The sequence below is a fragment of the Ceratotherium simum genome, chromosome 13, assembly GCF_057802395.1.
Source record: "Ceratotherium simum simum isolate JZ-2026a chromosome 13, ASM5780239v1, whole genome shotgun sequence".
NCBI lineage: Eukaryota > Metazoa > Chordata > Mammalia > Perissodactyla > Rhinocerotidae > Ceratotherium > Ceratotherium simum.
The window spans coordinates 936,117-1,080,295 of NC_141912.1; the positions used below are offsets into that span (position 1 = coordinate 936,117).

At 41.5% G+C, this 144,179-nt stretch overlaps 1 long non-coding RNA gene across 5 annotated transcripts; it reads right to left on the minus strand.

Moving 5' to 3' along the window:
- Positions 1-50,343: 50,343 nt before the first annotated feature.
- Positions 50,344-118,853, minus strand: LOC147915348 (uncharacterized). 5 transcript variants are annotated; one of them, XR_015553922.1, is made up of 6 exons: positions 118,709-118,853; positions 113,583-113,683; positions 83,191-84,681; positions 56,606-56,718; positions 52,435-53,279; positions 50,344-52,069 (listed from the first exon to the last, which is right to left on the minus strand). It is a non-coding gene; the product is annotated as an uncharacterized LOC147915348 (long non-coding RNA). The 5 variants fall into 5 exon arrangements; XR_015553920.1 differs by lacking the exons at positions 50,344-52,069; positions 52,435-53,279; positions 56,606-56,718 and adding exons at positions 73,164-73,768; positions 76,395-76,444 and having other exon boundaries at positions 83,191-83,271; XR_015553919.1 differs by lacking the exons at positions 50,344-52,069; positions 52,435-53,279; positions 56,606-56,718 and adding exons at positions 73,164-73,768; positions 76,395-76,444 and having other exon boundaries at positions 83,191-83,289.
- Positions 118,854-144,179: the final 25,326 nt, after the last annotated feature.

Consider the following 144,179-nt stretch of genomic DNA (forward strand, 5'->3'; position numbering starts at 1 on the left):
AGACCAGACGAAGATGTTCAGTGGAATGTTGAAACTGGTGAGCTGGGGAAAGAAGGGATTGAGGTACAGGTTAGGGGAAATCTGCACAGGGATGGGAGCTGAATTTCTAGTGGCAAATAGAAGTGTTCAGGGATGGAACAAAGGAGAAATGAATTCTAGACTCTGACAGAAGTCTCAGCAGAGTTTGTCTGAGGTATGGCTTTTCTTTCACCGTGAGGTTTATTTCAGTGCAGTAACTTTGTTTCAGGATTACTTACAATTAAGAGAAAAAGATCATCGCTGTCCTTACATTAGCATTCGGGTCACACTTAATATTCACGTGGATCCTCATTACAGCTCATTCCATTTCAGCGAAAGAATAGGAACCCTGCATCACGGTCTCTTTCCTACTTCTTTTTCATTAAGAAGAGTTTGGCCTTTAACAATAAGAGAGAGCAAATAGCTCTCCTGTGCTTTCCACATGTCTAAATGATGGTCTTTACATCTGCATATTGGTGATCATCAACCTCACAGAAAGACTTCTCCAAAGAAGCAGAAAACACCCAGCTGCTTACTCCTAAATCAAAGCCAAATTCATTTTAAAATGAGAGAGAAAAACTCTTAGAGGCAGAGTTGACCGCCCCTCGCTTCTCAAGATCAAACAAGGTTATGTGACTTTCAGTATTTTTGAACTCCAGGCTGTAATCGCCCTGAGAAGAGAGGCAGCTGATGTTAGTGATGTAATTAACATTGTTCTGTGCCATTTCGTTTCTAACGACCACCATCGCGCCAGTTCCCACACGTGGTTGGTCAATTTGCATCCATCTATCATCAAGCTTTCTCAATTAGCAGTAGTAATTATAACTCCACAGTCAATAGCAGTATCAAAGCAAGGTTAAGTAAACACCATCAAGTTATTAGGGATGAAAATAACTACAAACCTAGCAATGTCACTCATAGACGTAGAGTAGACTCTGGACGTTACATAAGCCTTTGGAAGGGATAAGTTTGGGGTCACGAGGGCGGGCGTGACTGGGGGCTCTGGGTGAGGTGATAAAGTGGGGCTGCCACCAGGCTCCAGGCTTTTGCTTCAAGGTCACAGGTGTGAAGCCAGCCCACGGGGTGGAGAAGGAATATTTTTAGAAGGTTCTAAGTGATGTACGAAGGAATGACTCTCAGCACCATTCTCACTGAGCTCCCCTGAAAGCCAGCCAGGAGAATAGAAACAAAAGGAAACATAAGTTTAGATTGTGAGCAAAACTCTAATCAGTGTTTCTGCTAATGAGTTTACGTGAGGAGAGGAAGTGAGGCTGTGTGACCTAGCTGACCCCTGCCATGTACTTGTGGGTATTTCTCACCTGAATCAAACTTCAGCCCACACCCTAGAAGGCAAAGAAAAGGTATGATTGCGGGGCCACTCCCAGTTCTATTCTTTCCTAAATCGACAGAGAATTTCCTGCTCTGGAGTTATAAATCTCTTACACCATGAGAATGTTTAAAACTACTTCAAATTTAATATCAATGAAAGGGCCTTGGACTTGAGCTCCCTCACGCTCTCCGTCCCTGCCGATCGACACAGATGGATTCAGTACCATGGGAGGACATGTGTGCACGTGTTTGTGCTTGTGTGCACACACACACACGAAGATTATATCTATGTGAGATAAACACACACACACGCACGTGACTGACAGCAAACTTACCCGAACCTGGTAGACTTGCGTAACATAGTTATCTGAACTTTATTCAGTTTTCTATTACATTAGTTCCTTGGGAAATATTTTTAGGCAGTGAGAACAAACAATTAACTTTATGAGTTCAAACAGGTTTAGCATGGACTGTCCTTGAGAAAGGGGGAATAATAGCTCCCTTTTCCCCGCAAAATAACATCTCTCTTTCCTTTTTTTTCTTCTCTGAACTTCTTGAAAATTCTGATGACTTCAGGAATGCATTTCCTGTGTCCCTAGTGAAGCAGGAACACATTGCACAGCTCTCTCACCAACCTCACACATCACAGACCATAGCACTGGTCCTGGGGAAACACCAGGACTATTTGCTGAGTGAAAAATTTGATACATTGCCACATGCATTATCTTTCAGGAGTATAGAGGAGGGTCAGCCCACTGCCAGTTTATATGTATGGTAAAATACACATAACAAAATTTACCTTTTTATCCATTTTTAAGCGTACAGTTCAGTGGCCTTAAGTACATTCACGTTGTTGCGCAACCCTCACCACCATCCATCTCCAGAACTTTTTCATCTTCCCAAACCGAAACTCTTCACCTATTAAATGTTAACTCCCCATTCCCTTCCCCCAGCCCCCGGCAACTCCCATCCTGCTTTCTGTCTCTATGCATCTGACTCCTCTAGGGACCTCATATAAGTGGAATCATACAGTATTTTTTCTTTTGTGACTGGCTTAGTTCACTTAGCATAATGTCTTCAAGGTTCATCAATGTTGTAACATGTGTCAGAATCTCCTTCCGTTTTAAGGCTGAATAATTTTCCATCGTATGGATATACACATTTTGTTCATGCATTCATCTGTCCACTGCCCGTTTTAGTAAATAAAGTTCTTTTGGGAAAACAGCCATGCTTGTTGGTTTATATATTGTCTGTGGTGAGGCAGAGTTGAGTACCTGTGACAGAACTTTATGGACTGAAAAGTCAAAAATACTTACTGTCTAGCTTTTTATAGGGAAAAAATAATGCAGATCCCTGTTATAGAGAATACTCTAGAACAAGAAATTGGGCTGACATAGAGGCAAAACATTTCAAGTCCTCACAGACAGTCACAGTCCACCCCCCCCAGCACTGCTGTCTGCACTGACCAGGTCAGCCAAGTGGCCATTCTTTACATTTGACCTGGTGTCTGCTCCCCTCACGATGGGACCCACGGCAACTTCCAACTTGGGGTACAGGCAGCAGCTGCTTGTTTGTAGTGGCCTGAGGAGTTCTCTGCAAGCTCCCTCTGACCCCAATTTGTCCCTATTGGCATTTTTTTTAGCCACATTAGAGCGTCCATGTGGCCTGCTTTACAATCGTGCGAGAAGCTTAGCCATTAACTTGAGCAGAAGGAACCGAAGTGGGCGGTATGTCCTTTGCTCCCCAGCACGTTTATTCACAGCTGCCTCTGCCCCACGCCTGCAACACCTGTGCCCCTGTCAGCAGTGCTCCGAGGACCCAGATCCAGAACCAAGGGCAGCTTTAAGGTATGTGGAAGATGAAGGCCATTTGTCCTCGCTGTGACAGAGCTTCTGGTGTGACAAGGGTGACCCTCCCTGGTTGCGAGTGTACGGGGATTCTGCAGGCTCTGGGGGCAGTGGCTCAGGAACCAGCTTGTCCCTGTGCTCACGTCCCCTCAAGGGTGCCTGCCTGAGAAATGGGCTTTGCAGCCACAGTCCCAGACAGTTTGTGACAGACGATCCTAAGCCCAGGCAGGCCCCTCTTATGCTGCTGTAAGAATCCTGGAAAAGAAATTTCAATAAGACTGCCTTAAGCAAAGTTCGCTAGAAAAGTGTACTTCTGAGATCATGGATCAGGAGCTTTGGTGACATTTCCCGCCAATTCAGCCCAAGGAACATTTCCTAAATTAGAAAGAACTTGAACTAGAATTTGAAGGCCAGTTGAACATAGTTGTGTGAATGCTCTTAAGGAAATAGTAATCTTTGTTTGAGGAGAAAATGCCGTTATGCTGGGAATGATTGTTGGGAAGAAGCTAAATGTCCTATGAATGACCTTCCTTTTATCATTAATCACTTCTGTAAATAGCTGTTTGCTTGATGACAAAGGGGTAATCTATAAAATGTCATCGTTTTTATATTCCTGAGCAAGCTGGCCACTTATACACACTGACCCCTCCAACCTGTCTTTATGCCGTTCAGTCATCAAACCTCTGAGGACCTGAAACAGGGGATCCTTCATTTAGAGTCTGCACTAGTTTTTAAAAAGTTGGTTCTCATTGTAGCTTTGCTACGTATGAACTCTATACAAAGCATACGAAGCAAAAACACCAGGATCCCTGATTCCCTCAGCCAACAGGCCTCATGCTGCCATGGGGCTCCTGATGGGCCATGTGCGGTGGCCCAGGGCACACTCAGCAGGCCACCCAGGGCTGGGGACTGCAGAGTTGACTTCAAAAGATGGTGATTCTGCTGCCGTAACTACTGAGGTCCAGTAACTGACCAAAAGGGACAGTTAATTCCAGTAAGAAGAACCCTATTTCTCCTCTTAACCAACTTTGAAAGCAAAAACTTCCCACTTCTAGCCAGCCAGCTTCCATAACTGGACTTGCCTACTTGAGAGGTACATGCATTTTACATTATTTTCCCTGGGGACTGAGGCGTTGTGTAAGTCACTCATGGTCTCTGAGCCCCAGGTGATTAGAAAGAGAAGGCAGGACTTTATTATACGTCCTTATATCTATGACATAGCAAGAGCCTCAGAAGGTCCAGGGTTTTATCAAGTTCATTAATTAGACTAGCGGTTGGTAAACCAGAGGTTTCAGGCCAAACCCACCTGGCTGCCTGTTTTGTAAATAAAGTTTTATTGGAACACAGCCCAGCTCATTTGTTTCCATATTGCCTATGGCTGCTCTGATGGCTGCTTTCCCACTGCCCAGCAGACTTGGGTAGTTGCGACAGACGCCTTATGAATGGCAAAGCCAAAAATATTTACAGCCAAAAATATTTACTATCTGGCCCTTTACAGAACAAGCTTCTCAACCCCTGAGCTAGCCTAATGCTGAAGGGTAACTCAAGTTCATTGGGTGCTATTCGTGGAGGTCAGAGGTCCCTTCACGGACCTCTCCAGTTCATACACAGCGGTTACTCCTACCAGAGCATGCTGGAAAGGAAAACATCTGATGAAGTGAGCATAAAAGGAAATGTATCATGCACAGCACTTTCTAATCCTTTGCTGTTTTACTTCTGCAAATGCAATGATCAGCACCTCTTCCATCTCGGTATGACGTCAATTAAAATGGCCCTCAGATTATTTTAGGACTCAGGGACTCTTCCAGCTCCAGCAAACCTTTCCTCTCCTCTCTTTGGGTCCTTTGCCTTTGTTGAAGCTTGTCTCTTTGCTTGTCTTTGATTTTTTTCCTCACTGCTCTTCTCCTTGCTTCCTGAGCCCCGCGAGTTTGCGCCGGTACTGACAAGATGGACTAGAGCAGCCACGAAAGAGGAAGTCAGGACTGGGACCTGACTTTGCAAGTATTTTGCTTACAGAGCATTCAACTCTGAGTAAGGAGACCTGGATGCGTGTTCCACCTCTGTCCCTAAATAGCAATGTGACCCTGGGCCAGTCCCATTAGGAAGAGTTGTAATGATTTTCCAACCAATTGTTCTAGGTTCTAAAGCACCAGATCTAGTACATTTGGATCATTCATGTTTGAAGAAAAAGAGCCAATTCTTGAATTTTGATTCTATTTCTCTGAATATTTATGAGTAAAAGCGTACCTGCCTTTCACAATTAAAATTTTGTACATCATTTAGTGAATGTCGGTTGGATGTACACTGCATTAACTAGCTTGGCTTAGGCTGCCTATAAATAAATCCCAACCTTTCCACGCCTGCCTATACTGTTGGTGGGGGAGGGGAAGATGCCGGCTCCTCATTTGACCCCTCCCATCTTGTGACATCACCACCAACACCTATGAAAGAAGGGAACTGCACATGGGAAAGTTTATGGCCAGGTCTGGAACACCACATCCTTCCACCCACATTCCTCTGGTTTCACGTCACATGGCCCCGAGCAAAGTGCAGGCGGCCGGGCCTGAGAGCGCAGCTGTGAGCCCTGAAGGTGAGGGGTGAGGGGAAAGCTGAGTGGGATCTCCAAACCCGCTATGTGCCCGACCCACACCGGACGTCAGGGGGGTTGCAGAGATGAACCAGATGGGGGTCCTGGGAAGATTATTCTAGAAGCAGGAGCCTCCATCTGAAAACAGGAATTAGGTTCTGTCTCTTGCCATATTTTGTTTCTTACTCTCCAGCACATTTCTTGTAAATAATTTTGAAGTTCATTGTTGGGGAGGTGCCGTGTAATGGTAATGTAACTGGTGATGATTCTCTTGTTTCTCTGTGGACCTTAATTGGTATTTTGTTTTAAGACATTGCTGTCCTACTGAGCTCTTGTCTTTCGGCTTCAGATCTGCCCTTGCCCCTGCTCTGCAGTGCAGCGCTGGGGCTGCGTTTCCCATTTGCCTGGTGGCGCTTGTTAGGAATCTGACCATGAGGGTCGCTAAGCGGAAACCCAAGACTGGAGGAGGGCAAAGGGACTTTCTCCTTCCTGTGGTCAATTGTTCCCTTTGGTACCACCCCCAAAAGCTGGTGTGGTGGCCGGTTGCATCCTCTAGCCTTTCTTCCACGTTCCCAGACCAGCTTCATTCTGTCTCCCTGATGTCCCAGCCCCATTCAGGCAGGGTCCCCTCCTTGGTCTGAGTCCCAGCTCTGCAGGGCCCCTCCTTTGAGCTCTGAGGTTCTGATAACTCCAGCCTCTTTTCTCCATGTCCAGCCCAGGGGGTAGGAGCTGCCCCCTGTCGTTGTTACGTGTGGATTACCAAGGTGTTCCATGTTATCATTGATCTTGACTGTAGAACTAAGTTCCTCTATTAAATTCTCTCTGTCAAACTCACTAGTGTGATTTCAGTTTTCCCCACTGGACCCTGATAGATACAGCCATATTACCAGTAAAAGTACACATTGAATGATGAATCTTGCATTTTATTAACTTTTTTAAGAGTATTCGAGTAAACCAAGTTGCTAGCCACTCTGCAAAGTGCTGGTCATTTCTGAAAACTGTTTCTAAGGAAAAATTCTTTTCTTTCATTTTAGCATATGAAGTTGGTTTATTAGAATAAAAAATATCAACAAATGGCTAAGAAGAATTAGTTGAAATGTTTACCTTCATAAAATTAAGGTCAATTACTTGTTGAAATAAGTATCTTCTGCATAGTTTAGAAACGTCATATATAAATTTGCCTATTCCCTCCCCCTTTTTTGGTTTGAAAACTAAAATCAATTTTAATTCAAGTGATTTCATATTAATGGTGTTTACAAACTAATGAGATCTTAATGTAAGCACAGAATCTTTATTCTAACATTTAAACAGACAACGGTGCATGCATTTTGTATGTTTATTTTATACTCTGCAGGTGCCAACAGTGCCAACATTTGATGTGGAGACCCCCCCATCTACATGTGTGTGTGCAGCTTGTCCCATTCCATACCGCTTTCCCTCAGTTTCTGTCTGCAGCTGCTGTGCCTTTTGTTTGCACACTCCCTTCCCTTTCTGGGCTAGATGCCCCTATATATTCCCATGATTATGCCACCCACACACCTGTTAAGGCCCTTATAGGGCTGGACTGGGATAATCTGTTAAGGAATGTCTATCCCATTAGACCATGAGCATCTTTAGGTTCAGGATCTATGCAGTCAGCCTTGTAAATCCTGGCACGTTGCCTGGCCCCTCAGATGCTCAGTGAAGCTGTGTTTGAATGAAGCACTGGAGGATGGTCTCCAGCCAGGTCCCTCACTCCTATGAGAAGAGCAAGGCCTTTAGCTTAGTGCTGATGAGCCAAGTGGTGATGTGCGTGTATCCTGCAATGCCGACCTGATGGATTCTAAGTCATGGCCGCCGAGTGCACAGCTGGAGCCTCTGCGCCCCAAACCCCACGTGCCACGGCAGCCGGGCAGGAGGCTCACCTAATGCATGAGAACAAACACGCCGGGGCCTTTGCATGGCCTCGTGTTGGGACTTGAACATGGGTGAATGCCGATGAGTGGAGTTTGTGCAGCAAGAATGTGCTGGATCAGCCCTCTCTTTTCATCAAACTGAAAAGATCCAGAGAGTTGCTTTATGTGCCTCTGCCAGCTGTAGGACTCCCCTATCTGCGATCAGAGAGCCCACTGGGAATCTGTGATGGACAGAAACCAGGGAAAAGGATGCTTTTCTCTTTGTTTCAACCTAAATGACCTATTACGGAAAGTCCAGCCCTGCCCAGGCTCTGCTTTTGAGCCTAAGACATTCGCTCTTTTGCTGAGTCCCTCAAGCAACTCCTTTTATTGCCTGAAGTTTCATATGAGTAATAGAAACTGTTTTTGCAGACAGCTGCTTTGAGGGTTACACATACTGTTTTAAGGTTGGTTGAGATTTAGACTGGTATGACTGATATTTTTACTAATGTTAGAATTTAATTGAAATACTTAGTTTATTGGCACTAGTTAATCCAAGTTATTTTTTCCTAGTTAAGGAACATGCCAAAAGCTGTAATTTGATCATTTTTATACGAACCAAAATAGATTTTGGCTTTAGGATGGGAGGAGGGACAAAGATTTTATTCCCTTTCAAAATTGGCCTGACAGTTTAACTAGCAAAGTTAACAGAAATGAGAAGAAAGAAATTTCATAGGGAAAAAAAAGCTATGAAAATCCTGAGATGTTTTCAGAGAAACCCGCCTGGGGCTGCAGTTTGAAGTGATCTGTAGCTCCCCGCACGGAACGCTCTCGAGCACATCTCTCCGTGCCTCTACAACCGCCCAGAACTTGAAGTGGGTCACAATGGAGGTGTGGAGGCCCAGTGGTGACCGGGCCAGCTTAAAGAGGGGGTGGCAGAGGCCCTCGTCCCTGTGTCCCACAGTGAGTCTGCTGAGGCTGGTAGGACCCGACGGCTTCCCTTTGCCCCCAGTATGTGCCCGATGGGGCAAGTGCTGGATGCTGGGGCCCCAGCCTGCCAGCCCAGTGCTGCCTCCTCCCATGTGCCCCCTGGGAGGCACATGATGGCCAGAGCCTGCCTGTCAGCTGCAGGAGAGGTCTGGGCTCCTTGAACCAGTAAGCTTCCATTCAGCCGGTATTAACTGATCACACGCTAGGCTGGACGCTGCCAGGGGCAGGAAGCAGCCAGTGATGGGAAAAGAAGACACAATCCCTGCCCTCAAAACCGTGCACACGTTACAACCTAGATTACATAGGAGTCAAACAACAATCAAAGATTGTCAGACAACAGATACCACTAGGTATTGCACGATTAGCTGCCAGACAAGTGTCACAGATACAAATAATATGACTTGAAAGGAGGGAGATGCACGTTTCTGTAGGGGTCCTAGAAGGATTCATCACGTGTTGCCACCTTACACAATTCTCTCTTGTCCCGCAAGCCAGGGAAAGTGCCTCAATACCAAACAACTCTTCGGTGCTGACTTGAGATCGTTTCAGGCTAGATGGCATCATTCCATCATCACCATCATCACAGTCTCCATCAGCATCACCACTGTGCACATCACCGTGGTCACTGCCTTCACCCCTTCCATCGATCAGCATTCCCCTCGGTGCCCCTCTGCAGGCCTGGGCCAGGAGTGAGCAGATTCAGTTGATGTTGGGGCGTCCCACAAGGCGAGGAGCCCCGCAGCTCTCCAGCTTCTGCTCTCCTGTGCTGGCACAGGCATGGGAGACATCCTTCCAAGAACAGACTGGAACATATGAAGCGTTGTTGCCTGGGTTCAAATCCTGGCTCATTCTCCAATTCGTCACATGTGGGTCCTGCACTTTAGCTGTGGTAAAATATAAAGATCACAGTATTTTCTCCTTCCCTCCCCACAAGGATATAGCAGATATTAATTAATAAAACAAAGTTTGTGAAAGGTTTGGAAAGCACTTTATAAACACATAGCATCATTATCCTTGTGGATTTTGGAACTTTGTTATTTTTTTACAGGAGATACAGCAAATGCTTTAATCAAATGCCTTCTGAGTCTAATGAAAACCACGCAAAAGTGCTCAATTTACCCAACCTAAAAGGGCTACGTTTTCCAATGAACACCCCTGCATGAGTGGTCGAGGGAGGGGTGGTGGGGGTGGACGGGACAGTGCTACGTGGGTGGTCCACACAGCTGGTGCCCCTCGCTGTGTGTTCAAAGGGCGGAGTCGGCTCTGGCTTTCTCTCTCTGGCTAGCTTTTATACGAGAGGTTTGGGAGGACGCAGGTAAACCTCGTGAGAGGGCCAGGTCTGTCTTCCGCTCTGTGAACCATCTGGAAGGGTCGGCCTCCTGCCTGCTGTTTAGGTACCTGGCAGGTAGCTAGGTGCCCACAGACCCAGGCTGATGACAGCCTCTGGAGGGCCACAAGGATCTTGATTGTTCTCATTTCCCTCTTCACACAGACACTTTAGGGGTAAGAAACCTAGCAGCAAACGTTCCTAGAAGGCCAGGGTTTTGAATTTTCTGCAAAGATGTTTAGAGATGTTTATGCCGAATTGTCTGAAGAAACTGCTTGGAAGCCCAGCATTACCTAGATCTGGTGTTATTTTGCGCTAATGTAGGTCCTGGCAAAGAATGTGCGCATGTGATCTGGCCTCAGTCTACCACACTTCCTCACAATTTTCCGCGTGCACCTCACCCCCCTTCTTATCCATCTCCAATTCCAGCTGTTCTGGGGGCTTGTGGCTCGGGACAGATGCCACTTCTCCCGCCTCTGAGTTTGCTCCAGACTCTCCTGTCCCTCCCACTTGCTGGTGCAGGGAACCGCCTCTCTCTGTCCTGTCCCTGTCCTCGGTCTGTCTTCCTCCCGGGCAGGAAACGCTGACTGGAGACCGTGGGCGGAGGGGAGAAGCCAGGGCATTTCTACCTGCCCGTTCCCCACCTGGGGTCTCTGACTGTGTCCTCTTCATGGCCCCAGCGCCCCTCCCTTCCCCTTCCCCAGTCACTCCAGACAGCCTCACTCTGTTGTAGCTCTAGTTGGCCCCAGATTCTAGTTTCTGGCAATGTCACCTCCTGCCACCTCCTCCATTGTTCCTCTAGCCTGAGGGCTGCTGGCCGCTTCCTGTTCTTGCTAATGTCTTGATGGCTTCCCTCTTCCAGGGTGGCTTTCCAGAATTCCCATGGCCCATGACCAATTCCCTAGTGTACTTTAATGTGGGCTCAGGCAGGCCGGCGTCTTCACCTGCTCTCTTTGCTGCAGTAGCTCTTGCACGTGGGAATCCAGTACGCAGCAGAGCTGTCAGATCAGCCTCCTCTCGGGGTTTAGGTGGCTCTGCCTAGGTTTTCAGGTGGCTCCAGGCCCACACGCCTAAGGCCAGTCGCAGTTCCTGGGAGGGCACCAAGCATGTTGGTTGTCCACTCAATGAGTGTGGCGTGCCTTCAGGAATCAGTGGAGGTGGAAGGCAGCCGTGCTTGCTGTTGTTCTGTGCCTCGGTCCTCTGGCTGTCTCACACCCTCCTCCAAGAACTGGGTCAGTGTTGAATCACGAATCCCTCCTTGCCCCAGGGGGAGAAAAGTGCAGAGAAGAGAATGTGGCAGATTAGGCTGAGCAATGGAATGTGCCAGGAGTGAGAACTTCACATCCCCGTTACCCATCAGTCTCCTTCCACATTGTAGATGCACAGGCGGGGGCTCCATTAGCTGCTGTTCAGAGCTGGGCAGGGGGTAGTGTGGGAGGGGGCGCTGTGGGAGGGGGCGGTGCGGGAGGAGCTAGTGGGCATCTGGATAATGAAGAGACCCCAAGGAGAACTGGTGAGGTATTTCTTCTATTGAAGATACAATTTCTCCTCTCTCTCCTTCTCTCTCCATTTTAACCTCTCCGTAATTGAATTCATTCATTAATTAATGTATACAATGTAGGTGTATTTCTTTTCTTTTTTTCTAAAAAGCTATCATTAAATCAATGATGCACTTTACATGGGATGTCATTTGGAATCAAGGAACTGTTCTCTCATGTCATCTTCAAGGCAGACAACCTGCGCCTCGGGAACACAGCAGCCGTCTCAGTTGGCCTCCTCTCACAGGGTCTTCTCCCGTCAAGATGAACACTGAGTGTTGGGAGTGAACACATCTCATTTTGTAAGGCTGTGGACAATCTGGAAGGGTGGTCTTGCTGTGTTACAGGGAGCAAGTCACATACCTCTCGAAGGTGCCAAAAGCCACCAGGGCAGGATCCTCTAGGTCTGCCCCAGGACAGAGTGTTTTAAGGGTCAGGCTTAGCTGGGGTTCCTACCATTGTTTGGATCTTGAGAATCTGATCACAACTCTGCATGTAAACACAAGCATATGGCCTGTGTGAGTGCAATTTCAAGGATGTCACCAATATTAACCTTTCTTCTCTCCTAAGGACTCTGGAGAGATGTTTACTCGCTGTAAAGTTATTGGATATAGCTACAGAAATGGAGGGAAGCCTCCAAACAATGACAGGGGACTGACCCTCCTTTGTGTTTATGCAGGAAGCATGATGGACGGATGGACTCAGTGTCAGAGGTGGGATGGGGAGTGAAACGTGGACCTGTCTGGGCATCTACAAAGCTGGGACCACTGGGTTCTTTCCAGGCTCTGTCATTAAATGTTGTCATGACCGTAGACGTGACAGTCAACATATCAGAATTCCAGTATCATTGATGATCCTCAAGGCTCTTTCCATAATTGGAATTCAGTGAGTATTTACTGCCCAACTACGATCACTGGGCACTCTCCCAGGTGCTTGGGATACATCTGGGAAAAAACAGATAAGAGCCCTGCCCTCATGGGTTTACCTTTTAGCAGAGAGAGAGGCAAACGGTGGGAAGGAAGAAGGGAGAGAGAGAGAAATAAACAATATACGTCATAAATAAGTAAATGTTATAGTAATATTAGATCAGAGCTCTAATATTATCTGAACTCTTCCTATAAAAGGCCAAATAGTAAATATTTTGTGGGCCTTACGGTTTCTGTGTGTGCAGTTCCACCTTGTAGCAAAAGCAGCCATAGACGACACGTAAACAGGTAGGGGTGGCTGTGTCAGCCCCCAGCTGCGCTTCGCCAACCTCATGTTTGAAGGTGGAGGTGTGATGAGAGCAGTGCTTTCCTAACTGCTGTGGTGATGGAGTAGTGCTGGTTTTTCTTTCCCCCAAACCTTTATAGACTAAAAATTTTGTAAATGAAATAAGTGAGTTACCAGAAAATAAGAAGAAAAGGAGACATACAAAATACAAGCCCCACTGTTCTATCATTAGATTCAATGGACGTGGAACTGTACCATCAAATGCTGTCCGAAGCTGGGTCCTGGATCTCTCCTCATTCTCTTTTCTCCCACCTTCATCCCTCCCTTTCTCGTTTCCTCTTTCTCTTCCTTTTTTGTCTCCCTTTCTCTTCACCTTTCCCTTCTTCGGGTCAGAGTTCTTAGCTCTACACCTGGACCGGAAGAGAGTGCTGGCTCGTGGATCTAGCTTTTAGCCAGCTTAGCTGAGAGACTGGTTATACAGGTGAAACTGGGCCAGTAAACAAGTCCATTGTGGACGACAAGAGTCTACACTGTTGGAGAAGCAAATTACATGTATGCAAAGGGGAACAGTTAAAAATAAACCCTGTTTATTGGATGGGAATTGGAGGTATTGTTGTGAACTCGTGGTCTTTAATAGATATATGTATATGTTGAATATATATTATACTTAATATGTATATTAATAATAGTATGGATATATATAGATCTATAAAGTGTGTACTTACGTACGAATACATGTATTTCTCAGCTCTGTCTATGCTGGCAGGGCCTGGAAACAATGATCTCCTGGTGACCATAAGCTTATGCAGTGTCCGGAGCATGGACTCTAAACACTGCACTCCACTTAAAGGGACCAGGGCTCTTTGGAGAAGTGGTTGACTCTAGGTTTGGGCAGAGAAAATCCAAGATGAGCTTGGAGCAGTTATTTTGTGCCAGAAAGTACAGAAGTGATCAACAGATGATGTGGACATTTTAAACCAACACAGGAACCAGTTTGGAGGCGCTCACACTGGCCAAATGGGACATTAGAGCATCAAGATAAATAACGATAGTTTGCAACCCTTTGGGCAAAGTAGGAAGTCATGAGTTTATATCAATATAAATGAATAAATGGTAGAGAAAGGACATGTCTACCTCCTAATAGAAATGGGTTTTCTTAAAGTTCTCACCACAAAATAACCACTAATTACTTATCAATTAATGAGTTTAAGGTACTTTTTAACTAACTTTACAGTGGAGAAATCTGGCATATGCCATCTTAACTAGTGATAAAGTGAACATCCCTAGTAACAGGACAAATCAAGGTTGGGTGCCCCAGACATGGTGCATGGAGAGGAACACAGCGTCACTTCTAAGGGATTCTTTCCCCAAACGCACAAACGACAAGAAAACATCAGACACACCCAAATCAAGGAACGTTTTTTTTTTTAATGATTCAATTTTTTATTTTTATTTTTATTTATTTATTTATTTTTGTGAGGAAGATCAGCCCTGAGCTAACATCCGTGCTAATCCTTCTCTTTTTGCTGAGGAAGACCGGCTCTGAGCTAACATCTATTGCCAATCCTCCTCCTTTTTTCCCCCAAAGCCTCGGTAGATAGTTGTATGTCATAGCTGCACATCCTTCTAGTTGCTGTATGTGGGACGCGGCCTCAGGATGGCTGGAGAAGCGTTGCGTCGGTGCGCGCCCAGGATCCACACACGGGCCGCCAGCAGCAGAGCACGGGCACTTAACTGCTAAGCCACAGGGCCGGCCCTCAAGGAACATTTTTATTAAGTACAGATCTGTACTTTTCAAAATATCAAGATTATGAAAGACAAAGAAAGGCTGAGAAGCTGTTTCAGATTGAAGGGGACTAGAGACGTGAAACTACGTGCAGTGTGGTCCTGGAGTGGGTGCTGACTGGTGAGGACATTACTGGTACCATCAGGGAACTGTGAAGGGATTGGAGATTTGATGGCACCAGTAGATCAATGTGAATTTCTCGATCTTGATGGTTGGCCTACGGTTATGTAGAAGAATGTCCTTGTTTGTGGGAAATAATAAACAATAAAGTAATAAGAAGTAATGGAGCCTTATGTCTGAGACTTATTATCAGGTGGTCCAGGAACATACACCCTCACACACGCGTACAGCACACACACACAGAATGTTAAGGCAGTGTGATAAAATGTAACAGCTAGGGAAACGGGGTGAAGGGTATATGGAGAAAGTTAAAAATTTGCTAGAAAAAGTTTCTAAACGTTTACTCTGAGTTTCCGTCCTGGTGTTGCTCGAGTGGGCAGCCTTGGTTTGTGGAGAGGAGTTTTGAACAACACTGATCCAGCAACACAATCAGTGAATTGAATCCGCCTGTTCCTAACCCTTTGGCTCATACCTAGCAAAGAGTACCATATGCTAGTGCTAGCTTTGTCCTAATATATCGGTGTTTGGTACTGAAGGGAAAGAAAGAACAGTTGTTCTCTATAACTTAAATCCTGCAGCTGGGGAAATTCCTGTTAAATACTGTTATCAAGACAAATGAGCATTAAGGTCATGTCCCCGTGAGGAGTCGCTTTATTGAGCTCTTGACGCATTGGGAATCACCCATAAACGCCAACAGGAGAGGTCCTCCTGCAGGAAGGAAGAGCCAGGTGTCAGGTACTCCTGGTGTAGAAGCCTGACCAACAAGAGCCACTGGTGGTGGACCGGAGCGAATCAGGTACCTTCCCACCAAAGGCAAAGGCAAAGGCAATTTGGCAAAGAAGTAACCTATTGTTTGAGTTGCCTGGACGTCCCTTTTGTTTCATTACCCGAAATCAATTTAAAATATTTTGTGGTGTTAAATGCGTGATCCTTCTTATTACATGCTTTAGAAGGCGGCTTTGCTTTATTCGGGGACACCTGTCCATATGAAAGCCCGTAAAAGCTTTTGAACAGGTCTTCAGGCAACTCTGGGCACACAGCTGGCCAGACGGCCCTGGTGGAAGGGGCAGCTGTTTGGCTGACAGAACTGGGACCGGCGCAGGACACGTGCGGCGGCTGTAAACAGGAATGAATTTTCCTTAACCTTTATGAGTCAAATACTTATTTTTGGAATATTAACAAAATCAAAAGAATTACAGCGTTCTTTTAATTTTAAGTCAAAACACACTGACGTGCAGCTTTTAAGACATTTTATTTAATGGGTAATCTTAAATTGAAGCAGAAATAAATTCAGAAACACTGGGATTTCTTGCCGAGTATATACAACATTGAAGTAACATTTTTTTCATCTTTAATGCTCTGTAAAAGAAGTAATGAAATCCCTCTTTCCCTAAACTGTCCATCAGATATTGATGATCACATTAAAACCTCCCAAGTATGCTGTGGATAAAATGCTCTTGGTGTGTGGAGTGTGCGTGCATGTGTATGTGTGTGTGTGTGGGGGGTGATGTGTGTGAGCTCCGTGGTTCACCCGTCCCCCCTCCTTCCCCCTTTCTCTCTTGTAAGCACACCCATTTGGGTAGGGGATGCAGGAGTTGCTGTTTTAAAGAGGCTAGGAGCAGACACATGGAAAAAGAACTCTTTCTCTGGGGTGGAGATGAGGCAAAGGGCAAAACTTCTTTTCCCAACCTTTGTAAAGAAGAATTTCTGCCTGTGGATTGCAATTAAAGAAAAAAATGAAAGAAAGAAGAACAAAAATATTGCTCATGTTGTCTTTGAAACCATCTATCTCTTTCTCTAGTTTTCGTTGTGATTGCGTATTGTAGAGAAATTTGTATAAAGGTGACTTTACTTATAAAATACCCAGGAGCAGCTACACAATTTGTGGGCCCAGTGCAAAACGAAAATTCAGGGTCCCTACTCAAAAGGGTTAAGAATTTCAAGATGGGGACATCAGCATTAAAACAAGCCTGGGACCTTTGCAGCTGCCCAGGTCTCACACCCATGAAGTGGTCCTGATAACACCTAAGTGTTCTGAATTGTGAGCCTCAAAAGCAGAGAGTAAGTTAGAAAGCTGAATGTTTCCAGAGTAAATAATGGTCAATGACCAAATCACTGCTGAGTGTAAGTTTTAACTTGAGTCTGTAGCCAAGTTCAAGTAAAAGCTATTATATTATTTTTAAACCAGTGGTTGGAAGTAAGACTTCATAGTTTGAATCAAAGGGTTATGTGGTAAGAACTTTTCAGAACCCTAGTAAGTTTCATATATATTATCGTCAAATATAAATGATATTTAAAAATTTCAGAGCTGGTAGGGTCCTCAAAAGCCATCCAAATCTGATATTGTTACTGTGCAGCTAAGGAAATCAGACCCATGAAAATGAAGTGAATTTGAATCTGCAACTGTGACCCAGTACTTGGCTCTTTCTACTCTATTAAATTCATATTCTCTTTTTTCTCTCATGATACAGATACATGAACCCATAGGGTAGAATAAACCAGTGAATGGCTTGACACACTTGGTGGACAGGCCCCTGACTGGGTGTGTGAGCCCAGTCAGTCTGGAAGCACCGTGAGGTGGGCCCCAGGCCCCGGCCGGCTCTCCCTGGCCGCTGGCTGCATGCCACAAGGGAAGTAAGTGCTGGAGAGTGTGCGCAACAACAGAACACCTTACGTGCTGCTTGCGGGGATGTAAGTAACTTCCCAGAGTCTAGTTATAGATCTGCACCTTAGCAATTCCGCTTCTGAATCTTCCCTCTCGATAAAATCCTGTGCATGTGCTCCGGGAGACATTTGAAAATAGACACAACAGTATTCTTCATAAAAATCCCAAACTGGAAGCAACAATCCACATATGTATAGAGAATGGAAAAATATATTTAGTATAGTCATACCCTTGAATGCCACACAACAGTGAAAAATGAATGAATTAGAGCTACATCATTCATGTGGATGAGTTTCAGAAACATAACGTTGGTTGAAAAAGTTACAGAAAAATGCAAACAGCATGATATCATCTTATAAAGTATATGCAAAACTAAATAACGTTGCTTAAGGATATATACATATAAAAAATATCAAGGAAATAATAAACATAAAATCCATGACAGTGGTTACTTCAGGAAGAGCTGGAGCATGATATGGTGGTGGAGGGGTCCTGCGGACCAGCTGGGGGAGGGGTAAGGTTGTGTTTCTTCAGCTGCCGGTGGTGGGATTATTCATTACTAAGCTCTGATTTGATTATTCTTCACGTCTTATGATCTGTCTGTTTGTCTATCCTATCTATCTGTCTGTCATCTATCTATCTATCTATCTATCTATCTATCTATCTATCTATCTATATCTATCTATCATCTATCACCTATCTATCTCTACTATCTACCTATCATCTAACTATCATATATTCCTTTTTCAGTAGTATATATTTCATAAAAAGTATGAAAAAAAGTAAACGTGAAGGACATTGCCTCAAGATGGCATGTAAAATTTTATTTTGAGTCACCTCCCCTAGCAGTTTAAGCTTTTCAGGACATATTTAACAATCATGAACAAGAAATGTAGAATAAGAACACAATATTAATGTTCTATTATCATAACAGTTTATTCCTTATCTTACATAATTACATCATTTAGAAATTTTGCTTGATTGTGTTTAACCAAAAATTCCACAAGTAGTTTATATAAGAAGTTTATGTTTCTCTCACCTAACAGGAATTTAAGCAATCAATGTCACTGGGGATTCAAGCTCGTTCTAAGCCTCTATTCTGCCATCCATAGGGTGTGAGCCTTTTCATCATGCTCACAGCATGGTTGCTGGTGCTCAAGCCATCACATCCATGTTCCTGGCTTAAAGGAGGGATAGGGCAAAGAGGAAAATGGGACAATCTAGCCAAATCTGTTCACTTTTAAAGAGCTTTCCCAGAAGTTTCATTTAATGACCTTTGCTTACACCTCATTGGCCAGAACTATTGTTTCTGAGTAAGAAAGCTGAAATAAAGTTGTAATTCTGAAATTCTAAAAAATTATTTAGGCTAGTACTGATAAATACAGGGCTATTATAGTAGTCATTGATTTTGCTCAGCAAATAAGGTAGATAATAATTCTTTTTGTTTTAAGTCTCTGCGATTTATTTTTATTTTTAATTCCTTTGTTTTTTATCAGAGCATTAATTTGACGATATTTAATTTGACTTATATTTGAATATATTTAAATATTTTTGAATTATATTAATTTCACTATATTTGATAATTTATGTATTACTGATGTATTAAACTCCTATTTATCTGGAATCAAAATGATCAGAAAGCTTGAATACTTATTCAAGAAATATTATATTATTATAATTTCTAGTGTTTCCCACTTGCTATATATATATTTTATTGCATTCTATTTTTTAATTCTCATTGGTTTATATACGGTTAGTACATAGTTTTGGTAAATCAGAATAATTCTCCAACTGGAATAAATTATAGTACCAGTTTTAGCACTGTGCTCACCTTTTATGTAATACTTTTAATATGAGAAATGCCACTTATTTCTTTCAATTGTTGAAGCTACTAAAGCTCTCTCTTTCAGCTATATTTAAAAATATTCAATAAAATATTAAACAAGCAAGTTATTTTTCTCTTCTGTGAATATAAAAAGATGACTTTACACATGAGGAAGGAAAAAAGAGACTTCTTTAATCCTCCAGATTATTTTACAAAGGTTAGCAATGCAAAATTCTTAACATGGTTGAGAATTCAACTGCAAGATAAACAAAGATCTAACACATACCCCCCACTGCTGAAAATGAATTCTTTCAGACAGAAGCAGACCCATGCCCGTCATAATGACATCAGCTTATTGTAACCTTTCCACAGTGTAGACAAAATAACTGATCGGCCTCTCAGATCTGCCCAAGCCAAAGCCATGAGTCACCCCCTCTGTGCCCCCGTGACTTCCTTTGAGACACCACACAAGGGGACCTCTTTGAATAGCATCTTTCAAACAGATTGCTCCCCAAATTTAGGTTAATAGTGGCTGCTAGCCCTGATATACAATAAGCAGGTGGATACAGAAACACCTGCAGAGAGATCCCCATCGTGTCCCCTCAGGGCCCTCACCCTGCTTCGCATGGCCCCCTGTGCCAGCCTGAGGGAGGAGGCGAAGGCCCGGGCGTCACTCAGGCTCCCCAGCAGCTGATGGCAGTGGTGACGGTAGCGTGAACGTAGCCATTTTTATGGCATCCTCATCTTTGTTTTTAAATCTGTTTGTACATTTCTCCAGCTTTTGCTACTCATTATATACTCTTGCAGAATTCTGAAAACCGAGGATCAAGTTATGTTCTCCTTACATCTTAAGTATCTCTTCAAGAAGCCAAAAATAAATTTTAAAAAAAGATTAAAAAAGCACACATCTACCGGTATTTGGGGCAACCAAAAATGTTTCTCTGTGTGCCCCAATTTATTTGAAATACTTAATCAACAATAAAACTCTTACTATTTACATAATGTTCTCTGCCATAACCCTCTGTTTTACATAGCTCTGATGCCTCTGCGAGGCAAGCAGGCAGTGGTTCTGACCCCCTCCCCCCTTGCACTCGGAACCTCCATGCACTTGGACAGATCACTCAGTCCCTCCAGACCTCGGCTAAAGGGAAAATAATATCTGCTCTTCCTTACTTTACCGTATTGGGTGGATCAATGTTAAAATAAGAAAAAAGGAAAAGTCTCTAATAAACTTCTGTATCAGCATAATAGGTAATCACAACACCATGGCAGGTAAGCTGCCTCCCTTTGGTGGATGTGGGGGCAGATGTGGAGGTGATGTGACTTCCAAATCATCACTTAGATTCGGGGGCTGGAGCCCAGACACTCGCATAAGTGATCTGACCTCTAGGCTCCACAGTGGCCAGTGAAAGCAGCATCTTTGATTACCTCTATTCAAGATTCTCATGCTACAGCTTCATAAGTGCATCTGCTGAGTTAGGCACAGGTTAAATCAGGCTGTGACTCCACAAGCCCAAATCCTGGGAAGGTCCTGTTCCTTTCCGAGGGACAGAGGCCACCTTGGATTGGGAAGTGGCAAATTATAATGTAAGGCCTCCCTTTGGCTGTTCAACCACTGTCCGTTTCACAAATCCTGGCTATTCTTCAACAGTAGGGCACCCTAAGTCAAGAATGATTAAAGCTGCTCTTGTCTGACTATCAGCAGTTACCGTGGGTCAGTTGTGCTTCCAGACGGTAGCCGTCTCCACGTCTATTTTCTAACTCTGAATTAATGATATTGCAGTGCCTGAGAGACCAGGGAAATGGACGATGAACATCCTTGTACCTTGAGAAAGTCTTGGGTGGGGGTAGAACCATGCCTCCCCCCACCCCACCCTGCAAATAATCTGTGTTGTCAGTAGTAAATTATAAAAAGAAGAGACAAAAGTGGGTACTTTCCAAATGACTTTTTGTAAATGTTTGTTAGTTGCAAGCAGTCTGACTGAGAGCTAAGTGTAGCTGGAGCAAACACCTTTCACATCGTGGGTGCTCCTCTCAGGCCATGCGTCCACATGTCATCACGCCATCGCCCACCTCTTTGGGAGACCCCAGTACTCACCTGGAGAGGCAGTGAGTTGTACTGTCTCCACTATGCCACAAGAGAAGGTTGTGTGAATTCTTTTTCTTCCCTCTTGCAAGACAACTTTTGATGTGTTCACAAATTCACCTATTTTCTTCTTTTATCCAATCAGGTGCATAAAGTATATGTGGAAGAAGTTGGGCCTATTAGACCTCACTGATCATTATTGAACTTTATTGAACTCTACTTTGCACATTTTATTGTACCCTCAGATGCCACTTTTCTTTGGAAAATAAGGATGTTGTTCTCCTCTCCCCTTTGTTGGCCCTCAAGACCCTAAAGTCCTCCTATTTCTTTTCTGGCAAAAGTGAAATGTACACAACGGTTACTAGTTATTAAGTAATTACTATGTGTCCGACTCTGTTCTGGAAGATACTTTAAGTAAATTGACTTTAAGTCTCATGAGCATCCTATGAGGCTTATATTATGATACTCATTTTACAGATGAGGAACGTATAGGATCACACAGCTAAATGGTAGAGCTGGGTTTGGGCCCAGGGCCAGCCTGTCTTTTCCTTTAGGATAAACTGCTTCTTCTGATTGAGGACAGGCACTCATGGAAGAGGAGTCATATGTTCTGTCCAACAATTTCTCCTGTTCTCCCCATTTTGCATACACTTCTTCTCCCTGGGACCCCCTGCCAAACACTCCCCTGGACCATTGCCATCCACATTGAAATGTTATTAAATGAATCCCTGAAGGAGGAAATAAGCACCCCAACATGAAGAGCCCTGGAAAAGCCACAGGCTCTCTGGTCTCTGCGCTGTGCACGACGAGGGAGGACGGGAGCACATCTGACAGTTCTGTCCTCATCATGTCAGCAGCCGTCGGGGGAGTGACCTTCCTCCTGGGCCTCAGGGTCTTCTGTGCCACAGCCACTGGCCCCAGCAGAGCCACCATGGGTGAGCTGGGGCTAGATGCTTTAGAAAACTCGCAGCACATCCCAGGGGTTCTAAACCTAGCATTTATTATTTTGCTAATCAGAAAAGAAAAGAAAACATTTTGAAAGAAAGGAAGCTCCCAGAGAGGAGCTTCTGCTTCCTTCAGCAGGTTTGAACCACATAAAACAGCCAGAAGCATGGATCACCACCCCCGCAAGACGCGAGCCAGCACCCAGAGGGTCCTTCTGCGCCACAGCCACTCTCCTCACTCTGCACGGTGCCTAGGAGCTCCTGAGCGCTTCTTCCCTGGCCCAAGAGGATCTCTTTTGCCCGAAGTGGAGAATCTTTGAGACCTAAGAAGGGTTCCATATAAAAGGCACGTGTCCCTGGCATGTGCTGGGATTTTAGTCTGCCCCAACAGAAACGTGCTCTTGGCATCTCTGAGGAGAACTTCCAGCGGCAGTCTCAAGTGGTAGCTAAAATGAGTTACACTGTGATTTTCACACAAGGGCACAGACATGCAAGCCTGCACCGTGACTGGATTGTTGGGTAGGTAGAATATGAGAGAGAGGGAGAGGGAGAGAGATCCAATGGTTAACAATGTAAGCCCCAAGAGGACAGGGATGGATCTGTCTGTTTAGCCCTTCAGCCTCTTGGAAAGTGACTGGCACGTGGCAGGTGATGGTGCTCAACACACATTTGTTAACTGAAGAATGAATGACAAAAATGACAAAAGTGGGTTTGATGCATTTCAAAATGAGGGACTCATAGAACAAAAATTACGATTCGTGGTGAAACAGCATAACATATTTACTGCTCTGAATTCTGGAATTTTAGAAGGAGGAGAAATCAGGATCTAAGATGTTCAGCTACTTGCTCCTACCCAGGGGTGCTCTAGGACAAGACACACTGTGTCACCACCAGGCTGCGTGTCCATTCGTCATATTGGCTCTATTTACTCCACACTTCAGTCAAAGAACACTGTTTCACACGGACCCTGGGTTTGGGTGGGTTCTACTCTAGAATACAGTCTTCTTACATTACAGACACAGCTATTTTCATCTTTTCATAACCCAGTCTCAGCAGATAACACTCAACCCTGGGCAATGCATTAAGCAAAGATTTCCTCTTTATTATCAGTTCTTTGGAAAAATAAGCTCAATTTGTGTTGCAGCTTTTTGAGAATTAGCAGAATGGACCTGAAAGCTTTAGTTTCTAGGTTGATTTGAAAACCAAAAGCATATCGTCTGCCAGGCCACAAGAGGACAGCAGTGGTTTGAGATCCAGGTTGCTGCTACCTACTCTGGATCAGAATTACTGTGTTACCTGCATGATTTAAAGACTTGTTTTATCATCCTGTTCTGGGATTCTAATCTGAAGTGATGCTTATTTATTAGGGTGTGCTGGAAAAATCTCAGAACGGTTTCAGCAATGCCAGGCTGAAACTGTGCTGTGTTCTCCATTCCTCTAGAAGATTCTGACAGCAATGTTATCTCTATTATCGCAGAGTCTCACTAATAAAATATGTGAAATGATTTGCTTAAAAGGCAAAACAGAAGCCAGCTCTGTAGTGTCCTGTGGCCTCTGTCGTCCGAACTGGGGCACTATTTAAGATCTTTAGTGGAGGGCGCTCAGCATCCCAGAATCTTTATTGCCATATCTTCTATTACAGCGCTCCTAGTATTCAGTGAGCCAACAAGACTGTATGGCTCATACATTTCCTTCACTAAATAAGTATTTTACTCAAAAAACATTTATTGAACACTTACTATATGTTGGGGATACATGATATGTGCTAGGAATACAAACATGAGCAGGCTGCAGCTCTGGGTTGGATCTGTTCTTGGTGTGGAGCAGGCAGGAGGCCACAAGTGACCTAATAAATCATAAGTCGCTATGACGAGTGCCAGGTATAGGTCATGCAAAAGGCCGCGTGCCAGGTATAGGTTATGCAAAAGGCCGGAGGAGGGCTGCAGGAGGACAGGGCCCAAGGGCCCCTGTGGAGAAGGCTCTGCGAGGACTAAAGGTTAACAGATGGGAGGTTCCTCTGGGAAAAAAGTAACTTATCTTCACCTCAAAAACCTGCTCTCCCCTAACAGCTAATACTTAGTGCGAGTGTATCACGGGCCAGGGACTGCGCTGACTGCTCTCCGGGCGCGGTCTCATTGGTTCACATAGCGAATTTGGGAGGAAGGTGTAGGCACAAACGGCTGTAGAGCTGGAGCAACTGAGGTTTGGAACAGCAGACTGAGTGGCCCAAAGTCTCACAGCTGGTAGCCGCAGGTGCTGCGCTGACTCCACGCCCAGGGACGTGAGAGCCGAGCACTGACCGCACTGGGCACCACCTTCTGATTCTGCCCTCTGGGCTCTGTTCCGGACCCCCGCCCTGTACCTCCTCTGGCCCTCGTCTAGGCCCACAGGTCCATCCACCTTCTGCCTTTTCCAGTTCAAACAGCAGGAGCTTCCTGCCCATTCACTGAGCTGGGCAGGAGCCCCCTCTGTGGACATGGGGTCGGGGTGGCTCTGAGACGGGTGCCCATTCTACGGGCCTCATCCACGGCTCCTGGCTCCTTTGGCCAGGCCCGCCACAAAGGCTCTTGTCGCACTGATGCTAAGCTAAGGCAGGGGCAGCATGTCATTCATTGTCACATTTCTTGGGCCAAGTACAGGGCCTGACATGTTCACTAAGACTTCATTATGAGTAAATAAACAAGTGACTAGAACAGAAATTCTGCTCATTTAAGAGCAAAGCTTTTGGTCCTACGTCTGACATCCCAAGTATCTCTCTGTAGGTAATATCACTCTGTAGGTGAGCAGTCTATAATCTCTTCGTTTCTACTCCACCAGATCGAGCATCTTAGACGTTACACGTTACTTAAAGCTTCTTGGTTACCCAGCTTTTATACGGCTATGACAGTGTGGCATGTTTCTTGGGCAGCAGTTTTACATCAATTGTTCTTTATTTTTTATGCTCTGTTACCTCCCCGAACAGGATTTTGATTGAATTGAATAAAAGCAAATTATAGGACATGTTAACTGTTTTATGGTAGGCTCTTTGAATTGAGAACATTCTTCTTCATGTTTACTCTTGAAATGAAAAAACAGTTCTACGTTTAATTTAAAAAATATCCAGTAGTCTCTAAGAATACAAATGAGGAGAAAGAGACCCACGTTTGGACACCTTCCAGCCAGTGCCACTTCATGTGTGCACAGCGCATCTGAGGCATATTTAATTCCCTTTTTCTTTCTGTTCACGCAGTACGCTGAGATATACTGCAGTAACGCCCACCTCCCTGGCCCCAAGATGTTTGGAAGAGGTTTGATGCTGCCGTAGCATGTACTGTTGCCTTATGCCAATACCTTGACAGAAAGATAATTCTAAGAAGCAAGGAGGTTGGGGAGTGGCCCAGATAGTTCAGGCTCTAGTCCCCATGGCGACGCTCTGGTACAAGCTGATAAGGGGGCCTCGCGGGGTTTTTCTCTGTGGACTCCCCTCCAAGGAGACAACACTGCAGCCAGGTGAGTGAGTGATGATTCGGTGACAGGAAACCTCTCTGGTTTAATGTGCAGGCCCTCCACCCCGTCTTCCAGCCATGTCTTACTGCCCTGTGTCCTGCCAACTTGCCACCTGTGCCCTTGACTTTGGCCGGGTCTGAGTACTTCAGACCAAGCCACCACCTTTCTGGGTGAGCTTGAAGTCATGGTTGGGATAATCTCACAGGGCTCTAGTGTCTTGAGTGATTTGTAAAGCAAAGACATTCTTAAAAGCTGTAATCACATTTCTGTCTTGCCCGGCTTTTCCTGGGGTGTAGATAAAGATGGACACTTCTACTAGGAAACACGTAATAGGTTACTATGTATCCATGAGTAAAAATTTACCACTCTCTTCAAATTACTCAGAAAAAAATTGCCACTAAGTTATTATGGAAAAAGAACCAGATCATAATTAAAAACCTGTGTTCTTCATGTACCTCTAAGCTGTGTAAATCTCGTAACCCCCATCAGTCACTTAAACTCCCAGATCCACAGTGTCTGTGCCTGTTCCGTGGGGATAATGTGAGCCCTGTCTACCTCATGAGGACGAGATAGGAAAAGGCGTTTTAACTACAAAGCCCTGTGCAGATATTCTTATTGAAAATTACATCCGTTTCCCTCCCCGGTGCTCCTCATTCCCAGGTCTTATGTACTTCATACATCTTTGTTAAGATGTACAACGTGCTCATCATGGCCAAGAATCAATTCCTATTTCCCCAGTTCTTTTCTTCAGCAAATACTTATGGGTCCACCTTGTGTCCAGGGCGCTGGTAGCCATAGGAGAGCCAAGCATGACTGGACACAGTCCCTGTCAAGCAGAGGAGACAGACGTCACCATCATCGTGATCGTCAGGACTCAGTGATAAAATGGGTCATGGCTGCAGGGACACATAGGGGCCACTCTCCACAGACTGGTGAAACCAATGAGGGGACTGGAGAGGTTGGTCAGGGACAATCTGTGAAGCACCTGATGCTTAAATTGATTCTTAAAGATGGGTGAAAGATCCAAGTAAAGAGGAGGGAGAAACGCATTCAGGTAGAGGAAGAGATGGTTAAAGACGGCCTGAAAATTAGGAAGCACGGTGGGAAGTCCAAGAGAGACTAGGACTAAGCCTTGGGGAACCCCAACATTTAATGGCCACATAAAAAGGTATGAGGTTTGCAAAAGAAACAGAGAAAAAGCATCTCTGGGTGGGGGTGAGGAAGGAAGAAAAATATATAAACATAACCAGAATTATGGTGTGGCAGAAGCCAAGGGAAGAGAGAGTTTAATGAAGGAGGTTTTTAACAGCATGGAGAAGTCCAGAAAATGAGAACTCAATTTAGTGGGTCTAAGTTATTCATACCTGAGTAGGCTTGCTTAATCAGAATGTTTTCCTTTTAATTTTCAACAGAGATTGGAAGTTAAAGGTATGGATTTGTTGAAGTTTAAGGCATAATAATTTTGGAATATGGTAGATTATGAAAAATGATATGCTTTTTTAAGAGTCTTAGATGGGCTTGTCAGGGAAGCTAGGGGACGGACTCTGAAAAGTAAGGGGTAGAAAGACACAAAATCAAATATGCCAACCTAAAATACAGTCTCCCTATACAGGACAAAATATAGTCCCTCCCAGGGCCCTATAGGTCTGTGGGTATATAAAAAGATTAACCACGGGCTTGATGCTACAAGTTAAAAACAAGGAAATCATGTAGCTTGAAAAGTTTCTTAGTCATGAGATTTTATACTGTCTTTTAGACCTGAAGGCTAAAAGAAATTAACTGGCTGCCCAGTTTCTCATTAAATACTTCATTTGTTATTCACTTTGCTCAGGCTGTATTTTACATTGTTTCCAGACAGTGTGCTGCTGTGAGATTCCTTATTGTGGTTAGGGCAGGTGTGAGAGGAGCTATCCTCTGTGGCTACACGTGTACCAGTTTTTATTGTATGCATGTTCTTTTTATTATATGGCTAAAGTATTATTAAGCTGTGCACCTGGAATAGGTAGAGGCTGCAAATCTCTCGTGTGTGTGTGTGTGTGTGTGTGTGTGTGTGTGTGTTGTGATGCTCAACTTAATAAGTTATCGAAGACACAGCTGATCACCTGAGCCAGGAAGAGCTACATGGCTCCTTGGGGGTCATCACAAAGGGACAATAGGTACATTGAAAGTTTTATTTTCTATAAGAGAAATTGGAAATGAATGTGAAGTTGAGTTCCCATCTCAGACACAGGAAAAGGTTCTATTTTGGGAAATCAGAATGTGTCCTTGAATGGAGCAAGAAATTCAGGGAGACCAGTTCCTTGGTGCCTGGTAAACAGGACAGCAGTCAAAAAGCTGGGAGAGAGGAAATCGGGCAGGCGGGGGGGTGGGGTTCAAGTTAATATTTTAAGCATAACAGTAACGAAAGTGGAGAGTGTTGTGGAGCTCCAATACCCTTTTCCTAAAAGAATTACTGATTTGTTTAGAATCAGAAAACACGGACACTGCTCTTTGCTTTTTTTCTTTCATCTTTTACTTTTTGGTACATTTCATTTATAAATGCCAGGCTAATTCAGACTAAAGGAAAATGTTTGGGGCCGTGAGTGGACCCAGGCTCAGGTGGAGGTAGGGGTCTTGAGGTGAGCTGGGAAAGCAGCAGAGAGCTGACTTTGCTGATCCATCACCCCTTCTACCCGTGGGTTTCTTTCAAGAGCTTTCTTTTCTCTCTGAAGAGCATTTTCTTACACAGAATACGTTGTTTTGCTCTATAATGGGTTTGCAAAACAAAATAAAACTAAACTTTCCCTATGTTGCAGGGCTTCTTGCAGGGTATTTGGGTGCATTTATTATCCCGATAGGTCATTTACATAATGAGACCCATAAGACCAAAACCTTCCAGGAAAAGCAGCTTTCCTCCTTCTCAGGGGCGCTCCCAGGGCTCGGTAGGGAAAGGAATTCACAGAGCCAGAGCTCTTCTCGGATCACATGTGCTCTTCTGCCACTTTTTATGCCTCGAGAAATAGTGGAAACTGTTGACAAGGCAGTAAATGGTCTGTATTCTACCAGAGTCTTCACCAACTTGCCACATGTCTTAGCACAAATCTCTTCCGTTTTTGAGCGGATGAGCACATTGGGTTATTTTGAAGGACAAGGACAGAAATAATCAGTGAGTAGAAACAATCCTTTTGCTTTTTCTAAAAATAGAATGCTAGAAATAGTTTGCAATGATATGAAAAGAATAGAAAAGGATTAAAATACTGAACGTATAAACTTATTTGTGGCTAAGAGTAGTTTTGTAAACATGGAGCACCTTCTTCGAACATTTTCTGTAACACCTTTTTGTAACTTAATGGGCAGAGGACCTTTATGTGGTTATAGAATTACTTTCAGGGCCTCTGGCTAGACTTTTTAAGATGCATGATCATGAAGCAAAATTTCACTATGATGAATCTATTTAAATGTGATCAGTGGTTTTAAGGGCACAGATCCCAGTGGAAATTTTCCAGATATTTAATAATTGTTTCCAGTTCTAATTTCCCTTACAAGAAGGTCAAGGAGAAACAGATATTTTTAAGCTGTTTAGAGAGTCCATTAAAGAGGATGATTAGTTGGAAAAAATAGCATATAGAGGTATTTTCAAGATAGAATTACAGAAATTTCAAATATTTGCAAGTGATACTCTAGCCACATTCTATGGCCCAGTATGATGTGGCAGACTTATATGAGCCCCTATTAATTTTACCTGTCCCTCCTTTCCAACAGCGACTGCCTGGCATTGCTATCAGGTTAGATTCAGAACTAGAGATCGTCACTGGCAGACTCATCTAGGGCCCCAATGGGCAGAAAGCGCAGCTTGGTGAACTCTCACCTGTGGGCGTCAGACACACAGGGCCCTGGCTTTGCCAGCAGTTGACTCTGAGACAGACATCAATGACAGCCCGTCGTCTTCTCTTCTGTAGAGCGGAGCTGCCCCACTGCATTCCTATTAATTAGTGTAAAAGATATTTACTGAATGTGCACAGCACTACACTGGTCATGAGGAAGTTGTAAAGAATTAGCACATTCTCAACTTTCAAGAAATTTCCCCCTTCATTGGTTGAGGGAAGGTCAGGGCAAAGTCCATTAAAAAAGTTAAATAAAACCAGAGAAATTCTACTTCAGCCAGGTGATCGAGGTCAATATTAACAGTGATAAATCATGTTGATATCATGTACCCTTGATATGACGTGAGGAGAATGGCACTTTACGTCTGGGGTCTTCCTCTCAAAACCACATTACCTCAGTCAGATCTTGAGAAAAACATCAGAGAAACCCAACTGAGGGACATTCCACAAAACACCTGACCAGTATTCCTTAAAGTTGTCAAGGTGATCAGGAACAAGGAAAGTCTGAGAAATTGTCACGGTCAAGAGGAGGCTAAGACGACATGAGGACTAAATATAATGTGGCATCCTGGATAGGATTCTGGAACAGAAAAAGGACATTAGGTAAAAACTAGGAAAATCTAAAGTATGGACATAGTATGGACTACAGTACGGACTTAATAATCATGTATCAGTATGGGTTCATTAATTGTAACAAATGAACCACACTAATGTAAGATCTCTATAGAGAACTCCCTGTACTATTTTCATTTTTCTGTAAATCTAAAACCATTCTAAAATCAAAATACTATTGAAATTGAAATAAAAACAGATAAATTTGGAAAGAGAGTACAAGGCAGCATAAATTATAACAGTTAACACTTATTGAGAAAGTGCTCTGTGTTAAAGAACAGAAATTCCACTGAGTAAATGTAAAGATCTAATTGGCTTTATTCAGCTATTCATGAATCAGGCAGCATGCTATGCAGCAAGTAGATAGGAGCTCCAAGGAGTTGTACAAAATGGAAGGTTTTTATAGGCAGAGAGAAGGTAGAACAAAGAAATTAAAAGAGTGGATGGTTTCAGGCAAAGTCAGCTTCTATTAGAGGAAGGTGCAGGGTCTTATCAGGCAGATTACCTTACTGTTGTTAATCAGGAAATTCTAGACTAATTGGTTTAAAATTCCATTCCTGGGAGAGGCTGCAACTGCAGTTAGGTTGGGTATTAAGTCCTGGTGGGTCTTAGCATAAACTACTCCATTTTGAGTCTCTTGTTTCTTTTTAACAATTCTCCCTGCTTTTGATCAAACTCTCAACTTAACTGAGAGAAGTGACCAAATTTAAGGCTTTAGCATCACTCTCAGCTATCACTCTGTAGTTCTCACAGCTTTCATTGATACTGGGTTTTTTTTTTTTTTCTGAATCTGTAGTATTTACAGATCATGACTTCAGGCTCACAATTTTTTAGTTGATTATTCTCTTCATTCCTTCTCTGACATTCTAGTCTTAGGGAGTTCATTTGCTTCGTGGTTAGTGGCTGTGAACATGCATTTAAAGCCTTTGAGAGAATATAATCCACCAGGGAGATTATTATGGTAACTATAAGCAGATAAGTCCCAAGGTTTGGAGTGCGTTTTGGAGCCATGGTCCCCAAGACTGAAACCAATCAAAGAAAGACCTGTTGAAGGAGTCACCCTTTTAAGCCAGACGGCTTGCTCAGTGATCTTATGTAACTGAGCTTCAGCTGCCCCAGAAGTGTTAATCCAGGTACAGCAAGTGCTGTTGGTCACAGCACAGATACCTCCTTGTTCGGCTAAAGATAATCTTGTTGTCAAGAACAACTTTGACCAGAGAGTCTAAGGATATTCACTGGGAAGCTAGTGTCTTAGCAATGGAATCTGCAGTGTCTCCAAGAGTTAAGGAGAAGTTTCTAATCATTTTCTCATTTGCATTTACTCTTAAGCCAGGGAAGAGAATCTCCTAGCCTGAAATAACAAGTCATCCTTACAAAGATGGGTGCTACTGGTGAGATCTCTTAGTGAGTGGGAGCAAATCTGATCTAGATCATCACGGGAACGTGGGAGTGCAAATGCACTGAGATTTATGTAGGTAAATGTGTCTAATTGAGTACAAACAGTTACAAACAGCACAGGTTGTTCTGGCCATAAAAGTTGAACTCAGTAAGAGACTTTCAAGGGGGCTCAATTATAGTTTGCAGTGACATTGGGAATAGAAGAGAAATTGGTCACAGGGAAGACCAGGGAATTGCTCATATCATAAGAAATGCAGCAATCTGAAATTATTCCCCTCAATGGGCTGGGAGATACAGAAGAGGACATTACCTTTCCAGGCCAATGCCAGCATAAAGGAAAGAAAAGAGAGGGTTTCATGTTTAGTTAAAGTACGAAGTCTTGATATGGCATTTTGGAAGGAAGCAGTCTACCTCAATGTCAGCTACTTCTCTTCCTTGTCAATTTGACTCGTAGGTCTCCAGCATCTGTATGGGACCAGATGTAAGGTGGAGCCTTCTTTAGCTGTGAGATATGTAGCTAAGGTTCAAGCCCCTGAGGTTTGGCTGCCGTGTGGATAGTGAGGAGGACATGGTATAGTCCCTTTCAGAGAGATTCAAGAGTAGTCTTTGTTCTTAGTGACTTGTCAAAAGTCCTTTTCATGAATCTCCTTGAAGGTGAATTACTTTTGCAGGAATGCTTTGTGAAAGCATCAGAGTAAACCAACAACTATCTGTGAGAAGATTTAAAGATGCTCATTGCTAAAGACCTGATGAGAGTTCATTATAATGGAATTCACAAGGACATCTGGTTATTTCTGGAACACAGAACACTTTAGGATAATAGCTAGAATTATGACTGATAACGTTATACAAGAACACATGAGAATTTCAGAAATTTCATACAATTTCTAGACCACCTATATTAATAATATTCACCCATACAATATAACCTAAGAAGGCTTATCATCACTTATTTGACAATGCTTTCCATATAATTTAACATACCAAATAAGCCTAATTAGTGTATCATCTCCTTTGTATAAAGAGAGAGAACAAGTCTTTTGAGATATTCCAGGGGCCCTCTGGAAAATCCCCAAATTAGTTCAAGGTCAGAAAGATTTCATCTAGAATTTGATTTTGGAGAGTTTGCCAATAATATCAAAATGCTTTAAAACACTTAGTCAAATAGGATCACAGGTCACAGTGAAACAATACTTAGTTACCTATTTAACCAAAGTGACAATTAGAGACTTCACAGGCAAAATAGAAGGTTACATAGTTGTATATAAAACCTTAGCTCTTTTACTAGAGAAGACTCAGTTTTCTTAAGTTAAGACCTGATGATAAAGATAACATGAAGCGCAGTAAATTATTTTGGTAAAACACAAAATCCTTGCTTTCTAGGCATACTACCCAAAAGATAAAGAAAACCTCACTAGTGGAGAAGTCAAGATGGCGGCGTAGGCAGACTCTGAACTCACCTCCTCCTGCAGACACAGCCAATTTACAACTACTCGTGGAAAAATTACCACTAAGACAGAACTGAAAACTGGATACGAGGAACTCCTGCAACAAAGGACAATCCTAATTGAGGTGGAAGAGGCAGAAACTCCCTTCTGGAGAGAAAAAACACCGCCTTCACAAGCTGCCAGCTTCACGGCCGCCCAGGAGCAGCCCAAAGGTACGCAGCCCTCCCTGGAGACCTGGGGCCCTGAGCCGGGGAGCGCCCCCACTGTAGGCATTTTGTGGACCCAGCACAATTGAGACCAGCGGCATAATATCTGACTTTGCCTGCTACTAAAACATTGGGGAGTACCCCCAGAAAAGCTGGTTCACAAAGAAATTAAAACTGGCTCTTAAAGGGCCCACACGCAAACTCATCCGTTTCAGAAAGCAACCTAAAATCACCAGAAAGAAAGGTGCATAGTGCTTTGGTGAAAAGAGACTCACCTGATAGGCCCTAAGTGCATCTCGGTGAGAGGCAAGACCTCTCCAGGGACTGGGACATTGGCGTCGGTCATTGTTGTGGCCTGGTGTGGGTGTGCTGACACAGACGCCATTGGAGTTCTCCCTGGGACCTGCTAGCCCAAGTCTGCCCCACCCACTAGAGCACCGATTTAATCCAGCTCAGCCAGGGGGGCAGCCCACCCTAGAGACTGGCCCTACCCAACAACAAGCCCTCAAGCAACTTGTGGGCCTGCATAGATTGGTGACTGGATTCTCTGCAGCCTGGCAACTAAGCCAACTTCAGTGGGGCAGGGCAGGCACAAGGAGTGGGTGGAGAGTGTGAGGCAGTGGTGGAGCGTGTGGGGCTCCCGCCGTGGAGAGACTAGGTCCATGTCGGGAGGTCGGGGTGCACACAAGGGGCAGGACTGTGTTGACTGCATGTGTGGACCTGTGGGAGGCAGGGCTTGTCAGCTGCAGAAGACTTGTGCTTCTCAAAGACCCACATGGGGCGGCCCGGCCCCGTGGCTTAGCAGTTAAGTGCGCACGCTCCGCTGCTGGCGGCCCAGCTTCGGATCCCGGTTGTGCACCGATGTACTGCTTCTCCGGCCGTGCTGAGGCCACGTCCCACATGCAGCAACTGGAAGGATGTGCAGCTACGACATACAACTATCTACTGGGGCTTTGGGGGAAAAAATAAATAAATAAAATTATAAAAAAAAAAAGACCCACATAGGGGGTTTGCCCCATCTTCCAAAGCTTGAAACAATTGGGTGCTCCTGTGCCTGAGGCCAGCCCCACCCAGCTGCAATCCTCAGAGAGCTGACAAGAGACCTAAAGGCTGGAGGCTTATAGCAATTGTAAGGCCCTGAGCCTAACAACCTGCCACACTGGGGGCCTACTCACTTAAAAGAAATACTGCAACACAAATGTGGTATTAGAACTTGCAGCCAACTGTGCTGGGGCTCCCCACACCTGATAAAGAGACTGAGGAGCCCACAACAACTACAAACAGCTGAGCATTACAACAGCTGACCATGAGCATAGCTCGGCCCCCCTGGACACCTACAGGGAGAGCAAACAGGCCACAACAGAAGGACACACGTAGCCCACAGAGGGGTCACCCCTGGAACATTGAGAACTGAGGGAAGCACACTGCAGGACTCCTAAGGCATCACTTGTATAAGGTCACCTATCCAAGAGCAGGAGATGTAGCTGACCTACCTAATACGTAGACACAAGCACAGGGAAAGAGACAAAATGAGGAGGCAAAGGAATACATTGCAAGTAAGGGAACAGGACAAAACCCCAGAAAAGGAACTAAGTGAAACAGAAATGAGCAACCTACCTGACAGAGAGTTCAAACTAAGAGTGTCAAGGATGCTCACTGATCTGGGGAGCAGAATAGATGAACTCAGTGAGAATGTCAACAAAGAGATGGAAGATATAAAAAAGAACCAATCAGAAATGAAGAATACGACATTGGAAATGAAAAATTCGCTAGAGGGACTCAAAAGCAGAGTAGAGGATACAGAAGAACGGATCTGTGAGCTGGACAAAAGACTAGAAGAAATTACCCAAGCTGAACAGGTAAAAGAGGAAAGAATTAAAAAGAGTGAGGACAGTCTAAGGGACCTCTGGGACAACATCAAGCACACTAACATCTATGGTATAGGTGTCCCGGAAGGAGAAGAGTGAGACAAAGGGGCAGAGCATCTATTTCAAGAAATAATAGATGAAAACTTCCCTAACCTAAGGAAGGAAACAGACATCCAGGTACAGGAATCACAGAGAGCCCCAAACAAGATAAACTAAAAGAGGCCCACACCAAGACACATCATAATCAAAATGTCCAGAATTAAAGATAAAGAGAGAATCCTAAAAGCTGCCAGAGAAAGACAAGTTACATACAAAGGAAACCCCATAAGGCTATCAGCTAACTTCTCAGCAGAAACCTTACAGGCTAGAAGAGAGTGGCACGATATACTTAAAGTGCTAAAAGGAAAAAACTTACAGCGAGGAATACTCTACCCAGCAAGATTATCATTCAAAATGGAAGGAGAGATCAAAAATTTCCCAGACAAGCAAAAATTAAAGGAGTTTGTCACCAAGAAACCAGTGCTACAAGAAATGTTAAAGGGACTGATTTAAGCGGAAAAGAGAAGACCACAAATAGGAAAACTTATCTATTTCCATGATAAGAGGGTAATGGATACAAATGCACAAAAAAGAGGTTAGATATGATATCAAAAACACAAAAGGAGGGAGGAGGGGAGTTAAAGAGTAGAGCTTTCAGACAGAGGTCAAACTAAAGAGACCATCAATTCTGTATAGAAGGAGAAAGGAACAGAGAAGGACTACTAAAACATTGAGAAAAAAAAAGTTAAAAAGGGCAGTAAGTACATACTTATCAATAGCTACTTTAAATGTCAATGGACTAAATGCTACAATTAAAAGGCATAGGGTGGCTGATTAGATAAAAAAACAAGACCCATATATATGCTGCATGCAAGAGACACACTTCAGACCTAAAGACACTCACAAACTGAAAGTGAAGGGATGGAGAAAAATACTCCATGCAAATGGCAATGAAAAGAAAGCTGGGGTAGCAGTAGTCATATCAGACAAAATAGACTGTAAAACAAAACTGTAAAAAGAGACAAAGAAGGGCATTACATAGTGATCAAGGGAACAATCCAACAAGAGGATATAACACTTGTAAATATCTATGCACCCAATGTAGGGGCACCTAAATATATAAAGCAATTATTAACAGACATAAAAAGAGAAATAGACTGTAACAAAATAATAGTAGGGGACTTTAACACTCCACTTACACCAATGGATAGATCTTCGAAACAGAAGATCAATAAGGAAACATTGGCCTTAAATGATACACTAGAACAGATGGACCTAGTAGATATATACAGAACATTCCATCCAAAAACTGAAGAATACATGTTCTTTTCAAATGCACATGCAACATTCTCCAGGATTGATCACATAATAGGCAACAAAAAAAGTCTCCATAAATTTAAGAAGATTGAAATAATACCAAGCATTTTTTCTGACCACAGCGGAATGAAACTGGAAATCAATTATAGGAAGAAAATCAGAAAAGCCACAAATACATGGAGATTAAACAAAATGCTACTGAACAATGACTGGGTCAACGAAGAAATCAAAGAAGAAATCAAAAAATACCTGGAGACAAATGAAAATGAAAATATGACATTCCAGAATTTATGGGATACAGCAAAAGTGGTTCTAAGAGGGAAGTTTATAGCGATACAGGCCTATCTCAACAAACAAGAAAAATCTCAAATAAACAGTCTAACAAAGCCCTGGAAAAAGAAGAACAAACAAAGCCCAAAATGAGTAGAAGAAGGGAAATAATAAAAATCAGAGCAGAAATAAATGAAATAGAGACCAAAAAAAAAAAAAATAGAAAAAATTAATAAAACCAAGAGCTTGTTCTTTGAAAAGATCAACAAAATTGACAAATCTTTAGCTAGACTCACCAAGAAAAAAAGAGAGAAGGCACAAATAAGTGAAATCAGAAATGAAAGAAGAAAAATTACAACAGACACCTCAGAAATACAAAAGATTATAAGAGAATACTATGAAAAGCTATATGCCAACCAATTCGACAATCTGGAAGAAATGGATAAATTCTTAGAATCATACAATGTTCCAAAACTGGATCCAGAAAAGTAGAGAATTTGAATAGACCAATCACCAGTAAGGAGATTGAAACAGTAATCAAAAACCTCCCCAAAAATAAAAGTCCAAGACCAGACGGCTTCCCTGGTGAATTCTAGCAAACATTCAAAGAAGATTTAATACCTACCCTTCTCAAACTCTTCCAAAAAGTTGAGGAGGGGGGGAAGCTCCCTAACTCATTCTACAAAGCTGACATTACCCTGATACCAAAATCAGCCAAGGACAACACATAAAAGGAAAATTACAGGCCAATATCACTGATGAAAATTGATGCAAAAACCCTCAAGAAAATACTAGCAAATCGCATACAACAATACATTAAAAAGATTATACACCATGATCAAGTGGGATTTATTCCAGGTATGCAGGGATGGTTCAACATTTGCAAATCAATCAACATAATACACCACATTAATAAAATGAAGAATAAAAATCACATGATCATCTCAATAGATGCAGAGAAAGCATTTGACAAGATCCAGCATCCATTTATGATAAAAACTCTGAATAAAATGAGTATAGAAGGAAAGTACCTCAACATAATAAAGGCCATATATGACAAACCCACAGCTAATATCATCCTCAATGGTGAAAAACGGAAAGCTATCCCTCTAAGAACAGGAACCAGACAAGGATGCCCACTGTCACCACTCCTATTTAACATGGTACTGGAAGTCCTAGCCAGAGCAATCAGGCAAGAAAAAGAACAAAAAGGGATCCAAATTGGAAAGGAAGAAGTGAAACTGTCACTATTTGCAGATGATATGATTTTATATATAGAAAACCCTAAAGAATCCACCAGAAAACTTTTAGAAGTAATAAATGAATACGGTAAAGTTGCAGGATACAAAATCAACATACAAAAATCAGTTGCATTTCTATACACTAACAATGAAGTAGCAGAAAGAGAAATTAAGAATACAATCCCATTTACAATTGCAACAAAAAGAATAAAATACCTAGGAATAAACTTAACCAAAGAGGTGAAAGATCTGTACACCAAAAACTATAAAACATTGCTGAAAGAAATTGAAGAAGACACAAAGAAATGGAAAGCTATTCCGTGCTCTTGGATTGGAAGAATTAACATAGTTAAGATGTCCATACTTCCTAAAGCCATCTATAGATTCAATGCAACCCCTATCAAAGTTCCAACAAAATTTTTCACAGAAATTGAACAAAGAATCCTAAAATTTATATGGAACAACAAAAGACCCCGAATAGCTAAAGGAATCCTGAGAAAAAAGAACAAAGCTGGAGGTATCACACTACCTGATTTCAAAATATACTACAAAGCTATAGTAACCAAAACAGCATGGTACTGGCACAAAAACAGACACACAGATCAATGGAATAGAATCGAAAGCCCAGAAATAAACCCACACATCTATGGACAGCTAATCTTTGACAAAGGAGCCAAGAACATACAATGGAGAAAAGAAAGCCTCTTCAGCAAATGGTGTCGGGAAAACTGGATAGCCACATGCAAAAAAATGAAAGTAGATCCTGTACTACTCCACTTCTTAGCATGTGACCAAGTGCTGGAGGAGCTGCCTGGACAAGCAGTGGGTGGTGGTCAGAGGATGGAGCTATGCTGTGGCCTTGGGTAATGAGTGAAATCTTCATGGAGAAGGCAGGACTTGAGTCGAGCTTTGAAGTGTGGTTGGAGGGAAGCAGAAGTGATGTGCCCACAAGGGAACAGAGAGAGTCAATTTGTCTGAGTATAGGAGAGACTGCAGGGAGGCAGTGTTGCCTGATGGTTAAAAACCAGGTCTGGCACTTCCAGCCTGACCCAGTTGCTCTTCCCAGCTGGCATACACTAAGAAACTGTAAAACTGGACAAAATACATGAACTGCTGGACAGCATGCAATGCAGAACTGTGACTCTTAAAAGAAGGGAAACATGCAGTGAGCCACACTTTTACCCTGACTGTCTGCCTGGGGGTACTTTCAGGGTTGTAGTACAGGAAGATGAGCACAGACAGAACCCAGCATCCTGCTGCGCTGAGGAGGCAGCAAGAGAGCTGATGAACGGCCTGGGTGCATGGGATTAAAAGTAGCCAGAGAAAAACACACATGTCTCAGGCTGCTGCTGAGAAGGGGCTGGAGGTCTGCGTGGAGGGTGACCGCGTGTCCTTGGTCCTGGCTGGGTTGTACTTCACACAGGATGAGATTCCATAAGGCCTCCAAGAGTGAGCAGCTGCTGTGGGGCTGAGGGGCTGATGGGGTCACAGGGCTGGGATATGCAGGAGTTGGTGCCCAGCTGGAGCGGAGGGGTGGCTCTGAGCACGCTGGGCATTCAGACCAGGCCACAGGAGCAAGGACCACACTCCAGAGAAAGGTCCACAAGGAAGATTAAGGACAAAACTGAATCAAGCAACTCTAGAAAGAAAACAAAGCCTGGTAAAATCATGAGAGACAGCCAGAAATTTAACTACCTGCCAGAATGAAGTGTTAATATTTGTTAAAGGAAGACAACATAACCCAGAATTCCTGCAATGTATCATCTACAATGTCGACATGAAATAAAAATACACACACACACACACACACACACACACACACGATCCTAGGCAAAACAGCTACTGTTACAGCTACTGAAACAGCTACTGCAAATATGTTTAAGGACTTAAAGCAGACAAAGAGAAATTATTTTTAAAAAAAGTCTAGAACTAAAAAGTACAATATCTGAAATTAAAGAAGTCTTAACAACACATTGGAAAGAAGAGAAGAAAGAGTTGGTGAACTTAAACACAGTCACAACCAATTATCCTGTCTAAGGAACAAAGTGATGACAAGATTTAAAAGTGAACAAGCCTCAGTGACATTGGAGACCTACCCTGGAGGGTAGCATCTAGGGAATAGATTCCCAAAGGACAGGGGAACAGTGATTCACATGACGTGTGATTCTCCTCAGCATCGGTGGAGTTCAGCAACAACGGAGTGGTATCTTTAAAGTGATAAAAAGAAAAATAAAACTGTTAACTCAGAATCAAATCCAGCAATATATTTTTTAAAAAGAGAATATGTGATTGAGTTGAGTTATTCTACAAATCTAAGTCTAGTTTAATATTCAAACTGGTGAGAAAGCATTTGAAGAAATAATGACAGAAATTACCCCAAATTTATTAAAAAAGCATTAAGTTTTCTAAGTCTAAGGAGCTCTTCTAACACCAAGCAGGATAAATACAAGAAAATCACACCCATGCACATAAATAGTCAAATTCTGAAAAGGTAATGTAAAGAGAAAGTATTAAAAGTAGCCAGAGAAAAACACACATTTTGTACAGGGGAACAGTGATCCACATGACGTGTGATTCTCCTCAGCATCGGTGGAGTTCAGCAACAACGGAGTGGTATCTTTAAAGTGCTAAAAAGAAAAATAAAACTGTTAACTCAGAATCAAATCCAGCAATATATTTTTTAAAAAGAGAATATGTGATTGAGTTGAGTTATTCTACAAATCTAAGTCTAGTTTAATATTCAAAAATCTAGTGACACAATTCAAGACATTAACAGAAAAAGGAGAAAACCATATGATCATCTCAATAGACGTAGAGAAAAAGCATTTGATAGAATTAAAAACTTGCTCATATTATAAACTTTCAGCAAACCCGGATGTAAGCGTACTTTTACTGCCATCATCAGTTAATATATATACCGAATGCTTTCTTTCCAAATTCAGGAAAAGGCAAATACGTCTACCATCAACATTTCTAAGGAATAAAAAGGATATAAAAGAAATAAAGTTTGGAAAGGAAGAACAAAAACTGCCTTTTTACAGAAAATAAAATTGTGTATATAAAACATCATAAGGAATTTACAAAAAGCTCCTTGTCTAATGCATTTATTCAGCAAACTCACAGGACACCAAGCCAATACATAAAACTCATTTGTATTTCTATATTCTGGCAACGAACAATAGGAAAATCAAATTTAAAAAGTAAAATTTGCTGGGTCTGGTCCGGTGGTGCAGTGATTAAGTGTGCGCGCTCTGCTGCAGCCGCCCGGGGTTTGCCGGTTTGGATCCGGGGCGCGCACCCACGTACTGCTTGTAGAGCCATGCTGTGGCGGTGTCCCATATAAAGTAGAGGAAGATGGGCACGGATGTTAGCCCAGGGCCAATTTTCCTCAGCAAAAAGAGGAGGATTGGCATCAGATGTTAGCTCAGTGCTGATCTTTCTCACACACACACACACACACAAAAGTAAAATTTGCAATAGCATCAAATATCTAGGAGTAATCTAAGAAAAAATGTCCACAACCACTACACTGAAAACTACAAAGCATTGCTGAGAGAAATTAAACAAGACCTACGTAAGCGAAGCTGTATACCATGTTTGCTTTGTAAGAGCCAATATTGTTAAGATGTCAAATCTCCCCAAATTGACCTGCAGACTCAGTCCAATCCTTAATCAAATTTCCAGCTATTTTTTAGATATTGACAAGTAGATTCCCAAATTTACATGCAAATGCAAAAGAATAGACAACACCAATACTTTTTTTTTTTATTGATGTTTTAATGGTTTCTAACATTGTGAAATTTTTGGGTTGTACATTTTTGTTTGTCCATCACCATATATATGACTCCCTTCAGCCCTTGTGCCCACCCCCCACCCCCACTGCCCCTGGTAACCACAGTCCAGTTTTCTCTGTCCATGTGTTGGTTTATATTCCACATATGAGTGAGATCATACAGTGTTTGTCTTTCTCTTTCTGGCTTATTTCACTTAACATAATACGCTCCAGGCCCATCCATGTTGTTGCAAATGGGACGATTTTGTCTTTTTTTATGGCTGAGTAGTATTCCATTGTATATATATACCACATTTTCCTAATCCAATTGTCAGTCGAGGGACACTTAGGTTGCTTCCACTTCTTGGCTATGGTGAATAATGCTGCAATGAACATAGGGGTGCATAAGCCTCTTTGGATTGTTGATTTCAGGTTCGTTGGATAGATTCCCAGTAGTGGGATGGCTGGATCATAGGGCATCTCTATTTTTAATTCTTTGAGGAATCTCCATACCGTTTTCCATAGAGGCTGCACCAATTTGCATTCCCACCAGCTATGTATGAGGGTTCCTGTTTCTCCACATCCTCTCCAACATTTGTTGTTTTTTGTCTTAACACCAATACTTTTTAATAAGAGTTGGAATAGCAGTTTCCTCAGGGGGCAGGGAAGTGGGCGTGGACTAGGAAGACGTATGAGAAAATCGTCTGAAGCCCTGGAAACTTTTGCTTCTGAGCTGGGTGGTTGTTACATAGGCATACATGTAAATAAAAATCCATCAAACTGTACAATTAAAATTAATGCACCTTAAACAATTTATAAGTAGTAACTCCAGACAAAAAGACACAATGGAAAAATAAACAAAAAATGTCATAATGTAATGTAAAAATATTTAGTATTGATCCACAATGAATACACTATATCACAAATCTGTGATATAAAGCTAAAGCAATACTTAAAGGAATATTTATAATCTTAAATGATTATATTTGAAAAAAATAATTAATGAGCTCATATTCCTATTCCAGAAATTAGGACAAGAACAACCCAATACATCCAAAGAAACCAAAAGGAAAGGAATAATAATAATACAGAAATCACTGAAATGGAAATGGAAAGAATAATATAAAAGATTAGCAACTGAAGATCTGTTGTTTTGAACAGGCTCGTGATATAAACAAACCATTGGCACGTATGATCCAGGCAGAAGACGGAAAGTCCATATAAGAAATATTAGCATTGATAAGGGCAAGAGAAGTGCAAACACAGTTGAAAGTGAAACCGTAAGCAAATACAAACACATCGTAAGCAAGTTAATGTGATAACAAAAAACAAATGAGAAATTTCCTCGGGAAAGTAGAGGAATCCTCCTTATTCGTGGTGTCGCTTTCTGCACTTTCAGTTCCCATTGGTCAACCGTGCTCCAGAAGCAGATGATTCTCCTCCTGACATGTTGTTAGAAGGTCAATAGTAGCCCAACGCTACGTCACAGTGCCTGTGTCATTCCCCTCGCTTCGCCTCATCACGTAGGCACTGTATCCTCTCACATAATCACAAAAAGAAGGGCGAGTACAGTCGAGTAAGATATTTTGAGAGAGAGACCACATTCACATAACTTGTATTACAGTATATTATTATAATTGTCCCACTTTATTATTAATTATTGTTGTTAGTCTCTTATTGTGCCTAATTTATAAATTAAACTTGATCATAGGTATGTATGTATAGGAAAAAACATAGCATATATAGGGTTTGGTACTATCCGTGGTTTCAGGCATCCACTGGGGGTCTTAGAACGTATCCCCCATGGATAAGGGGGACTACTGTAATCAACATATTTTGTTAAAGGTAAACTAGAAAGTCAAAAGTACAGCGAACTCAGCACTTAGCAGTGAAACTTTAGAAACATCTGTGTTAACATCAAGATGAGACAAGGATGCCCACAGTTACAACTCACGTGTCGCATTGAACTGAAGTCCTTGCCAAAGTGTGTAAGACAGGAAGAAGAAACAAGAGTTATAAGAACTGAAAAGGAAGAAATATGAATGACGTTATTCTCTGAGTTCACTAAATTTACTGAAGAACATATCAAAATTCAAAAAACAACAAAATCCCCATATATTACCAATTCCAATCAGAAAATTTGAAGAGCTAACAGGAGAAAAATCCCATTCTCAATTATATAACAAATTAGAATGTCCCCACCTCTGTGCGTGTCCCTTTGTGTACATAATATATAACAGCTCTGTAGGGGAATCATCAGATAAGCACAAAAAGGAAGGCCCCAAGTTAGTGTGAACAGATGAGAAGAGTCATTATCACAACATAAGTAATTCCCCTCAAGTCAATTAACAAATTAAATGCAATTCCAGTAGAATAGGGATTTTTGCAGAACTTAGTAAGCTCATCCTAATATAAATACAGAAAAGCAAAAGACCAAGCAGAGCCAAGAGACAATTTTAAAGAAGAACAAGTGGGAGTCATCTTAGGAGATGTCCAGACTTGTGAGGAAGATAGGTAGTTTAGGCCCATGTGGTACTGGAACAGGGATGGGCAGAAAGACAAGGGACTAGAACCAGAAGCAGATCCAGAGACATGCGGAACCGGGTTGTGACCGGAGTGGGATTATAGACTGATGGGTAAAAAAATGGGTTACTAAGTACGTGGTGCTGGGGAGACTGGCTTTACATATAGAAAATAACAAAATCAGATTCTCATCTCACACCATCCATAAAAACACATTTCACGTATATTCATGACCTAAATTTGGAAAGCTCTTAGACAGAAACTTCAGCAACTCTTGATAATATTGTGTTAGGAAAAGATTTCTTAAACGGCATATGAATGGCACAAACCATAGAGGAGAGATTGGTAAATTGATTATATTAAAACCAAAAACCTCTACACAAGAGACTCTGTAAGCAAAATGAGAACACAGGCCACAAGTGGTCCAAGTGATTTGTAATAAATTAAACTGATAAACACTCAGAATATAAAAAATAGTTCCTCCAAAAGATAAGAAAAGGAAAAACAGAAACAATAGAAAAATGAACATGGGGCCGGCCCGGTGGTGCAAGTGGTTAGGTGCCCCCGCTCAGCTTTGGCGGCTCGGGGTTCGCCGGTTCGGATCCCGGGTGCACACTGAATCACTGCTTGGCAAGCCATGCTTTGATGGCGTCCCATATAAAGTGGAGGAAGATGGGCACGGACGTTAGCCCAGGGCCAGTCTTCCTCAGCAAAAAAAAGAGGAGGATTGGCAGATGTTAGCACAGGGCTGATATTCCTCACAAAATAAAAGAAAGAAAGAAAAATGAACAAAAGATATAAAAAGAGAATTCAAAGAGAACACAGTCCAAACAGCCAATGAACACAAGAGAAGATGTTGAAACAAATGCAGTGTAAAAGGAGGCAGCATTCCACCTGCAGGTACAGCCTTCAGCTCTGATGGGGAAGGGACCAGGGGCAGGTACCTGGGGAAGGAGGTGGGAAACAGGGGTTCTTAGATGTGTCTAGTTATAGTGCAAAATGTGACAACTTTGACATCACTCAGACAATATCTAGTAAGGCTGAAGTTGAGTGTCATACGCAACTTAGAAATTCCCCTTTCAGGCGTGTGCCTTAGAGAAACCCTTGCACCCGTGTACCAGGAGATTAGTACAAGAATGTGCAGACCCACGATGTTTAAATGGAGTGGACACGTCAACTGCGGTTTTGAAATAATGCAGCAATTAAAATGAGTGAACTAGATCTCCATGTATCAGCATGGATTGATTTAAAGTGTTAAATTTGGGGCTGGCCCTGTTAGCCTAGTGATTATGTTTGCGTGATCTGCTTCAGTGGCCCAGGTTCAGGGGTTCAGATCCCAGGCGCAGACCTACACCGTTCATCAGCCACACTGCAGAGGCAACCCACATACAAAACAGAGGAAGACTGGCACAGATGTTAGCTCAGGGACAACTTTCCTCAAGAAAAAAAAAAAGAGGAAGATTGTCAACAGATGTTAGCACAGGGTGAATCTTCCTCAGCAAAATAAATAAATAAATAAATGAAGTAAAATAAAAAAAAATAATAGAGTGTTAAATTTTTAAAAGCTAGTTATAAAATGTCATATGCCACGTAATCCAATTTATGTGCTATTTAAATACACAGAAGAGTACATATTGGTTTTAAACACATACGTATGGAGCAAAAGTCCAAAACAAGTGTGGAATAATTCATACAACTTGAGAAAGTGTCTCAGGGAGGAGAGGAGGTGGAGTCAGAGGGTGTGTCTGTATTTACCTGTATTGGTGATGATTTACTTAAAAAAAAATTGGTCCATATACAACGGTATAGTAAAATGTTTTCTTCTGTTCAATCTCATGGGAAGCTGGTAGTTGTCTACTATATTATTCTGCTTTTCTGTATATTTGAAATGTTTCACAATTCAAAATAAGGAAAAATGTAAAGCAATAACCAAGTGCTTTTATTATTAATAATAAGGAAGTGAAAGATGCTTAAAAGCAAGAGCTTAGGGACTCTGATTTAGTCACTGAAAACATCTCTCTGTAGACTAAGCAGTGCCCGGGGCATTGGGGCTACAAAATTAGGACAGCACCATCCCGTCCTTGGGGCCTGGCCAAGATACAAATGGGACCACATGGTGGCAGCTGTCAGGGGGGGTGGGAGTCAGACCCCAGACAACTTTGTCCAGGAGACGCAGGGAAGGTTTCATCAAGAAGCTTGGGGAGGAGCCAGGTCCTGCAGGATAAGTAAGTGCTGGCCAGACAGACCAGTTAGGAATGGGGGAAATGCGGGCGCGTGGGGCCCCGTTCAGACAGCTGGACGTCTGAGCCACTCCGGCAGCACCGATGGTGTCTGGGGTTCTGCTAGGCAGGTTGGGAACAGGGCAGTTCTGACCTCAAGCTCCTAGAACTCACCATCCACACTAGAGAGTCAGTGTGTGCACTGTTGTCTGTGAGTTGTAACGCTGTAGGAGGAAAAGTGTAAGAGATACAGGGCTCAACTCTGTCCCCTGAGCTTCTGCATTAGGGGATCGATAGTGAAGGGTTTGGGAGAGAGTGTTAAATACAGAACATCTGTGCACCTTGTCACCAAGGCCCCTAGAGGGGATAGGAAGAGAAACACAGGAGAGAAGGTGTGAGGCAGGGAGCCGGAAAGAGCAGGCTCTCTACCTTACAAGGTAGCTTTGTGCAAATTAGAAAAATGAGAATTAGAAAAGGGCCCTCTGGCCGGCCCCATGGCTTAGCGGTTAAGTGCGCGCGCTCCGCTACTGACTGCCCGGGTTCGGATCCCAGAGCGCACCAACGCACCGCTTTTCCGGCCCTGCTGAGGCCGCATCCCACGTACAGCAACTAGAAGGATGTGCAACTATGACATACAACTATCTACTGGGGCTTTGGGGAAAAAAAAACGAGGAGGATTGGCAATAGATGTTAGCTCAGAGCTAGTCTTCCTCAGCAAAAAGAGGAGGATTAGCATGGATGTTAGCTCAGGGCTGATCTTCCTCACAAAAAAAAAAAAAAAAAAAGAGAAGGGCCCTCTTTTGCCAGAGCACACAGCTTGGCGAGCAGAGTGCAGGATGGACCTCAGACTGGTGCCTTTGTTTAGTGCAAAACCTGTGCAACTGTGTGACAGGCTGAGCAATGGCTCCTTAGACCATGCTCTGGCAAGATAGTGAAGTGGCCTGCCTCTTTGTTGTCTGGGTGTGTGCCCAGCATCTGCTTGGGAGCCGGAAAGGACTGCTCACCCGACTCTTGATCTGGAGACAGCCTGGATGCCCTTGAGTCTTGTCCTCATGGGGGCTCTAGCCCATCCCCCTCAGGAGACCTGACAGGGGCTTCCGTTCCACCCTCCTGGGCTGGGCTCCTAGTTTCCTTCTGTCTTAGTCAGCTTGGGCTGCTATGACAAAAATACCACAGACTGGGCGGCTTAAACAACAGACATTTATTTCTCACAGCTCTGGAGGCTGGAAGTCCAAGATCAAGGTGCTGGCTGTTGGGTTCCCGGTGAGAGCCCTGTTCCTGGCTTGCAGACGGCCGCCTTCTCACTGTGTGCTCACATGGCAGGGCGAGGAAGCTACACATTCTCAAATTACTAATCATCTCCTCACCACCAAGAAAAGCTCTCCATTTCAGCCAGCCATGGGCAGTTCATATTAAGATAGAAATTACCCAGCATTAGAAGAGGATCTTTATCAGGCAATTAAATTTTTAAAATATTATTCCCAGTTAATTTTTTTATTAATAGACTTTTTAAAAGAATAGTTTTAGGTTCACAGCAAAATTGAGAGGAAAGTACAGAGATTTCCCATATACCCCCTGCCCCATACATACACAGCCTCCCCCATTATCAACATGCCCCACCAGAGTGGTATGTTTGTTACAATCGATGAACCTGCATTGACACATCATCATCACCGGAGTCCAGAGTTTACATGAGGGTTCACTCTGGGTGTTGTGCAGTCTTTGGGTTTGGACAAATGTATAATGACATGTGTCCACCCTCACAGTATCTTCAGAGGACATACAGAGTAGTGTCACTGCCCTAAAATCCTCCGTGCCCTGCCTATTCATCCCTCCCTCCTCCCAACCCCTGGCAACCACTGATTTTTTACTGTCTTCATAGTTTTGCCTTTTCTGGAGGCAATGAAATTTTAATAGTAAAATTTCAAGGAGTAACAAAATAATTAAAAAAACAGGATATAAGATATTTTTAGGTATGAGGAAGAGAGAAAGGAATTGCCACGTGGGCTAGTGGGCCCACCATTCTCTCCTGCGTTTCCTACTCTGTGCTGCTGCTGGAGCCAGCTGTTCCCTGCAAGGCTTCAAGACAGCTCATTCTGCCTGCTGGCACTAGACGCGCGGGAGGCTGGAGGGCGTGGTCTGTGTGCGGCCCAGGTGGGCAGGCGATGTTCGAAAGCCCAGGGTCGCTCATGCCGGAAACTCAGGGTGGAAGGGCTCTTACCGCAAACAGATTCCAGACCAGAGGTCCCGGATCTAGAGCTCTGCTGGGCACAGCTCAGTCTGCTCCTGGTCTAGCACACGTAGATTCAACATTCTCTTTCCTAGTTGAAAAAGACAGGTGGCTTCCTTGAAACCACTTTGGATAAAGTGCCAGGTAGAGACCAGTGGGCAGGAGTCCACACACTCAGGCCTCTATCCCAAGCCCCCCGCTGCCTGGGCAGGACACGTAGATCCACTGTCAGCTTCCTCATGTGTCTGATGAGCTACTGTCTCTCCAGAGTATTTATTGACTATAAATTAGAAGGAAAGAGCCACAACCCTTTTTTTATGCACCAAAATCAGGAGTCCTTCACTGGACTAGATTAGTGATAAAAATCTGAAAACAAACAAACAAACAATCAAACAAGCAGTCCTGGTCCTGAAGTCAGGAGAGACCAGATGGCTGCTGGGTGAGCGGGAAGTTTCCGGAGGCCTTTTTCTGGCGGAGAAAAGGCCCCTTCAGGGCACATCACCTTTGGATGCTTTAAAAACCTTCTCTTTAACCCGATCCTGTGCTCAGATCTATCACATTAATAAGCACCCATGAAATCTTTGCCCATATGGATTCATGTATAAAACATAATGCGTTCACACTAGGAAGAATCACATTAAAGGAACAGTACTTGAACTTGGGAGACTCTGAAGAAATGAAATTTTACAAAAGCAGCAGGCAATAAACCTCTAGTTGCAGTTGGCTCTGCAGGAATTAAATGCTGATGTGTTGCAGAATTAGGATGTTCAAGACTATTTTGTTTCCCAAGTAGGAGAAGGATATTTGAAACCATTTTTTGTCTTTCTAAACACCTTTTGCACAAACTTTACTCTGCAGTTCTACAAACGGAAGACTCGAAAGTGTAATCCGAGACTGCCCTGTGCAAACCCTCGTTTTACAGGTAAGGAAACAGTCAGGAGAGGCTGACACCTTCCTGAGGTTGTAGGGCCAGTGTTACTGCAGCCCCGAGGCTGGCATCAGGTCTCCTCAGCACCAGGCAGGTACTCTTTCCACTACACCACGTTTCCCTGTTCTCAAGGAGAAGACATTTACGATCTGACTATTCTCAATGCAGCCATGACCATTGTGGCTGGTCCAGCACAGGATGTCCAGCCCGCTGGCTTCCTTCTTTTCTCTTTAGCACAAGAAATGCAAAGTAGGTAGAAGAGCAATCGTTACATGGACCGCACTGCAGCCCCTCCCTTCCTGAGAAGACGTAAGCAACGTATTAAACACATTCTGGCTATTGTCCATGCTCAGAGCTGTGCATCTGTGTCACGTGGGACGGACAAACAGACCCTTCCAGAGAGGACATTCTGAGATCTGTGACATCCTTCTCCACATACAAGACGCTGGTGCCCAGGGGGAACCCGCCTCACCCAGGCTTTGCTTTTCCTGAGGAGGCTGCCCACTTTCAGTAGACCACAACCTGATGGTCTCCCCGCAGGCAGTATTTACCATGGCCATGGATGCCCATTCTAGTGCCAGAGTGTATGAACCATGTCTTTGATTATCTGTATCTGCTGCTTTGACATCTGGGGACTTGCTGACCCTGGGGGACTGCCCCTCCCAGGGCTGGTCAATTCCCAGAGACAGTAAACAACTCAACCTTTCCAGGGAAAACCAAACAATCCAGAGCCCACCCCCACCCACCTCCTTCATCAGTTTCACACTCAGGCCACTATCGCCTCCGCCAATCACCCCAGGGCCAGGTACCAGACAACTAGGGATGCCCCTCTTTCTCAGAGTCCACTGAAATTATTCAAATAGTCAGTCCTAAGCCTGCTTACCCTGCCTTACCTGTTCCTTCCCAAGGAAACCACAACAAAGTCTCCTGCCCATGTTTCCCCCTGCTCCGTTTGCCTCCTGACCCATCCTGGTGCTTCCCCGTGTGGCCCTGCCTTGGGTGGTGTGCTCCTCCTCTTGGCAACTGTGAATAATAAACTGTCTTTTCAATGGCCATCATCTCCTGGTTTTTTGGCCTTACTATACCCCAAATTTTCTATTAATATGCTATATTTTAAAACACAGAGATGCCAGCATCCATATTGGCAAATCATTTGCCCATACGCTTAGGTAGTTCATGGTTAAACCAGGCTCCTTTCTCTGGGCATCGCACAGCTTCCAGGCAGGTTTCTTCTTTGGCACACTTGACTGGGACTGGAACAGCCACACTTCTGATCCCACCCAGAGCCGCCGTCTCTGAAGGAGGGCATTTACACATGGGCAAGTCCTGGTGTGGGGAAAAAAATCACTTCAAAAGCTACTCTCATTGGCCTTTTCCACCTTTCATCTCCTGGACTCATAATTTAAATTCCTTTCTGTTAGTGGAGCTAAGTGGTGGCTGAAGTCCTGACCCTGACTCCTCCTGTCTCCACTCTGGACTCAGGTGCCTGACGTGAGCAATATCCTTGCTCTCCATTACCTTGCAAAGGTGGCTGCCAGGCTCCGAGCATGCAGGCTGTAGGACAGACTGACCTGGGTTCAAATGACAGGGAAGCTGCTGCTGGTTCTTCTTCGCAAGAGGACAAGGGAGAGGACAAAGAGAAGGTCATGTGGAGTGAGCAGAGAAAAGAAAGTTAATGGAGACCATGGACAATGGGCTAGACAAGCCTCACTTCAAATCCTTACTCTTTCTCTTAATAGCTGTGTGATCTCAGGCAAATTACTTAACCTCTCTGAGCCTCAACTTCTTCACAGGTAAGATGAGAAGGAAAAAATAGGAAGTAACATTTACTGAGCAATTTCAATGTACCATTGCTTTGAGTGCTTTATGTTATTAACGAATGTGATCCTCCAGACACTCTTATGATGCAGGTCCTGCTCTAGAGATGAAGGAACCGGGGAGAAGAGGTCAGGATGTATATCCAGGCAGCCTGTGTCAGGGCCTAGCCCCTGACCACGGCAGCACGAACTTAACAGAATGTCGGCCTGCAGTCAGGACCCAGAGCGGTCATTGACTGTGGCAGGGAGCTGGGGCTGTTCCTATTCATGAGCAGCAGCTGCTAGTGCTGGGAGGGAGTAAAGCCGCTCCCACGGGTGTGGTCACACCCAGTGTGCGATGCCTCCTCCCTGCACCAGGAGGGACGGAGGCCGGCTCAGGTAGCTGCTCCTGCTAGGGGCTCACTGAGGGCCAAGGGCTCAGGCCTGGCTGGGAGCAGGGTGTTGGCCCCTCACCTTGACCTCAGGAGGGGTTGGAAACCCACAGGCATCACCCTTGGCCGTCACCTGGTCCCGAGCCCATGCTGCCCCATACTCACGGTGCCATGGCAGAAATCGTCTCTCAAGAAATGGTTCTCAAGTTCTTCCCTGCCTTCATTCAACCTTGAGTGTGACACGGCCCTTCAGTCATGTTTTGTTAGATGAGTGATTCTCCTGAGGAGGGATGGGGCAGGGGCGGCTGGATGCCTGGAGGAGGAAGGAGGAGGAGGGTGATGTGTAATGCAGCCCCACCCTGGCCAGGGTCAGCCTTGCGGTCCCTCGGCCTCAGCAGACCTCAGTGGTGTTTTCACGGCAGCAGCCAGGCTGGCACTGGCCGGGAAGATGAGGTTACCTGGCAAGGGGGTGGGGCCACGCCAAATGGGTGCAGGAGAAATGAGATGAACACAAAGGTCCTGCTAACTGGAGCATAAACTCACTCCTCTTAAGTGATGGGTAGCTGTGGGGATGCAGCGACAAGTCAATAAAACTAAGATTCTAATCAGGCTGGACTGCGTTGGGGGGTTCAAAGCATAGGAGGATGAGCTTGGATCTGACTGTGAGCCCCACCTCACCTGCAACAGGTGGAATATACTCCCATGGTCCTCTTGGGGCTCCTGGCTGTGCCCAGGCTGAAATGCTGACAGAATGTGCAACTGAAGGCTCACGGGTGCTGGCCCTCACCCCTTGCTTCAGAAGGGGGCTAAATTGGCAGTGCCTGGGCAGAAAGACGAACGCTGGTGTCCTAGCTTCGCACCAGCCCCCACTCCCCCCTCAGGGCCTGTTTCTCACCTTGGACACCAAGACGCCCATGTCTGCTGGTTGGTATGGCTTCCTCATCAGTTTGTAAGGAGCTAGGAGGTTCTCCTGGAGAGTTGTTTGAGGAAATCAGATTTTTGGAAATTGAATCGTATTTCAAATGCATTGGGTCAGCCTCTGTTTAAAGGTTGCCTTCTAGAAAATTCTCCTATAATGCAAGGAATCATTTCACAGCACAAGTAGGAGCTCACTCCTAAGACATAACTCGCTGCCATCAGCTAGATTTTACCAAATCTTTAAGACTTCCCAGATGTGACAGTATATGAGTGACTCAGAAACCACTCAGAGTAAAAAGATGGAAAAACGTGGAAAAAGTTCTTGTCGCTTCTTTTCTTATTAACAGGGTAGATCATAAAGTGACATTGAGTGAGTGAGAGAAGGCGGGTGTCCTGATGCCTCTGACATTGTCCTGGCTGGAATGCAAAGCACGTTAAGGGGAAAACACAGCCTCACTTGTAGAGGACGACGCTGTGGGTCAGTGGAAGACGAGGCGTCTGGAGTCAGCAAAGACGACTTGGATGGAATTGATTCCCATCTCCATCCTAAACAGCAGGCTTGTATTGGGCAAGTTTTGTAACTCTGTGATCCTCAGTTTCTTCATCTGTAAAATGGGAATAGTAGTTCTCTCACAAGGTTGTTTTGAAGATTTTAATCAATAATCAAGAATTGCTTGATTAATATTCATTTTCCCCTCTTCCCTTACTAACCACATTTTAGAGGAAATACCGGAAAGGGGCAGCTCAGCTGTCAGAACACCTCCCACTCTCTGTGGTGTGGGGTGTCTCTGGGGAGGAAGGCTGCTCTCTCTTCTGGGACTCTGGCATATTTTTATTTTATTTTTTTCTCTCCTGCTTCTTGCAGGCCAGATTAAATGAATATTTTACTCATTAAATGCTTCCAAGGTACACAAAAGAGAGTGAAGGAAAAACCCCAGGTAGGAAAGGATCAGAAGTTCCTGCTGTTCCTCATTGTTCTTTGTGAGGTGAACCTTGGCTGGCCCCGCCCCTCCCTGGGTCTCTGTATCCTTATATGTGAAATGACCCCTAAGATGCCTTTCACCCTGAACCTTCTATGATCCATTCTCACTCTCTCCCACCCGTGGGGTTTTCTAAGCACTTTGGTTCTTTAACTCACTTGATCCTTTCAGCAACAACCCTGTAAGGTAGGCACTGTTCTCCCTTTCACAGATCAGGAAACTGAGGCACAGAGGGTTGAGCACAGTGCTCAAGGTCACGAGCGAGGGAGTGGCAGAGCTGGACCCAGGCCAGCGGTCTGGCTCCAGAGTCTGGGCTCGTTCTGCTGCGTGCTTTTCCACATTAATCACCTAACCAAACTTAGTGTGAGAAAACTAAAGTCAGAAAAGCCTGGCTCCACAGCTCTCCAGCCCCTTCCCTAAGCAGGGTATTTTAACCACAGTTCCTCTGGAAGAGAGACATGTGACCCATGGGGTCCTTCAGACAATCACTCCTTCCCTCTCTTGTCCTCATCCAGAGGAGGATTTAGAACAAAAATTCCATCGTCTGTCCCCTCGTCTTGGGACTATGACTGCGGCTGAGACCCTGCAACACAAATTCAGTGCGAGGAGGACAAAGTCAGCAAGGTTCTGGACCCACACTCTGGGGCTTTGGATGGCAGAGCCCAGGGACAGGACAGCCAGGATCTCTGAGCCACAGTGCACAAAGGGATTAGTCAGGCAAGGCCATGACCCAAAGTGGCCAGATGGATGGACGTGGCTGCTCAGATCCCAGGGAGCTGCCTTGGGTGGTAGTCAGCCCCAGGAGCTCCGTATCCTACTGTGAGTGAGACACTGCAGGAGGCTCTTTTCCTCCACCCTATCACCAGTGAAGGGCGCTACCTGGGAGGTACTGAGCACCAAGGAACGGTCTGCTGGGTGTGTGACCAGCAGGATCTAATGGGGCTCCCAAGATCCCAGCTACTCTGTGGGGTCCAGGGCACGGCCTCGGGGCTAACGAACAGAGGATCCAGGGAGGTACTGAAGAAAGACCCCGTGGATATTTGCAACTCATGGGCTACTTAGGCACTGAGGACATGTGAGGCGTGAGGCTGGGCCTCCAAATCCTGAGTCTCAGGGGATTGACTCAACTCCAAACTCCACTGAATGGTGGGGCTAAGATTTCTGTCCACTTTCTTCTTCAGAATTGGCCCAAGGACTGAGAGCATAGGGATCTGCACCACGCAAGTACAAGGGGCGAAATATAGGTAACCGCAGAGGACAGAGTAGAAGAAAGACTGCAGGGGCTGACACTGCTGAGCTTTTGCAGGTGGGCAATAGGTGGTGGGAAGTCGATGGGACATCCACGGTAATGATTCTTACCTACTAGCAATAAGCATAGTGGATCCCAAGGAAACCCGTATTCACCTTTGGTGAAAGACTGTTTTTCCATTGTACCAATTCCAAATAAGCCAATTAACTGATCATTAGCAGGTGGGTAACTTCTATAATTTAAAAGTAGAGTTCATTCATAAGTTTGAAATCAATTTGGTGGTCTTGACTAGTATTTATAAAAAATGAAATGGAGTACATTAAAAAATATCCATGCAGTGCAGGTGATAAGATTAAATACTTTTTCATGAAATGTTTGTTCTAGCTTATATAGAGAGGCATCTGTGTGTGTTTACTGAGTTGCACTCAAAATGCACTGTGTGTTTCCATCAAAAAAGGTGGAGAGCCACTCCTCCAAGCATTTGCTGAGCAAGTAGGACAAGCCAGTTTCTGTGACAAAAGCTAGGGCTTTAAAAGGTCAGCTCTGCTCTAGGACAAGCTTGGTGGGCAGAAGGACCGGATATGTGTCCAGCATGCTATCAGGGGAAAAAGGAAAGCATCACGGAGGCACGAGGAGCAGAACGATGGGCCCTTCAGGATGGATAGGAGTGCTGGGGCAGCCCTAGCAAAATGTTAACATTGTACACTGAACATATAGTTTACATGTTTACTACCTTCCAAACATTCGGGTTACATTTGAAATTTCTTTAGGGTGCCAGATCTTATGCCATTCCCTTTGTGTTGACTTCCAGTGTAATCTCATGGGGGCCCAAGAGCTGGAGCTACCTGGAAGTTAAATCGATGCCCAAAGACATATTCTTTCAGCTACAATAATTTTTCTTATAAAAGAACATCAGGGGCTGGCCCCGTGGCTTAGTGGTTAAGTGTGCACGCTCCGCTACTGGCGGCCCAGGTTTGGATCCTGGGCACGCACCGACACACCGCTTCTCCGGCCATGCTGAGGCTGCGTCCCACATACAGCAACTAGAAGGATGTGCAACTATGACATACAACTATCTACTGGGGCTTTGGGGGAAAAAAAAAAGGAGAAGGATTGGCAATAGATGTTAGCTCAGAGCCGGTCTTCCTCAGCAAAAAGAGGAGGATTAGCAGGGATGTTAGCTCAGGGCTGATCTTCCTCACACACACAAAAAAAAGAACATCAAATATCTGCTTGCACTTGAAGAAATTTAAACAAGTGTCTTTTAGGAATGTAGTGTTCTCTTTTGGCATTTTATGTTTTGCAGTGGTGGTGAGACTTTCTCTGACTGAAGTAATGTGGTAATGTCATAATATCTTTGCTTCCAAATAAATATGTTACCAAAAAACAACTTCTGTTTCACAACTACTGTTGTTCAATGACAGTCCTTGAACCTGTCAAGCACAGCCAGTTGCCGTCTTCTGCACTCTACAAGTCTTGACTTTTGTGTCATCCTAATAACCTCTCAAAGAAGCCCTCAGGACATTTAAGACTAGCTCATCAATTAAGCTTTCTGGGAGTGGTGTGAATGTGAAAATTGGAGATGTCAGTCAATCTAAGAAAGACTAGCACAAATAGGGCCTATGGGTGTGATTCAAGAGATGTATCTATGATACCAAAGGCATAGACCACGGATTACCAACCACAGAAAGCGAAAACTCACCCATCCACTCTGCCAGGGCCAGATGGCAATTTCTGACTGGTAGAATGTTGTCTTCGGTTTAGAGTATTCCTTCACAGGGTTGCTTCTTCAAAGCGAAGAAAGTGGCTTAAGGCCTTTAAAGGAGTTTTGGTATATTTAGAGAGAAACTAGTTCATAAGCTGGCATACAATTTATACATTCTTTAAAAATAGTCATTTATAGTTTGACTCTCTGAATTGTGACTGTTTTGTACAGGCTTTCTTCCAAGTGGTTGTCACTGTGGTACAATTTTGTTATTTGGTTTTAGTCAAAAGTCTTCTTGGAGTGGCCATAAACTTTTCCCCAACTTTTTTATTACGAAAAAATATAGAATGGCTGTTGAAAGAATAGTGCAATGAAAACCAATTTACCTTCTGTCTGGATTCAACAATTGCTACTTTTTCGCTATCTATGTATACACACAGATATGTATATACTTAACACATATAAATATATAAATGTATGTAAACATGTAAATATAGAATATACAAATATTGGAACAGAATCAAGAGCCCAGAAATAAACCCACACATCTATGGACAGCTAATATTCAACAAGGGAGCCAAGAACATAAAATGGAGAAAGGAAAGTCTCTTCAATAAATGGTGTTGGGAAAACTGGACAGCTACATGTAGAAGAATGAAAGTGGACCATTATCTTACACCACACACAAAAATTAACTCGAAATGGATTAAAGACTTGAATGTAAGTCCTGAAACCATGAAACTTCTAGAAGAAAACATAGGCAGCACGCTCTTTGACATCAGTCTTAGCAGCATATTTTCAAGTACCATGTCTGACCAGGCAAGAGAAACAATAGAAAAAATAAACAAATGGGATTACATCAAGCTAAAAAGCTTCTGCACAGCAAAGGAAACCATAAACAAAATGAAAAGACAAGATATTTGCAAACTATATATCTGATAAGGTGTTAATATCCAAACTATATAAAGAACTCTTGCATATCAACAACAAAAAAACTAACAACCTAATTAAAAATTGGGCAAAAGATCTGAACAGACATTTCTCCAAAGAAGATATACAGATGGCCAACAGGCACATGAAAAGATGTTCAATGTCACTAACTATCAGGGAAATGCAAATCAAAACTACAATGAGATATCACCTCATGCCCGTCAGTATGGCTGTAATTAACAAGACAGGAAATAATAAGTGTTGGAGAGGATGTGGAGAGAAGGGAACTCTCATACACTGCTGGTGGGAGTGCAAACTGGTGCAGCCACTATGGAAAACAGTATGGGGAGTCCTCAAAAAATTAAGAATAGAACTACCATACAATCCAGCTATTCCACTGCTGGGTATTTATCCAAAGAACATGAAAACACAAATGCCTAAAGGTATATGCACCCCTATGTTCATTGCAGCATTATTCACAATAGCCAAGACTTGGAAGCAACCTAGGTTGAATGGACAAAGGGATGAATGGATAAAGAAGATGTAGTATATATACACAATGGAATACTACTCAGCCATTAAAAAGGATGAAATATGGCTATTTGTGACAACATGGATGGAGCTTGAGGGTATTATGCTAAGTGAAATAAGTAAGAAGGAGAAAGTCAAATACTGTATGATCTCACTCATAAATAGAGGATAAAAGCAACAACAAACAAACACATAGAGAAAGAGACTGGATTGGTGGTTACCAGAAGGGAGGGGAGAGGGAGGGGGGCGAAAGGGATGATTAGGCATATGTGTGTAGTGATGGATTGTAATTAGTCTTTGGGTGGTGAACATGATGTGATCTACACAGAAATTGAAATAGAATGATGTATACTAGAAATTTATATAATGTTCTAAACCAATGTTACTGCAATAAAAAAGAATATACAGATATAATACTTATAGTTTAGATAAATGTATTATTTACTATAAATAAAACATAAATGTTATTATATAATATTAAATTGTAAACACGTATGTTGCTAAATGTTTGAAAATAAGTTTAGGCATTGTGATGTTTCACCCCTACATACTTTAGAATGTTTGCCATAAAAGTAAAAACAGTTTCCTGTATAACTACAATACCATTATCACTACTAAAAAAATTAACAATCCATATCTAGTATCCAGTCCGTATTCAAATTTCTCTAATTGTTTCAAGAATGTTTTTATAGTTGTTTGTTATTTTTTAAACCAGGATCCAATCTAGGGTCATGCATTGCAACTTATTGTTATGTCTCTTTAGTCTTTTTTAAATTTAAACCAGCACTGTCCATGTATGTAATTTTAAATATTCTAGTAGCCACATTAACAAGTAAAAAGCAACAGTTGAAATTAATTTTAATCATATATTTATTTAATCTACCCTATAAAAAGCATGATGATGTCAACATGTAATAAATATTAACATATTAATATAAAATTATATGTTCTTTTTTCTCATGCTAAGTCTTCACATTTGGTGTGTATGTTACGTTTGCTGTGGATCTCAACTAGTACCAGCCAAGCTGATGTGCACCACAGCCACGTGTGCTGAGTAGGGACCGATATGGACAGTGCACCTCTTCCTACCATGACAGAATCCTGAAGTTTCAAATGGTGTTGATTTTCTGCATTTTATTTTTGAAAACAAATTCGAGGTTCCTTTAGTCAGATAACTGAAAACATCATACTTTAATTTCAAAGATTTGAGAAAGCTTTGTGATGGCTCTAGGCTATTAATTATAGAACACTCCATGTGTGCGGTGCTTTTTATTTCAGTATCCCCAGACTCCTCACCACGCTGACTGTTTTAAATTGCTGTGTGACATCGCGGCTGACAACTGAAAACGGTCTTGCTGTTCTCCAAAATCTGAGCCCTAAATAGGCACAGTAAACAAATAGCAGCTTTATTAAGTAGCTGATAGTTTCTAAAGAAACACAAATTAGGAAATTTAAGGTTGCTTTTAAAACTTGCTAAATAAACAGTTTTTTAAAAAATGGGGGCACTCTGGCCTGGTAACATGATAATGAGACTGGCACATTTATACACTGCTCTTAGCATCCATTCATTCATTCACTCAACATATAATTATTGAGAACGTAGTATAAGTAAGAAACTATTCACTGCACCGGAGATAAATCAGTGAACACACAGAAATCCCTACTCTCATTCAGTTTACATTATAGTGGAGTCAGGTGAGGGACAGAATATACACTAAAAAACGTGAATCTATGCGATGAGGGATAAGGAGAAAATTATAGCAGGAAGGAGGACTAGGGGGTGTCAAGATGGGATGGGGTTGCAATTCTAAATAGGGCATTCAGGAAGAACTCATTGAGAAGGTGACATTTCAGCAAAAGTTTGAACAAAAGCAGGGAAAGGGCCATATTAGTATCTGGGGAAGAGTGTCCCAGGTGAGGGGCCAAGGTGTGCAAAGGCCCTGAACTGGAAATGTGCCTGGTGTGAGGCAGGAGCAGAAAGGAAGCCAGCGTGGGTGGAGGTGGTGAGCAGGGTCCTCTCCAGATGGACGATCAGATAGGCCTTTGGAAGACACAAGCTCCAGCTTGTTCTTAAAGCCCCAAGATTAGATGAGAGTACCAAGGGGTGAGTGTAGATGGAGAAGTGAAGACATCCAAAGACTGAGCCCTTGGGATCTCCAGTTTTGGGGTAATGGGAAGATGAAGACCAAGTAGAAGAGACCGAGAGAGAATGATAAGGGGTAGGAAGACCCCAGGAGAGTGTGGTGTTCCCGAAGCCACGTGAAGAAAGCATTTCAGAAAGAGGAGAATGGTCAACTGTGTTTTAATGTTACTAATAGGTGAGTAACATGAAGACATGAATTGATCATCGGACTGCCATGGTGGAGACCTTGGCAAAGGTGGTTTCGTGAAGGCAAAAGCTTGATGGATGTGAATTAAAAGATAATGGGAGGAGAGGAATTTGAGACTGAGTACAGAAAATGGTTAAGAAGGCGGCCCTGGCAACCCACTTCCGAAAAAAATTGGCCATGAAAACCCTGTGAAAAGCAGTGGAGCATCGTCTGATATGGAGCCAGAAGGTGAGACGATGGAGCAAAAAGACTGGGTGGGGTTCTGCTCTGCTGGACACAGGGGCGCTAGGAATTGGAATCGACCTCACGGCACTAACAACAAAAACAGAAAACTGTGGAAAAGTTTTGCTCCAAAGGGGAAGAGTAAGGGCTTGGTAGCAAGAGATGGAATTTAGATTAAAAAAAATTTTTTAATGAAAGAAATATTTGCATGTTTATATATTGAAGAGAATGATCCAGTAGAGGTAGGGAAACGACGCAGGGACAAAAGCGGAGATTTACCGAAACAATATCCTGGAGTAGGAGAGAAAGGCTGGGATCAGTCATAAGTGGAGCAGTTGGCCCTGGATAGGAGAGCAGACAACTTATCCGACCTCTAGCACTGTGAGGGAAGGCAGAGCATACTGCAGGCACAGATACTGGGCGGTGTGTAGATGAGGTGGTGGGTGCTTTAGAACTTCTCTTCTGAGCTCTTCTATTTTCTCAGTGAAATAAGAAACAAGATCATCATCTCAGCCCCAGGAAGGGAGAGGAGCTGTTGGAGGGTGGATGAGAGTTGAAAGTAGGAAACAGTAATTTAGGAGAAAGAAGAGTGAATAGAGGACAGAAATGTAAAGTGCTGGCTTCCAGCAGTACTAAAGACCGCTGGAGGTCTGTGTCAGGAATTCAGAGTGAGACCTGTCAGCACCGGTTTATGATTTTCTCCAGCCATGTCACCTGCATGGGTGCAGGTACAAAGCAGATGGTGAGATGTATTTAAACAGAATTGTGGTTTTTCCAGGAGAGGAGGATGAAGAGAGACAAACGAGCTAAGGGTTAAGGCAATGGTTCATGATTCCTATAACACTGGAACCATAGAATTTACACTGGGAAAGAAGGTGATGGAAGGCATGAAGGTGATGAGGAACAGAGAAAGGAGGGAGGCACTTTTTTGTTCCTGTACGTTGGAAAATAGTTGGAATAATGGAGGGAGTTAGGAAAGTAGTCCTGATTGGAGAGTGGGATGCTTGAACTTGAGATTATGGAGAGGCAACACTTATTGATATGACAAGGTCTAGGGCATAATTAGGAGATAATGTCAAGGACAAGATCATTAGCTGAGAGAAGACCAAGGAACTGAGAGACCAAGGCATTAGAAGGATCTTCTATGTGGATGTTTACATCACAAAGAACCAGGACAGAGCAGTGTTGAAGAAAGTGGCAATGACCCAGGGGCTGCAATCTTCAGGGAATGAGGGGGACGTGACCTGGATGTGTGACCTATGACGCGAGGCTCAAAGTTAGTTTCCCTCATTTGCTTTGTTTTGTTTTCAGAAAAGAGGGAGAAAGAAATAGAAATGGAAATGAGAAGCAAGGAAGACATACATGTCCAGTCCCAGTGAGATGAGGGGTATGGGGGAAAAGGCACCCTGAGAGGCATGAAGGCAGCATCGTGGTAGGGATGGACTTCCATGAGAGCAAGGTGAAGGGAGTGTCAGCGTAGCTTTGGAATCATTTTTGGAAAGCAATATAGTTTTTGGTTTTGTTTTGTTTTACAATTCAATGATTTTTAGTATATTCACAGAGTTGTGCAATTACCTCCCTGAAAAGAAACTCCATACTCATTACTAGTCACTCCCCGCACTAGCCTGCCAGCCCTAGGAAACCATTAATCTACTTTCTATTGCTATGAGTTTGCCTCTTCTTGACATTTCATGGAAATGGAATCATACAATATGTGGTCTTTTTTGACTGGCTTCTTTCTCATAAGCAATATGTTTTTGAACACAATTTAATAACATCTATTAAATTCAAATTTTTTCATATCCTTTAATGCAGCATCTGTGAATTATGGCTTAACTGTACAAAGACACCCCCATGCCTCTACTAAGGAGAATAAAGGATTAATATGTGAGTAGACCATGATCAAAATTTCATATAAATTAATAATAATATATATTAGTATATTCATAGAGAAGAAAAAGTAATTTGGAAGACAAGTACAAATTTTTGACAACAATTACTTTTAGGAGCTGACATCATAGGGAATTTTCTTTTTTTCCAGTGTGTAGCTCTATGAAGCTTGATATTTGTACAAAGTACATGTAACTATTTCATGAACAGAAAACAATAAAAATAAAAGCAACATGGCAATCAAGAATTACAGGTTGTTCATATAATTTGATTTTATATCCAGGGAACTTATCCTAAATGAGATAATCCAACAGAAAAAAAAATGGTATATGTGTGAAGATGTTTAATGTAGCATTATCTATGGTGGAGAAAGATTGTATATAGCCCAAATAAATGGAGTATTATTTATGGTGCTACATCAACTTGATGGAATATTATGCAGCTATTAAAATTGGTGGGTTTTTGAAGACTGTAGAATTATGGGGAACTGCTTGTGAGAGTATAACAGAAAAAATCCAGAATACAAAATTCCATATATAATTATCACGACCATACAACACACACATAGATATAGTCAAAGAGTAAAACGGAATATGAAAAAAACAAAAAAAATTATTTTACTTTTTGCATAATAAAGTTATCTTCTCTCAAAATAAAGTGTGTATTATCCTTCTTACATTCTCAGCCCTGACCTGGATGAACCCCAGAACCATATTACCAATGGCCTGCTGGATCTATTTGGATATCCATGTTCTCATTCCAGGTTCACTATGTCTCAAACCCAGTTCACTTGTGCCATACTGGCTCCTCTTGGGGTCTATAGCAACCCTTAAAACCAAAAAGAAGTAGGTGACTCCTTCCTCCCAATCTACCATGTGCAATTCAAAACAATTTAAAATACTAAACCATATAGTAAGCATAAGAAAGTCTAAATTCTAATATTTCCCAATATAGCAACTTGGGTGTTTTTTCTAAAATGTCAAATTATTTTGTAAAATGTTGGGGTCTTCACTTTGCTAGTACCCTAAACTCATGATTAGGCAGCAAAAGCCTTTATCCAACTTCGTCACTTAGTTTAGTGAATCACAGTTGTCCCAGGAAACCAGGCTTGAATAATGGAAATATTTTCCCTATTATCTTTTCTTTAATCCCTATATCAAAATAAGTCACTAAATTAGCTCATTCTTCCTTTAAAATATCTCCTGGTGTTATCCCTTGTCTTTATTCTCATGTGCACCCCCTAGGCCATGCTCTCCTCATCTCAGCCTAGGTAGAGAGAGAAGGCTTTTCACCCTGCCTTCTATCTTCCATCTCTTTTGCCTCCAGTGCAATCTATCCTCTCCAAAATGCTACCTTTAGCATCTTATTCCCTTGCTCAAGAACTTCCAGTAGCTTTCTAAGCGCCTACTTCTCAAGTTCAAAGTCCTAGCTTCCCAGTCTAGCTCACCTTTAAAGAAGACCTGGTTTGCTCATTCTAGTTCACCTGCCCTGCTCTCCGCCCTAACTCCCTGCCCCAGGAGTCCCCTCACTGCCTGCCTCTGAGCTTTGCTTGACACTGCTTCCTTACCCAGCACGACTTCTTGCCTTTGCAAATCCTACCCATACACTTGCCTTCCATTACTCTTTTAGCCCTAGTTCTACTTCTCTCCTGTAATTTATTACACAAAATATCTATTTTCTGTGTCATAGGTTTTGGTATTGCATTCATTCTTTTCTTCAACAAATGTTTATAGAGCATGACTTTTGTAAAAGAAAAAAGATTTTTCTAAGCCCTTGGTTAGTTTTATTTTACATAGTTCTCTGGTCCTTTAGTATTCACATCTTGCTCCTTCAGCTGGTCTGTACATTCTTATAACACGTGTAAATTAAATAGTATTTGTTAGATTAAAAGGAGAGAATAAAATCCAAGAGGGAAGAAATTGCACATGAGATATCAAAGAAGAGATACAGTATCAGAAGTATCCTTGGACATGGGACTATGAAACATAAGAAAGCTGTCAGCAAAAATAAATCACTTCCTTTATTGTGTTGGCTCAGTTCCTTCTAATGTAGCCTGGCGCCACTGATAATAAAAGTAATCAGATTTTTTTAAGGTGGGGAGGGAGAAACTTTATCCAAATCTTAATGTGATATTTCCACAGACCATTTCATTTTATGATATTTAGGCACTGGGATATTCTCAATTGACTTAGCAAATAGAGAATGAGCATTTGCCAGTATACAGTGAGCAAATATTCACCAGTCTTGCAATCAATGCTGGTTAACTACCATGAGAAGATATCAGATTTAGCCAGGAATCTGAGGGTGGTGGCATTAATTGTTTTGCTTTATCCACCACTCCCCCATCACTTTTTTTAAATTCCAAAATGGCAACTTGTAATTATATAATGAAAAACAACTGCCTCAGATGTGTATATAGGGTCAACATATTCACTTCCCATGTCAAGGTGCGTTGGAATGTGTGTCTTTCTTCTATAACAAAGTGTGCATTTTTTTGAATTTGAGAAACATTAGGGAAAAAATTCAAACCCTACCTGGTTGCTGACCCAATGTCATTCTGTTGCCTTTTTGCCTAAGTTTGTTGTGCTGTCCTTCAGAGTCTTCACATTTTTTCCAAATGCATTTATTTCATTTTTCCTCCTCCTCCTCTTCCTCCTTCTCGTATTGTGTAACTACATATATGCTTATATCTCTCCCTATTTATTTAAAAATTGTTTTTCTGTTCATGAGAGTCATTGTGTTTTTGGTAGAAGATGTAGACAATATATAAACTATAAAAAAGGAAATGAAAATTACCCATAACTCCACTACCTTCTAACAATTTTTCTAGACTTGAATAATACTACATAATACGTCAGCTATATCATGTCACACATTTATTATCTTTAGGATTTTTCCGTGGTATTAAATATTCCTTAAAAAACATGATTTTCAGCTATGGTATAATGTTCTACCATATGTATAGTCTAACAATTCCTTTTGTTGACCATCTACATCATTTCTGATATTTAGCTATTGAAATTTTTGTGATGGCCTTTTTTGAAAGTAAAGTCCTGATCATATTTTTGGTCGTTCTTTAGAATAAATTCTCAGAAGTGAAATTCCTAGAAGAGTCTTGATACATCTTGAAAATTTGCTTTCCAGAAACTTGTACTAAAGTATTCCCTGTAGACGTTTCCAGGATGATGTATGTCACTACACTATGTTCCTTCCTAGTATTAGGCAAATAAATATGAAATCCAACAGAGCTATATCTTTAATATGTTTCCATCTGCTCCCGTGGCTATGGCTGCTTCTTCTGGATGATATGTCCAGGGCCACACCTCCTGCTACCAACTGTACCTCCTCTCCAGATGCCCTCACAAACTATAGCTGCAATTTTCTCCCAAATGAATCGTCTTTTCCTTAAAACTTGTTTTCTCCTTATGCTTTCCCTACCCTGGCCATCAGTGCTTGCATCCACCTAGTTTTCCTAACTAGGAACTTGAGGGTCACCCTTGACAACTGCCCCTCTGCCATCCACCTTCAGTTACTCCACCACCAAAGTGTCTTTTGCGTCTTGCTCTTCCCTCTGCCGTTTCCATAGTCTAGCTCAGGAGTCTGAACTCCTGCACTCCTAACTTGTTTTTCCATTACCAATAGTTCTACTTTCCAACTTTTCCTCTTAGAATCCCCAAAATATCTTTGAAAAGTAGATATGGTTATGAAATTCTCCTGTTTCATATTCATTGTCTAGAGAGTTGCGACCAGGTTCTTGAATATGGCACAGAAGTCTCGTCACACTTACCATGAAGTCATGCCCCAGCTTACCATTGTACAGTTATTTCCAGCCATCCTCTCATGTCTATTCACAACCAAAGCCACACAAACCACAGAATGTGTCCTTTCCATGCCCTCTCATTTTGTTCATTACTTTTCCTTTGATGAGATTCCCTGTTCCTTTACTCATCGGGGAACTCATCTTTCAAACTCAGTCCAAATGTCACTTCTTTCTACAGCTGACCTGAACTCCTTAGACCACGAGAATTCTTAACTCAATTTCCCTTTTGCTGTAGTAGCTACCATGTTGTATTATATCTCTTTGTTGAGATGATTATCTTCTCCTTTGAGGTCAATAATTGTGAATAGATCATCTTTATGTCCACTATACCAACCAAGAGATAGTTACACCCCATCTTCTGGCATGCAATATGTGCTTCGACCTGTTTTGTTGTGTTGTTCTACATACTCTTGTGTTGCTTTCACTCTGTACAGTGTTTTCTTTGCCTGTCCCAGTGTGTGGTAGTATGTGTTGGGCATTGTGTGCATTTATTGGCCATATCTTTAAACTATCCATAAGATTTAATTTAATCTGTAACAGATTATTTAGATTGTCTTAAAAATCATATCAACTCCATTTCTGATCCGTTGCTTAGAAGTAAAACATTTTAATAACCAGGAAAATCAGAAGCTCGAAAATGTTCTGTCCAGAAGATCCCAAAATAGGAATAACTAAGGTTCCTTATTACTCATGGTCAGTTGATTGGATATTTTCCCTCATCCTTAAAAATTTTCAACACTTAAAAACAAGCAATTAAGTCATGAGTCCTTTGGAGAAACTGGAAAGATCTAGAGGTAGCAAAAGACATGACTTCTAAGGTAATACTGAAGATTACAAACTGATGCCTTGAATAGTTTCCATTATCTTGGTAAGCTACCCGGGGGTCTTTGGAGAAGGTTCATTCCTCGGTGACTCTCACACTGTTCTCCACGCATTGGTTGCTGGTGGCTTTGCCATTGTACTTGAGCTTGTTTTGCAGATGCTGCCTATAGCAGTTTTTCTTCCCTTCTCTTTTTAATCATAACCACAAGTGTTCTAGAATGGATATGCTAATATGAAAGGTTTAATGGTTCTACAACAGGAAAACCAATTTACAATATTTTCCTTTGGCTAGAATTTCTTTTCTTTTTATCACCAGTTGCCGCGAGGTTTCAGATTTCAGCATGTGGTTTAGCGTGCAGAACGGGAAGGATTTTCATTGGCTTTAATTCTGGTGAACAAATCAATGACTTCCTGGATACTAATATCCTTTTTTAGATTAACACTCTAAATGAATGAACCTGTCTTATCAGATAACTTAAACAAGCAATCGCTCTGTGCACTAATTGCTATTGAGGGTTAATGTTATTTATAAAATGAAATCAATATAAACTCTATTGCTCATTAACTGATATGTTCTGGGCTCAATTCTGTTTTATTTTCCAATTAAGTTCTATTACTTTTCCTTATTGGCTCTTGAAAAATAGCTGTGGAAACAAACTTAATGGTTCTGAAAACGTCAGTCAACAAAATGCCTTAATGAAAAATCCTATATATTTGAATATAAAAAGGAATCCAATGTTCACTCACTGGAAATTACAAGATAGTTTATTATTATATATCTATCCCTTATTCTACTTTCTTTTTTAAAGTGAGTGACTTAGAATCCATAGGTCAAATAGAGGCTTTCTCTCAGTTGGTCATTTCATCCTCTGAATAAAATCAAAAGCCTTGTGGAGCTTTTTTTATTGCTGGTAAATGTGGGACCCACAGACAGGCAAACCATCCAAGGCGGGGCAGGCACACTCCCGGAAGGACCCCACTACCAGAAGCTGGCTGTCCAGAGGGTCTGCTCTAGGCCCAGCCTTGGTCGCTCTCCTTCAGGCTCTGTGGTTGGCTGAGCAATGGTCCCCAAAGATGTCCATATCCTAATCCCTAGAACATGTGACTTGTCGCTTTACCTGGCAAGTCACCTTACATCACAGGCAGATGTGATTAAGTTAAGGGTTTTGAGATGGGAAAATCATCCTGGATTATCTGGGTGGGCTCTCAATGTAATCATGAAGGTCCCTTAAGAGGGAAGCAGGAGGGTCAGAAAGAGAAGGAGACATGGCAACAGAAACAGACCGAAGCCGAGGTCAAGAATGTCCAAGGAATATGGGCAGCTTATAGCAACCAGAAAAGGCAAGGAAATGGATTCTCCCCTGGAGCCTCCAAAAGGACCCAGCCCTGCCCACACCTTGATTTTACCCCAGTGAAACCCATTTTGCATTTTTTTTTTTATGAGGAAGACCAGCCCTGAGCTAACATCTGCCAATCCTCCTCTTTTTTTGCTGAGGAAGACTGGCCCTGGGCTAACATCCATGCCCATCTTCCTCCACTTTATATGGGACGCCGCCACAGCATGGCTTGACAAGCGGTGATTCAGTGTACTTCCGGGATCCAAACTGGCGAACCCCGGGCCGCCGCAGCTGAGCGCGCACACTTTACCGCTTGTGCTGCTGGGCTGGCCCCCATTTTGCATTTTTGACCTCTAGAACTGTTAGAAAATAAATATGAGTTGTTTTAAGCCATCAAGTTGTGGAAATTTGTTACAGCAGCAACAGGAAACTAATATAGGCCAGAGGGCTCTGGAGGTGGTGTGATTCTGAACCCATCACCAGAGCTGGTCAAGGAAAAAACCTCTTCTGGGCATCAAGGTGCTGCCCATTCAGTGCCTTGGAAGAGATAATTTACCTGAGAAGGGTGAACAATTTACTTCTAAGGGCACTTTCAATAACCTGAGTCACAGCTTCTGAAACAGTTGAAAGCACTGTTCCAGGTCTGCACCAGCTGAACGTTCTAGAACTTGCCTTTTTTTAGGGTCCTCCTCAAAAGCTGTCCACTAATAGGCAAGTGTGATGAAGTTTTAGAATTAGGTTCACCTGGTTTGCTTGGTGTCTTCTAGGAAAATGTTTTGGCCTTTAGGAGGATTTTAGGGAAGTGGAAATGATAAGGTGTGATTTTCTGGTGATTTTTCTACTCATCATTTTCATTTTTCTTAGGCTAATAAGTTTCGTTTTTTCTATAAACTAATAAAATTTGCCTTTTTGAAGGGGAGGAACACCTATTACCCCATATAGCAATTGCAGTGTGAAGTAGAAAAACGGTAGTTTTTTTGTCTTTAATGTCTAAACAGAAACAGACATTAGACATTAAAGCTTCTTGACCAAAGATCCCTCAGGGAGAGAACTTTCTGGACCATTTTATCAAAAGGATAACCAAAATCAAGCAAGATCCAACCCTCACAACCTGGATAAAATGGCGGCCAAGGCCAGTCTTCAGCTCCTGTCCCTCTGAGCCACAGCTTTTGGTCTTTAGTAGAGAGATCAACGTCATAAAGAAGGACTGGGTCAAACACAGTGGGTTTTGAAGCCAACCTCCACCTCAGCGGAACTGTCTACTTCCCGCACTGCCCTAGCCTCAGCCTCGCTTTCCTCAGCCTCAGGGACGTGATGTTCTCACCAATGGTCTGTTAACATACTCCGTAGAGGTAATGTGCTTGCTGCCTGAGTTCCAAACTTGCTGTGCTGTGGATGAGGTATGTGACTTTGGACTAGTTGCCTCACCTTTCTAAGGAACTCAAGAAACAGGAACTTAAAAGTGGCAGGTATTATTATCACTTTGGTAAGCTATAGATTCATTCAGAGATTTAGAAAAACATTTTTAAGTTGAATCCTTCAATCGCCAGAAAACAGCTCACAGAAAATGCTTGTTTGTTGTACGTCAGGCATTGTAAAAAACCTTTTCTAATTTTCCACAGCAATGATGGTTTGGTTCTTTTATTATACCCATTTCATAGCTCTAAGAACTGAGGCTCAGGAAGGCTAGGTGAGCTGTCTGAGGTCGCTCACCAGCTGGTGGAACAGCCGAGACTTGAGCGCAGTGGGGAGACTCTTGCAGGCAAGCTCTTAACTTCTCGCTCTGCCGTATGCAGCAGTGACTGGTGTTAGTTAACAAATATGAAATTAACCGGCACAAGCAGAGCCCCACTTAACCACATCCTTCTCTCTGACCAAACCCTCCCTGCAGCCTGGTTTCACTCATTCCTCTGAGGGCGTACATGGTCACAATCACCGATAAATGGTACACCTTTCCTAACGCAAATCCCTTGCTATTTTTTCAAGTCAATCTAAGAAAGAAAATGGAACAAGGAGGTGCCACAACTGTTCCATTGCTGCTGCATTTAACCTCCTTCCAATGCCCCTCACAACACCTCTTTTATAAAATAAGACCACCTGATGACTTTTGCTTCTGCGTTGATTTGAGGTGGAAGAATTGTACAAAAGGTGTGTGGTGCTGGAAAGGACGAGGCCGTGGTAACGAAACCCCTTCTCGTGCCACCTTCTATCTGAATGTGCGGGATTAATAGAATGGAAATCTAATGCCCCTTGTGCATCTGTCCTCAGCAGACCTCAACTTGCCTTTCCTGTAACAGCCCCGAGAAACAGGCACCTGCTTTCCAAAGATCTAACGTGCCAGGAGACATCTGCATACATCCTCCCAGGCATCAACATCAGGTGATCTGAAATTCCCACAGGCTAAATGGTGTGACGGCACCATGCTGCACAGAAGGGAGGCACTTGGTAAACTTAGGAACACTAACAATAAATTGGGTACAGACACTGACAAAATCAGCTGTTCTGACTGGCCTTTTCAGGTTAGTTTGATTTTGTCTTTTGGTATATAGTCTTACTGTGTACATTTTTTTGTATGAAAATGAAGAAGACTTTTTAAGGCTCATTGGGTTCATTACTTCAGTATTAATAGTTACCGCCATGGGTTGGTTGCTTACTATGGGCCAAGTGGTATATGGGGTGCTTTACATATGTCACTTCATTTAATCCTCCTAATGATTTCATGACATAGATGCTATTTCTCCTTTACGGCTTGGAAAACTGAGGATCAGGTCACACTGAAGCTGAAAGTTACACAATTAGAGGTAGGATTTGAAACTGAGTCTGTTTGAATTACAAAGCTGTGTTTGTCCCACTATTACAGTGCCTGCTACAAACGAGACATTTTGTTCTTTAAAATACTGAGGGTTGGGGTTTTTGTGGAGCCCAAAGCAATAATTTTCTTTGCATACTTGCTGTTTGAAACATCAACGTGGTCACATAATTGATTGGATTTTTCTTTTAGATCCAGTGATCTCCAGAAAGATAAGAATTTGAAATGTATTCAAGCGTCCAGAAAGACCCAAGCCCTCTTTGCTCATACTATAAGCAGTATAAGACCTTTAATAACATGTGCAACGGGCTCATGACCAGTTTTGAGAGTTTCATCTAAAAGACTTTCTATAGGAAACAGATGAGAGGGATGAGTAAGAACTGAGTCAACCTTATAAGGCTGAATCTTTGGTGCTAAACAGTCTATGACCCACTAAGCCAACCCCTCAATTGATGAGATTATAAACCAGATAGAATACAACTTGCCTTTCTCTAATCCAGTGGCCCATGTGTTCTCCATTAGACAACTGCTCTACTTAGTAGAAGCCTGAAAATGAAATCCTCCAGTTTACCGTTTAATATGGTCAGATACAAAGGAGGGCCATCTTGCACAGATGCTGTTCCTAAGATTATGTTTTTATTCATGTATTATTTAGTTTTTGCCATAGACTTTAACTTTTTCCATGTAGATAGGATGGTGTCTAGCTCTTCTCAAGTCTGTGTCTTAAGGCATGTATCAGAAGCAACTTGCTGATATTTACAGTTTTAGAAATTATTTCCCACTAAATAGTAGCTATCTTAAAAATTAATCAAATTGAAGCCTTAAAAGAATATTGCATACAAATCATTCCAATCAAATGCTTCCCTGTATAGTTCATCTATTTTTGTATGAAAGGAAAGTGACTACAAATGTAATCTCTAATGAATTACTTCTATTATTAGAACTTTAATACTATGTTGTATTTCCAAATACGGCCATGTTCTAAAGTGGTAATTAAATAACAGATTCAAACTATAATTAATCATATCAATCCCCCTCAATCTACTTTTTTTGTTTTCCCACAATAAATTTTTAATAAATGAATCAATCGTTGTACCAGTCTATGTCATTTGTATTTTGTGTCTATTTTCGAGAGCAGGTTGCTTGGTCTAGAGCTAACTTGTCCACTACTGTGGCCTCTTAGCATCATGTGGTTATTGAGCACCGTACATGTGGCTAGTCCAAACTGAGATGTGCTGTAAGCACAAAATACACACCAGATTTTAAATGTTAAGCATGTCAATAATTTTTAAATTGATTGTATGCTGAAATGACAGTAATTTGGATATGTTGGGTTAAATAAAACATTTTATTAAAATTCATTTTTTTCCCTTTACTTTTTAAAAACTCAGCAACTAGAAAATTTAAAATTATACACGTCTTGTATTTTTGCTCTTGTTCTATTTCTATTAAACAGTGCTGATCTAGAGTATTCTCATAAATGGAAACCTCTTTCTGGTTTTTCAGCCATCTAAAAAAATCAAAGTGATTCTTTTAACCCAGTCTGACTCTCAAGAATTCAGTGTAACCATCACTTACTAAATTGGACCACTTACTTGTAAATTGTACCCCAGTGGCAAAAAGTACTCAATTCACTTTCCAAATGGGCTCTCTTTACAAGCGGGGAGTGACTTTGTTTGGAAAAGTTTGGCTTAATAAATTTTAATTGATAGTAATACTAATAAATTAAGGGGAGAATTATTTTATAATTATGGTTTATAAGGAACAAGTGGTACAAAACTCTGAGAATGTCCCATAATATATACTGCATGTAACTTAATACTATACTATTATGATATAAAACTACATGATTATATATCTGTCTTCATGCTTGCCTTCTTAGCTACTGGTAAATTGGCAGAGGTTTAAAGTATAAAATTAGCTTCTTAACAACTAGCCATAATTAGTTGTAAAGTTCTTCTATCAAATCATTAAAACATGCACACACGCAATGACTTGTAAAAATAATTTACTCTTATTTGTTTATGTGCTGGTAGGTCTCTCTTTTCTTCATCAGTTTCCCAGTTTAGCCCAGAATAGCGAGTGTTCTCTGAACTGACGTGAGGCCAGGCCTTTCATTCCCATCGCTACTCACGATAGAGCGATCTAAATACTTGAGAACCGTGTTCCTGTGCCCAACAAGATGCCTGGAGGCTCAAGTTTGTCTGTGTTTGTGACTCGTCATGTATATATGATGCTATCTTTGTTGTAACACTAATGGTTTGTTTTCATGCTTGCACAGTCCAACAGGTCATCTTGCCCGTGATTTTCTTTATGTTCTTTGTGAGTTTTGTTTCCATCACTCATTTCTGCCCTCTGTAGAAAGCTCCTCCTTAACTTCTCTTCCTCCATTGAAGACACACTTTCAAGGGTGTTCTCTGTCCTCCCAGACAACATTAAGTTGAAACAGAAGAGGAGGGAAAAGCCGATCTGTTTAGTAAACATGATTAGTTAAAAAAAATGAGTATCAAGTGTAAAACATCCAGTAGTGGTTTGTTAAAAAGCAGTTTCATGAAATGACATGCTTTAATGATTAAAACAACCATAAATACTCCATTAAACAGTAGCTATTCTCATGATAGACTAGAAATATTATGGCAACAGATTAGGTTTATTTATTAGATTTTCTTTTTGTTCATTAAAAAATTAACATTTGAAGTAGATGGAATACGGTCCATGTGGTTGCCCAAGAGGACGCATGGTGTAGGGCTGCATGATTTAGCTGGCCAAGTGATATTTCACTCTGTTTCCATTGGAAAGAGACACCCATAGTCACACAGATTTTCCAGATATGGAAGCAAAGCCACAGCATTCTAAGAAGGCCATGGATGGGTTCAGGTGTCTTTGAAGGATTCCACAGGACTGCAGCTTCACAAGCGTCATGGAAGTACTACAGCCCAAGAAGAGCATCAGACTTATTTCAGTGAGGAAGAAGCAGCCACTATGAACATGGCGGAGATTTGTTCCCGCCCCCCATGAGGTGTGACGTAAGAGGCTTGGAGCTCTTGGCTTCAACACTTCAACCTGTTGGGTGATCTCCCCTTTCTCTCCCTGCCCTTTTACTCTGCTTGCAGAGCCCTCAGCACGTTTGTGGGGAGGAGCTTCCCAAGAGCTAGACCTGGAAGTGCAGACACCTGAACGTCAGCATGTCCCACAGGACGCCTGATGGCGGGACCCGGCACAGTCTCTACCACAGCCCAACCTAGAATCAGAACCTGCCGCCGTGGGCCACATGGGCTTTGCCCACACCCAACTGGACTTTCCAGGGAGCCTCTTTCTCAGGCTGCTTGGATACTCCCGCCACAAATGGACTTTCTAGCAGAAAATCTCCGGATGGGTCATTTGGGAAGGGAGAAGCTGGGAAGACATGCTGTGATCTTTGGCCCTGACATATTTCCTGGTTTTTGTCCTGACTTTTCTTTCTCACTTTTCAAACTCTTTGCTGTACATATTTGGTATACAAGCCAATGACTCATTCATCAACTTTCTTCACCAACTCGATCCCTCCCCCACACCTGTATTTCTAATCATGATACTGTTGCTTTTCATTTTCACCCCAGGATGATCTTGGACACATTCCTTACTTTTTACCTCCTCAACTTCACAACTAATCAATTGCCAAATCTTGCAGATTTTCCTTTTATTTTTTCTGTTTCCCTGCCATCACTCCCTGGGATCCAGACCCTCATCATCTCGTGCTTGGAGCATTACAATTGCCTCTGCCTCACACCCTGCCTTCTGAAAGGTCCCAGCTCAGATGCATTCCGCTCCCCTCTGTCAGACTAAGCTTCCTAAGGCCCTACGGTCTTCTGACATTCCACTGCGCGAGTTCTATGAGCTTCCTCTGGGATGAGCTCCAGCCTGACTTCAGGATTCTCTAATGCAGTCTTTAGTCCTGGCTCGCATGCCTCCCCAGGTGAAGCCTGCACCTAATTTGCTCTGCTCACATTTTCCTGGCCCCAGGCTTTCCCTGTGTCTGTGATTTCTCTCACATCACACTTTCTAACAGAAATGCCTTCTCCCTGATGTTCACCCACTGCTTACTCATGAACTTTAGGCCTGCCTCTTCCATGAAGCCTCCCAGATGATCCTAGCCCATAATGATCTCTTCATACTCCTCACTCGTGGCTGTTAGTGATTTAACCCTCTTTGGCAAATAATTGGGTACTGCTTTGTGATACCTCTTACATTTCTGTCTTGAGAAATCTCATTATTTCACACATGTATTGTTCATTTGTGTACATCCTTTTTCCCCACAAAAATACACATTCATAGAAGAAATTCTTTGAGATTCTTAGATTCAGGGATCTTTGTTTCAAATAGTCAAGGCTCGCCCTGTGAGTGCCTACTGGGTCTTCCTTCCAATGTCCTTGTTTGTGTTACTTGATTCATTGTATTCCTCCTTTGGACATCAATAATAGTTTGTTTAATGAACAGATTATTTGCATAATGTTCCAGTAAAGTAGTAAAATTTCTTCTAGTGTTTTGTTTTCTATATAAAATTTTTTTTTTTAATTTATTTTTTATCGACTCAGCTTTTGCTCCATTATCCCAATGGCTTTCTAAAGAGTACCTGGCATTAATGGGAAGGGTGTGGTGCTCAGACCATCTTGAAGGGATTCAGTTTATAATCCTGGGGGCAGGAACTGAAAAAGCTGAATTTTTCTACGTGTCTAGGGAGAGGAGGAGGAGGGGAAGGGAGTCAGAGGAAGACCCAGTGAGGATGGCAATGAGGGAAGCAGAGGGAAGGACCAGCCGTGAGCAGTGAGACAGAAATGCTGCATGGGGATTTGGTGGATGGTTTAACGGGGGATGGGTGGCTCACCTCCATCTCCACATCAAGGACCTTTAATAAAGCCGACACGGTTTACTGACACTCTTATAATAATGGGTTATTTTGGGGAATTTGAAGGGATGTTGAATTTCACATCTGGGTCAACAAAGTGCAAAGGCTGAGAAGGCTAATTCTGTCTTCTGGGTCACATCTAAAGTCTCTTAGAGTTGATAACTCTCAAAGACCCCCTGGTCTTCAGGTGATGACAGGAAAACAACTTACATTGCTATGGCACTTCACAGCTTACAAAACATTTCATCCGAACAGAAACCCTGCGTGGCAAGAGGGGTAGATTTTATTAATTCTACATTACGAACTTAAAAATGGAGATTCAGAAAAGTTAAGTCATATGCTAAAAAGCAAAGGATTCAAGGCCATGATCTTACTCTTTTTATTTAAAATCCAGTGCTATCTCAATAGCAGCCATTCTCTCTCCTTTTTCTCCATCTGCTATTATTTAGTGGGAGCGCATAGCCAGACTTGCTCTTCTGTAATTCACAACATCACTCTCTGTGTTTGTCAGTTTTCTCTCAGAAAAATAGTTGTCCTGCTGTAAGTGAGCATAAGTGAGGCCATCTTGTTACACTAAACGGCCCCAGCCCCTTGTCTGTGTGACTACTTGCTGTTCTGCACGTACTCAAAAAAATTCACATGTTCCCCTGATTTATGGCCTCCGCTTACGTATGTACTCCCCAATAGCTTGATAAATTAAAACTTTGTTCTATGAGTTTCTCTCCAGGAACAGGCTGACCACAGGCGGGAAACACACCTACAAAGTATCCATCACAGCTGACAGAAGAATGAAACAATGTGATGCCCAGAGCCCGTCATGCCTGGAGACCAACATCCCTGGACCCCCTCCTCACTGCCCATTTTCCCTATATAGCTGCCTCAAGATTCTGTAATCTTTTGTTTTTTTTTGTGAGGAAGATCAGCCCTGAGCTAACATCCATGCCAATCTTCCTCTTTTTGCTGAGGAAGACTGGCCCTGAGCCAACATCCGTGCTAATCTTCCTCCACTTTGTGTGGGACACAGCCACAGCATAGTCTGACAAGTGGTGCGACGGTGCGCGATCCCAGGCGCCAGCAGTGGAGCTCGCGCACTTAACTGCTACGCCACAGGCCGGCCCAGAGATTCTGTAATCTTTAGAGATGGGTCTTTGAGACGTTAGTCACCCGTCTTCCGATTTGCCGGCTAATCTAATTAAACTTCATTCCTCGATCTCTAACTCTGTGATTAATTGGCTCAGATCGCGGTGAGCAGAGTGAGCCATTGCTTGGTATCACTGCTTTTCTCTTGTGTATGAACCTTTGTCCTGATTCTTCAGTCATTAAAATGTTTGGCTATCTGGTCACCCTCTAGGTTTCAGAATATATGTCATCAAAATCTGAAATGTATACCCCAAATTATCCACACATGATAGTTTACATTCTGCCTTTTGTCAAGGCCCATTCTATGGTCTCTCATAACTTTGTCATTTTCCATCATTAATTTTCTTTATCTTTTTTGTCAAATATACATTTTATAAATAATTATGACATCATTATTTTTATTATTGTTGTTATTATTACCATTTAAAAAAATTCCATTCCACTATATTGGTTTATGGATTGTTTCTTTTCTTCTATATCATTTGCCTCGATGTACTTGTAAAATTTTCTCACTCACACAAGCCCTTCTGAATTGGTATACCTATGATTCCCAACATCCTGTTTCCAACTCCATCTTGAAATACATTATTAGATGAAGACATTTAAAATTTTTTTTCTTCACATGATTTAATTATTTTGGCTTAATCACTGGGTTAATTTCCTCATTGGGGGTTGCCAGTTATCTTTTTAAGTGCAAATTATTATTTCTCTTTTATTGTTTCCTTAAATATGCCAGAGAGAATCAGAAAACAGACATTATTTTATGCTCTATCACTGATTAAAATAAATGTGCTTTAAAATTAATCCCTGTTGTTTGTAGTAGGAAAAGTTTGTAAGAACTTAAATGTCCAACTTTGAAATAAATAAATTATTAAGGTTCATATTGTAAAAGTTTTAAAAAGATAATGAACCTTATGAAGAGCAGTTTGGCAACATTTATACTCTTTATTCCAGTAATCCCAGCTCTAACAGTCTATTCTATGGAAATTATCAGAAACACGGTTAAGGACTTATATACAAGGATGCCTCCTGAGTGTGATTTATAAAGATAGAAAATTAGAAACAGTTTAAAGAATAATTGTGTACTTAAATACAATAGAGCCATAAAATCATGTTTTGAAGATTAGGTTAAATAAAAGTGCTCATGATACATGTTGAATGAAGAAAATTCAGGATATAAAAATAAACATTTTCGATATACAGTTTGATCCAAAGTTCCTTCTATACTCAATAAATAATATTAATTTAGTGTGTAACAAACTACTTCTCATTCTATACGTGTGCTTATTTTGCTTAAAATGAAAACTGCATTATCATTATATTAGTCTGGTTTTTATTTTTGATATAATAATATAAATGACATCTATTTTTATAGTACTTATTCAAATATAGAAAAGTATGTAGAAAAGAAATGCTGTCTGTGCTATCCTGAAATAAATCCCCTAAGCAAACAGAGAGTAGGTTAAGCATGGAGAGAAAAGTGGATAATCCGGGTCAGTGACTCATTTATTGTAAAAGGACCCTGGCCCTCCTGGACTCATCTGCCAATTAACATTTCACTGGTGGGCAGGTGTGTGATGTGAGTACAAATGAGGAAGGCATTTAGTCAAAATGTGGTGTTCAAAAAAGACCTTGATTCTGCAGACCCTTTTATTATGAAGTGCTTCAGAGAAGGGTGTGGAAGGCTTAAGCAGAGATTTAAAAGACATCTTGCACTTAATTTCTACCAAAGAGAATTTTGAATAGCTAAGCCAATGAAACAGAAACAGATGGCTCAAATTTTCTTTGAAATGTAGACAGATTGAAGAGGAAGAAGTTTGGCAAAAATACATTTGGGGTTTGGCCAAACTGAAAACATTTGAGAAATGATATGAAACACTGGAAAAACATTAAAGCACTTGAACACTTACACTAAGTGTAATGTGATGGATACACAAAGAGAAATGGAGCTTGTGAAGATAGGACCACAGTACTAGTCAGCCATCACAGCAACTGTTTCATTCTAGGGCAGGATGGACACTGATGTCTGGTAATTCTACCTGTGCAACTGAAATTATCTGTGAAATTTAAATAACTTGTACAACTGAAAGACTTGTGTGACTGAATGTCCTGTGCAACTGAAACACCTTGTATGACTAAAACACCCTGTGTGACTGAAAGCCCTGTGTGACTGAAATGCCCTGTGGGACTGAAACACACTGTGTGACTGAAACATCCTGTGCGACTGAAACACCCTGTGTGGCTGAAAAGCCCAGTGTGGCTGAAATGCCCTGTGAGACTGAAACATCATGTGTAACTGAAAAGCCCAGTGTAACTGAAACGCCCTGTGAGACTGAAACATCCTGTGTGACTGAAAAGCCCAGTGTGACTGAAACGCCCTGTGAGACTGAAACATCCTGTGTGACTGAAATGTCCTGTGGGACTAAAACGTGCTCTGTGACTGAAATGCCCTGTGCAACTGAAAAGCCCAGTGTGACTGAAATGCCTTATGTGACTGAAAGGCCCAGTGTGACTGAAACGCCCTGTGTGACTGAAACACCCTGTGTGACTGAAACATCCTGTGAGACTAAAATGTCCTGTGCGACTGAAACGCCCAGTGTGACTGAAATATCCTGTGTGACTGAAACACTCTGTGTGAGTGAAATGCCCTGTGCAACTGAAAAGCCCTGTGTGACTGAAACACCCTGTATGACTGAAACTTGCTGAGTCCTCTTTTCATTGTCTCTAAGTTGAAGGCATTTTGGAGTCGATGATCTAACATTCTTTAACAGACCAAGCTTCCCCACTACCATGTCTCTTCCCCTCTCCCTGGGGGTGTGACTTATTTAAGCTGCCTTTTGTGGAAAGTAAGAAACAAAAAAGAAATTTCTTTAATATCCTGCTCTCAATAATGGATAGAACAACCAGTCAGAAGATAAGTAAGGAAACAGCGGACTTCAACAACACAATAAACCAACTATATCTAACAGACATATACAGAACACTCTACCCAACAACAGAATACACATTCCCAAATGCACACAGGATGTTCTCCAGGATAGACCATAGTTAGGCCACAGATTAAGTTTCAATAGATTTAAAAAGATAGACATCATACAAAGTATATTCTCTGGTCACAATGGGATGAAGTTAGAAATTAAGAATAGAAGGAAAACTGGAGAAATCACAGATTTGTGGAAATTAAACAGTACACTCAAACAATCAATGGATCAAAGAAGAAAATCACAAGGGAAATTAGAAAACACAGATGAATGAAAATGAAAACACAACATATCAAAACTAAAGGGATGCAGTTAAAGTAGTGCTAAGGGGGAAATTTATGGCTGTAAATGCTTACGTTAAAAAAAGAAGCAAGGGGGGCCAACCTGGTGGAGCAGTGGTTACGTTTGTGTGCTCTGCTTCGGCAGCCTGGGGTTAGTGAATTTGGATCCCAGGCGCAGATCTACACACTGCTTCTCAAGCCATGCTGTGGCAGACATCCCACATACAAAATAGAGGAAGATGGGTATGGATATTAGCCCAGCGCTGATCTTCCTCAGCAAAAAGAGGAGGATGGGCAATGGATGTTAGCTCAGGGCTAATCTTCCTCACAAAAAAAAAAAAGAAGAAAGATTTCAAATCGATAAGCTAACTTTACAATTTAAGGAATTGAATGGCTCCTATCAAAAAATCAGAAAACAACAAGCATTGATGAGCACGTAGAGAAACTGGAAACTTGGCGCACTATTGTGCAAATAGTTCAGCCACTGTGGAAAACAGTATGGCAGTTCCTCAAAAAATTAAAAATAGAATTATCATATGATCAAGCAATTCTACTTTTGGGTACATATCCAAAAAAAACTGAAAGCAGTGTCTTGAAGAAATATTTGTATACCCATGTTCATAGTAGCATTATTCACAATAGCCAAAAGGTGGAAGCAACCCAAGTGTCCACTGACAGATGGTGGATAAACAAATGTGGTATATACATATAATGGAATATTATTTAGTCTTAAAGGGGAAGGAAATTCTGACACACGCTACAACATAGATGAACCTTGAAAACATTATGCTAAGTGAAATAATCCAGTCACAAAAAGACAAATGAAGTACCTAGAATAGTCAAAATTATAAAGACAAAAAGTAGAATAGTGGTTGCCAGGGCCCGGGAGGAAGATAAAATGGGGAATTAGTGTTCAATGGGTACTGAGTTTCCATTTTGCAAGATGAAAAGAGTTCTGGAGATGCATGGTGGTAATAGTTGCAAAACAATATGAATATACTTAACACCACTGAACTGTACACTTAAAAATGGTTACAATAGCAAAATTTATGTTATGTGTGTTTTACTACAATTTAAAAATTTTTTTAATAAAATAATGAAATTTAAAAGTAATAGAAAGCTTAAGAAATGAAGTTATGTAGAGCAAAAAGTACCAAAAGTAGAGCAAAAGGACAGAGATGTAAAACAAGAAAGAGAAGTTAAGAAAATTATAGGTCCAACATTCAAATAACAGAATTTCCAAAAAGTGGAGTGAAAAAAATAGAAGGGAGAAAACACCAGTGAAGGAATTTTAATAATTCTCTAGAACTGAAGTACACAAGTTTCTAGATTGAAGGAGATACTAAACCCAAAACAATTGATGAAAATAGATTCATATCAAGCCAAATCATTCTAAAATTTCAAAGCAATGAGGACAAAATATCCTAAAACCTTCCAGAAAGAAAACCAAAACAACAGCAGCAACATGATCAACAGGTCACAAGAAAGGGACAGGAATTAGAATTTAGCTTCATTTTTTTCCCAACAGCAATGTTGCATGGTAGATTACAAAGAAACAATGCTTTCAGAATTCTGAAGGAAAATGATTTTTAATCTAAAATGCTATTCTCACTAAACTATCCAGAGTGGGAGAGTAGAGGCAAGATGTCTTGTCAGACCCTTTCTTAAGAAGGTAGTGGAGATACACTCCACCAAATAAGGCCAATAAACAAAGAAAAAGAAATACATGGGACTCAGAAAACGAGATCTAATGCCCGAGTGTGGTGAAATGAGTCTTGACGAGGCTCGTTAACGGGGATGTAAAAGTGATTGCTGTGCACCAGGAACAGAAAGCAATCAATCCAATTCGGGGTAGTTCTAACATTTGTGACCAAGGGACGTGCAGGGCTCCGTATCCTAGGCCATCCTGAAGACTGACAATGTGGCATGGTGAAAGTCAATGCAACCTTCTGTCTTATTGCTGAGGTTCAAGGCTGGTGCTGCATGGCTGAGACCAAGGAGTAAGAGAAAAAGTGTGTTCCTCACATGAGCAGTCACACTGGTACATGATGCCTCATGTTGGCAAGAGCTTTCTGATCCCTGTAGGCAGCAATGAAGATGAAAACTCTAATCTGTCAGAATTAGATAACACTGTTTACATGTGAGTGGAATATCTCGGGAAGAAAACGCAAGAAGATGGGTGCCCCCATGGAGCAGAGCAACAGCGTGATTGGGGAAAACTGTGCACTGGAGACATACTTTTTACATATTTGGTCCTTGAGAAGTTTGTACTAGGTAATGTATTATAGCATCAAAAAAGGAATGAAATAAAATTCATTCTTGAAAATAATAAGGACAAGGGATAAGAAGAGGGAGACCTGGAACACCCAGAACGAAAAACCAAGTTAGTCAGAAGGTTTCTCTGGAGAGGCTGACTTAGTTCATGCATCCTGCAGAGCAAAGAGGGGCAGATGCTGGGAGGCTGCATCTGAGGCTCCAGAGTCCTGGGGCAGGGGTGTGAGGAGAGAAGGATGAGCTGCAGGGAAGAATTATTGAGAGACAATTTAATGTTTTAAATTATGACAAGCCAAGAAAGTAATTGGAAACTGTGTGCCTGTCACTCACCTTAGATAAATGTAGTTTGTGTTCTGAGATTCTCTCTTCTTTATGAAACTGTTGTAGCCTTGATCCAACTGAGCACATCCTCTAAAACAACAGAAAGCACTGGGAAAGAAACAGGTAAATGAAAAAGGACAGGCTCCCTTGATGAGCAGGAGGAGTAGGCAGAGGTCTTTAAGTGACTTCTTGTTTCTGGTGTGGTGGCAGCAAGCAATCATCGGAGACAATAATAAAGAGGCTGAAGTGGAGCCTATTTCAGAGCTGTCTTTGGATATGCCCACTTCATACATGGACCACTTCACTCTCAACTCACCCTCCATGGGAGTGACCAAAATGACAGAAAGTGAGGTTAGACTAGTGACGAGATATTTGCAGCTTTACTTATTGTAGTGCTCTGCAACACGGGTGCCCTGAACTCCCTCCAGGTCACTGGATTGCTGTCAGGGGCCGCCTCCTTGCTCCAGGCTGGCCCGGGGAGGGCAGCAGTAGGATGAGGCAGAACTCTACAAGGAAGTAGGAGAAATCTAAAAGAAAAGAGTGCCCATGGTGGTCCACCAGTTCAGAGCAGAAAAAAAGATTAGGGAGCCAGGGCTCTTGGTAGTCCTCAGGATGAAGCTGGGTGCTGTCCTGAGTTCCTGGAAGGGGAAGTGAAAAGCTTTCACACTCTGCCAAGCAAGCCTGCCGGCTTAGTGTTTGCTGCATTAGTGTCTCCTTTCTCCTCAAAAAGCAGTGAGCGGATCTACAGGGGATATACGGCAAACTGCCAGATGATAAGTAAATGTCAAAACAAGAGAAAACTCTAACACCTCTTGCGCATCACTGAGTAAAAATGTGTCTGTATATATGAAGCTGTCTATAACTGGAGATAATATACCCAAGCTGCATGGCTTAATTATTAAGAGACAGAATGATAAAGCCAAGCTGGTAATGGGCCTCTATTTATCTGTCTATAGGAAGACCACCTGAGAGCCAAGAGTTTAAAAACAACTGAATGAATGAATTGAATGTCTAATTGAAGAAAATTACTATGGACTATACATGGCCAGAAAATATTGTCACATGGCACTATTGCGTATGCAGGAATATTTCACATTTCAAAGTTAAAAAAAAAGATACACTTTCATTGTGGAATATTTTAAAATACAGAAGAATACAATAAATTTAAAAATCTTCTAGAGATAATCATTTTAGCGTATTTGTGTTTTATCAGTTTGGATGCTTTGTTTGTTGAATAACAGATCTATTTATATTATAACAACAAAAACTCAACTCAGAGTGCCTTAATCAATAGCTAAAATTATTCTGAAAAATGAAGAGATCGTTCTTCAGGTGAGATTTGATCCAGCAGTGCCAATGACATGACCAGGAATCAGGACCCAATTTCTCTCTGTTTGCCCAGGCAGGTGTGCTGCCCTTCATGGTCACAAGATGGCTACAGAAGCTTCCTGGCTCCATGCTTCCGGGCTCAAATCCAGCAGAAAATCCAAAATCTTCTTCCTAGAAAACTCAGACAAAAAGGCCTGGGTCATGTGTCCATTCCTGAACTGTGGTCAGGAGAGTGAGGAACACTGATTGGTTCAAATCAATGAGGGACCCACCACTAAAGCTGGAGGTGGAAGCTTCCATCCGATGTGACACGGGAAAGCAGGACAATTATCAAGATTCTGAAGAGGGGGTGGGTGTGGGCAAAAAGTACCCAATAGAATTCCACAAGTGTATAGCCCTTTGGGCTTTTTCTACATAAAATATATTTTTTTTTCCAAAATAGAGTTATAATAAATATTCTTTTGGGGGGCATCTTCTTTCTCAGCTTAAAATTATATGAAAAACTAAATGGGATATATTTTCAACCATTGAAGAAGATGATGTGGGTTTCATTAGGAAATTTGCATTACATTCCAGTATAAACATTCTAGAATAATATCATACAGTGAAAACTCCTAAAGGTGACTTAATACTCTTTTTCCAGTTAGAAGCCATGTGGACAGAACAAGCCAGATAAACCATAATTAAATGAGTTCCATATACAAAATAATTTGTAAACAATCACAGCGTTCAAGGGGTAAACATGACTCAAACTACGTACTGAACAGTTAATGTGGGGACAGTCATACACAAGAAAGCCTATATTTTCATTTATAATTGACATGAGATGGAAGCAAAGAATTTGAAAATTGAAAACTCAATAATACATATGGTACAGGCTCTGGAAAAGAAAAAGAAAAAGAAAAAGAAAAATGAAACATCTGATTTCCATTTAGGAAAGTATGTTCCAGAAATCATATCCTCCAGAGTGGTAAGAAATTAAGTGCTCATGAGTACAAATTGTGCTATCTCAGTAGGTGCTGGGCAAATATTTGTTTAAAGAAAATTTTTTTAAAGAAATGTGTATAGTTTTCTAGGGCTGCCATAACAAGTACCACAGACCAGGTGGCATAAAAAACAGCTGTCTATTTTCTCACAGTTCTGGAGGCTGGAAGTCCAAGATCACTGTTGATGTCCTCTGAGGTGTCTCCCCTTGGCTTGTAGACGGCTGTCTTCTTCCTCTATCTTCACGTGGTCTTTCCTTTGTGCATGCAGTGTCCTAATATCCTCTTCTTATATTGGATTAGGGTGCACTCTAATGACCTCCTTTTCACTTAACTAAAAGACCTTATCTCCAAATATGGTTACACTTTGAAATACTGGGGGTTAGGGCTTCAACATATGAATTTTGGAGGGGCACAATTCAGCCCAGAACAGAATGAATGAATTATGAAACTGCGGGAGAAGAGATGAGGAAGAAAGCCTGTAGGAAGCTATTAACAAAGTTAGCATTTCCTGTAAAAGTGATTGTGGATTCCATAGTTTGATGAGAAGAGGGCAAATATACTCAGGAGGGGTGGCTGGGCTCACCTGGGTTTTCCTGACCACAACAAGCCTGGGGAAAATTCTTTGTGACATTCCCTAACCCTCACATGTGTGTGTAGAAGGCTCACCTGGCCACACTGACTACAGTTGGTGACGTCATATCCAGGTCAGACAAATCAATAGCCTTATATGCCCTGACCCTACAAGCCTCATTCTATATTTAAGTGACAACAAAATTTCTTTCCTCTAATTTGTGACCATTGTGTCACATGAAATAGCCCTTTATCTGGATTTTATCAATTCTCTTACTATCAACTGATAGGGGCAGAACTTCTAATTTAGGTGACATTGGGTTTGACAATGATATCTAAAAACACATGACACCAAAAGCTTGATCCAGGAAAGAAAAAATTGATAAGTGGGACTGCATTAAAATTAAAAATTTATGCTCTGCAAAAGAGATTGTTAAAAGCATGGAAATCCAAAATATACAAAGAATTCTTAAAACTCAATAAAAAAACAAACAACGTAATTTAAAAATGGACAAAACAACAGGCACATGAAAAAATGTCCAACATCACTAATCATCAGGGAAATGAAAATCAAAACTACAATGAGATATCACCTTACACCTGTTAGAATAACTATTACCAACACAAAAAATAACAAATGTTGGAGAGGATGTGGAGAAAAGGGAACCCTCATACACTGCTGGTGGGAATGCAAACTGGTGCAGCCTCTATGGAAAACAGTATGCAGATTTCTCAAAAAATTAAAAATTGAAATACCATACGACTCAGCTATTCCACTGCTGGGTATTTATCTAAAGAACTTGAAATCAACAATTCAAAGAGACTTATGCACCCCTATGTTCATTGCAGCATTATTCACTATAGCCAAGATGTGGAAGCAACCCAAGAGCCCTTCAACTGATGAATGGATAAAGAAAATGTGATATATATATATGTGTATATATATATATACACATATATATATACATGTATAGATATCTACACACAATGGAATACTACTCAGCCATAAAAAAGAAAATATCGTCCCATTTGCAACAACATGGATGGAACTTGAGGGTATTATGTTAAGTGAGATAAGCCAGACACAGAAAGACAAACACTGCATGATTTCACTCATATGTGGATAATAAATAAACACATGGACAAAGAGAACAGATTAGTGGTTACCAGATGGGAAGGGGGTTGGGAAGGTGGGCATAAGGGGTAAAGGAGCGTATATATATGGTGACTGACAAATAATAATGTACAACCTAAATTTCACAATGTTATAAACTATTATGACATCAATAAAAATATATATATATGTAAAAAAATGGGCAAAAGATCTAACAGACACCTCAACAAAGAAGATATACAGATGGCAAATAAGCATATGAAAAGATGTTCAACATCATATGTCACTAGGGAAATGCGAGTTAAGGAAATGAGATACCACTCTATACTCATTGGAACGGCTAAAGTCAAACCACTGACAACACTAAATGCTGACAAAGATGTGGAGCAGCAGGAACTCTCATTCATCACTGATAGAAATGCACAGTGGGACAGCAAATGAAGTAAATGGCCCAGCAGTCTCACCCTGTAGTGTAAGGGCCTGACGTTAAGCTTCTGATTGCCGAGGCATCCAATTCAAAGACATCCATCTTAAATAAACATATTGCCAGCTGTATAACAGCTACTAGCAAAACAACTAGATAAGAAAACAGGCCACCATCACCCGTGAAGTTTCCCTTTTAGAAAGACCTGGGTAACTTAGATAACTGACCACTTGAGTGACCCCACATCTCCCTTCCCATGCCCTAATTCCCACTCTTCTGCTTTGAATTCACCAATAGAGAACCTGCAAAACCCTAGGCACCACCTTCTGACATTAATAAAGGCAGTGTCCCAGGTCTGTGCTCTGTCCCTCTCTCTCTACCTCTCTCTCTGTGGCGCTTACGTGTACCCTCCAGGACCTGTCAGTAATAATCTTTTTCCTCAAAGTTCCCTGATGGTTTTTGCTGAAGTGCATCCTGCAACAGGTCCAACCACAACACTGGTTCTGGTTGGGGAAATGTCTGTGGGGGCTGCCACAAGTAGAACAGGCCCAGGTGAGTTCCTCAGGCATTCCTAGCCAACAGCATTACTATCAATAGTCTGAGGCTGACACAACACACTCTTTGGTATTTATCCAGATGAGTTGAAAACTTATATCCACACAAAAACCTGCACACAGATGTTTATAGCAGCTTCATTCATAATCTCCAAAATTTGGAAGCAACCAAGATGTCCTTCAGTACGCGAATGGGTAAATAAACTGTGATACATCCAGACAACGGGCTACAATTCAAGAATAAAAAGAAACAAGCTATGTAGTGATAAAAAGACATGGAAGAACCTTAAATGCATATTACTAAGGAAAGAATCCAATTTTAAAAGGCCACACACTGTATCATTCCAACCATATGACATTCTGAAAAGGCAAAGCTATGGACATGGTAAAAAGATCAGGGATCGCCAGAGTTTTAAGGAGAGGAGAAAGATGAGTAGGTGAGACATGAAAGATTTTTAGGGCAGTGAAACTATCTTTCAGTAGGATGACGTAATGGTGGCTACATGATTATATGCATTTGTCAAAACCCATAGAAAGTACAACACAAAGAGTGGAACGTAATGTAATAATGTGTCAATATTGGTTCATCAACTGTAACAAACATACTATACTAATGCAAGATGTTAATAATAGGAGAAATTATGGGAGTAGGGGGTATATGAGAACTATCTGTACTTTCTTCTCAATTTTTATGTAAACCTAAAACCACTTTAAAAAAATAAAGTCTACTGATTAAAAAAAGTTAGCCCAATAAGTCATTTGTTTTATCTTCTGAAGCATGGAGATAAATACTATGCCTAAAAGTAGCTTAATTTCCCCTTCTTTTAATATAATTTTTAAAAAATTAATAAAATTCAGTATAGTATTCCCCCCTTATCTCTTGGGGATATGTTCCAAGACCCCCAATGGATTCCTGAAACCACGGATACTACCTAACTCTATATATACTATGTTTTTTCCTATACATATACACCTATCATAAAGTTTAACTTATAAATTAGGCACAGTAAGAGATTAACAATAACTGCTAGTGAAATAGAACAATTATAACAATATACTGTAATAAAAGTTATGTGAATGTGGTCTCTCTCTCTCAAAAATATCTTATTGTACTGTACTCACCCTTTTTCTTCTTGTGAAGATGTGAGAAGACACAGTGCCTACATGATGAGATGAAGTGAGGTGAATGACGTAGGCGTTGGGACGTAGCGCTAGGCTACTATCGACCTTCTGACAATACCTCAGAAGGAGGGTCATTGAGCCATGATAATGTCGATAGTTGGGGCCCCAACAAAAGGATGATTTACGTCCTGGGTGGGACTAAGCGGGATGGCACGAGATTTCAACGTGCTACTTAGAATGATGCACAATTTAAAACTTATGAATTGTTTATTTCTAAGATTTTTCATTTAATATTTTTGGACCACAGTTGATCGCAGGTAAACGAAATCACAGAAAGCGAAACCACTGCACATAAGGGGTGACTACTGTACTACCGTTCATTTGGGCTGTGAAATTAGAATCAGTTTGAACTCAAGATATCCAGCATGAGTAGTTTGCTTTGCACTATTTTAACTACAAGTCCAAGAAATAGCATATCTACTTCTATTTTTAACCCTGAATGTATTTTCGGCATATAGATTAATTTCCCAGTAGAAATTTATACATACATGAAAAGATGTACTAGAAATTTATGTTAGAAACCTCAAGGTTTGTCAATTAATATATCTACGATGAATATCTACTAGAAAGCAAATAGTCGCCAGGTTGTAGCTGGGATTATTATAGTCCGAATCTTCAAGATGGCTTGTATGCATTAAAAGAGATAATGTGTATGACCTACTAGCACAGCGCCTGGTTATATGGGAGGAGTAAAAGGAAAACCACTCTATTCTGACTGGATTATATATGCATAGGAAATTCTGTAGGCCCAAAGGGGATCCTGTGCAAACTCTTCTTTCCCTCTCAGTCCACAGCAGCCCCATTCCCCTCTCAGAGGGTTTAGCAGGCACTTCCGTGTTGTCAGAGACATTGTGTGTCTCTTTTTGTCACTCTAAATTAACAGGGTATATACATTGTCTTCCATATTCCATTGTAAACGGGTCTGCTGCTCTTCTGGAGATTAGCTCTGTTTCTCTTGCAGTCTATTGAGATTTTTTACTCTTCTGAGGTCAGTTTTGGTATTTTATATGTTCCAAGAAAACCATTCATTTTATTTCATTAAGTTTTTGAATTTTATTTGCATAGAGTGGAGCAAAATCACATTTTATCATTTTTTGAAAAATACTCATTTTTAAGAAGGTAATTACTAGGACATATTACACAATCCAAGAGGTATAAATGATATACTGTAGGAAACTAGGTCTCCCGTCTAACTCTGTCCCAGCCACTTAGGAGTCGTTCCGGGGAGTCATCACTATAAGCAGCCTGTTTTGTAACCTTACAAAAATATTTTATACAGTTGGCTTGTAATATTCTCATAACTACAGTTGTAATGTCAAATCCTATGTCCCAGGTTTGAGTTCAGAAAACATGTTAACTTCATTGCTCACTCTGAATGAAGTTGCTAATCCACAGAGCAATCGCATGTCTACTCTGCCTGCAAAACAATCAAGTGTCATACTAATTCCTTAATATTTCTTCAGTCCTGTTCCCAAAGGTAACCAGCTCCTGGGGGCTTCTAATTTAAAGACTGGATCTCAGATGTGACTTAGGGAAATCAAGTAAGTATAGACCCAAAGTTCCTAAACTAATGCAGTTGTATTTAATTTTTAAAAATTTACCTTGTATTGGAAGTTCAGAAAAACTAAAGCACTTCCACATTGTGTAATATTTCAGGGTTGTGATCTGAATTCCTTGAATGGTTTTGCTCAGTTAGGTAAACGGCCAGCATAGGTCCCTGTGAATGGGGACCCTGAGGGAACACAGAGTTGGGAGATAGCACCGATTATGAGTAGAGTAAGTAACCAAGAGGAGCTGGCTTGTTTGTCTTTCAGCATTTATGAAAAATATACAAATGGTACTTAAATGCACACAACACCGACAAAAAGATCTTTTTAAATTTGTCACTAGCAATGTGGTGGAATTGTTTCTGTTAATTCTTTATTCAAACAAGTATTTAACAAAAGATTTAGTATTGAAGGAAGAAGAAGAAGAAGAAAAAAGAACAAGTAGAGGAGAAAGATGCGCTAACAGGACGTCCCTGAGCATTAGTGAAAGTTAGGACGTAGTATTTTCCACCTGAGAAGATAGCACACATTGCTGTATGACACATTCATCTGAACCAGAGATTCCAAACTGTTAACACCCAGGAGATCTGTGAGTCAAAGAGTCCAAGGATAACTGGTTAAAATTCAACAGGCTAGAGTCAATTCAAACTGAAGGAGAGAAATCGGAGAAGTGAAGACTAAAGGCTGGCAAGAGACTAGGAGAGATCTCATTGTTTCTGACAGTTACAGGAGACTACGAATTCTCTTATTTTGGCAGAGCATTTTACGAATTCTCTTATTTTGGCAGAGCATTAATGGAGTTACTCAGTAATTCAAACAATTCCAGAAGCATCTTTCAAATTCATAAAGGCTTTTTTAGTCTGTAGTTAATTGTTTTATAACTTGCTCAATTTTTCCTTGGATGTGTTCTGTGACAAATTGGGAAATATATCACATTGGTTTTTCTCTTTGTTTCTTAACATTTTTTAAACGGGCACGTTTTAGAGATAATGGAAGGATTTTGCCGTATGTGCCAATTTCAGTGATCAGTCTCTTGATGCACTTTCTCTTTTCTTGAAGCAATTTACAGTTGTCATCTATAAGCCTTCTTTGGTGCTGAGAACTGCCTTTGAACGCCCCACCATTGGAATGAGAATTCAAATAATCCTCTGTACTCCTCCTGAAGGAGCAAACTATCCTGTTTTCACACAAAAGAAGCATAAAGAATTTTCCATACGTTTAAGTTGCGTATGACTCTAACTCTGCAAAATGCTTTAGAACGCCTTGAATATCTCGAATTTGGATAGTTGTCTGGGGGCCAGTTCCACATATAACAAATCTCATAATTTTTGTTGTTCTCTATAGGTCCTTGGCACCAAACAAAATGCTCCAAAGTCCCATATGTGAAATACCTATTTTTAAATTTTAATCATTTAATTATTTATTTTTTGAATTCAATCATATAATTTAAAAAGTTGGAAAAGGATGTAACAATGGAAAACCTCCCCCCCAGAACCCCCTCGTCCCGCTTAACCAGGCCCCTTCTATGTATGAAAATCTAACATTGCCCCCTGGATCCTATGAAGTCACATAGCCATCATGGCTTTTGAAGACACATTAAGATCCTGGGGTACTGTGGGAACCCAGGTGCTCTTACAGCCGTGATGCCTTCCTCAGGCTGCACATTGAAACACCTGCACAGCATTAAACATACAGATACCCATGCTCCACTACATAGGCTGAAATGGGCCTGGGCATGTCATGCAGAGCTAGGGTTGAAAAAATTGCATGATAGTGTCAAAGTCTCCCATAAATCGCGAGGCTAAGATGATGTAGACCACGTGATACACGTAATGTACCAGGCCTGCCACCAGAGTGGGGTTCTCAGTGTGCTCAGGGGCAACGATTTAGAGCGCCTATCTGGAGGTGTGCTGGCCAGGGTCTCACCAGTGACACAAACTGTACCTCAAAGAACAAACTGGAAGTCTTTGCGCCTCACGTGTTGTTACTAGGTTACTCCTAGTACAAAGGTCCACAGTCAGGCATCATTTAATTATGCCCCTGCTTTGTAGCACACATCCGGTGTGCCGGAGCTCATACACACATTATTTTTAACCCTCACAGGCACCCCATAAGGTTAGGTATTATTGTCATTCTTCTAGAAGTGAGGACACTGAGGCTGAGACAGACAAAGTCACTCGCTCGATTTCACACCACCTGGAAATGACAGACCTTAGATTTGAATCCTAACCTCTCTGTCCAAAGTCTGTCCTCCACGTTTTGTCAGGCTGCCCCACCTTTTATAAAGAGGTGCAGTGGAGAAAAACGAAGCTTCAAGGCTCAAGAAGTAGTAATTCTAATAAAGATGACAGAGATTGGGAACTCTTAGTCAAGGCCACAGAATGAAAGATCTTAAATATGTAACATGCTTTAGATCAGAGAGGGTGACCAGCCAGCCTCCATCCCTCTGAGGATAGAGCAGGATAAAAGGGAATCACTTGCGAGGGAACTTGATGGGCTGTGGGGAAGAGCTCCCTGCGGCTCAGGTTTAGACGCTCTTTCCCTGGAGCCCGTGAAGAGCCGCTGGCGAGGCCAGGCCCGGGCAGCAGCTGTGTCCCTCCGGAACGTGGGCTCGACAGCGGACCGAGTTCATTTTTAATCTTTTTGAAAAGATGGGTTGTTATGTCTCAATTTTCTCATCTGGGAAATTGAGAAAAATATCCAAATGGGGGAAAATTATCATTTTGAAAATACAGTGAAACCACTAAAGGTGAGTGCCTGGCATGTGATGGGTGCTCAGTAATGTGAGCTCCTTTTCTTCCATTTTGTAGAATAGTTTGCAGGACTTCCCCAGAGTCTCAGTCGTTTTTTCTGTTGTTTTACAGTTAGTTCCAAGGTTATGTGAGGAGAGAATGAAATTTTTGACAAAAATAATTTTTTAAGAGAATATAGTTCTGAACTATGGACTCGGGGTACGCTGATGTGTCAGTGTGGGCTCATCAGTTGTAAGGAATGTATCGTCTGGTGGGGGTGTGTTGATAGTGGGGGAGGCTGTGTGTGGGGGCAGGGGACACGGGAAATCTCTGTACTTTCTGCCCAATTTTGCTGTGAACCTAACTGCTTAAAAAATAAAGTCTATTAAAAAAAGGAGAGAGAATATAAATACAAAGAAAAGCTGAAGGGAAAGGTTTTTAAAAAGTGATTTGTAAAAAGAAAATATAATGCATCAAGACTGATGGAAAAGAAAACTCAGCAGCCACAGGCTACAGACCACAGACCATGTCCTTGCTCTGGCAAGCTGGGGGCAGAGCCACCTGACCTGCGATAGAAAAGCCTACAACTGTGCGGTTTTCCACCTCTCGCCAGGGCGTTGCCTGTGTGCACAGGTACCTGCGTGCATTGTAACACACAACGTGATCAGGGGTTTCTGGTGCCCTCTTCCACATCTTGGTCTCCTTTTGTCTGTGCGAGTTTATCTGGCTCTTATCGAGCTACAGTCACCCTAGTAACTTTACTTAATTCAATATTTTGATGTTTTTTAAACACACAAAACATGTTCCAACATTAACGAGTCATGATTCAGCGACTGCCACAAAGCCTGAGGCTAACTTTTCGCAGGTAACACAAGCTTATGAAGACATAGCTTGGGAGTGGGGTGGGGCTGGGAGGTCAAATCTAATTGGGTATGCTTTGCTGGATAGCTTCATTTTGTTCTAAGAAGAGGGTTTTAGGCCAGATGATAATGACAACAATGTACTTAATTTATGTAGAAGAGTGTTTCAGATGATGTTAATAGACTTAAGCAATGTCTCCATTTTATATTTGGTGAATGGTTCCCTAGGAGACAAAGTCACAAGCTGAGGGTTCATGCTGCTCTTCTCTTCCCACCTGGGTCAGAAAGACAGCAACACAGGGTGTCAGATGTGCTTGGCTGCAGAGTCTTTGAGCATTATGACTGTTTATATTCCATGGTAGCTGCCTCGGTGTTTCCTGGAGTTTTAATTGTTTTACTTTTTGGAGTGTTGATAAACTCAAGCCATGATCATTGCAGTACAAAGTTAAACTCTGCGATTTTATGCTGCAATATCACATTTCTACTTGCCCCAGAATGGTACTGGAAACTGTGGAAGTGATCTGTAGACAAGAGTTCTAAATTTCTTGGTGAAAATACAAAAAGCACACACCTCCCTGCCTGGTGTGAAGTAGATGCTCAGTGCCTGCGTGTGGAATGAATAGAATTCAAACCAGCTGTCAACCTCTCACTCTCCTGCTAATCTCTGGCTACATTCACTTTTTCAAGGAGTTGACTCACACAGTTTTAATTGCTTCCCCAGTTCTCCCCCATTTCCTTTTAAAACGTACTGTGTGGATGTGTGTGGCAGGTGGGCTCTCCACCAGCAGGCTGCCTCAGGGGGACAAGGGCTTCAGGAGAGAGGGTGTCTGCAGTGGAGTCAGACCCGAAGGAGCTGACAGTTGGGGTGTCTCTGCCCTTATTTCCCCACACCAGGCAGCAAACCCTTTCTTTAAGGGTGGCCTGGACAGCATATCTCTACCTCTACCACAAAATCTTACTTCCTTTGCACGTAGGTCCAAGGAAGAGCTGTCACTGTCTCGCAGAGACAGGAGCTCACATGTTTCCATCTGTTCTGAGACATCAGTCATCATCACTCCCTCGTGTATCTCTAATACAGCAACTTCTTTTCCCTGGCTCCTTCCTTTCTGCCTGGAGACATTCTCAAGCCTTTTCCATTAGAAGAAATGTTTTTTAACCACCTCCCTTCTTAAGATATTGCCCTACTGCTCTCCTTCCTTCCACTGTCAAGCTTCTGGAAGGAGTAATATATACTGTCTTAAATCTCAATGATCCTTTTTTTGCTGTTAGTGGACAGCTTTATTGAAATACAATTCACATACTACACAATTCACCTATTGAATGTGTGCAATTCAACGGTTTTTAGTACATTCACAGATATACGCAAACATCAGTACAGTCAATTTTAGAATATTCTTATCACCTCAAAAGAGATACCCCATACCCTCTAGCTATACTCCCTTGTCCCTCTCCTGCAGCCCTAAAGACTGTTTCTGTCTCTACAGATTTCTGAGTCTATAAATTTTCCTATAATAGGAAATATTTCCTATTTCCTGTTATAACCATATCATATGTGGTCTTTTGTGACTGGCTTCTTTCACTTAGCATAATGTTCTTGAGGTTCATCCATGTTGTAGAATTATCAGTACTTCATTCCTTCTTTTTTTGGTCATTAAATCCTTAATGTGAATTGGTTTCTTTTTTTATTATTGAGGTATAATCGACATACGACATTATAATAGTTTCAGATGTACAACACAATGATTTGACATTTATATACACTGTGAAATTACCACCACAATAAGTCTAGTTACCATCCATCACAATACAAAGTTACAAAATTTTTTTCTTGTGATGAGAACTTTCAAAATTTACTTTCTTAGCCACTTTAAAATATGCAATACAATATTATTAACTATAGTCTCCATGCTGTACACTACAACTCCATGACTTATTTATTTTATAACTAGAGGTTTGTACCTTTTGACCTCCTTCACCCATTTTGCCCACCCCCGCAACTCCCCTCACCTCTGGCAACCACCAATCTGCTCTCTACATCTATGAGTTTTGTTTGTTCATTTGTTTTGTTTTTTATGTTTCACATATAAGTGAGATCATATAGCATTTGTCTTTCTCTGACTTACTTCACTTAGCATAATGCCCTCAAGGTCCATCCATGTTGTCACAAATGGCAAGATTTTGTTCTTTTTTATGGCTGACTTGTGTTCTAGTCTCTCTGTCTCTCTCTCTCTATGTATATATATATACCACATCTATCTATATCATCTGGATCTATATCTATATCTATATCTATCTATATACCACATCTGCTTTATCTATTTATCCATCGATGGACGCTTGGGTTGTTTTCATATCTCAGCTATTGTAAATAATGCTGCAATGAACATGGGAATGCATACAGTCATCCGTTGCTTAATAATGGGGATGTGTTCTGAGAAATGTATTGTTAGGCAATTTCATCATTGTGCAAACATCATAGAGTGTACTTACACAAACCTAGGTAGTATAGCCTACTACACACCTAGGCTATATGGTCATAATCTTATGGGATCATCATCGTATATGCAGTCCATCATTGACAGAAATGTCATTATGTGGTGCGTGACTGTATATCTTTTTGAATTAGTGTTTTCATTTTCTTTGAATAAAACCCAGAAGTGGAATTGCTGGATTGTATGGTAGTTCTATTTTTAATTTATTGAGGAATCCCCATATTGTTTTACATAGTGGCTGCACTAATTTACATTCCCTGCAGCAGTGCATGAGAGTTCTCTTTTCTCCACATCCTTGCCAACACTTGTTATTTTTTGTTTTTTGGTAATAGCCATTCTAACAGGTGTGAGGCGATATCTCATTGTGGTTTTAGTTTGCATTTCCCTGATGATAAGAGATGTTGAGCATCTTTTCATGTGCCTGTTGGCCATCTGTATGACTTCCTTGGAAAAATGTCAATTCAGATCCTCTACCCATTTTTTAATCAGATTGTTTGGATTTTTTTTGATATTGAGTTGTATGAATTCTTTATCTATTTTATATTAACCCTTTATCAGATACATGATTTGTAAATATTTTCTCCCATTCAGTAGGTTGCCTTTTCATTTTGTTGATGGTCTCTTTTTTAAATCTATTTTGAGTTAATTTTTGTGTATGGTGTAAGATAGTAGTCTAGTTTCAATTTTTAGCATGTGGCTGTCCAATTTTTCCAACACCATTTATTGAAGAGACTGTCCTTTCCTCATTGTATATTCTTGACTCCTCTGTCATAAATTAATTGACCATACATGCACAAGTTTAAATATCTGCTCACTATTCTATTTCATTGATCTATGTGTCTATTTTTATGCCAATACCATACTGTTTTGATTACTATAGCTTTGTAATATTGTTTGAAATCAGAGAGCATGATACCTCCAACTTTGTTATTCTTTCTCAAGATGGCTTTGGCTATTCAGTATCTTTTGTGATTCCATACCAATTTTAGGATTGTTTGTTCTATTTCTGTGAAAAATGCCCTTGGAATTTTGATATGGATTTCATTGAATCTGTAGATTGCTTTGAGTAATATAAACATTTTAATAATATTAATTCTTTCAATCTGTGAGCATGGAATGTATTTCTTTCAATCTGTGAGCATGGAATGTATTTCCATTTATTTGTGTCTTCTTCAGTTTCTTTCATCAATGTCTTATAGTTTTCAGTGTACAGGTCTTTCACCTCCTTGGGTAAATCTATTCCTAGGTATTTTATTGTTTTTGATATGATTGTAAATGGGATTGTTTCCTTGATTTCTCTTTCTGATACTTTGCTGTTAGTGTGTGGAAATACAACAGATTTTTGCATATTGATTTTCTACCCTGTAACTTTACTGATTTTGTTTATTAGTTTTAACAGTTTTTTCTGGAGTCTTTAGGATTTCCTATATATAAAATCACCTTGTCCACAAATAGTGACAGTTTTACTTCCTCCTTTCCAATTTGGATACCTTTTATTTTTTTTTTTCTTACCCAATTGCTTTGGCTAGGACTTCCAATACTGTGTTGAATAAAAGTGGTGAGAGTGAACATCTTTATCTTGTTCCTGATCTTAGAGGAAAAGATTTCAGCTTTTCTTCATTGAGTATGATGTTAGTGGTGGGCTTATTATATATGGTCTTTAGTATATTGAGGTGTGTTCCCTCTGTACTCGCTTTTGTTGAAACTTTGTTGAAAGTTTTTATCATAAATGGATGTCGAATTTTGTCAAATGCTTTTTCTGCATCTGTTGAGATGATGATATGATTTTATCCTTTTTTTTGTTAACATGGTATATATATCATGTTGATTGAATTGTGGATATTGAACCAGCCTTGCATCCCTGGAATAAATCCCACTTGATCGTGGTGTATGATCCTTTTAATGTATTGTTGAATTTGGTTTGCTAATATCTTGTTGAGGATTTTTGAATCTATGTTCATCAGGGATATTGTCCTGTAATTCTCTTTTGTTGTGGTGTACTGGTCTGGTTTTGGTATCAGGGTAATGCTGGCCTTATAAAAAGAGTTTTGAAGCATTCCCTCTTCTTCAATATTTTGGAAGAGTTTTCGAAGGACAGGTATTAAATATTCTTTAAATGTTTGGTAGAATTCACCAGTGAAGCTGTCTGGTCCTGGAATTTTGTTTCTTGGGAGGCTTTTGATTACTGATTCAATTTCCTTACTAGTAATTGGTCTATTCTGATTTTCTATTTCTTCATGATTCAGTCTTGGAAGGTTGTTTCTAGGAATTTATTCATTTCTTCTAGGTTGTTCAATTTGTTGGTATATAATTGTTCATAGTAGTCTTTTATGATCTTTTGTATTTTTGTGTTATCTGTTGTAACTTCTCCTCTTCCATTTCTGATTTTACTTATATGCGTCCTCTCTCTTTTTTTCTTGGTGAGTCTAGCTAAAGTTTGTCAATTATGTTTATTTTTTCAAAGAACCAGCTCTTAGTTTCATTGACTATTTCTGTGATCTTTTTAGTCTCTATTTCATTTATTTCCACTCTGATCTTTGTTATTTTCTTCCTTCTAATAACTTTGTGTTTCATTTGTTCTTTTTCTAGTTCCTTTAGCTGTAAAGTTAGATTGTTTATTTGAGATTTTTCTTCTTTCTTGATGTAGGGCTATATCACTATGAAATTCCCTCTTAGAACTGTTTTTGCTGCATAGATTTTGGTATATTGTAATTCCATTTTCATTTGTTTCAAGGTATTTTTATTCCTCCTTTAATTTTTTCTTTGACCCATTGGTTGCTCAGTAGCATGTTTTTTAATCTCCACATATTTGTGATTTTTCCAGTTTTCTTCTTTGTTCTGTATATATTTATTGTCTATTTGGTCTAATGTGTCATTTAAAGGCCTATGTTTCCTTATTGATTTTCTGTCTGGATAATCTATCCATTGATGTAAGTGGGGTATTGAAGTCCCCTACTATTATTGTATTTCATCCTTTAGATTTGTTAATATTTGCTTTATATATTTAGGTGCTCCTATATTGGGTGCATAAATATTTACAAATGTTGTATCCTCTTGTTGGATTGACTCCTTTATCATATAATGCCCTTCTTTGTCTTTTATTACAATCTTCATTTTAAAGGCTCTTTTGTCTAATATAAGTATAGCTACCCCAACTTTCTTTTGGTTTTCATTGGAATTGAACATCTTTTTCCATCCCTTCACTTTCAGTCTGTGTGTGTCCATATATCTGAACTGATGCTCCTGTAGGCAACATATAGATGGGTCTTATTTATTTTTTTATCCATTTAGCCACTCTATGTCTTTGGATTGGAGAATTTAATTCATTTATATTTAAAGTAATTATTGATCGATATGTACTTATTGCCATTTTGTTAATTGTGTCTGGCTGTTTCGGAGCTCCTCCCTGTTCCTTTCTTTTTCTCTTGCTCTCTTCCCTTGTGGTTTGATGACCGTTTTTGGTGTTATGCTTAGATTCCTTTCTCATTATCTTTTTGTATCTACCATAGGTTTTTCCTTTGTAGTTACCATAAGGCTCACATGTAACAGTCTATTTTAAGTTGATAGCAACTTAAGTTTGAATGAATTCTAAAACTCTACATTTTTACTGCCTCCCTCAATTTTTATGTTTTTAATGTCACATTTTACATCTTTTTGTTTTGTGTATCTCTTAACTAATTACAGTTATAGTTATTTTTACTACTTTTGTCTTTTAGTCTTCATACTAGCTTTATGAGTGGTTAATCCACTACCTTTCCTATATATTTACCTTTACCAGTGAGATTTATATTTTCACATGTTTTCCTGTTTCTAACTAGTGCACTTTCATTTCAGCTTAAAGAAGTCCCCATAACATTTTTTTGTAAGGCCAGTTTAGTGTTGATGAACTCCTTTAGCTTTTGCTTGTCTAGAAAACTCTTTATCTGTCCTTCAATTCTAAATAATATTTTGCTGGGTAGAATACTCTTGGTTGGAAGTTTTTTCCTTTCAGCACTTTGAATATATTGTTCCACTTCTTTGGCCTGCAAAGTTTCTGTTGAAAAATATGCTGATAGTCCTATGGGGGTTTCCTTATATGTAACAAGTTATTTTTCTCTTGCTGTTTTTAAGATTCTCTCTTCATCTTTAACTTTTGGCATTTTAATTGTAATATGTACTGGTGTGGATCTCTTTGGATTCATCTTATTTGGAACTCTCTAGGCTTTCTGGATCTGGATGTCTGTTTCCTTTCCCAAGTTAGGGAAGTTTTCATTCATTATTTCTTCAACTATGTTTTCTGCCCCTTTCTCTCTCTCTTCTTTTCCTGGGTCCCCGATAATGTGAATGTTATTCCACTTGATGTTGTCTCATAAGTCCCTTAAGCTATCTTCACTTTTTAAAATTATTTTTTCTTTTTGCTGCTCTCTTTGGGTGAATTCCACTGCCCTGTCTTCTAGATAACTGATCCTCTCTTCTGCTTCATCTAGTCTATTGTCAAACCCCTCTTGTGTATATTTCAGTTCAGTTATTGTATTTTTCATCTCTCTGACTTCTGTTTGGCAGTTTCTTATACTTTCTCTTTCTTTGATGAAGTTCTCACTGTGTTCATCCATTCTTCTCTCAAGTTCAGTAAGCATCTTTATGACCATTACTTTGAACTCTTTATTAGGTATATTACTTATCTCTATTTCATTAAGTTTGTTTTCAGGGGTTTTATCTTGTTCTTTCATTTGGAACTTATTCTCTTGTTTCCTCATTTTGCTTGAATCTCTGTGTTTGTTTCTATGCATTAGGATAAACTACTCCCTCTCCCAGTCTTGAAGGAGGGGCTTTGTATAAATAATGGAATTTATTGTTTAACCTTGTCCTACCTCGTGGTTGTCCCTTAAACTTTTGTGATTGTCCAAGCAGCCTTATTTATTATTAATAGGTCCCAGTTATTGAGGGTGTGCCAACTTTAGCAGGGCAGTGGGAGAGCACAGGGACTGTGCATGCCCATTGGCACTAGCAAAGTAGAGAGAGAGCATAATAGTGGTGACTGCCAGCACCTCTGTCCCAGGAAAGAATCCTAACAGGCACCTGCTCATCTGGCAGATGCTTTAAGATTAGGAAATAAATCTTCTTCACATAAAGTCTAGACACTTTTCGAGCTGCTGCTTTTGCACTGGGACCTGGGGTGAAGGACTCAGTGTGCAAGCCTTTTAAGAGCAATATCTAAGTTCCTTACAGTCCTTTGGGTCTCTTGGTTGTAATCCTTGTTGTTATTCAAAGCCAGATGTTTGTGGGGCTCATCTCTTCAGTGCAGGTCTTAAAGGTTGGGGTGCCTGATGTGGGGTATGAACTCTTCATTCCCCAGGGAGAAGCTCCAGATTTGTGAGATCTCTCTCAACTATGGGTCACTATGCTGAGGGTCAGGTTTTTGGCAAGACTGCATCTCAGTCTGTCTTACCCATCTTGGTGTGGTCCTTTTATCTTTTGTTTTGAAGGAGCTGTTCAGTCAGTTTTCATGTCTTTTACAGAGGGAATTCTTCCATATGTACCTGCAGATTCAGTGTGTCCATGGGAGGAGGTAAGTTCAGGATCTCTCTTCATTGCCATCTTGGACCACCTCTTCTCTCACTCCTTCTTATGGCCAAATAATATTTTATTTTATGGATATGCCATAATTTGTTTATCTATTCATCAGTTGATAGACATGTAGGTTGTTTCCACTTTTGGCTATTATAAATAATACTATTATAAGCATGCACATATATGTTTTTGTGTGGACATACATTTGCATTTCTCTTGGGTTATACACCTAAGGGCAGACATCCTGCATCATATGGTAACTCTATATTTAACCTCTTGAATTAAGGCCAGACTGTTTTCCAAAGTGGCTGTGCCACTTTACATTCACACTAGCAGTGTATGAGTGTTCTGATTTCTCCACATGCTCACCAACACTTTTTATTATCTGACTTTTTGATTCTAACCATCCTATGGGTGTAAAGTGATCTCTTATTATGGTTTTGATTTCATTTCTCTGATGACTAATAAGTTCAAGCTTCTTTCATTTGTTTATTGACCATTTGTATGTCTTCTTTGGAGAAATGGCTATTCAGATTTTTATCCCATTTTTTAAATGGGTTGTCTTTTTAATATTGAATTACAAGTGTTTTTTATATAATCTGGATATTTATCTCTTATCAGATATCTGATTTGCAATTTTTTTTTCCATTTTGTTCATGGTCTTTTCACTTTCTTTATGGTACCCTTTGAAGCACAAAAGTTTTTAATTTTTTAATTGTTTTGTGAGGAAGATCAGCCCTGAGCTAACATCCATGCCAATTCTCCTCCTTTTGCTGAGGAAGACTGGCCCTAAGCTAACATCTGTGCCCATCTTCCTCCACTTTATATGGGATGCCACCACAGCACGGCCTGACAAGCAGTGCCTTGGTGCATGCCCAGGATCCGAACCTGGGCCACCAGCAGCAGAGCACACGCACTTAACCGCTATGCTACGGAGCCAGCCCCCAATAGTTTTTAATTTTGATGATGCCCAATCTATCTACTTTCTCTTTTGTTGCTCATGCTTTTGATGTCATATCTAAAAATCCTTTTGCAGATATGAGGTCATGAAGATTTTCTCCTATGTTTTTTTCCTAAGATTTGTATAGTTTTAGCTGTTACATTTAGGTTGCTAATCCATTTTGAGTTAATTTTTGCATATGGTATGAGGGAAGGATCCAACTTTATTCTTTTGCTTTGGTTATCTAGTTTCCCCAGAATCATTTGTTGAAAAGATTGTTCTTTTCTTCATTGAATGGTCTTGAGACAATTGTCAAAAATTTGTTGACCATAGATGCATGGGTTTATTTCTGGACTCTCAATTCTATTGCATTCAGATGTATGTCTATCCTTATGCCAGTAGAAAGATATCTTGATTACTGTTGCTTTGTAGTAAGTTTTGAAATCAGAAGTATGTGTTCTCCTACTTTGTTCATTTTCAGTATCTTTTGGCTATTCTGGATCCCTTGAAATCAAATGTAAATTTTGCATTCACCTTGTTGATTTCTACAAAAAAGTCAGCTGGGATTCTGATAGGGATTGCATTGGTCAATGTGGGGGAGTACCACCATCTTAACAATGCTAAGTCTTCCAATCCATGAACACGAAATTGTTTTCCATTTATTTAGATCTTCTTTAATTTCTTTCAGCAATGTTTTGTAGGTTTCAGTGTATGAATTCAGTACTTGTCAAATTACTTCTTAAGCATTGTAAACTGTTTGATGCTCTTGTGAATGCAACTGTTTTCTTACTTTTACTTTTAGGTTGCTCATTGCAAATGTGTAGAAATACAATGAATTTTTGTATATTGATCTTGTATTATGCAATCTTGCTGAACTCATTTATTGCTTCTAGTAGTTTTTTTTAGTATATTTAACAGATTAAATACTTAAAAATTGAGCAAAAACTGAAACAACTTTGTCAGAACTCTAGAAAATAGTTAAAAGTTTACAGGAACTAAGTGAACACTGAATCAAGAAAAAGGCAACTTAAAAACACCTCAGCAGAGGCAGGAAGTGAAGGATAAGGCAGAGTTGTAAACAGGCTGACTGAACATTAAAGTTCAGTCCCCCAACACATAGACAATCTGAAAAAACTGGGAAACCTTCTTTCCTTCCTCCCTCCCTCCCTTCCTTTCTTTTTTGGCTTCAGATGTTCAAGGAAATATCTTTCACAACACTAGGTGACCACAAGCTAAAGGAACAGAGACTTCAGAGAGTACACATAACAGAGAACACACACTTTACCAGAACAGTTTAGAAAAGTCAATAAACAAACAACTACAACCTGTGGAAAACAACAAAAACAAATCCTGAAAAGGTAGAAAGAATATGATATCCAGAGTTAATAAATTATAATATTCAAAATGTCTAGTTTTCAATAAAAAAGTATGAAGTAGGCAAAGAAACAATAAAATATAAGGTCTATTCACAGGAGAAATTAACAGAAATGTTTCCTGAGAGAGCACAGACATTGGACGTAGTAGACAAATACATTAAATAAACTATCTTAAATATATACTGAAGGAAACCATGGACAAAGGGTGAAAGGACACCAGGAGAACAATGTCCCACAAACACAGACTACTAATAGATAGAAATTATTTTTAAAAGTAACAAATTAGAAATTCTGGAGCTAAAAAGTATAATAACTGAAATGAAAAATCCACTACCAGATTTCTATAGTACATTTGAGTAGGCAAAAGAAAGAACCAGCAAACTTAAGGACAGTCAGTTGAAACGATCCAGTCTGAAGAGCAGAATGAAAGAAGAATGAGGAAAAATGAACCGAGCCAAGGAATCCTGTGGGACACCATCAAGTATACCAACATATGCATAACAGGAATATCAAAAGGAGTGGAAACAGAAAGGGGGGCAGAAAGGATATTTAAAGAAATAATGTCTGAGGGATTATGGGAAAATGGCACAGTAGGTAGCACCAGGAATCTCTGTCCCCATCTAGACAATTGCACTGGCATAATCTAGCTGATGTGACTATTTTGGAACTCTAGAGACTATTGAAGGCTTGCACTTTCCACGGGAAAATTTGGACAGTTACTTTTCGTCATTTTCAGCTATTAGCACAGTACCAACTACCCATCCTTCATCTCCAGCAATGTGGAAGGTAGCTATGCACATGTTCCTGGGGCAGCTTGCATGCAGCTAGTGGTAGCCAGGGTGAGCAAAAAGGAGCTTGTCTTCTAAATATCAGGGAACTATGCTTCAATTGCTGCTTGCTACTTCCAATCACAAAGGCGCAGACAGAGGCAGGAAGCCATTCTTGCTGCACCTCCTCTCATTGTTGCAAGCCCCTACCCCTCCAACTGAAGTGATTTCCAGGGGATTTAAAGGGATGGCATCCTTCCCCTCCCTCTTCATTTTTCTCTTTTTCCTCTTTTGGGAGCTAGAAATTAAAGACTGGAATATTCAAAAACACACCACATATAGAGAAAATTGAAAAGTGACCATACATGCCTAAGGAAAGGCTCAAAAAAAAACTTGAGAAAACTTTAAGTTTACACATCAGGTTGATTCTCAGCACAGACACACCTTACACAACCAAAACCCAAAAACGATAAACAAAATAATGAAAAACAGCAAACTCTGAGGAAGGGGGATAATCTGATTTCTAGATTTATCTCATTATTAAATTCAAATGTCTAGTCTTCAACAAAAAATCACAAAGCATACAAAGAAACAGGAAAGTAAGGCCCATACAAAGAAAACAAATAAATCAACAGAAACTGTCTCAGAAAGACCTAATGGCAGATACATTAGACAAAAAATTTAAAACAAGTGTCTTAAAGATGCTGAAGAACTAAAGGAAGAGATGTAAATAGTCAAGAAAACAATGTATGAGCATACTGAAAATATTTCTAAAGAGAGAAATCCTAAAAAGAAACCAAAAAAGGATTCTGGAAATGAAAGGTAAAATAACTGAAATGAAAAATTCACTACAGAGTTTCAAAAGCAGATTTGAGAAGTCAGAAGAAAGACTCAGCAAACTTGGAGATAGGGCAATGAAAATTATTGAGTCCGAAGAACACAGAGAAAAAAGAAAAAAAGTGAACAGAGCAAAGAGACCTATGGGATACCATCAAAAGTATCAATATACTCATTGTGGAAATCCCAGGAGAAGAGAGACAGAAAGGGGCAGAGAGAATACTTGAAGAAATAATGGCTAAAAACTGGCCAAATTTGATGAAAGACATGAATATAAACATCCAAGAATCTCAATGAACTCCAAGTAAAATGAACTTAAAGAGACTCACACTTAAACAAATTATAATCAACATTTCAAAAGCAAAGAGAGAATCTTGAAAGCAGCAAGAGAGAAAGAAATTGTCACAAACACAGGATCTTCAATAAGATTATCAGCAGATTTCTCATCAGATACTTGGAATCCAGAAAGTAATGGGCCAATATGTTTAAAGAGCTAAAAGAAAAATTTAAGAGACTAATACGTTAAAATAAAAACAATTACTAATCTAAAACCTAGTATTATTGTACCTTTTATTTCCAGCTCCACATTTGTTTTCTACATAATTTAAGAGACCAATGCATTTAAAAGAATTATTAGTTTATGATTTGGGGCACATAATACATAAAGATGTAATTTGGGAGATATCAACAACCAAAACACGTGGAGACAGTGATGTAAAAGAGAGGAGTTTTTGCATGTTATTGAAGTTAAGCTGATGTAAACTCGAATTAGAGTGTTATAACTTTAGGATGCTAAATGTAATCACCATGGTAACCACCAAGAATATAGCTACAGAATATACACAAAACAGAATGAGAAAAATGTTTAAACATTTCACTACAAAAAATCAACTAAACACAAAAGAAGACAGTAATACAGGAAATGAGGAACAAAAAAGCTATAAGACACATGGAAATCAAATAGCAAAATGATGGAAGTAAGTCCCTCTGTTATTATTTTAAATGTAAATGGAGTAAACTCTCCAATCAAAAGAATGCACATAGGACATTTTCCAGGGTGGACCATATGTTAGGTCACAAGTTAAGTCTCAATAGATTTAAAAAGATAGATATCATACCATAGCATCTTCTTCAACTACAGTGAGATAAAGTTAGAAATCAATAACAGAAGGAAAACTGGAAAATTCACAGATTTGTGGAAATGAAACAATATAGTCTTAAACAACCAACGGATCAAAGAAAAAATATCATAATGAAAATTAGAAAATACTTAGAGATGAATGAAAATGAAAACACAACATTCCAAAATTTACCAAAAAATTTTAAAGATTGGAATCTTCTTTGGCCACAATAGAATAAAACTAGATATCAAAAGCAGAAGGAAAAATGAAAAATTCACAAATATATAGAAATTAAACAACACACTCTTAAACAACAAATAGGTCAAAGAAAAAATTTCTAAGGAAATCAGAAAATACCTAGAGGCAAATGAAAACATGTGTTTACAACATACCAAATTACAGGATGCAGTAAAAGCAGTGCTTACATGAAAATTTGTAGCCATACACACCTACATTAAAAAGAAGAAAGATCTCAAATCAATAACCTAACTTTACACCATAAGAAACTAGAAAAAGAAGAATCAACCAAACTCAAAGATAGTAGAAGGAAGGAAATATTGAAGAATAGAGTGGAGATAAATAAAATAGAGAATAGAAAAAAATAGAGAAAATTAATGAAATCAAAAGTAGTTTATTTAAAAAGATCAACAAAATTGACAAAACTTTAGCCAAGTTGACTAAGAACAAACAGAGAAGACTCAAAATACTAAATCAGAAATGCAAGTGGGGCCATTACTACTGACCTTATAGAAATAAAATAGATTATAGGAGAATACTATGAATAATTTATGCTGACAAATTAGATAATGAATAAATAGAAAATATGAAGAGTTCTATGATAAGTAAAGAGGATGCATCAGTAATCAAAAACCTCCCCCCAAAAGTCCAGAACCAGATGGCTTCACTGGTGAATTCTACTTATCACTTAAAGAAGAAATATCATCAATTCTTCTCAAATTCTTCCAAAAAATTGAAGAGGAAGGAACACTTCCCAAACATCTTATGAGGCCAGTATTACCCTGATACCAAGGCTAGACAAAGACATCAAAAGAAAAAATAATCTATAGACAAATATCACTTTTGAATATAGATGCAAAAGTCAATAACATACTAGCAAACAGAATCTAGTAGCATATTAAAACATCATAATCAGAAGGGATTTGTCCCAGGAATGCAAGGATAGTTCAGTGGCTGATAATCAATGTAATACACCATATTGATAAAATAGGAGGGGGAAAAATAACCACTCATGATCATCTCAATTGATTAAAAAAAGGCATTTGACAAAATTCAACACCATTTCATGATAAAAATCATTAAAACAAACTAGGAATATAAAGGTACTTCCTCAATCTGGTTAAATACTTATGAAAAACCCACAGCTAACATCATATTCAATAGTAAAAAGACTGAAAAAAATCTCCCCTAAGATCAGGAACAAGACAAGGATGCCCACTTTTATCACTTCTATTCGATGTCGTGTTAAAAGTTCTAACCAGAGAAGTTAGGCAAGAAAAAAAAATTAGAGGTATCCTAATGGGAAAAGGAAAAGGAAAAGTATCTCTATTCACAGATGACATGATCTTATATATATAAAACTCCCCCAAATCCACAAAAAGCTATTAGAGATAATTAATAAATTCAGTAAAGTTGCAGGATACAGGATCAACATGCAAAAGTCAGTTGTATTTCTGTACACTGACAATGAACAATCTAAAAAGAAAATTAAGAAAACAATTCCATTTATAATAGCATTCAAAAGAATAAATTACCTAGGAATAAATTTAACCAGGGAGGTGAAAGTCTTACACACTGAAAACTACACAACAGTGCTGAAAGAAATTAAAGACATAAATAAATGGAAAGATATCCCATGTTCATGGATTAGGAGACTTAATATTGTTAAGATAGCAATACTCCTCAAAGCTATCTACAGATTTGGTGAAATTTCTATTAAAATTTCAATGTCTTTTTTTTGAAAAGTGGAAAAGTCAATCCTCAAATTCATATGGAATTGCAAGGGACCCAGAATAGCCTCCCTCCAAAAACATCCTGAAAGAGAAGATTCATATTTCCCGTTTTAAAACCTTACTGTATAAACCTACAGTGATCAAAACAGTGTGGTACTGGCATAAAGATAGACATATAGACTAGACATATAGACTGGACCAGAATTGAAAGTCCAGAAATAAAACCATATATCTATGGCCAATGAGTTTTCAACAAGGGTGCCAATGCAATTCAAAGGGGAAACATAGTCTCTTCAACAAATAATGTTGGAAGAACTGTAAACCCATATGCAAAAGAATGAAGGTGGACTCACCAAAAAATAAATAAAGTACAGAGGAAAAACAAAACCTGAAAACTATACTATGTGTGTACATGTTTATATATCTATATTTACCTCTATCTATCTATCTCCATCTATCATGTATCTATCTATCTATCCAACTATCTATCTATCTACCTGGAAATTAAAAAAAATGATTACCAAAATATTGATGATAGCAGTGAATTGGGTTGGAGGGTGATATCAACAGAGAAAGCACAAAGAAACTTCAATCTATGTTATTGAAGATATTCTATTTCTTAAGCTTTTTGGAAGATACATGGGTATTTGTTTTATTATTTAAACAGAACATGAATATTATGTTTAATCTTGTGTGAAAAATTATCTCTCACAAAAATAATTAATAGGGTAAAGTCTTAAGTTTTCTTAGCAGTTAAGTTTTTTTCTTTTCCTTTTCAGGTTTTCCATCACTATTTATTTTATAAGGAGAGATCTGAATTAAACATTTCCATATTCACAAATGTAAATAAACTGGAATGTTTAAAAAAAAGGCTAAATTGATCTTCAAGCCAGTGGAACAGTAAAATTTGTAAATTAACTGGCTATTTTAGCTAAGTGATAATGAATATAATTTTATTTACGAGAAAAGTTTTTCTTTCTGAATTATAAATTGTTTAATCAACACCTTTCACCAAAGTCACATTTTAAAATGGCTGTGGCAGTCAGGCTTCCCAGGCAGCAGGACATTTCCTAGGGAGTGGCATCAGCATGACACGACAGGGAGGGCAGGTCACTGGATGGGCAGAGGGAGAACTTGGGTTTTGGTGCTCTCTCAACAAAGGCATCAACTGACCCCAGGGGAGTATCTCTGGAGCTGGAATGGCCCTTCACAGTTGACTCAAATTGGGGTTGGGGGGGCCTTCCTATTGCATGACATCACTGGATGTAGGCTGCTCCCATGGCCTTGGTCAGGGTGGGTCCCTTCAGCTGAGGGCAATGCCTGGGGGGGGACAGGAGGGGGATGACAATGGCAGCACTCCCAGCAGTGGGGCACAGACCTCTCGGTCTCTCAGATCCAAAGGGGAAATAGTGGTGCAGCCGAGCTCTGTACCTGCCATAGGAAAGGACATGTGCCAGGTGCTATGGGTGCCAAGATGGGTAAGGTCTGGATCCATCCTCAAGAAGCACCACTATGGAGATAGGGTGGGGATCATCAGGGGAGTGGTAGAGACAATCCATGTGCGAAGGGAGCTAAAAGATAACTAATAAAGGGGGAGAACATGGATGGATGCTCAGAAACTGCAGCAAAGGCTTGGAAAGGCTGCTGCAGAGACTGAGCTGGCGGCAGGAATCTGGGTGGAGGCTGTCTGCATGGTCAGATGATTCTCTCCAGAAACTCTTGCAACTGGGAGTAAGAGATGGTGTTTTCTAGGGTTAGGATTGGCAAGGGGAGAAGAGTATAAGGCCAGAGAGGAAAAGAATTTGAGGACTCTGCATCTGACCTCTGCTATCTGTGACCTCCAGCCCCCCTGCCTCCTTGACCCTCCATCCACACTCCCTTCCTGCAAGCTTCTGTGCAACAGGAGTCTAGGAACAGGGTAGAGGGCTGAGGAAACAGAAAAGGTGGATCATACCAGGTCAATAAGATGAGGAATTAAATGTGAGGCAGCCAATCCATCAACTGATGAGTGATTAGACAAAATGTGGTCCATCCATACAACAGAATATTATTCAGTCATGAAAAAGAATGAAGCACTAATACATGCTATGACATGGATGAGCCTTGAAAACACGCTAAGGGAAAGAAGCCAGTCACACAAGACCACACGTTGTGTGATTGCATTTATGTGAAATGTGCAGAATAGGTAAACCCATAGAGATAGAACATAGGTTAGTGGTTGCCTAGGGCTAGGGGCTGGGGGTGCTGGGGCGAGATGGGAAGTGAGTATCAATGAGTACAGAATTTCTTTTTGGGGTGATGAAAATATTCTCAAATTGATAGTGGTGATGGTTGTACAACTCTGTGAATGTTCTAAAAACCATTCAATTGTATACTTTAAAAGGGTGGATTGTGTGGTATTTGACTCGTATCTCAGTAGAGTTATTATTAAAAAGAAAGTGAGGACATGAGAACAAGGTCCACAGTGGAAATGTATATAGGCAACTGAATATTCTCTTTTCTTTTCTTTTCTCTTCTCTCCCCTCCCTTCCCCTCCCATCCTCTCCTCTTCTCTCTTTTCCTTTTTTTTTAAGTCCAGGCTCTTCTAGCATATTAATCTCTCCTTCACACAGGGCAGTGCTGAGGGATCACGGCCCACTGCAGGGCCCGGGAAGGTGGTAATGGTTGGCCACTCTCTTCTGCTCAGATCCTCCATATGTTCTCCATCCACCCACCCCTCAAATCACCCCAAAGAAACATAGTTCAGTAATAATATAGGCATAGAAACAAAGGTATCAGGACAGCATTCTTGATATGGATCTATAACTTGAGACAACTCCCCAGAGCCCAGTTCCAGGCAGATATGCCCCCAAACCCATTTTATTTGGATCTGTGGAGCTGCCTTGCCTTCAGAGGTTCCTGGCTGGAGTTTGTGTCTCTCGCTTTGTCACTTGGCACAGTTGGAATATTACATTATTTTCTCAGCACATCCTCCTAACACCCTTCACTCTTGTCTGAAACGACATGCTGGCTCATTTCACCATGACTCTGTTGTTGGCCATCCCCCTCTGCTAGGACACCAGCCCCAAGACAGGCGGGCAGGGGTGCACTGGGGCCTACAGCACTGCCTGGCAAAGGAGGGGGCACAATAAGTACTTGCTGAGAAGAGGAATAAATCTCGCCATCTCAGCATCCGTGGACAGCCACAGTTAGCACACACCTCCGTGAATGCTGCAGAGACACCAGGGTAGCCTTGAATTGGTCTGGGGTTTGATAATGCCCACACAAAGAAACAGACGTTCTTGATAACCCATGCTAGCTCTGACTTGAGATGTTTTCTGCACATGGCAATTTATTATCTATACCATTAATTCAAACGCTACTCTACCAAATGCAATATAAAATAGGAAGCTTGTAGATCACGTAATGCTGGTTTGGGGGATCTCTCTCTTATTTAGCCTGCATTTACTGAGTGTTACCACATGCCAGATAGGCATTATCGCATTCAATCCTCACAACACACGATGAGAAACACACTATTGTTACTCTCCTTTTCAAGATGAGAAAACTGAGACTTCAGGTGAAGAGAACATCCCAGCAAGTTCCAGGAATGGGGTAAACTCAGGTCTTTCTGGAGCTTGGAAAGAAGAGAACACACCTCTTATTTTGCAGACTGTCATGTCCTGTGTGCCTTTGACTTCCAGGTGTCTTAGTGCTTACCCCAGGCGCTCTGCACATCCTCGTCATCCCCCCCACTGCCATGCCAGGTGCACCTGCTCTGTGCCCAGCACCCCCTGCTCACCATTTGCCCGCAGCCTGGTGTTGGGGCCCGGGGCTTCTCCATCAGGCGCTGGAAGGGGCCCACCTGTCTTCTCACTCCCAGGTGGCCTTCACTAGCACTTTCCTTCCTACGTGCAGCAGAAACTTCACTGTTTCTTGGAGTTAAACTGCTCTGGTCCAGGCTCCAAGCCAGATCACAACCCATGGCCTTCGTACTTTCCTCCTGCCCCAAGAACAGTCAGGCCTCCACCAATGGCTTTTTGTCTATCCCACTCTCTGCCAGAAACTCACCTTTTCCTTTCCAGTTTTCCACCAGCCACCTTCCCTGGAGTTCAGTCAATGAGTCTGCATGGTCTAGAGTTTCTCTTTGAAGCTTTCTCCACGAATGCATACTGAGGAAATGAAGGAGAAAGCTCAGAAACACTTATCAATACCTGAGTATTAGAATATTGGTTTAACTGGCAAGATGTTTACAAATTGATGAATTAAGTATTGCATTAGTTTGCTAGGGCTGCCATAACAAATACCATAAATTATGTAGCTTAACAACAGAAATTTCCTGTCTCACAGTTCTGGAGGCTAGAAGTACGAAGTCAAAGTGTTGTTAGTGTTCCTTCCTTCTGAGGGCTCTGAGGCAAGGATCCGACCCAGGCCTCTCTCCTTGGCTGGTAGATGGACATCTGCTTTCTGCATCTCTTCATCCCGTCTTCCCTCTATGTGTATCTTGTCCATATTTCTCCCTTTTATAAGGATATCAGACATAATGGATTAGGTCTCACCCTCATGACCCCATTTTAACTTGATTATCTCTATAAAGAGATATTTCTTCCAAATAAGGTCACATTCTGAGGTATTGGGGGTTAGGACTCCAACATATTTTTTTGAAGGGTTACAATTCAACCCATAAGAAGTATCAACAATGGATTCCCTTTGGCGTGGCTGTATCATGCTTCATTTAGAATTGGCTTTGGGGTACAGTTGTAAGAGATGTACCCATAAACCCGTACATACATAGACATGAACAGAATCTCCAGTGCTGCCACAGCCTCTTGAAGACTTGCCCTTGTGGCTGTTGGCTCAGAATCTGGCCATAAATCAGTAGCAGGAGGCCTCTAGATCACTACAGGCCACCTACACAGGTGACAAGTTACATGTGGATGAGTAAAAGAGAGCTCCTTTGGCGCTTCCTGGGACAAATCTGATATGCTGAGCAGATACTAGTGACTGTCTCTACTTCTGGTCAACAAGTGCGTGTAAAAATGGAGGTTGGGTGAAAATGAAGCAGTTCAGCAGATCCGAACAACCCGTGATGGGACAGCCATGATTTTTTTCAACTGTGAGATTTTCTCAGTTTCTTATAGTTTATATATTTCTTCAAGGGGAAAACTGAGAGAAGCTTTTGATGTGCCCTTTGGTATAGCCCTAACCCAAAGCTGGCCACAGAGAAACATCAGCCCCTCGGCCTGGCCACCATCCGTGCCAGAGTTAGTCATACCCGGAGCCCAGCTGAGTCGGAAACGGTTGTTAGCAAGACTTTTTGAAGTCTGTTCAGAGTAAAGCCATACCGAATGTCCTTTTGTGATGTGTTTTCTGGGCTGGTTTACACTAACTTCTGGGAAGCCATCCACTGACAACGGGATTGCTTTAGAGAAATGATCAAAGAAACCATCTCTAATCGTATGGTCTTCATTTCTGAGCAGCAATAATAGGACTTCCAGCCCCTGCTATTGTAGGAAACTATAAATAATGCTATGTCCCTTTGATCACCAGCTCTTAATTCTGATCTTATTTACTTTTCAGAAACAAGTACTTGACATAATGGTAGGAATTCTAAGCTGCTTATGTTCGTAGAAAATCCTTTTATTTTAGACTGTATGGGTCTATAAGTTTGCCCCTGAACTGAACTGTTAACATTTTTCAAAAACATGTAAATGTTTTTAGAGCTGTGCCCACAAGAACATAGAGCTCTGAGAGGAGAAGCTGAGAGTAGGTGCCCCGTGGAGTCTGTGTCAGGCCCATGATTCCCTGGGGGCGTAACAGGGCTTCACCTTTGATCTTCCAGTTCATACATTAGACATACAAAGACACATAACTGTATGCCCTCAAGACTGGTCCTATCAATTTCTGTGACACTGTATTTCTGTCTGACAATAATTTTTATCAATCTCTGCTCCAATAGGTCTTTGTAACAATTGGGCGAGTTTGTCTTCATTGTACAGTAGACCTGCGGATACATATTATACTCATTGTTCACCTGCCCTCTGACCACCTCAGTGAATCTTGCTCCCAGCCTTTTGGAAAACAAGCAAACAAACAAACCAAAACAAAAAACTTGCTACTAACTTTCTAAAACAGCTGTATGATGTTTTAGCCTACTCCCCCACCCCCGCTGCTCATTTAGAAAATGTATTACTTTTATCTCAAGTCTCTCTCAGTAGCATTATATCTGTGCTGTTCTGAGGTACAGTGACATTGGATTGGACCCAAGGCGATAATGATGAAGTCTCCACTCTGAGTTTGATGGGTTAAATCATTTGTGGGGCCACTGTAGACAAACAGCTGACCCTCTACAGGTGAGATGCCCCAGGGAGTCAGTCTTCTTTTTCTGAACCACAGAGATGTACTCTTCTGGGTCTGCACCTCTCATCTTACATGAGCAGTGTGAAGCGAGGAAGGCCCAGATCTGCATTTCTACAGCCTCGCATCTACCTCAGGCGATTTGCTTTCTGCTTTCCAGCCAGCTCTGTGTCTGTGAACCTCTCTCTTGACAAAACAATCAGTGGGTTTTCTCAACACCAAGTCCACCAACAGTTTTATCAGGAAAGGAATTCAAAAATAATTCTTAAAAACAAAAAACCAACAACAACCTTCTTAAACAAAAGCCAAATATATGCCATCATGTTAAGGTTAGGGATAGGGAAGGTAAAATATGGGGAAGAAGGGTGGCGTCCCCAGGTAATCGCTCTGCAGAGTTGGGGCCTGTGTCTTACCTGGAGGACAGGTACTGCTTCAAATGTTGAATGAGACCCATATTCCCATTGAGTAATTCTTAAGTAATTGTTCTTACTTACTGTTCTTAAGTAACAAGCCCACTGTTACTTAAGAATACCTCATAAGGCCATTCAGATTCTTTGTTGCCCTAAAATTTGCTTGTGCAAAAAACTGATTGAAATAACAAGGTTACTGGAGGTCGAGACGTCTTTTGTCAAAAGTAAATGAAACAATGTACTGGGAGGTGATCTATAGGTCCTTGGTCCATGTTCATGGTGGGGAAGAAGCTTTGGGAAAGATCACCATGGCTTTCCTAAAATTCTAGCGTTGGGGGATCACTTTGTTACCCGCACAGGTCAGCTCGGTGTGGCGTGGTCCCAGGTTCTTGGTTCACAGACACAAAACAATTTGAGAGTGGACACACAGCAGAAGTTTTAACAGAGGAAGATTTATTAGCAAAGCAAAAGTACAACCCCAAGGGGAGGGGTGGGCAGGCTCGAGGGGGAACAACTGCACCAAAGTCGTGGTTGTCAGTGGTTTTGGAATGTTGGTCCGGGGGTGGGTGAGGGTCTCGGAACGTGTGCCAATTGGGGCATTGTCTCCACCCTCACGTCGGGAGGGGGAGATTTTTTCCTTACACAGGCATCTCTGGAACTGTCAGGGTGATGAGCCCCCATGGAGTGGGGGTCAAAACTGCAATGCAAATGAGGGTAGAATGAGGCTTGCTGCCACTCTTGGTCACGGTTGGGGGGAGTCCTGCACATCAGAAGAGCCACTGCCCAGCAATTAGGAAGCTGCATCTGGTGGAGTGACCTTGCTCCCAGCTCATATCTAGCTTCCTGCCTATCTCAACTTGAAGCTTTGAAAACATACAGATTTCTTCTGAGGTCAAAATTAGCAGCAGCAAAACCCTCTGAGGTGGTCTATACCGCTGTTGTCAAAAGACTGGAAAGGAGAAATCTTGTCTTCATGTAAGGTTTCCAGTCAATTTGGTTCTAGACCAATGATATTTGCATAAGCATCTGAGAGTCCAAATGGTTAGTTGGGCTGGCTCCCACCTCACTCAGAATCTTTTGATGTTCACTGCGACCCCCACTAACCATGCCATGGAATGCACTAGCATAAACTCCACGATGAAACCCAAACTAGCAGTGATTGGGTCTAGAGACCAGAACAGCGGCCAAGAATCTAAAGAGCAAGTTGTGTTCTCAATGATCCACGAGTTACTGAATAGCTTCCTCTACAAAGGAGGACAATAAAGCCTGAAACCCAGAGGCTCAGACACGTTTGCAACCGTGGCCACTAAGCTCCAATCACTTTCAGAACAGTATGGGTTCTCCCCCATGTTGATGGGAATTTAAGACCAGCTCCGGAGAATTACATGTAAAAATGGTTCTATAGGCTACAAATGATCATTATTTCCAAGTTCATAGCAAATTTGCCTCACATAATACACATAGTGAACACTCTCTAATCATGGGGTAAACATCTCCCCTTTACTCCAGGCATGATTTCTAGCCATGGAAGTAAATACATGCTCTGAGTCAAAATAAAATCATGCACAGGATACAAAACAAATCTGACAGCCTCACTTTCTTTTTCTCTGTATCATAATTTCATGCAAATGTATACAGCTAGAGGAAAATGCATTCTACAGTACATTAACTTACACATTCTTTTGGGTTATGAATGTGATAAATAGATAAAAGATAACAAGGAAGAGTGGGACTTTTGAGCAAAAGTCAACCAAGACATCCTGAGGCCATACACTACACGCAGTAGAAGATGCTTCATTCTGGAGAATACCATGACTGAAGAAAAGACAGCCTTGAACACTGTCCCTTTGCATAGCAAGTTAAAATGGAGAAGGGGAGACCTAAAGATAGGGAATCACAAGTTAAGAAGAAACAACTGGGTCGAAGTCAAGATGGCGGCGTAAGCAGACTCTGAACTCACCTCCTCTCGCGGACACAGCCAATTTACAACTACTCGTGGAAAAATTACCCCTGAGACAGAACTGAAAACTGGATAAGAGGACCTCCTGCAACAACTGACAAACCTAATTGAGGTGGAAGAGGCAGAAACTCCCTTCTGGAGAGGAAAAACGCCGCCTTCACAAGCCGCAGCGCCTCATGGCCGCCTGGGAGCAGCACACAGGTACGCAGCCCTCCCTGGAGGAGCTGGGCCCTGAGCTGGGGAGCGCCCCCGCTGTGGGCATTTTGTGGGCCCAGCACAATCGAGACGAGTGGCATAATATCTGACTTTGCCTGCTACTAAAACATTGGGGAGTACCTCCAGAAAAGCTTGTTCACAAAGAAAGTAAAACTGGCTCTTAAAGGGCCCAAGCACAAACTCACCCGTTTCAGAAAGCAACCTAAAATCACCAGAAAGAAAGGTGCACAGTGCTTTGGTGAAAAGAGACTCACCTGATAGGCCCTGAGTGCATCTCGGTGAGGGGTGAGACCTCTCCAGGGACTGGGACATTGGCGGCGGCCATTGTTGTGGCCTGATGTGGGCGTGCTGACACAGACGCCATTGGAGTTCTCCCTGAGGCCTGCTAGCCCAGGTCTGCCCCACCCACTAGAGCACTCATGTGATCCAGCTCAGCCAGGGCAGGCAGCCCACCCTAGAGACTGGCTCCACCCAACAACAAGCCCTCAGGCAACTTGTGGGCCTGCATAGATTGGTGACTGGATTCTCTGCAGCCTGGCAACTGAGCCGACTGCACTGGGGCAGGGCGTGCACAAGGAGCGGGTAGAGAGTGTGGGGCAGTGGTGGAGTGTGTGGGGCTCCCGCCCTGGAGAGACTGGGTCCAATTTGGGAGGTCGGGGCACGCACACGGGGCAGGACTGTGTTGACTGTGTGTGGACCTGTGGGAGGCAGGGCTTGTCAGCTGCAGAAGACTTGTGCTTCTCAAAGACCCACATAGGGGGTTTGCCCCACCTTCCAAAGCCTGAAACAATTGGGTGCTCCTGTGCCTGAGGCCAGCCCCACCCAGCTGCAATCCTCAGAGAGCTAACAAGAGACCTAAAGGCTGGAGGCTTATAGCAATTGTAAGGCCCTGAGCCTAACAACCTGTCATGCTGGGGGCCTACTCACTTAAAAGAAATACTGCAACACCAATGTGGTATTAGAACTTGCAGCCAACTGTGCTGGGGCTCCCCACACCTGATAAAGAGACTGAGGAGCCCACAACAACTACAAACAGCTGAGCATTACAACAGCTGACCATGAGCATAGCTCAGCCCCCCTGGACACCTACAGGGAGAGCAAACAGGCCACAACAGAAGGACACACGTAGCCCACATAGGGGTCAAACCCTGGAACATTGAGAACTGAGGGTAGCACACTGCAGGCCACCTAAGGCATCCCTTACATAAAGTCAGCTATCCAAGAGCAGGAGACGTAGCTGACCTACCTAACATGTAGACACAAGCACAGGGAAAGAGGCAAAATGAGGAGGCGAAGGAATACACTGCAAGTAAGGGAACAGGACAAAACCCCAGAAAAGGAACTAAGTGAAACAGAAATGAGCAACCTACCTGACGGGGAGTTCAAAAAAGAGTGTTAAGGATGCTCACTGATCTGGGGAGAAGAATAGATGAACTCAGTGAGACTGTCAACAAAGAAATGGAAGATATAAAAAAGAACCTATCAGAAATCAAGAATACAATACTGCAAATGAGAAATTCACTAGAGGGACTCAAGCAGAGTAGAGGATACAGAGGAACGGATCTGCAAGCTGGAAGAAAGACTAGAAGAAATTACCCAAGCTGAACAGGTAAAAAAGAAAAGAATTAAAAAGAGTGAGGACAGTCTAAGGGACCTCTGGGACAACATCAAGCACACTAACATCTGTGTTATAGGTGTCCCGGAAGGAGAAGAGCGAGACAAAGGGGCAGAGTATCCATTGCAAGAAATAATAGATGAAAACTTCCCTAACCTAAGGAAGGAAACAGACATCCAGGTACAGGAAGCACAGAGAGCCCCAAACAAGATAAACCCAAGGAGGCCCAAACCAAGGCACATCATAATCAAAAAGTCCAGAATTAAAGATAAAGAGAGAATCCTAAAAGCCACAAGAGAAAGTCAAGTTACATACAAAGGAAACCCCAGGAGGCTATCAGCTGACTTCTCAGCAGAAACCTTACAGGCTAGAAGACAGTGGCACGATATATTTAAAGTGCTAAAAGGAAAAAACTTACAGCCAAGAATACACTACCCAGCAAGATTATCATTCAAAATGGAAGGAGAGATCAGAAATTTCCCAGACAAGCAAAAATTAAAGGAGTTTGTCACCAAGAAACCAGTGCTACAAGAAATGTTAAAGGGACTGATTTAAGGGGAAAAGAGAAGACCACAAATAGGAAAAATTATCTATTTCCATGATAAGAACGTAATGGATATAAATGCACAAAAAAGAGGTTAGATATGATATCAAAAACATAAAAGGAGAGAGGAGGGGAGTTAAAGAGAAGAGCTTTCAGGCAGAGGTCAAACTAAGGGGACCATCAATTCTGTATAGAAGGAGAAAGGAACAGAGAAGGACTACTAAAACACTGAGAAAAAAGAAAAAATAAGAAGAAGAAAAAAAAGTTAAAAAATGGCAGTAAGTACATACTTATCAATAGCTACTTTAAACGTCAATGGAATAAATGTTACAATTAAAAGGCATAGGGTGGCTGATTGGATAAAAAACACGGCCCATATATATGCTGCATACAAGAGACACACTTCAGACCTAAAGACACTCACAAACTGAAAGTGAAGGGATGGAAAATGATACTCCATGCAAATGGCAATGAAAAGAAAGCTGGGGTAGCAGTACTCATATCAGACAAAATAGACTTTAAAACAAAAACTGTAAAAAAAGACAAAGAAGGGCATTACATAATGATCAAGGGAATAATCCAACAAGAGGATATAACACTTGTAAATATCTATGCACCCAATGTAGGTGCACCTAAATATATAAAGCAATTATTAACAGACATAAAAGAGAAATAGTAACACAACAATAGTAGGGGACTTTAACACTCCACTCACACCAATGGATAGATCATCAAAACAGAAGATCAATAAGGAAACATTGGCCTTAAATGACACACTAGAACAGATGGACCTAGTAGATATAGACAGAGCATTCCATCCAAAAACTGAAGAATACACGTTCTTTTCAAATGCACATGGAACATTCTCTAGGATTGATCACATGTTAGGCCACAAAACAAGTCTACATAAATTTAAGAAGATTGAAATAATATCAAGCATCTTTTCTGAGAACAACGGTATGAAACTAGAAATCAACTATAGGAAGAAAATCAGAAAAGCCACAAATACATGGAGATTAAACGAAATGCTACTGAACAACGACTGGGTCAATGAAGAAATCAAAGAAGAAATCAAAAAATACCTGTAGACAAATGAAAATGAAAACAGGACATGCCAGAATTTATGGGATACAGCAAAAGTGGTTCTAAGAGGGAAGTTTATAGCAATACAGGCCTATCTCAACAAACAAGAAAAATCTCAAATAAAGAATCTAACAATGCACTGAAAGGAACTGGAAAAAGAAGAACAAACAAAGCCCAAAATGAGTAGAAGAAGGGAAATAATAAAAATCAGAGCAGAAATAAATGAAATAGAGACCAAAAAAACAATAGAAAAAATTAATAAAACCAAGAGCTTGCTCTTTGAAAAGATCAACAAAATTGACAAACCTTTATCTAGATTCACCAAGAAAAAAAGAGAGAAGGCACAAATAAGTAAAATCAGAAATGAAAGAGGAAAAATTACAACAGACACCTCAGAAATACAAAAGATTATAAGAGAATACTATGAAAAGCTATATGCCAACCAATACGACAATCTGGAAGAAATGGATAAATTCTTAGAATCATACAATGTTCCAAAACTGGATCAAGAAGAAGTAGAGAATTTGAATAGACCAATCACCAGTAAGGAGATCGAAACAGTAATCACAAACCTCCCCAAAAATAAAAGTCCAGGACCAGACGGCTTCCCTGGTGAATTCTAGCAAACATTCAAAGACAACTTAATACCTATCCTTCTCAAACTCTTCCAAAAAATTGAGGAGGGTGGGAAGCTCCCTGACTCATTCAACAAAGCTGACATTACCCTGATACCAAAACCAGACAAGGACAACACAAAAAAAGAAAATTACAGGCCAATATCACTGATGAACATCGATGCAAAAATCCTCAAGAAAATACTAGCAAATTGCATACAACAATACGTTAAAAAGATTATACACCATGATCAAGTGGGATTTATTTTAGGTATGCAGGGATGGTTCAACATTCGCAAATCAATCAACGTGATACACTGCATTAATAAAATGAAGAATAAAAATCACATGATCATCTCAATAGATGCAGAGAAAGCATTTGAGAAGATAGAGCATCCATTTATGGTAAAAACTCTGAATAAAATGAGTATGGAAGGAAAGTACCTCAACATAATAAAGGCCATATGTAACAAACCCACAGCTAATATCATCCTCAATGGTGAAAAACGGAAAGCTATCCCTCTAAGAACAGGAACCAGACAAGGATGCCCACTGTCACCACTCCTATTTCACATAGTACTGGAAGTCCTAGCCAGAGCAATCAGGCAAGAAAAAGAACTAAAAGGGATCCAAATTGGAAAGGAAGAAGTGAAACTGTCACTATTTGCAGATGACATGATTTTATATATAGAAAACCCTAAAGATTCCACCAGAAAACTTTTAGAAGTAATAAACAAATATGGTAAAGTTGAAGGATACAAAATCAACACACAAAAATCAGTTGGATTTCTTTACACTAACACGAAGTAGCAGAAAGAGAAATTAAGAATACAATCCCATTTACAATTGCAACAAAAAGAATAAAATACCTAGGAATAAATTTAACCAAAGAGGTGAAAGAGCTGTACACGGAAAACTATAAAATGTTGCTGAAAGAAATTGAAGAAGACACAAAGAAATGGAAAGATATTCCGTGCTCTTGGATTGGAAGAATTAACATAGTTAAGATGTCCATACTTCCTAAAGCAATGTATAGATTCAATGCAATCCCTATCAAAATTCCAACAACATTTTTCACAGAAATTGAACAAAGAATCCTAAAATTTATATGGAACAACAAAAGACCCCAAATAGCTAAAGGAACCCTGAGAAAAAAGAACAAAGCTGGAGGTATCACACTCCCTGATTTCAAAATATACTGCAAAGCTATAGTAACCAAAACAGCATGGTACCGGCACAAAAACAGACACACAGATCAATGGAATAGAATCGAAAGCCCAGAAATAAACCCACACATCTATGGACAGCTAATCTTTGACAAAGGAGCCAAGAACATACAATGGAGAAAAGGAAGTCTCTTCAACAAATGGTGTTGGGAAAACTGGACAGCCACATGCAAAAAAATGAAAGTAGACCCTTACCTTACACTATACACAAAAATTAACTCCAAATGGATCAAAGACTTGAATGTAAGACCTGAAACTATGAAACTTCTAGAAGAAAACATAGGCAGTACGCTGTTCGACATCGGTCTTAGCAACATATTTTCAAGCACCATGTCTGACCGGGCAAGAGAAACAATACAAAAAATAAACAAATGGGACTACATCAAACTAAAAAGCTTCTGCACAGCAAAGGAAACCATCAACAAAACAAAAAGACAACCTAACAATTGGGAGAAGATATTTGCAAACCATACATCTGATAAGGGCTTAATCTCCAAATTATATAAAGAACTCATGCATCTCAACAACAAAAAAATTAACAACCCAATTAAAAAATGGGCAAAAGACCTGAACAGACATTTCTCCAAAGAAGATATGCAGATAGCCAACAGACACATGAAAAGATGTTCAAAATCATTAACTATCAGGGAAATGCAAATCAAAACTACAATAAGATATCACCTCATGCCTGTCAGAATGGCTATAATTAACAAGAAAGGAAACAACATATGTTGGAGAGGATGTGGACAGAAGGGAACTCTCATACACTGCTGGTGGGAGTGCAAACTGGTGCAGCCACTATGGAAAACAGTATGGAGATTCCTCAAAAAATCAAGCATAGAACTACCATATGATCCAGCTATTCCACTGCTGGGTATTTATCCAAAGAACTTGAAAACACCAACGCATAAAGATACATGCTCCCCTGTGTTCATTGCAGCGTTATTCACAATAGCCAAGACTTGGAAGCAACCTAAGTGCCCATCAAGGGACGAATGGATAAAGAAGATGTGGTATATATACACAATGGAATACTACTCAGCCATAAGAAACGATGAAATCCAGCCATTTGTGACAACATGGATGGACATTGAGGGTATTATGCAAAGTGAAATAAGTCAGAGGGAGAAGGTCAAATACCGTATGATTTCCTTCATTAAGTAGTAGATAATAACAACAACAAACAAACACATAGAGACAGAGATTGGATTGGTGGTTACCAGATGGGAAGGGGGGAGGGAGGAGGGCAAAAGGGATAATTCGGCACATGTGTGTGGTGATGGGTTGTAATTAGTATTTGGGTGGTGAACATGATGTAATCTATGCAGAAATAGAAATATAATGATGTACACCTGAAATTTATACAATGTTATAAACCAATGTTACTGCAATAAACAAAAAATTAAAAAAAAAAAAAAAAGACAAAACGGGACTAGAAGAGCAGCCACCTCTCTGGGCTGGCTCCGAAGCCTCAGTTACCCCTTCAGAGCCAGCAGGTGCCCACCCACTCACCCCTTACTCCTCACCCTAAGCTTTTGCTTAAAAGACAAAGTTTTCTTTAAAACAATTCCTCCATGCCAAGAGGATCAACTAGAACATTAGAAGTACTATAAGTGATGTACTTATTTTTTCTAATCATACTACATCTTGGGTACTTTTCTCTGTTACTGACCAAGACTAACCTAGAATTCACCTTAGAGTCTGCAAGAGAAAATTCATATTTATAAAAAATTCACTAGGCACCAATTATATCAAAAGCATTATTTCAGGTTCTATAATTTTTTGCCTATGTTTTAAATTTTTTCACTTCTCATTTTGAAACTATTTCAGGTTTACAAAAAGGTTGCAGATATAGGATGAAGAATTTCCATTTATCCTTCATCCAGCTTCCCCAAATATTAACACCTTACATAACCATAGTACAATATCAAAGCCAGCAAATTAATGATGATACAGCACTATTCCCTAATCTATAGCCTTTATTCACATTTTGCCCTTTTTCTGGTCCAGGATCCGGTCCAGGATCACGTGTTTTCTTTAGGTATCATGTCTGCTCAGTACCCTCCAGTATGGGACAGTACCTCAGTCTCTGCCTTTTATGACAAGAATGCTTGTGAACTTATGTTGTGAAATTTTCCTGGGCTTGGGTTTATCTGCTGTTTTGTGCGTTGTGTCAGGAGAAGTTGTGGTTTTAAGAAGTCACATTTCCAGACAACACACACCTAGGGAGTGAGCCCAATGCCCCCTGGACATTGCTTTGAAATGAATTGCACATGACCAGCTTCCTGTTTTGGGCCTGGGGAACCTGAAAGGAGGATGAGATGCTACAGATCCCTGGCACACCCCTTCCACCCAGGTCTCCCTTCCTATTGGCTCCCTCTCTCTCAGTAGGTAAATGTGTTCTAAACTCCCTCTCATAGATGGCCCTTGCTTGGTCCCTCTTCTAGCCACCATCCCATTCTTCTCCTTTCTTTCAAGGTTAATCTTCTTAAATTAAATAAATAACAGTAGTATACATTCACAGCCCTCAACTCTGCACCTTCCAAATCATAACTTGACCAGTAGTCATCTGGTCTCCTCTTTAGCTGTCCAATCAGAAGCAACCTTGATGCATTCACCTGTCTATACCACCTCCCAGTGCTGCCTTCCTCCATCCCCTCTTGGTGACAATGGCCTCTCTTGGCTTTCCTCTTGTCTTTGGTGTTTCTTCACATCTTCCTTAGGGTCCTTTTCCTCTGCCTCATCTTTAAATGTTAATCCCTGGGAGGGAACTTTTTCTTTGCTTCCACATATGTTTTCTTAGAGTGGGGAACTACTTCCACCCTCCTCACAAAGAGAGATTCTTTTAGGAACACTGGCAGCCGCCCTCCACCTGACTCACTCTTCCTCACTGAAGGAGAGCATCTTCTCCTGCTCTGCCTCTTCAGAGCCATGGTTCACTACTCTAATGGGGTCTCTTCACATGGGTGACACAGCTCTACTGGACCCACGTGTGCTCCTCTTCCTTCTCCCGCCCACAGGGTGCCACCTCCACCTGTGAATATCTGGGTGAAGGATGTTGAGGGTGTGTTGCAGGAAAGACTCTCCCCACTGGCATGCTTGCATGGCACCCAAGAAGGGGACCCTGCCACACTCCAATCCAAATTCACTGGAGAAGCTGGTCATGATGGGACATTGAGTGTCTGTCTGGCCCTTCATAATACTGGCACTTGTACCCTCATGTGGCTATTGATCCTTAGTTTAATGCTCACTAGTTAGAGCTCAGAATGCAGCACAGACCCCAAACCCCCAGAGCTCCATCCTTCCCACTACCTTCTTCTCATCCTACTGCAGAGAACCCCCACCAGGGTCCTCAGCCAGGCTCCTAACTTGATGTGATGGAGCACTGAGTACTGAGGGCGAATCCAGATGCTCCCTGAGCTCCAGATCTGTACCTTAAACTGCAGGGAGGATAGATCTACAGGAATGTTCTGTAGGGATCTCATATTCAACTTGTTGTTAACCTCGTGCCATCAAATAGGCTCCAACTCCTGGCGACCCTATGAATTAGTGATGTCCACAATGTTCTGTCCCCAACAGCCCTACTCAGCCTCTGTAGACTCGTGCTTATGGCTTCCTTTATTTTTTTATTTATTTTTTGTGAGGAAGATCAGCCCTGAGCTAACGTCTGCTGCCAATCCTCCTCTTTCTTGCTGAGGAAGACTGGCCCTGGACTAACATCTGTGCCCATCTTCCTCTACTTTATATGGGACGCCGCCACAGCATGGCTTGACAAGTGGTGTGTCGGTGCGCGTCCGGGATCCAAACCTGCGAACCCGGGCCGCCAAAGCGGAACATGCACACTTAACCGCTGCGCCACTGGGCCCACCCTATGGCTTCCTTTATGGAGTCAATCCATCTCATGTTTAGCCCTCCTCTTTTCCTGCCTTCTAATTTTCCCAGCATTACTGTCTTTGCCAAAAAGTCCTGCCTTCTCATGATGTGCCCAAAGTAGGACAGCCTGTTTTATCATTTTCAATTAAGCCTGATAGTTCAGGCTTAATTTGCTCTAGGACCTACTTGTTCTTCTTTCTGTCAGTTCAGGGTACGCATGAAGCTCTCGTCCAACACCGTATTTCAAATGAATCAGTTTTTCTCCTGTCAGTCTTCTTCACTGTCTTGCTTTCACACCCAGACATAGTAATTGGGAATACAAGGGTGTGGATAACCTTGGCCTTAGTCTCTAATGACCTTCCTTATGCTTAATGACCTTTCTGGTTTTTTTTTTTTTTGAGGAAGATTGGCCCTGTGCTAACATCTGTTGCCAATCTTCCTCTTTTTCTTTTTTCTCCCCAAGGCCCCAGTACATAGTTGTATATCATAGTTGTAGAGTTGTAGCTCTTCTATATGGGACCCTGCCTCAGCATGGCTTGATGAGCAGTGAGTAGGTCTGCGCCCAGGATCCGAACCAGCAAACCCCGGGCCACTGATGCAGAATGTGCGAAGTTAACTGCTATGCCACAGGCAGGCCCCAATAATCTTTCTTTTATTGCTGCCCTTCCAAGTCTCAGCAATCTTTAACAATTAAAAACTGTTAAAAACAAAAATCTAACCTAATCTTTAACAATTTCAATGTCTTCATTGTCTATGTTAAAGTTGTGTAGTTCTTCTGTAGCCATGATTTTTGTCTTCTTCATGTTCAAACTCAACTTGTACAAAACCAAATTTATGATATAGAGTTCTTCTGGTCACAAGTGAGAGAAACATCATTCTATCAACTAGGGAAAGAAGAAGAATGTTTTGCAAGGAGATTTAGGCATCTGCTTGACGGTGAGAAGGGTTAGGGGTTAGGACTCTTGAGCATGGACAAGAATCTCTTTCTCTCTCTCTTCTCCCCTCCCTTCTACTTCTTCCTGTGTGTCAGCTTCATGTCCTCCTGCTTCATACCATCTTCCTCAAGAAAGTGAGGGGAAGATGCATGGCAGGAGCTGCCCCGACTGTTTTCCCTGGTTCTGGCTTCAAAAACTCCCAGGAGGGATTCTGATCCAGAGATGAACAATGACCGAAGCCAGGTCAATCAGCTCTAGCCACAAGGACAGAGTACTGGGCACAGACGTGGCACCGAGACCCCCTCTGCACACCAGAGTTGCTGTGGGTTACAAAACCAGCCCGTGGGTGTTAACTACACAAATCATAGTCTTTTCTCTCAAACTTGCTTCTGAACTGTGCTGGGTTTAGTATTGTTTATAGGCTGATAAATGCAAAATTCACAGCTTCAACTCTAACTGCCCACTTGGGCTCTCTTTGGATCTCTTATAGGCAATCCAATAATCACAGGTCCGAAACTGACCCACTCATTCCTCCTGTCTCCATATCTAATTGTCCAAAGGTTTTGCCAGTTCTACATCCAAAGTACACCCAGACCCCACCCGCTTCTCTTCACATGGACCTAGCCCATCAGCTAGTCTAAGTTGTCACAACCCCTTATCTGGATGAACTCAGTGTCTTCCTCAATTGTCTTCCTGGGTTCATTTTACTCTTGATTCACTGCAATCCATTCCCCACACAGCTGCCAAGGTCACTTTTGAAACATGTAAAGCAAATAGCTTCCTACTGTGCTTAAGAGAAATCCAGCTCCTTACCAAGGACTATAGAGCCCCAGGGTGATCAGGACTCTGCCTGCTCCTCCCACCCTGTAGCTGCCACCCCTCCCTGCACCCTGCAAGACCCTCACATGCCCCTACCTACCAAGCCTATCGTGTTTCAGCCACACTGGCCTTCTTTCTGTTCTTGCCAAACTGGTTTTCAGTCTCTGCATTTCTCCTTCCTCTGCCACCCTTTGCCTGGGTCTCCCTCACCTCCCCGGTGGTGCAGCACAGCATCGGTTACTCTTTGTACACCCCCCTCCATCTTTATTTACAACGGTTATCTCTAACAGAAATGACCTTGTTCAGCTGTTTGTTTACTTGTTTTCTGTCTCACCATCACTTTGATATTTGGAATGAAAATATAGAGGAAAGAAGAAAGAGAAGGGAACAAGTGAGGAAGAGAAAGGTAGTGAGGAGGCCCCAGCAAGGGACTTTTTTTTTAAGGCTTAATTTTTTTTAGGGCAGTTTTTAGGTTCACAGCAAAAGGGATTTTGTTTTAGAAGTTCATTTTAGAAATTTAGAAGAAGACATGCGTAACAGTGTTTGAAATTCTTTCATGTGCTCAAAATAGATTTAAATTAATCAGAAGATTGTTTCCTTAAAGAAATACTTCTGCTACACATAGCTCTACATTTTGCAATCCTTATTTGTGTGTAACAGCAGTTTGAGTTAATTCTTTTACATTGATTAGTCATTGTTCACAAAGGAAAAAGAGAATTGAAAAGAGAGCTTTAAAACTTGATCTTCAAATTTGGGAAGAGGGAGTGAATGAATGACATCATAGCCTTTTCCTGACGAGGATTAGGGAGAATCCTGGCAGGAATGGAGACTCAGTCTTTCATGCTTTTGGATAGGGTTTCAGCTTATTGTGTAGGGAGAGGGCGAGAGGGTCAAGTGGTGAAAAGCAGGCAACCAGAAAGCAGGAGCAGGTGATGGTCAAGGAGACCGTCTTTAAAGACAGTTGATGCCTCAAGGGGCAGGCGACGTTCCACGTTGATACAAAACAGCAAGTATCTGATGGCACTGACTGGGAGCCAAGCATGTGCTACGTGTGTGTGAGCTCATCACTGCACACCAGAACCCCACTCGTGCTCTGCGCAGAGGGAGAATGAGAGGTCCAGGAGGCTCAGCACCTGCCCAGGCTCACTAAACCCAGGCATTGTCGCTGCCCAGGTTGTCCCCTTAACCGCTGCCCTGGCTAGAAACAGCAATTCTATTCTAATTCTAGCAACTGCTGGAAATCAGCAGTTAATGTATCACATTCTCACAGTATCATCCAGCTGTGGGCAATTGGGAAGCATTACAGCTGAAGACAAGTTGCAGGTTTTCTTGGGACATAATAAGTTACACTTGTGATTATTTAATTAGACCTTAATACAGATAATTCTAGAGGAAGTACCACATTTTTCTAGGCTCATTGATCTTCTTAAATCTTACTTCATTTAATATTTCTTCATTGTTCATTTTACAGAATAGTGACTCTCAATCTGAGATAGCCATCTCCCCCCGGTCCACTTGCAGTAAACAGAGTCCAAGTGATTTTTTCATATTTAAGAAGCTAATGGATTTGCTAAAGTTACCCATTAAAAGACCAAATATTAACTTTCTTTGATTTTGCAAAGAAAATGTTGGGACCAATTATTCTAGGGTGAGGTTAATTTGCCCATGCCATATTAACAGTTAATCACTGTTGAATAAGTATAATCCTCAGTTTGATCATGGAAACATCATTGGTCCATGTATAAAATACATTATCCCATTGGATCTATTACTGGCCAAAGCTAACTGCTGGCAGCTGCCAGAAACCTTGGCAGATAGTCAGAGGAGGCAACAATCAGGCACCAGGACAGGTGGCTTGGACCTCGGGAGGACTGCTTTGAAAAGCTACGACCATGCATCCTGATCCTTGCCCAGAAAAGAACCCCAAATTTTGAAGACAATTTAAGAGGGTTCATGACTTTCTAGAGCTGCTTTAATAGTCCATTTTATATTTATTTAACACATTTCAGTCTTTAAAACAATCTTTTCCAATTAAAATTCAAATTTCTAAGCTATGGAAACAGATGCATGAAGAAATGAAATGATTTAACTGATGTTCTGGGGCAAAATTACTAACATGAGAATACTCATAGACTTTCTGCTCACTTACCTTGAATAAGAGATCCTCTAATTCAGTTGTTAGCCCCATTTCCCCTTCCCAAGTATCCGAAAGAGGACGTTCTTGCTGGAAGAGAGACTAGCTGGAGACACAAGGAACAGCTGGGAAAGAAGCAGGGGCGTTGGCTTTGTGGGAGGCACAGGTGCAGGTGCATAAGCAAGCATGCCGGTGAGGAAAGTGGGAGAAAGGAGCATTGGAGCATGTTTGCTGTGGACTAATCGCCGGCCTCTCAAGAGCCTAAAGGTACCATTGATGTTTAAGTTCTCTGTGGCTGTGGAAATGTGCTTTGAATGCAACACAATTCTAACATCAAATCACGTGACACCCAAGATGTTTGAGGACAGCGGTGATATATGAAACTTAGAGATCCAGTTCCAAAAAGCTCCTACCTTCTTTTCAGGCTCAAACGGGGCCCTTTCTGCCGTGCTTTTCTTTCTCCTTGCCACTCTCCCTCCAAACACACCAACCAACTCTAGGTTGTGAACTTCTGCCGTAGCAGATATTAGTTTTAAGTCAAAAAATTTCCATGATAACTAATATCTAACCTATTAGATAGTTCCTCACCTCCTCAAATTTCATTTCCCTCTGTATCTTTTCACATACACACACACACAGCCCTCACCCCAAGCGCTGATAAGGATACAAGCGATCCTTGTGTAGAGATGTGTGTTTCCAGTGGCTGCCGGGTCTGTTAGGAGGAGTGGGAGAGCTGGCATGGAGCAGCTGCACCGAGCACGGGTTCCCTGGCTGCAGGAAGTCATTAACAAGATTCAGTACTTTCGCCTTTCAGGCAACAGAAGAAGTAACAAATGCTTTCTCTTCTCTGGGGAGGCATGAACGTGACATGGGAGCTTTTCTTTTACATGAGGGTAAAAGCAAGTCATATACTCACAAACTTGACTTTGAGATGAGTCACAATATGAACTCGAATTCTTGTGGTTTTATTGAGTTCAGACGGCAGAAGGCCTGGGCTGATCTGCCTCCTCAGAGCAGACTGTGCGACTTTCACAGAGAAAAACATCTAGGGCTTAGGCTGTGGACAATTTAAAGTTAAAATCCACTGGATATCAAGAAATTCACCTATTCTCAAGTAATTTCAAGGCTCTCTTAAGTGAAAGATTCGGTGTTGAAGTTCTCTTCCTTCCTCCCTCCCTCCCTTCCTTGGTTAAAAGTGTGCCGGACCCACCAAAAAGGAGCCAGATCTCCCTAGTGAAAGGGCTGACTCCAGGACTGGAGAAAAAGTATAAGATGAGCCCCAAAAGTAAGGAATTGCTCCAAAAATGATGGGAACATGCCAAAAGGACACGGAAACTGGTTTGAAGAGGCTGCCACTGGCCAAACCTGAGAAAAATTGAGCATAAAAATGAATAGTGACAGTAATGGATTACAACTCATTGAATAAATAAATCAATAAAAAGGAAACCTATGAGTACATACTGACGGCAGAAAACAAACAGATAAAGGGGTAGGGTAGAAGGGAAAGCTCTTCCCCATAGCAGAATGCCAACACATCCACGAAGACAGAAGAGTAGAATTAGCAGTTACTACTTTGCAGCCATCATAATAATAATTGATTCACGTAAGAATCGTCACTGAATACTAAAATCACTTGATGAAATGGGGGAGGGGGGCAGATATTTACACAGTCTCCTGGTATCCACCCACAGGTTATTTACTAATGCAAGGGTAGAAGGGATCTTTCTAGTGGACAAATCCAGAGGCCACCACCTTAGCTAAATGACCACACCCAAACTGAGAGACAGTCCACGAAACAATGGCTCTGAGCTCTTCAGAGGTGTCAGTGTCCTGGAAAACCATGAAAGGCTGAGGACTGCCCTAGATTAAAGGAGTCTAGGGGACATGATATCTAGATGCACTGCACAATCCTAGATTGGATCTTGGATGGAAAAAAGAAGTTGTTTTTAGGACAATTTTGGGACAATCAACAAGACTGGAATATTTACTGTATATTAGATTATAATAGTATTGTATCAATATTAAATTCTCTAAATTTGATAATTGTACTGTGATGCTGTAAAAGATTGTTCTGCTTATTATGAGATGCACACTAAATAATTATAGACGAAGGGTCGTGATTTCTGCAACTTACATCAAGTAACGAAAAAGAAAGAAGAAGAATCAAGCAGAGGGATGGACAGAGACAGAGAGGTGGACGCGGAGAGAGGTGGGCAATATGGCAGGGTGATAATGGTGGGAGAATAGAGATGAAGGGCATATGGGCATTAACTTTAATATTCTTGCAACTTTTTTGTAAGTCTTTATGTCTTTAAAAATGAAAAGATTAATTAACAAATAACTTCCTGAGAGAAGCTAAAGGGAGAATAATTTCTTTCTAAAATGATAGCTATATAACAGTAATGTGTGCCTTTTGTAAAATTCTTTGAAAACATGATTCAAAACATTGAAGTTGTCTGCTCTTTTACCACAGATTTAGCATTGTAAACGTTTAGAATAAATATTGTAAATGTACCTCTTCGTCTTGCTTTTTTCACGTAGTATTTACAAGCACAGTATCTCAGGATTTATTTTTTTTAATGATTTAAAATTGCTTACTTTATTTGATATGATTTTTTATTTTTTTGTGTTATTATAAATGTCACCAACTGAATATTAAAGAAAATGGTATACAGTTCTTTTAATTAATATTTCTTTTGTTATTTTAAAAAATGTGCCAGATACAGTGATAGGCACTGGAGGTATTTGATAGAGGGGTGAGATCTCTGCCTCATTGAGACCATGAGGTAAATGCAACTAGATCGTATTCGATGGGTACAAACAACTAGATTTCATTTTTTGAAATATATTTACATATGTTTTCTTTTTCACACATTTTTAAATGCAGATGTGTTCTCTCGCTTTCTTAAAAAAGTGAAAATTAAATATAATTTTAAATCTACATGTATCCTACGTTCACATCTGTTAAAAAAACCAAAATCAAACCAAACGCCAACTCTTTAATGTTAGAACATTCCTTTATTTCTCTAAATTATCAAAAATACTGACTCAGTCCAGGCTTTAACTCTCTCAGCTCCTTGTAGGTCCTCATCCTGTTTTTCCTCCTGATGTGTGGTTGGCTCTGTGGTTTCTGTACCCAGCGTTCATTGTCTCTATGTCTCTCTATGTGGTGGTCCCAATGGGGCCAAGGATGCACTTGGCAGAGAGATGCCAACATTTGCAGTTAGAAGGGGTCAAGTTTCTTTAATGTCAAAGTTGGTGGACACATAGTAAGAGAGTTACATAAAATGACAGATGGTACAGTGTCTTCCCAGACGGGGGTGTCTCTTTCTAGGTGACTCAAGGCTCCACAGGTGGTGACCCCATCAACAAGAGTGAGGGTTCCAACAGGTGCAAAAAGCCCTTTTGGACTTGTCCACAGGACTTTTTAAACCCCTTTGGCTCTCCTCCTGCCTGACTTTTCTGGGATCTTCCAACTATATCTGCCTGCACACCAGGTGCAACAACTAGCGTGCCACCTCCCCAGCGCATTCCTGAATGCTTGCTTGGAAAGAGAGAAGGAAAGTCAAGTTTGCTTCACAAGCAGAGGCTCAGGGGGCCTGAGGTTCTCTTCAGTGTCCTCATAGGGTGTGTTAACGTCAAATAGTTAAATAGAGGCTTAGAACAGTTCTAGTCATCCATTATTACCTGTTTGAAAATGGTGAATCAAGATACCGTGAGATGGAGTGTGAAGCTTGACATGCTCACGCAACAAGAGGCACGGCCCATCAGAGTAGGCGGTCAGAGGCCTCCTGTCACTGACCAGGCACCTCGAGAAACTCAAAGGTGGGTTTGGAAGCAATTAACTGTTTTTCCAAATTGTTTCTTTTCCTTTGTATGTTAAGGAGATGTAACCACCAGCCATCCTGAAACTGACCAAGCCTTACCACAAGAGCTATGCCCATGACCTTTGCCTTATTTTTTAATGCAAAGATCTCTCCAGGAGGAGCTTAGGCCTCATTACGTGGAAGCATGTTCTCCAACTGAGCCTGTGCAAGCAAATACCCGCCTCTCCCTTTTGAATATTCATTCCCCAACCAAATAACATTTCCCGCTTCCCTTTGTTCAGGATGCCATGACTTTGGAAATGATTCCTCATGGCCTCCTATTTGCTGCAAATACACTTTACTTTGTGAGACAACTTGCACTGGTGTAGAGTCTTATTTAACTCACCAGGAGGCGAGCCCACTTGGTTCGGTAAAACTCATGAGCATGGCCAGGGCTCCTAGCAAAGCAATTAAATGAAACTTTAGGACCATTGTTCAGGTCTGAGGAGTCAAAATTATGCTTCCCTGACAAGAAGGGTCAAAAACTTTGCCCCCACCTTCAGTGAGACAGAAACTGTCAAAGATAACTCAAAGACATCCGTTAATTATCATTAGTTGTTTACTTGGGTATAAGTAAGAGAATAATCAGTTTTGTCGATGTTATGTAACAAAGGAAAAAAGAGATGCATATGAGAACAGCAGCGGAGAGGGAAGACAGTTTGCACATGTCGGGATAAACTGACTTGCAGTCCTCTAGCACAGTGGTCAGCATGGAGCAGGTTGGCCAGGAGTCCCAGTGGAAACACTTCCAGTTCTTATGCACTTTCTGGAAACCATGCGACTAGCTTTGGTGCATAAGCGACAAGTCTTCCTTACGTCTACCAGTGTCCTGTCAGCACTTGCACTTTAACGAGGCCAGCTCTGCCCCACTTCCCTTATTGGGATTTCTCACTAGAAACCTGAGTTAGGTGAACTCCAACAGGCAAGCCTCTGTCCCATTGACAGTGAGAGTGTCGCTGTTGTCCTTCTCAGCAGGGCAGGCGTCTATGCACAGGAGAATGTCACACTGAGCGGTGTGACTCAGATATAATCTGGCCCCTTGCTGAATTGTCAATACTGAACCAAAGCACTCTTTGTGGGTCTCAAAAGAACAGCATTTGCTGTAAGGCCAGGCTACCCAACGTCAGAGAGAGTGCTGCTGGGGCTCGTGGGCCATGAGGAAGGCCCAGGGACTGCCAGCACCCTGAGGATGAGAAGGGACTGCAGCTCTCCCAGATAGGGGCTGAGACAAAGGAAATGCCTCTGATCCCAACACCCTCAGTGAGCCCTCAGGTCAGGAAGAGCCTGGAGGAGTCAGGGTTGTTAGCTGATGTACCTGAGAAGAGCTCCATTATCCTAGAAGGCATTTGTCTCACTACAAGACTGTGGGCTCCACATCACTCCATCTCAAACAAATTCTGGAATAACTTGGTACTCTTGGACAATAAGGAAACATGCTCATGTGGTAACCACATCAGTCTGAATTAGAAATGTGCCAGATTTGTTGGCCTGGCCACAAACCATCTCAGATGCAGAGCATTAGAATTGGAAAGGGTCTTAAGGATTATTTTGTCCAAGTGCATGTTTTTACAGATAAGGAAACTGAGGTTTAGAGAGGCGTAAGGGGTGTTGTTCCCAAGTTACTGCATGAGTTCAGGGGTGAAACCAAGACTGGATTTCAGATCTGCTGATTTTCAGATGAATTGTCATTTAGCAACATGTGGTTATCACTCTATGTATTGCTAAATAATTGTCTTCTTAATATATGACTGTCCTTGTGACATTCATACATTTTAGCTTCTTTTTTATTATGGTAAAATACATATAACATAAAATTTACTGTTTTAACTATTTTTTAGTGTACATTTCAGTGGCATTAAGTACATTCACATTATTGTGCAACCATCACCACAATCCATCCACAGAACTCTTTTCATCTTCCCAAACTGAAACTCTCTACACACTAAACACCACCACCCCATTTCCCCCTCCCCCAGAACCCAGCAACCACCATTCTACTTTCTGTAGGTGCCTCATATAAGCAGAATCATACAATACTTGTCCTTTTGTGACTGGCTTATTTTACTTAACGTTTTCAAGGTTCTTCCATGTTGTAGCATGTATCAGAATGTAATGCCTTTTTATGGCTGAATAATATTTCATTGTATGTATATACTACATTTTGTTTATCCATCCATCCATTGATTGGACATTTGGGTCCTTTTGGCTATTGTGAATAATGTTACTATGAATATTACTGTACAAACAGCTGTTTGAGTTCCTGCCTTCAATTCTTTTGAGTATGTATCCAGAAGTGGAATTGCTAGATTGTATAATTCTATGTTGACTTTTTTGAGGAGCCACCCATACTGTTTTCCACACTGGCTGCCCCATTTGACGTTCCCACCAACAGTGCACAAGGGTTCCTAGTTCTCTACATCCCCGCCAGCACTTGTTATTTTGTTTTGTTTTTGATAAAAGCCATTCTAATGGATGTGAAGTGGTATCTCATTGTAGTTTGATTTGCATTTCCCTAATGGTTAGTGATGTTGAGCATCTTTTCACGTGTTTAGCCTCTGTTTATAATCCATTTTTCTAGCAGGCATCTTTTCTCTGTGCACACAGGCGGCTGCTTGTTTGCAACAGAGCGACATGAGGTGTTTGACTCTGGAGCATCCATCTGCTGGTGGGTTTTCTGAGGGGCAGTTAGAAGTTAAAAAAGCAGTCGCCTGTGGCAGAAAGAGATGGGAGGGTTGGTAGAATGGGGTTTAAAACTGGGAAGGCTGGTGTTGGTGAGTCCTGTGCAGGTCAAATCGTTCAGTCTGTTCTCCTCTTCTTACTGCTGACATCCAGTCGGGGGCAGGTCCTCGAGCTGTACCAGGTCATTCAACACCGATGGCTTCTCTTACCTCTGCCCCTTCTTTTCCACCCTTACTGCCAGTCCAGCTCTCCTCACCAACACATCAAATTATGCATATGAAAGTATTGTACAAATGCAAGGAGTTATTAAATAAAAGGTACACACCGGCCTTAGGTCTCCTCCAACACATTTTGTCTCTCATTCACAGCTCACAAAGTAACCCCAAAGACACACACCCCTTCTTACCATTTTCTCTCATGCCTGTCTCACAACCACCCCCCCTCCTCCCTCCATCCTCCCCCACCACCACCCTGTCCTTCCTTTCTTCTCTCCCTCCTGCCTTCGTAATCATATATGCTCACTGTCCGCTGAACAAGGCATTCATTTTTCTACCTCTGGGCTTTTGTGCCCTGTTCCCTAGGACTGAAACGTCTCCCACCTTCTTCTCAAATGGCTCAGTCCTAACTGTCCTACGTATACGTAAGTGTCTTCCCTCCTTCCTGTGACTTTCCAGGCCACTGAAACCTGCACAGCTGCTTCCCCAGCCTCCTGAGATCCAGTTGGCCTCGGTTCTTGGGAACATGGTGGTGGATTGCTCCCCTACTTTTCATTTTATTTTCCTTTGACTGCTGCACTAAACTGCACACTCTTTGAGGCAGAGTCCATGTCTTCCTCATCCAGAGATGCAGGAAGCAGAAAGGGCCCTTGTTTTGGGGCAAAGACTTGACATTCACTTGCAGGCCTGCTGCTCACTAGCTTTGTGGTTTGGGATTGTTTTCCTCATCAGTTTAGAAGGAGGTATTACTAAATGATTATTATTATTATTTGCTCTGATATCTATGACCTTTTATCTCACATAGTGTGGCACCAGCTTCATAAACCTATATTGTCTGATGAGCTTCTTGGCTTCTATGCTCCCAGACAACTGGCTACGAAGCATACACAATAATGTCAATTTGAGAGTTCTCACTGCAGAGCCAATGTTCAATGCCCAAGTGCATACTTTATATGTTTCTCTGTCCTGTGAATAACCCTGGTTGCTGGTGCTTAGAGCAAATGAGCTACAATTTGTGTCTTTATTATACAGTAAACATGCAGTCCAAAAGAACATGTGCTTCCTAGGGAAAACCAAGGACACTTTGTTCCATCTTTAAATGTATGACAGGTACTATAAGAAGATTTCTCCTTTAATGAGCTGAATTGAGTGGCATTAAAAAAATGCAGTCAATTAATTTTAGTGACACCTGAAATTAGTACAGTTCAACCCTATTTTCCAGGTTGTTTCTAAAGTAATTTATTTTTTTGCAAATAATATGCTTTTCTCGTAGCCAATTTTCCCTCAGTAATTGCTCAGTTCCTGGAGAAATCATGGAGTTGTCCATTCTGGGGTTCCTTCCTTGCACAGAACTCTCACAGGGCCTGGGGGTCACTCGTCAGATGGGCTTTACATTTCCCGCCAGTATCCATGATCCCAGACGCCACTGCCCATGTCCTCTGAATTCCCTCTGCAAAGATTCCACTCCCTGTGGATCCCTGGGATGCCTCTGCTCAACGTCCCTGGGCGTTAGCAGTTCAAGTGCTCCATAGAAGGCAAAGAAAGTTCCAGGAGGCCTGGGCCCCAAGGACCAGGCTGAATACTGCCCTCAAGAGGCAGTTTACCCAAAAGCAATTTCCTATTGCTACTGTAACAAGTTACCGAAAATTTGGTGGTCTAAAACAAAACAAATTTATTATCTTACAGTTCAATAGGTCAGAAGTCCAGATGGGTCTCACTGGGCTGACATCAAGACGTCAGCAGAGCTGAATTCCTTTCTGGAGGCTCTAGGAAAGAATGCATTCCCTTGCCTTTTCCAGCTTGTAGAGGCTGCCCGCATTCCTTGGCTTGTGGCCCTCTTTCTTCAAAGTCAGCAGTGTTGCATCTCTCTGACCCTTCTTTCGTTGTCACGTTTCTCTTTCTGACCACAGCCAAGAAAGGTTCTCTGCTGTTAAAGATCCACGTGATCACATTGGGCCCACCTGGATAATCCAGGACAGTTTCCCCGTCTCAGGGTCCTTAATCCCATCTGCAAAGTTCCTCTTGCCCCATAAGGTAACGTTCACAGATTCAAGGATTAGGGTGTGAACATCATTGTGGCCATTATTCTGCCTAGCACAGGGGTGGAGGCGCCGGGGTACCACTTGCTACTACTGTTGGGGGCGTAGGATCTCAAACAGATCCTTGTATTTTCTGCTTTTATCCACATCTGGTCCCCATTTGTGTTCTATCCCAAAGCTTGTTTCTTGCTGCTATTGCAGTCTATGCTTGTCCTTAAAAAACTTATTCTCCTGCCTCCTAGTGTGATTTTCTCTCCACTAGATGCTTCAGAGCCAATCTTTCCAAATCTGCAGTCCCAAAGGAGAGCTCTGAGCAAGCCCTGGGCCAGCTGTCAGCCAGTTGTTGCCACGGGAGACAGGCCTCAGCTGGGGTTCTCCCAGCACTTTCCCTGTCGCATGGAAAGAACTCACCACTGTCATGTTATCCTCTGGAGCGCTTATCCCAAACCATTATCAGTTTAGTAAATTTGCTGTGAAATCCAGAAACTTCAAAGACATCTCCCTGTGTGATTATCCATAACTTTCAGAATGTGTTGATTGTTTACATATATAATGACTGCAAGTTACTCTGACTTCAGCAAGAGCTTGTATTTTATGGATCACAGTGGTATCTAAATAATTTGAAAGACGGGACAGGTGTGGGCAGGAAATGTTGTTTATTTGATCTAGAGACTATGCTTGCTGTGTGTATGGATTTGTGGGCACCAAATATGACTCCTGGCCTTATCGGCAAGATTCTACCTGAAGGTGGCAGGTAGCGTCCCTGGTTCATTTTTGTGGGCTCTTCATGAAATGACCCAAATATTGCAGGCTTTCCCAGACTCTCTCCAAGGAAAGGCTTTCCAAGCTCTCTCCATAGGAACCATTGAGACAGGGTAACCGCATATTCGTGTCCCTAAGCCTGTGGGGTATAGCATGAGGCAGCCTACCCACATAGGGTCAGCCTCCTCCTTCGTGCGCCTATTAGAAGAAGGGAACATGTCTGCACCTTCAATATATTCTGCATCCCCAACGACAAGGCACATGTCCTCTGGCCTTTCGTAAGAAGCCTATCTCCCCCTCTCAGACAGCCGGTGTCCACATCCAAATGACTGGCTGCTCTTGGAGGCAAGCCCCCCCTCAACCCCTCGGGAGCTTTGGTCTCACTTTCCCAGTCCCACTTGTCTTGTCGAACTCTAAACTTCTCCCTTTCATTTGTACAGTCGTCAGCTCAAGGCACTTTCTGTGAACTGACATTTTCAAGAACCCTGCAAGAAACCTTGCTTGCTTCCACTATTCTTCCTCTTGGTCAGTTCAGACTTTTTTTGTTACCCTTCAAACTTCAACCCCACCCATTGTCTTCTGAGAATACATTATGAGCTTGACTTGAAAAATGTACTTCAGTTAAAGCTTGTGAAATCGTACTGTATTTACAATTTTTTTCTTTAGATGTAGTTAGCCATCAGGCCAAGTGAAGCTGCAGCAGATCCACCACTCGTCTTATAAAAACATCTCACTTGCAAGTTTATGTCTTGAGATTATTTTCCTGCTTCTACAAGACAGATTTTTCACCAGCCTTCACAGTTTGTAGTAAATATTCTCCACTCAGTGTTTTCACTTTCCACTTGTAGTACTGACTCAGGGAGGTGTTTTCCAATTGAAACGTGTTTCAGAGTCTTTATTCTTCACAGTGTTTCCCCTTAGACATGGAGTATTTCCTCTCAGCATCTCAAACTGCCTATTTTTAGCAAGTGGGATATTGGTAGAAGCCTGTCGGTGAGTACAAGCTATCCAGAGATCTGTTCATCTGCCTGCTTCTAATTAGCATCACAAACCTAAACCAAAGGAAACACCCATTTCAGATTTTTCTGGACACATCTTAAGGGTATTCATAGCACTTTTCACTCAGGGGTAAATCCTCAGTGACAGTGCACCTCAATGAAAGTGTCACCTGGAGGCCATTCAGCAGGTGTGTGATCATAAAGAACTTTCACAAGGAGCCTAGCCAAGCTTTGGGGGTCTGCTTGGAGCTTTCAGTTCCTAAAATAATCCTGTGAGGTAAGTAGAAAAGCGAGATCTAACAAGGCTAAATGATTTGCCCAATAGTAGAGCAAATTAATGGGAGCCAGGGCTGGATAAGTCTTCCAGAAATGAGTTCAGTCCCCTTTCCCAAAAAAGGTGTGGCTCCAGGGCCCTCCATGGAATGGAACCTGCTGCCCTGAAGTCGCTGAGGAACTGAGCCCAATTAGTCCTTCCTTGACCTCCCCGAGCAGGCAACTCCAACCAGGAGTTGAATGGGCAGAGTGGACTTCACAGCGAGAGGCCCACATGGCACAAAACTAGCCTTTTGCATTTGGAGTCGACTCTGGACCTGTTACACTCCATCTCGAACGCTGAGCTGCCCTGGCCACGTCCATCTGGGCTCCTTCATGAACAACCGAGGGAGGGCTGAGGAGTGAACAAATCAGTCTGACCTCAGTGAGCTGAAACCTCCCCCCGAAGATCCACAACCGTGACATCAGAAACCCAAGGGACACACGGAAGCGTGGGGTGTTCGTGACTGTTAGTGCACTTGGAACTGTGCGGAATCTTGTTAATCGTTGATGTGATTAAATTTTTTGCTCTTCAGTTCAGCATCAGGGAATGCACATGCTCACACACACACTCACAATTAAACACCAGCACAACGACCTCCTCCAAAGCTTCTGACATAGAAATTAATCCGCAGAAGACAGAACATAAATAAAGGAAATAAACAGACCCACAGTTGTCACATTTGTTTTCCTTATTCCTGCTTACTCACTGTTAATGGCAGTCCTGTAAAATCTCTCATAATAATCCCTCCTAGCAAAAGGCTATCAGGACAAAGCATGTTGTAGTGTGAGCTTTCAAGTTTCCTTCCAATAAAGGTCCTAAAATTTCCCATGTGTAGGGCAAACCCTACAGTTTTCCCATCTGCAAAATTATTCAGGAAAAAAACGACGATCTTAGGACTTAGAGCTTCAAGATCGCACGTTTATTCACCCATCTATTAATTCCCTCACTTATTTATTCAATAAAAATGTACACGTGTAAGGCAGTGGGCTAGTGCACAGGAGAACACAGAAGACTGAGCACTAGTTACCCGGTGGTTTCTGATCTAGTAGGACCTGTATGGCAGTTCACAGATAATTGCAATGGAGCAGAACAAGACAACTGCTATGACAGAAGTATAAGCAGCATGCTCTGAGAAGACAGAAGAAAAGAGCAATGCGCTGTGCCTGGCCGGAAGGAGAGGGAAAAGGCTTTATGGAGAAATTGCCCTTGAGCTGGGCCTTGATTAAAAAGTTCTATAGTCAACAACCGGGAGGAAGAAGAGCAGAAGGCAATGAAAAGAACCCCGAAGGTTGGAGGAAATGCTGGAAGAAAGGCAACGGAGCAGAGAGGAGGCATAAAATTACCATCCACCTATGAGTATATAGAGACTAGGCTGCAGACAATTCTTCAGGGGAATTTGGGTGATACACACATGAGTAATCCAATGAACCCTCGGCCCTCACTCGTTTGGGGCAGTTTTGCATGTTTACATTATCCTGATTTGTACTCTGTTCTACAAGTGGTGATTTCTTAAAATTGTCATAGAGTCTGCCCACCACAGACTCTGATGTCCTACTGACAGGTTCAGACGTTAAAACTGAAGTTAGAAGGATGGAAATCAGCTGGATCCAGCCACAGCAACACTGCTTCGGAAAGACCAGAAATGAGAGAATACACAAGTCCCCCTTTATCCGTGGTTTTGCTCTTTATGGTTTCAGTTATGTGCGGTCAACTGTGGTCTGAAAATATTAAATAGAAAATTCCAGAAATAGACAATTCATAAGTTTTAAATTGTGCACCATTCTGAGTAGTGTGATGAAATCTTTCTCCATCCTACCAGGGATGTGAATCATCCCCTCGTCCAGTATGTCCACACTGTATATGCCACCCTCCCGTCAGTCACTTAGTAGCTGTCTCAGTTGTCAGTGGCGTCACAGTGCTTGTGTTCAGGTAACCCTTATTTTACTTAATAACGGCCCCAAAGTGCAAGAGTAGCAATGCTGGCATTTCAGATATGCCAAAGAGAAG